The sequence below is a fragment of the Cyprinus carpio genome, chromosome B19 (assembly GCF_018340385.1).
Source record: "Cyprinus carpio isolate SPL01 chromosome B19, ASM1834038v1, whole genome shotgun sequence".
In the NCBI taxonomy this organism is placed as follows: Eukaryota; Metazoa; Chordata; class Actinopteri; order Cypriniformes; family Cyprinidae; genus Cyprinus; species Cyprinus carpio.
The window spans coordinates 27,192,326-27,336,504 of record NC_056615.1 but is presented as its reverse complement, the minus strand read 5'-3'; the positions used below and the strand labels follow the sequence as shown (position 1 = coordinate 27,336,504).

General features: G+C 35.8%; 7 protein-coding genes and 2 long non-coding RNA genes across 12 annotated transcripts in view; 5 read left to right on the top strand and 4 right to left on the bottom strand.

The window, feature by feature from the left end:
• LOC109111096 (TGF-beta receptor type-2-like) overlaps positions 1–15,231 on the top strand; it is an 18,548-nt gene extending 3,317 nt beyond the window's left edge. Inside the window, exons 3-10 of the mRNA XM_042745347.1 lie at positions 3,686–3,891; positions 5,295–5,451; positions 6,565–6,755; positions 9,290–10,068; positions 11,648–11,789; positions 13,396–13,409; positions 13,578–13,688; positions 14,769–15,231. Coding sequence (XP_042601281.1) covers positions 3,686–3,891; positions 5,295–5,451; positions 6,565–6,755; positions 9,290–10,068; positions 11,648–11,789; positions 13,396–13,409; positions 13,578–13,688; positions 14,769–14,945 — 1,777 coding nt within the window. The 3' untranslated portion in view covers positions 14,946–15,231. The remainder of the gene's footprint in view (positions 1–3,685; positions 3,892–5,294; positions 5,452–6,564; positions 6,756–9,289; positions 10,069–11,647; positions 11,790–13,395; positions 13,410–13,577; positions 13,689–14,768) is intronic.
• A 15,147-nt stretch (positions 15,232–30,378) lies between these two features.
• On the top strand, positions 30,379–34,535 carry LOC109091882 (zinc-alpha-2-glycoprotein-like). 2 transcript variants are annotated; one of them, XM_042745336.1, is made up of 6 exons: positions 30,379–30,926; positions 31,551–31,796; positions 31,884–32,150; positions 33,194–33,502; positions 34,034–34,126; positions 34,458–34,535. In XM_042745336.1, the coding sequence occupies exons 1-6, from the start codon at positions 30,872–30,874 to the stop codon at positions 34,466–34,468; spliced, it is 981 nt and encodes a 326-aa protein (XP_042601270.1). In that variant the 5' UTR covers positions 30,379–30,871; the 3' UTR covers positions 34,469–34,535. The 2 variants fall into 2 exon arrangements, with proteins under 2 accessions (XP_042601270.1, XP_042601269.1); XM_042745335.1 differs by having other exon boundaries at positions 30,380–30,926; positions 34,031–34,126.
• A 22,510-nt stretch (positions 34,536–57,045) lies between these two features.
• Positions 57,046–63,394, top strand: LOC122140688 (zinc-alpha-2-glycoprotein-like). The gene is made up of 6 exons (XM_042745334.1): positions 57,046–57,162; positions 59,070–59,309; positions 59,401–59,667; positions 61,264–61,542; positions 61,714–61,851; positions 62,113–63,394. The coding sequence occupies exons 1-6, from the start codon at positions 57,063–57,065 to the stop codon at positions 62,244–62,246; spliced, it is 1,158 nt and encodes a 385-aa protein (XP_042601268.1). The 5' UTR covers positions 57,046–57,062; the 3' UTR covers positions 62,247–63,394.
• Positions 63,395–63,725: 331 nt separating this feature from the next.
• On the top strand, positions 63,726–69,733 carry LOC109091007. Its single transcript, XM_042745325.1, has 10 exons — positions 63,726–63,938; positions 64,162–64,407; positions 64,560–64,826; positions 65,044–65,322; positions 66,494–66,739; positions 66,896–67,162; positions 67,367–67,645; positions 67,809–67,937; positions 68,180–68,248; positions 68,947–69,733. The coding sequence occupies exons 1-10, from the start codon at positions 63,875–63,877 to the stop codon at positions 69,123–69,125; spliced, it is 2,025 nt and encodes a 674-aa protein (XP_042601259.1). The 5' UTR covers positions 63,726–63,874; the 3' UTR covers positions 69,126–69,733.
• A 2,263-nt stretch (positions 69,734–71,996) lies between these two features.
• Positions 71,997–73,388, bottom strand: LOC109091299. The gene is made up of 2 exons (XR_002018041.2): positions 73,198–73,388; positions 71,997–72,692 (listed from the first exon to the last, which is right to left on the bottom strand). It is a non-coding gene; the product is annotated as an uncharacterized LOC109091299 (long non-coding RNA).
• Positions 73,389–89,493: 16,105 nt separating this feature from the next.
• On the bottom strand, positions 89,494–92,722 carry LOC109080909 (HMG domain-containing protein 3-like). Its single transcript, XM_042745327.1, has 11 exons — positions 92,591–92,722; positions 92,403–92,507; positions 92,115–92,311; positions 91,876–92,017; positions 91,125–91,781; positions 90,980–91,045; positions 90,798–90,898; positions 90,595–90,714; positions 90,460–90,507; positions 90,245–90,328; positions 89,494–90,168 (listed from the first exon to the last, which is right to left on the bottom strand). Exons 1-11 carry the CDS (start codon positions 92,712–92,714, stop codon positions 90,076–90,078), a joined length of 1,737 nt encoding a protein of 578 aa, XP_042601261.1. The 5' UTR covers positions 92,715–92,722; the 3' UTR covers positions 89,494–90,075.
• A 63-nt stretch (positions 92,723–92,785) lies between these two features.
• LOC122140687 lies at positions 92,786–95,463 on the bottom strand. 2 transcript variants are annotated; one of them, XM_042745329.1, is made up of 3 exons: positions 95,360–95,463; positions 94,730–94,895; positions 92,786–94,454 (listed from the first exon to the last, which is right to left on the bottom strand). In XM_042745329.1, exons 2-3 carry the CDS (start codon positions 94,893–94,895, stop codon positions 93,088–93,090), a joined length of 1,533 nt encoding a protein of 510 aa, XP_042601263.1. In that variant the 5' UTR covers positions 95,360–95,463; the 3' UTR covers positions 92,786–93,087. The 2 variants fall into 2 exon arrangements, with proteins under 2 accessions (XP_042601263.1, XP_042601264.1); XM_042745330.1 differs by lacking the exons at positions 94,730–94,895; positions 95,360–95,463 and having other exon boundaries at positions 92,786–94,679.
• Positions 95,464–113,744: 18,281 nt separating this feature from the next.
• On the bottom strand, positions 113,745–143,469 carry LOC109085845. Its single transcript, XM_042745326.1, has 11 exons — positions 143,267–143,469; positions 141,668–141,916; positions 141,245–141,514; positions 140,861–141,133; positions 140,575–140,685; positions 140,014–140,049; positions 116,728–116,976; positions 116,308–116,577; positions 115,922–116,194; positions 115,641–115,751; positions 113,745–115,023 (listed from the first exon to the last, which is right to left on the bottom strand). The coding sequence occupies exons 1-11, from the start codon at positions 143,328–143,330 to the stop codon at positions 114,914–114,916; spliced, it is 2,016 nt and encodes a 671-aa protein (XP_042601260.1). The 5' UTR covers positions 143,331–143,469; the 3' UTR covers positions 113,745–114,913.
• Positions 117,945–123,319, top strand: LOC122140696. 2 transcript variants are annotated; one of them, XR_006157281.1, is made up of 6 exons: positions 117,945–118,281; positions 118,362–118,415; positions 121,868–121,921; positions 122,263–122,369; positions 122,542–122,709; positions 122,824–123,319. It is a non-coding gene; the product is annotated as an uncharacterized LOC122140696 (long non-coding RNA). The 2 variants fall into 2 exon arrangements; XR_006157280.1 differs by having other exon boundaries at positions 117,948–118,415.
• Positions 143,470–144,179: the final 710 nt, after the last annotated feature.

Sequence of the window (144,179 nt, the reverse complement as noted above, 5' to 3'; positions counted from 1 at the left end):
CTGGTGTAAATCAGCTGACTGGACATATCTGACTTACTGTTTCTCTTACTATCACTAAACTACTGTTTACTGGACACAGTACGCAACTGTTAAAAGTGTAGTATATACTGTGAACTAGTTACTATGTTTTTGAATTAACGTGAAAGTGAAAGAACATTTTAATGATGAACATTTTATAATTCATCCGTTAATCATCATCAGCTGTCAGTCAATTAATTATTTTAATCTTATTAATTATATGACGTGTCAATTAATTAATCTAATAATCGCAATTTACATCTGGCTGTGAAAATACCCCCAAAAGATTTTGGGTTAAATGATAAAGTATTAAGTAAAAATTACAAATAGTAGCTTTAGAAATAAATATTTGATTTGATTTAATATAAAATTTATTACACATAAACATTTAGGCTACAACAGCCTAACATAAACTATGGAACATAAAAGAAGATAATTTGAGAAACACCCCGTTTTTTTTTTTTTTTTTTTTTTTTTTTTTCGTTCATGCAATGGAAGTCATTGCTAACCAAAACAACTTTGTTACCAACAGTCTTCACAATACCTTCTTTTATGTTCCACAAAAGAAAGTTATTAATTCAGGTTTGAGTAAATGATGACATAATAATACAAACAAAAAAAAACAAAAAAACTTTGGGTAATCTATCCCTTTAAAGGAGCCATGTGTAATGTCTGGCAAAAAAAATCAAGTCATACTCCACATTCCATACCAGATGGGGGCAGTATGCCTCAATAAAGTGAATTGGTCTACTCTAGAGTAACAAACGAGAAACGGCATAGTCTCTATGCTCCGCCCCTACCTTCACAACAACCCTAGAGCCATAGCCGAAGCCTAAAGGACGTTTTGCCTCCAGAGGAACGTTATGTCAAGTGAATTTGAAACATGACATCTTCAAGCTACTCCCCTTCACCTTTACCAGTGAATATGTATATATTCGTTTTGTTCATATTACATTTTGAGTTGTATATACACATTATTTGAATTAAATTAATTTGACAGACAGCATTCTGTCAACATCATTGGTCAACATCAGACAGCTGATGTTGACCAAGCTAGCGCCAACCAACGTAACCAGAGCTGCCAACTCTCAAGCATTCACCGTGAGACACACGCAATTGACTCTTTTCACACGCTTTCAAAAACTTGACCGCTCTGAATATAGTGCGTGAGTGCGCGCGCGGCCGGGGCGCGCTCTCTCTCTCTCTCTCTCTCTCTCTCTCTCTCTCTCTCTCTCTCGGGTTCATTATCATCGAAGACATTTCAAGCTTCTTAGGTAATGTTACATTTTAGCATCAACTTGGTAGAGACGGGCTTTGGTAGATAACAGGTGAAAACCGGATCGGATCTGTGGGTAAGTTAACGCAGCTACGGTTAGCCATCGCTAACATTAGCACGTTTATCGAACAGCCTTCGATACATTTCTATGTTATAACTTCCCGAAAAAAATACGCAAACATATAAAACAAACTTCTAGCGAAATACTAACAGCATCTTACTTACCAATCTAAAAGAAATGTTGCAAGTTCGGAGTCGAACCTCATTTCTTTCAAGTTCATCAGTTGTCTCCAGCAATGGAAAGCAGTGCCGATGTTTACTCTGGTTCGGCTCCTTTTCTTATCGGATTTGATTTGTGATTCCGAGCGCGGTTGTAGGTGTCTCTTGCCAAGGGCTTCAGCCATCCTTCCGCTCTCTTCCCTGAACTGAAATGAAGTAGTGGGCTGTACCTTCCACACGATTGACATCAGGTTCAAGTACGCCCACAAGCCGTGTGAGTTATTCGTGTATTGCAGGTTGGCTGGTGGTTATGTTGCCCGCATACCGCCTCCCATGGCCGAAACTGGTATTACGACACCTGTCGGGCCGTGGCTAGTAATGCTAATGCTAATTAAGGTTGATATCTCTGCAGCACTATAACTTGACATTTTTTTAATGACATCATTGCCCTCATTTCTTCTCATTCTTTTGATGGGTGTAGGTCATTTTTTGGATATTTTTACCTCAATTTTTACACATGGCACCTTTAAAGCCCGTTTTTAATGAAATGATACTCTAAATAAGAAACTAAATCTGTCAGCAGGTGGCGGTAATTGTCTTTATGAGTCATTTATTCAACAGCTGATTCATTCAGGAATTCAGTAAATGGCTCTCTGGATGAATGGGCCTTTGAATCATTGATTCACCCGATTAGTTCAAAACGTGGATTCATTCAGAAACTAAACTAAACTGTGCTGTTCGGGCGACGAGCAACAGTTCTGATGTGGGTTAATAGGTATTAGTTTTGTTGGCAAAACTTAGCAAAAACAGACAACAATGTGTTTAAAATATAAAACAATATAAACAACTTAATTACTGAACTGTTGTATAAAATCACATTTGCACTCGTTATATTCGAGGCAAAAACAGCACTCGTGTGATATTGCTCTAGCTGCTGGTGTGATATCGCTTATCATATGATTTAAGTAAGAAATAACGCGATTAAATTATTTTAACGCAGGTGATGCACTGGCCCACGCCATCTTATATTTTAGCATAATTGAGATACTAATTATTGAATTCGTTTTTATATTTGTAATTTTCATTTAAACGAATGAGCACTTTTACATTACTATAAGGTTACAGTTAACAACAGAGCCCAAACTTAAATGTGATTACTATTTATTTTTAAATATAATAATCAATGCTCAACATAAAAAAAATAAAATAAAATAAAAACTGTATGCTAACATGTAGGATAAATTGCACATAACGCAGTTTTTAAATTAGCTTCTGAATTATACAATTTCTATTTGTTGTTGAAATGTACCTATTAATTTACACAGATTAGTTGTCGTCTGGCGTTTTTCGCTCGATATTTGCATAAAGTCAAGGAATGCCTAAACTTTTTGGCGCTCTAGGCCGCTCTCAACACTTTGTCTGCGCTGCTTTCAATCATATGTATTTTTTTCAGTTAATATTTAATTTATTTCAAGTAATGGAAATGTATATTTGTTATTAGTTAACTATAATAACCATGATACATTTACATTTTTTGAATAATATGCATATATACATAAATATATAGCTACATATTTACATTTACATTTATTCATTTAGCAGATGCTTTTATCCAAAGCGACTTACAATTGAGGAATGCAATAAGCAATTCATTATACAGAGGCAAACAGACACAGGAAGTGCTTGCAATACAAAGTTTCAGGCATTGTTCAGAGTAAATACTAGCTAGACAGGGAGAGGTTAAGGAAAGAAATGAATCAATCCTCCCAACTAGAAGATATTTACTCTAATAGACAGAAAACTTGTATTAAGTAAAACACTTAAGTGCTCTTGCTGTCTCACAGTCAGTTCACTTATCCTACATATACACATATTATATATATATACACACACACATATATATGTATATATATAAAATTTTCAGCCCACTTTTGACAGTCTGATGTGATTTTATGGGTAATTTCACTTCCTTTTTTCATAACACTGGAAATGAAAGCTTGAGCTCATTGCATTTTAGGATACTGTATAACACACATTGTGTTCTGTTATAATACTGCGCATTTTGACAAATGTAGTAGAGCATCAGGATATTGACACAGTGCAGAATAAGTATGAGTAGTATGCTAGTGATTGCATGAACTGCGAGCTGTGATTGCTATTTCTGTCTCTCAGGTGGAGGAAGGCTGGAGTTGTGATGGTGGAGACGAAGTGTCATGACCCGAAGCAGCCTCTGAACGGCGTGGTGCTGGACGACTACAGCAGCTCGGACTGTGTGCTGTCGTTAAAAGTCATGAACACCTCTGTCCTCCGTCTGTGCGCCTGTACGGGACGAGAGTGTAACAAGCGCTTGCTGCTGAGCAAACCTGATGACCAGATATGTGAGTGCAGTTGTAGTGTGTGTGTGTGTGTGTGGTTTCCTACTATTTGTCATTTCCATACTATTTGTCATATAATCAGCACTGAGTAGGTGTGTGTTTGTGGTTTCATATGTGTAGTGTTTGTTGGAGGTCTCCATCAGGTGTGTGTCTGGTTTATATATTTAAATATATTTCACATACCATCAGCGTTGAGCTAAATCTGAAAAAATGGCATATTTGCATTCATATCGTTCTTGTTGTGAAGGTAAAATTGATTCGTAAAGTGTCTGTAGTAATCGTGTTGGTTTTACATAAAGCAAGACAATCAAGATTAACTTTTCTTATCTAGTTATAACAAGTGTCATATAAAGTTGGGATACAATTGCTCTGAACTGCCTCTAAAGAGAGAACTTTTATTTGATCTATTTTTAGATTATTGGTAAAATTCTCATTTGTTAACATTGTTAGCATTAGCTGACATGAACTTACTATATACAGTATATATATATATACAGTATACAGGCAGAATGAATCAGTTTATATATATATACAGTACAGTATCAAAAATACAGAAAAAAATGTAATATTGTGAAATATTATTACAACTTAAAATAATAGTTTTCTATTTGAATATACTTTAAAAAAAATAATTTATTCCTGTGATGCAAAGCTGAATTTTCAGCATCATTACTCCAGCCTTCAGTGTCACATGTAACATCCAGTTTATCACATGATCATTTAGAAATCATTCTAATATTCTGATTTATTATGAGTGTTGGAAACAGTTCTGCTGTCTAATATATTTGATGAATAAAAGGTTAAAAAGAACTGCATTTATTCAAAAAAAAAAAATTCTAATAATATATATTCTAATATTTTATTTACTATCACTTTTTATCAATTTAACACATCCTTGCTGAATAAAAGTATTGATTTTATTTAAAAAAAGAAAGAAAAAAAAAATTACTGACCCCAAATTACTGACCAGTAGTGTATATTGTTATTACAAAATATTTATATTTTAAAAACATAGCTTCTTTTTTTTTTCAAAGTATCCTAAAAAAGTATCACATGTTCTGAAAAAATATTAAGCAGCAGAACTGTTTCCAACTTTGATAATGAATCATCATATTAGAATGATTTCTAAAGGATCATGTGATAATGATCCTAAAAATTCAGCTTTGCATCACAGAAATAAATGATAATTTAAAGTATAATAAATTTAAAAACAATTATTTTAAATTGTAATAATATATCACAATATTAAAAAAAAAATCTGTATTTTTGATCAAATAAATGCAGGCTTGATGAGCAGAATGAACTTCTTTCAAAAACATTAAAAATAGTAATGTTTCCAAACTTTTGGTCTGTACTGTGTATATATATATATATATATTTCTCTCTTTCTCTCTGTGTTTTTGCAGTGCCTACATCAGAAAATAAAGAAGGGTTCAAACTCGCTCAGGTCTGTAGGTTTTGTGACATTGAATTTACGGCGTGTAATGCCACCGACGTCTGCGAATCCTCCTGCAACATCACCTCCATCTGCGAGAATCCCCGCGAGGTCTGCGTCAGCGCCTGGTATGTGCCACTTTTCTGTTATACAGCTTTGTTTTTGTTTACAGACTCAATCTGCAAATCTGAATCCCACTGATTCTCAAATGCAGAATCTGCATTCAGTATCACTGCTGTCTAGACATTCGAATTTCCCATATCAAGCTCTAAATGAACTCTCTGTATTCGTTCAGTATGAATGTCGACTGCATTAATCAGGAAATAGCTTCACTGTGATACAGGAAATCCTGTCTGACTTCCAGACAATCCCGCAGGAAATAGTTCATTTCGGCTCGCAGACAAACTCTGAGAGTGAAAACACACAGTCAGAGTGATCATGACGTGACAGAAAGAGTTTAAAGGAGTACTTCAGCCGAAAATGAACATTGGCGGGTTTGTTTCTTCATCAGATTTGTGGAAATGCAGTATTTCATCACTTGCTCACCAATGGATGCTCTGCAGTGAATGGGTGCCGTCAGAATAAGACTTTAAACAGCTGATAAAAACATCACAATAATCCACACCACTCCAGTCCATCAAAAAAAAAAAAAAAAAACTGCAACAAATCCATCATTACAACTTGTTTAACTTCAAACTATTACTTCTGGCTAGCCTATAATCCATAATAATGCAAAAAGAAAAGAAAATATGGAGTAACTCAATTTCCTAACATATGTTACAGAACAATATAATATAGGAATTTTTAATGTCTTTGAAAGAAGTCTCTTCTGCTCACCAAGGCTGCATTTATTTGATCAAAAATACAGTAAAAATTGTGAAATATTATACTATAACAGTCTTCACACGATCCTACAGAAATCATTCTAATATGCTGATTTGCTGCTCAAGAAACATTTCTGATTATTATCAATGTTGAAAACAGTTTTCAGGATTCACAGATGAATAGAAAGTTCAAAAGAACAGCGTTTATTTGAAATATAAATCTTTTGTAACTTTATAAATGTTTTTACTGTCAATGTAATGTGTCCTTGTTGAATTAAAATATTAATTTCTTTAAAAAAAATCCCAGACTTTTAAAGCAGTATATATTTGGTGGATTTTAAAGAGGACACACTTCTGGTATTCTCAGATTGACTGATTAAAAGCCAATCAGCTCACAATGTGCATGCTGTGTTTCAGGAGGAGAAATAAAGGAAAGCCCATCATGGAGACGATGTGTCACAATCCAGCGCTCCCTTTTCACGGTCAGTATCTGACGGACTACAACAACAGCGTCTGTCTGATGAAGCAGGTGAAGGGCATGGAGGACGATTTCTACATCTGCTCCTGCAATCAGGAAGAGTGCAACGATCGACTCTTCTTCACTGACGGTGAGTGAGATGTGAATGAGAGGAGCTAGAGTTTATTTCTGATAGAAATTAATGCTTTAATTCAGCAAGGATGCATTCAGTTGATCAAAAGCGACAGTAAAGACATTTATTATGTTACAGTAGATTTCTATTTCAAATAAATGCTGTTCTTTTGAACTTTCTATTGATCAAAGATTCCAGAAAACTAAAATGTATCACAAAAAATATTACGCAGGACAGCTGTATTCAACATTGATAATAATCAGAAATGTTTCTTGAGCAGCAAATCAGCATATTAGAATGATTTCTGAAGATCATGTGACACTGAAGACTGGAGTAATGATGCTGAAAATACAGCTGCATATCACAGAAATTAATTACATTTTACAATATATATATTTATGTATATATGTGTGTGTGTGTGTGTGTGTGTGTATACATTCATAGATATTATTCACATAGAAAAACACTATTTTAAATTGTAAAAATATTTCACAATATTTCTGTTTTTACTGTATTTTCGATCAAATGAATGCAGCCTTGTTGAGCAGAAGAGACGTCTTTTAAAAACAAAAAAAAATCTTTATGATTCTCGATCAGAATAAGAATATTAAGACTCATATCTCCCAGTTTTGACTCTTTCACACTGTGGTGTAGGTCAGTATAAAAGCATTCTTGGGGTAAACTGTGCGAGCCATTTTCTAAAATGTCTCCGTGGAGCTGCTGAAGCGTTCAGACGTGTGGTTTCCTGTCTGTGTCTGAAGATCATCGCATGCAGAACTCTTGTTTTTATAGCCGTGTGTTATTTCTGTGCGTCTGCGTGTGCACGTGTGCGCTTTGTGTTCGGTTGCACATCACTGTGTTTACTGTAACGTGTATCATTAGGGAGTTTTGTGCAGGAAAGGACCACTAATGTTTATTTCTGCTTCTGACTAGAGTCTAGTTTTAGATGAATTAAACAGGAAGCTGCCTCATGTGATTCTGAGAGGAAACTTGGTGCAGAAAATTACATAGGATGCAATTTTTATTTTTTTATTTTTTCAAAAGTTTTCTGAGGAATTGTGAAGTGTCAGAAAAAAAAGCATCACTTTCTGCATTCTCAAACACATTGATTCACAGACTATGCAGTAAAATTACATAATATTGAGAACTAAGGAGAATTGTAATTTTTGTTTGTGAATATCTAGTTTTTGCTTCTTGCAGCATTGCATTAGTTTAGTGATTAGTTAGCACTTTCTCAAAAGTGCTCATAAACTTTTATTATGTTTCCTGTATACTTTGACTCCCGGAAGTTGGACAATCAGATTGGAAATTAATTTTTCAACAGATCTTTACAGTATTGTTTACAATATAAATGTATGACATTTTAGATGGACAGTACATCCTTTAAAAAATTACCATCTAACACTAGTTTTCATTTTATTTATAAGTTAAATTTTTCATAATTTTATGCGCTTTTGTCATTTTCATTATGTTTTTTTATATATATATATTACCATCTAGGTTGAATTATTATTATTTATTCATTTTTTTTCAGTTTTAGTTTTATTTATTTTAAGTTGGTAATTTGAGTGCTTTGGCTTAAAGGATTAGTTCACCCAAAAATTAAAATTCTGTCATTAATTACTCACCCTCATGTCATTCCAAATCCGTAAGACCTTCTTTCATCTTCTGAACACAAATTAAGATATTTTTGATGAAATCCGAGAGCTTTTTGACCCTCCATAGACAGCAAGGGTCCTACCATGATCAGGGTCCAGAAACATAGTCTGTAAGGAGATAGTAAGGAGATGAATTGTTTAATAAAGTCATTATTTTTGTTTTCTTTGCACACAAAAAGTATTCTTGTAGCTTCAAAAAATTATGTTAACCCCCTGGGCCCAGTTGTTCAAAAAGTTTAATCTGGATCATTCTGATCTGGATTTGGAAATCCCATGCTGTGGAATCCGGGATCAGGTGACCCATCTTACTTTTGTGCCGGTTTTTCAAAGCAAAATTGGATTGAATCATACTGATCCAGATACACACTTTTTCAAATTTCCAAATCTGGATTACTAGCGCTCTACAGAGCCCCTAAAGTTACATGGTGATTGGGGGGAAATGCATTCTTGCATTCTAGTTTTGCATTGCATTTACATAAATAACTACTTCTGACTGCCAATGTACTTTACAATCAGTGATTAAACAACTTTAAATTAAATATATTTTAGTTTGATATTGACAGCTGTTTGGGGATTTGGGGATATATTACATGTTAAAATGTAGACCAGTTTTAAAGTTTTATTACATTTTTTGTTCCTGAAATCCACTCTTCAGCTGGGATCAGAATAATCCTTTTTTTTTGGAACTAAGTATCCCAATCTTGCTAAAATGTTTTGAACAACACAAATTGAGGATTTAATCCAGATCTAGATTGGATTTTGTGATCTTATCCAAATTCAGAATCCATTTTTTATTTTATTTTGAACAACCCAATGGAGGGTCAGAGAGCTCAGGTAACAGAAATGCTTGTAACAGTAAAGCGGTAGTAATTTTCCTCTGGTGTTCCTGTGCAGTGTCAGCTCCTACAGAAGGCGTTGAGAAAAACCCCCTGCCGGTGCTGTTGGTCAGTGTGGTTCCTGCGTTGATCGCTGTCGTCGTTCTCCTTTCGGCCTTCTACTGCTATCATGTGTTTCACCAGCAGAACCTCAAAGCGACCAAAACCAAAGGCATTGACAGCGAGACCTGCGCCATCATCATGAGCGATGACGACCGATCCGACAGCAGCTCGGCCAACGCCAACAGCCTAAACCACAACACCGAGCTTCTCCCGATCCAGCTGGACACTATAGTGGGGAAAGGCCGCTTCGCTGAAGTCTACAGAGCCAAACTCAAGCAGGGAGCGACCGACGAATCCTTCCAGATGGTAGCGGTCAAAATATTTCCCTACGAAGAGTACGCCTCGTGGAAAACCGAGTGGGAGATTTTCTCAGACGCCGAGCTTCGGCATGAAAACGTGCTTCAGTTTCTGACCGCCGAGGACCGGAAGGCAGAGCGACGCTATTGGCTGATAACCGCCTATCACGAGCGAGGGAACCTGCAGGAGTTCCTGACGGAGCACGTGATTGGCTGGGACGGGCTGTGCCGATTGGGCGGGTCTCTGGCGAGGGGCGTGGCTCATCTTCATGCTGACCGGACGCCGTGCGGACGCCCTAAAGTGGCCATCGTGCACCGCGACCTGAAGAGCGTGAATGTGCTGGTGAAGTCGGACCTCAGCTGCTGCCTCTGTGACTTCGGTCTCAGTCTGAGACTCCATAACTTCATGACTCCTGAAGAACTGGCCAACAGCGGACAGGTGAGAGTGTGCCATCACTACTGACCGAAGCCCTGGCTCAGTTTCAGGAAAACTTCATATCAATTATTATTATATTACTGTATATGTATTATATCAATAATTAACTATTTTAATTATATGCTAATACTATAAACTAAATAATTTATATTTATATATATATATATATATATATATATATATATATATATATATATATATATATGTATATGTGTGTGTGTGTGTGTATAGATATATATATACTAAAACTATAAACTAAATAGTTTATATATATGTGTGTGTGTGTTTGCGTGAGTGAAATTTCTATATTTAAAATCTATTTTTAATTAGTATATAGTAATAGTATTTCATTATAATAATTAATTATGACTAAAGCATATATTAATTAATCATATGTAATAAATAATATAGTCATATAATAAATAAATTATATTAGATACATTAGGTTGTGTAAAGGTTATTTTTATAAATAGTTTTTTATGCAATATATTTAGGGAAAAAATATTCTTATTAATAAATGCATTTATTTATTTATTTAATTTTACTATTTCATTCCATTTTTTCTTTCAAAATGTTCATGTTTTAAAAATCAAGTATCTATCTATCTATCTATCTATCTATCTATCTATCTATCTATCTATCTATCTATCTATCTATCTATCTATCTATCTATCTATCTATCTATCTATCTATCGTTTCTATCTATCTATCTATCTATCTATCTATCTATCTATCTATCTTCTATCTATCTATCTCTATCTATCTATCTATCTATCTATCTATCTATCTATCTATCTATCTACCTATCTATCTATCTATCGTTCTATCGTTCTATCGTCTATCTATCTATCTATCTATCTATCTATCTATCTATCTATCTATCTATCTATCTATCAACCTAATCCATTTCATTTCTGTATCCAAATGTTTATGTTTTAAAATTGTTAAATAATAATAATTAGCAGTTACCACACATGTTATACATTATAAACAGTCAGTTTGTTTCATGCCATAATTTTAGTTTGTTTTGTTTTTTTTTGTTAAAAATGAACCTCTTTGATTTTTTTTTGGTCTGTTTTTGGTTTACAGTAAAACAGTTTAGCAGTTTTTGGTTTACAGTTCGTTAACAGAGCGTTATTGAGCGTGATGAGATCAGTGTAAGTGTAAAAATAATAAAATAACATTAAACACTCCTAATGAAAGTGACGTCTGTGTGAACCACATGCTCAAAAATAATAATGATGAGGATGATGTCAGAACAATTAAAGCATTGTATTAAAAGAGGAAACGACACGGCGCAACGCTGAACTGAAAGTGTAGAACAAACACTTGTCTAGAAAAAATTAAAATGAAAGCATTATATACGCACAATTTGTTTCTTGTTTGTTTTAAAATTCTGTATAACTTCTGATATAACAGAGTGATATTTAGCAGCAAAGCAAGCATTTCAAAATAAAGGTCTGTAGTATGTTTTATATCAAAACTGTAATTGCATTAAAGACCAAACAGAGTTAAATCTGTCAGATAATGTGAGTTTAAGTTCATGTTATGAGCTGACAGAAGCTCTGCTGGTCTTTCTCAGGTGGGAACGGCCAGATATATGGCTCCTGAGGTGCTGGAGTCCAGGATGGACCTGGAGAACATCGAGTCCTTCAAACAGGCCGACGTTTACTCCATGGCCCTGGTTCTGTGGGAAATCACGTCCAGATGCAGTGCTATCGGAGGTAAGAAACATCCATCAGTGGTTACACTCACCATATCACACACACACACACACACACACACACACACACACACACACACACTCAGACACACGCACGCAAACACACACACACACACACACACACACCAGCACATATTAACACGCAACGACACGGCACACACACACACACAGACACACACACACTACACACACACACACTCAGACACACGCACGCAAATTCACACACACACACACACACACACACACACACAACACACACACTCAGTCACGCACACACAAAACGCACACACACACACACACACACACACCCATCTCCAAATGTATATTGGATGTAGAGAATTTGATGTATAGTAATTATGTAATAAATTAAGAAAAATGCAGGCATGATGTCATTGGATGTAGTTGGCTGTAGAAATAAACTGTGGGAAATCACGTCCACACACGCTAATCACAAACACATCACTCAAACCTCACACACACACACACACACTCACTCAAACACACTCATTCACACACACACAAACGCACGCACGTGCACACACACAAATTGGTTGTAGAAATAATGTATAAATAGAATTGGTTGTGCGAAGTTTGATTTAAATATAAATATTTAGAAAATTATAGATAAAAGATAAATGTCCTAAAATATGTAATTAAAAAAACTTGTTAATTTTATAAATATATATATATATATCAATATAAATATAGAAATTATATATATAAGATATATGTATAAAAATATATAAAATACTTATTTTTATATTATATTATATTATAAAATATTATATTATATTATATATATTATATTATATTATATTATATTATATTATATTATATTATACAGCATTTAATATAATATATCATTAAAAAGGATAGAAGATGTTCAGATATAGATGGATGGATGGATAGATGATTGTTATAAATGATAATAACACCAAAAATATAAATATTTTATTATAAACATACACTATAAATTGTAGATATAGACTATAATATTTAATAACATTTATATTTCTATATATATAGACTTTAAATTTTTATATATATACTATAATATTTATTTATATTTTTTTTAAATAGACACCCCTCCCCACTTTGATTGAAATATAAATATTAACATATCTAAAAGATGTATTGTTGAAAATAAAGAGAAATAACCCGAAAGGTGGTTATTTTAGAAGACTTATTAATTATATATAAAATATACAAAATTAAATATAAATCATTAATATATTATATTTAACAAATGTATTATATATTATATTTATGGATATTATATATGTAACAGTTATAAGATTTTATAATATTTATATATATATATCTGATTGATTATTAGATGTAATGCTTCCTGTTTTTGACACATACATTTCTTGGGAACTTCAGAGCAGAGATAGAATGATGATTTTCTATGAATTATATAAGTAAATATGTAGTTTATAGAAAACCATCATTCAATCTCTGTTCTAAAGTTCCCAAGAAATGTATGTGTCAAAAACAGGAAGCATCGCTGTCATGAACTCCCCCGTCATGTCACACAGCCCACTTCCTGTCCCTGCTCTATGCACTTCCTCCATGGCTTTGTTGTTGTTTAAGGGTCTTTATTTCAGATTCAAGAGTATTTGTGGCAGGAAGCAAACAGATTTTTGTCGTTTCTTGTGAATGGCTGGTTAAAACCCTGATGACGCACTTCCCACAATGCCATGCTCCAGTGATTCCCCGCAGTCCCCTCTTGGAATTGGTCTGATGCTGGTGTGTGTGTTTGTGTGTGTGTGTGTGTGTGTGTGTGTAGGTGTCTCCGTTTGGGAAGCTGAAGGATCATCTGTGTGTGGAGAGCATGAAGGACGACGTCATCAGAGACCGACTGAGACCCGAGATACCGGCCAGCTGGACTAACCACGCGGTAACTACCTAAACTAGTCCAACAGAGCCTGACATTCACTAAACCAGCACCTCTTAACCTTACTGACTCAAAACCTGATTATCAAAGTCAATATTCACAGACCCAGAGACACTTCTAGTGCTTGTGTAATGCTAATGGAGCTGTGAAGCTGCTCATATTTCAACTTTATTTACAGCAGGCTTATTATAGTGAACTAAAACTAAAATCATAACAAAAGTACTTGAAATAAAATAAATGTCAACTGAAATTAAATAAAAAAAAGACTAAATGTATTTTATTTCATCTAGTTTCCAAGTTTGTTTTTATTTTAAACTTAAATACAAATTTAAAGTATAGACATATTTAAAAAGACAAAAATCATTAAAATCAACATGAAAGCAAAAAAATATATAATTTTTTTTAATCTAATTTTAAATTAAAAAAAACCTAACTTTTAACTATAATATTTAAATATCACTATAGAACTGTGCTGGTAGCCGTAATATATAGTAATCTATTTAATTCTTTAAATCTAAATTTTTGTTTTATTATTTGTATTACTTATTTTAATTATTTCATAATTTAAATATTTTAATAAAATGTTTTATTTATTTGAATATGTTTTTATACTCTATTTTAGATGTAGATGAATTTATTTATTAATCAGTTTAAATCTAATGAGTGCTATATATGTTAACCTGTTGTTTTGTATTTATTTAAATCTATTTTATTCATTATAATCATTAATTCAAGTATTTTTAGTATTTATAATATTTAAATCTGTTTTAACTCATTTTTATTATTTATTGTTGTTTTTTGTTTTTATTATATGTTTTAATTATGTATTTATTTTAATATAATACATTTTTTTAAATCTTTATTATTTAATAATTTATTTATTTATTTGAATCATGTATTTATTCTTTTAGTTTAATCTTATTTTTATTATTTATTATGATTTTTATTTTATTTTTTACACGGTTTCCTCTAAACTTCCTCATATCATTATCTGCTCTCTCTCTCTCTCTCTCTCTCTCTCTCTCTCTCTCTCTCTCACTTTCTCTCTCTCTCTCTCTCTCTCTCTCTCTCTCTCTCTCTCAGGGCGTTCATCTGCTGAGCTCCACTATAGAGGAGTGCTGGGATCACGACCCTGAGGCGCGTGTGACGGCGCAGTGTGTCGTGGAGAGATTCAGTGAAATCAGCAGCGCTGTGATCTCGCCCCTCAGCGCCGACACCAAGAGCGCACAGGATTCTGGGAACGATGAGGAGGAGATCTGAACCGCGGACACCCGTCTGTCCAATCAGCTGATAAAGGCCGTTTAAGACAAAGTGACCTTTGCACTTTACAGGATCAACTAAACACACCAAATCCATGCGTGCGTACAGCACGAGTGATGTTTATTTAGCTATGAACTCATACTCCATATCCAGAGCGTGTGTATGACGCCAGACGCTCGTTACCAATCATTATAAGCTTCAGGGAAAATCTGCTTCGCTGACGTCACAGAGGAAAGGGAGTCTTGACGCAAAGGATTCTGGGACATGTGAACTCATACTAAGAAAATCCAAAAAAAAGAGACCCTTTGTGAACTTACAGTATTATAAAGCCACAAGTCGATTATGAGTGATAAAACAGATCAAATCCAGCTGAGTTAAGTGTTTATTATAGTGCTGTCAAATGATTAATCACATCCAAAATAAACTTTTTGTTTGCATACTATATGTGTGTGCACTGTGTATTTTTATTATGTATATATAAATACAAACACATGCATGTATATATAATAAAAATATGTTGTTTATATATTTATATCAAATATAAGTATATAAATGTATATACATGTAAATATTTTCAAAATATATACATGCATGTGTTTGTATTTATAATATACATAATACACAGTACACACTCATATATTATGCAAACAAAAACTTTAGTTTGGATGCGATTAATCATTTGACGCACTAAAAGAGAACTGTGAGCCAAAGACGATCTGGATTATAGAGATGAAATCTCAGGTGAAGCTGTTTGTTTATTAATGTGAAAATCTAAAGACTTTTACACACGTGCCTTACAGAGCCAAGGATCTGAAATATTAACATTCAGGTTCGGCGTCTGAAACCAACGTTTATAAAAGCCAAGAATAGAGCACTTTTTGCATATGTGCATATATAATCATTGTGTATATTTGTTTAAAAATTTTATAAAACATCATAAAATCGTTGTTTGTGAATGTTGTTTATGGACCGCTTACACACTGCAGCTGTATATAGTGCTTTAAATCAACCTGAAATCAAGTTTAACTCCATATAGTCTCTAAATTCTGAAGTAAAATTAGTTGCACGCATTGTTTCATGTCAATTTTTAATTCAACGAGCACATTCATAGCAGTCTAAATCAATCAAAAATATGCTCTTCTGATTCTGTTATTCTGATTTCTGTTATTATAACGCTTTTATGCCAGGAAAGATTACTCTATATAATAAAATCTCTAAATAAACCAGGGATTTTGTGAGGATGATTTGAGGCTCAGATTCTGATGAAATCAAATGCTGCCTCCTGCTGGAGAGATTCATCATCACACTAATACAAAATAAGAGTTTGTGTTTGTTAGGAAGCTCACAGATTATTCCGATCCCGGCTGCTCTCACAATAACATCAGTTTTCACTGTTTTGTCTTTTTCAAATGACTTTTAGGTGGAAAAAGCATTTGTTTTACTCTTGTCTTGTCTGAAACCCAGACTTCTACACGGTAAAATTGTTTGGTTCACTCTTGGCTTAGATTACCATCGTTTCAAACATGTAGTAATTCATATATTCTGTGATGATTTTTCATATTTTAAGATTAAAAGTCAGGTTTCAGATACAAGTAAAATATTTTTTTTTTCTGAAATATTAAAATAAAAAAACACAATAAAAATATGAATTATTGCATGTTTGAAATTATGGTCATCTAAACTAAGAGTGAAACAAACATAATTGTAATAATTATTGCGTAAATATCAACATGCTGTTTCAAACATTATTGGCCCGGATATTTTTGTTCGTTTGTTTATCAGGAGAGGAGTGAAGAAAACAAAGAAAAATCTAGGGTAAATGGCATTTGTGAACAGAACATTCAGTGTAATTTCAAATTATTTCTCATTTGAGCAAAAAAAAAAAAAAGAATGCAAAATGTGTAAACATTATGTAATTATGCATATTTAAGATATAAAATGCAACCTGAATTAGCATTAGTGAGAAAAATTTAGGCTATGCCTTTTAAATGGTATTTTACAGTGATAGCTATATTTAGTTTTTCAGGATTCTTTGATGAAGAGAAAGTTGAAAAGAATAGCATTTATTAGAAAATAGTAATCTTTTATAACATTATACATTTTTGCTGTCACTTTTGATAAATTTATTGCATCATTGATAAATAAAAGTATTGATTAAAAATAAAAATCTGTGGACCTATCATACTGGCTCCCTTATAATTTTAAATAATGTATAGTTTTGTTTTTATAACTGTACTAACTTAATGGTTTGATGTTTTGTACTGTTCAAAAGAAGTCAGAAAAGATTCGTAGTCCCGATCTGAATAATGATTCACAAATCTGCTCCGAAGTTCCGTTCTGAATCAAATGATTCACGATACACGCCCGAATCCGGATCTGAATGAAACGATTCACAATGTGCGATCCGATTCGAGCGCTTCGATACAAAATAATTACAAGCGATGTCGAAATTCGAAAATGAATCGCTCTTTTTGAACTATTTTCTGTAATGAATAATCGAAGTCACGAGTTTGAGTTTTAATCTGTCGGAGCGGTTTCAGCGTAAATGACTCGCATTCAATTAAATCTGTCTGTTCGTTTGCTTTTCGTGCTTTCAGCCATGTGCTTTGCCGCTGTCTAGTTTTATAACGTTAATTGGAATAAGCGAAAATATCATGTTTACAAAAAAAAGAAAAAAAAAAATCGATGTTTCCATTATGATCGTAAAAAACAAATTGCATTTCAAGATTGATTTGAAATTAGATAAATTTCAAGACACCTTCATTAATTATAGCGGGAGTTGTTTTGAGAGCTAGACAGTCATAATGTTCTGATTATTTTCTTTGCTCGCCTTTTTAATAACCGTGGAAATGAAAGCACTATAATTAGTAAATTACAATGTTTGCACATATATTTGTTGATGTGTAATCATTTTAAGGAAAATAAATAAACTATTTAACGAGTAATTAATTGTTGCTAATTAAAATTATATTTACATTAACCAGAAACAAAAGTTAATAAGTATAACACACATTACATTACACTGAATTCTTTGTGTGTGTGTGTGTGTGTGTGTGTGTGCCACCCCAAGATTGGCTGTGGCCTCCTTTGGCACCCCTATTAAAATTTTCTGGGGCGCCACTGAATGCTAAACACTCCATTAATGTGACAAACTGCAGCTCAAAATATATGTTAGATGGAAACATTGTGCATTATGATAGAGTTTGTAGCATAATTCACTACATTTGAAATAGTTTGAGCTGCAATTCAGTTGGTGATAGTTCCATAGGGAAACAGCTGAAAGCATGCAGTCATCTCATACCACTGAAGTCAATGTTTAATCAGTATATAAATATTTGAGAAATTATTGTTGTATCTGATTGTGACTGCATAAACTCCGGTGAGAATATGCTAGTCTGACAACAACCAAGTTTTGTTTACAGCAAAGGAAATGCAGTCTCTTTTTGGCTTACATTGAAATCCCCCGACATTTTTCTTTACAAATCCTTGTTTTGTACTTCTAATGTATGGCCGGTGTTTTGTTTTGCTCTCTTTGTGCTTCCGCGCTTATCACTTCTCACCAGAGCTTATGCTATTCCTACGTCGTCCGCTGGAACGTCAGTTAGGAGAAGATTATGGTTTTTAAATAAAACAAAAACACATCTATTCACTTCAGGAGGCGTTTATTAACCGCGTGAAACACTTTTTATGATGGATGGATGCACTTTATTGGTCTTCTATTGGACTATTGAATCTCAACAGCCATTCACTGCCATTATAAAGCTTGGAAGAGCCAGGACATTTTTTCAATGTAACTCCAATTGTATTCGTCTGAAAGAAGAAAGTCATATACACCTCGGATGGCTTGAGGGTGAGTAAATCATGAGGTAATTTTTATTTTGGGGTGAACTAACCCTTTAAACTTTATCCGTATGATGGGGAAAATCACTTTGATGAAGCAAAGATGCCTACTGTACATATAACAACAACATACAGTTAATATGTAATGTTTGTGTTTGTTACTGAGCCAGGAAGCAGGCACGTGACAAAATAATGAACTGCTCTCAAGCCCTAAGACTCGAAAGATGAAGCAATCAATCCTTTTTCTGATACAGACTGAATAGCTTCAGCTGAATAAACGACTCAAACACCTCGAGAGATGAACTAATCAGTTCTGTTTCTGGTTCAGATTGCATATCTTCTGCTTTTGGGTATGTGACATGACAAAAGAAGGAATGACTTCATTCAGGAGGTGAGGGAAACAAACAGACTGCATAGTCTGAAGAAATGAATTAATCATTTTTGTTTCTCATAATCTGGCCTTAGTTGCATTATATATATTTTTTTTTCTTATTGGAAAAAAAATATGTAATCAATGTCGTCTAAGTAGATGTGCTGGGGAATTTGACTGTTAACATGTAACTTTTTAAGAAAAAGAAAAATGTTCATCAAAATGAACAATATTCAAAGATCTGAGTGAGTCAAATGATCCAAACTTCTCATCATTAGTAGTGATGATAGGGTTTGCTGGCCTTATTTTTCTTGTAAAAAATGGGTGCCAGTGTTGTCAACTTAGCAAATTTTGTTGCTAGATTGGCAGCTTTTCAGACCACCTTTGCAAAAGCCACCTATTATACCCAATTACACGCACAATGACATCTCAACATCATTTAGCAATAAATCAGCCTTTATCTTTGTCAGGCAAAACTTGCGGAAACAGCTATTTGTAAATTCAAAGTGGCTTCCAGCGTCATCCACTTCCATCTATTTTTAGCTGTACAGAACAGCTTGTTTTGCTGCTTGATGTTGCAGACTGATATTTCTTACCATATTATTTTAATGTATTGTCTTAATTATAAACACACAGGTTTGTAGCCCAAACCGTTTAACCGTTACCTGCACTTTGTTATTCTAATAGTTATGTATTCTTGCACATTCACAGAAAACAGCTTACATGTTGAACAGTTAGTTGAATACAAATGAATCTCTGCAGCCAGACTCTTCTCAATTCAACACGTCAACTTCCAGTTTCTCATGTAGAAGAACAGGGCACTCTTCTAAATTATTTAAGGTCAAAAATGGCTGATAGACTCTCGTTTAAAACATTTTCTAAAGACACAAGAATGGCCTTGTTCGTTTTTTTGTCTTATCCTTTTCTAAGCGACGCGAGGCAAGGTAAGAATAAGGTTCATTCATTTCTGTACAGCACTTCCTTCTGATCAACAGATGACAGCTACGTTGAAACTAATGTTGTTTTCTGTTCCTTTTGAAAAATGCTTGCAAAGGCTGTGTCAATAGTGTTAGCTATGCAAAATATGCATCCCATGAAAGGACTTTGTCAGTTATGCAAGGTGCTTAGATTTTTGGACCTCTGAGTTACTGTTTTTATAAAAGTGCATTAAAAAAAAAAATAATTAGATGCAAACATAGATGCATTTATGTAGATCAATGGGCCTTCCCTTCAAAAACAAACGTAATCCACTGCGTCTTCAGTGGCTCAGATGTCGGGAGTAAATGACGACTGCTGTGTCATTATTACATCCAACAATAAAACACCTCAATCACTAAGGAGTCATTCTTTTCTACATCTGCTCCGGTGGAGAAACAATGGTGGACTGATGACAGCTCACTCAGGGCGGAGCTAAGGTAAAACACTACTGTCAATCAACTATCGTGGGAGGGGCCTGTGCAGAACTATGTCATTCTGTCAGGAATCTCAGAACAGCCTGATCTGAGAAAGTGATTATTATTATTGGGGATTTAAAAAAAAAAAAAAAAAAGCACTAGGTGGATTTTTTATCATTACAGGGTGGATGTGTACAAACACTGCCAACAGAAATTTCAGTTCAAACAACATGTAAAAGTGAATTTTGCATCTGATTATCCCTTTAAAATAGCCGGAAAATTAAAAATTACACACCGAGTTATTATTAATTACTTACTATCAATGAGCAAGAACACCCATAAACAAAAATATAAGACAAATTGTATTTAATTGTGTAGAAAATAGCATATTACGTAAACTAATTTAACAAGCATTACAGAAATCAAAACTGTAACATTTAAAAGAAGCATTTTAATTTAAGTGTATTCAACCGTTCTCTCTAATCCCTTTTCACCACAATAGCACTAATTCTCGTCCTGCTGTTTCGCCGAAATCTGAGCCGGTGAAGGGCTGCTGTTCGCGGGGGAACTGTGAACTTCAGACTGCCGCCTCACGTTTCCCTCATAGCTGAAAGATGCCACGACTGACTCCAAAACCTGCCCATAAACAAACAGTTACTGAGATTAGAGAACATATTTTAATGTTAAATTAATTATATTCAGCTTTATGTAGAATAAAATCAGTTAATGGTTAGTTATGCAAGGCAAAATGCATTTCCATTATGCGAAAACGACCGACCGCTGCTGATGCATTTAGCTGACATCATCCTTGTAGGTTGCATTGCATAAAATAAAGTAATTTACAGCAAAAATAAAGACTTTATGAATGAAATCAAAAGTATATAAACCTTTATTTCGCTGATGAACTGCTCTCTCCTAACTACCCAGCAGGCTCAACCCAGCGGTTGGGTAGAAAAAAATAACCCAGCAGCTTAGTTACAGAAAAACAACCCAGCACCTGGGTAATTATTATTATTATTTTTTTAATAACCCAGTAAAATCACCCAACAAGATGAACCCAGCATTTGGCTAAACAATCAGTGCCGGCGCTGTGGTGGGGCATTCGAGGGCCGTGCCCCCCCTAGCGGTCATTGATGCCCCTCCTACAGGCCATGGCGGTGGCCCAAAAAAAAAAATATATATTTATTATTAAATGTTCAAACTGTAACTTAAATTAAATAAAAACGAATGGGGGAAAATGCATAATTTTGGTTGTTCATGGCACGTTACTAGGCTTCGTCATGGTGAATGCTTATTGGTCGAGTCCGATGTAAACTTGTTACATTGATTTGCAGCGCGCGCGCAAAAAATCCATTTCAAGTTGAAAAAAAAAAAGCAGTGAATTGTTGATGAATTGTGTTTGTGGGTTTTCTAACTGCATTTGTGTTTTATACTTGGCTGTCTGTAAAAAAGATATATGGGCTTATGTCATTTCTGCTTGGTGCGTGCATAAACTGCTGGGAGGTGTGTAACCAAGGTTAAAAACAAGTATTAGCATAAGTAATAGCAGAATATACATTCATTTTTGTCCTTTAATTTATTTTGTTTAGAAAATGAGTCCTTTAGAGTATTTAAAGTCCTTGAAACCCTAAGAAAAAACGGTGTTTAAAGAAATAATTTTATTTGTTGAAACACAAATTTGTATTTTCTGTATTTTATTTTTTTTCCATTTCCTGTATTTTATTTTATCTTTTATCTATTTCTCAAGTTCTACAAAATTTGCATTCTACGCAAATCAAAAACTAAAAAATCAGTTAAACCTTATGCCTTGTGTGAGTGGCTCATTATTGTTGTGACATCCTTATTCTCTGCAGGCGAATTTTTAGTCTTCTGATTTAACTGGTCCATACGCAGACATTTGTATGATGATGACCCACTTGTGGGTCGCAGAATGGAGCAAGGTTTCCACAGATTATATTTACCACTCTCCAAAATCACTTTTTTCAGACACACACTCACACAGTTTCAGTCTAGGCTGCACGATATAGCCTACCAATATTAATTACGAATTGCAATATCCTTAGTGTGATTTTCGAATTGCAATTAAGTCCGCGAATTTAAAACATGCGTTGCGTGTTTTTGAAGCACGGGCGCGCATGAGTTGTAATTACAGTGAGGGTCTCAGAGCAACGTCATTATTAAAAGGTTCAATCGGTCCGCATTATTATTAATGAGAAAAAAAAACTCGCTCACTTCAATGCGTTGTATTCTGCATGAGATTGCATACACCAGAAAATTCAAATGTTACGGAAATGCTTTCAGGTAGGCTATGTTCATTCATTTCTATCGTCTGTTTGAACTGCATGTTTTCGTTCGGGAAAGAGACTGTAAAAAGCATTTCACATGCAGGGCATAAACGTAGGGTTAATTGTAACACTACAAGATTTAAACATTTCCACATAACAACATTTACAAAATTTTGAAATATTTCCTTGACATATCATCTCTATATAGAGAAAAAAAAGTTCAAAAATCTTTTGAAGATATTGCTGACCATTTATTTAACCATTGCAAAAGCAAATTTCTGACTGAAATAAATTTGTCATCTCGTTTTTAGCGTTCATTTAAAATGAGACGCATGTGTGTATTATTTTTACCTATTTCACAATTATTTCAATCTCCAAACTGTTTTAGATAGTTTTGCTTTACTTCTTATGCTTTCCTAAAAAAGTGTTGGATTGTACACCGCTTTAGATAGTTTTGCTTTACTTCTTATGCTTTCCTAAAAAAGTGTTTGCGCTGAACCCCCGCGATGAGTTTAACAACCAGCAGCGCAGATTACAGTTCACTGAGCCTGTTTCACGTTTTTATGGACGGATCATATTTTAACATCTGTAAACAAAGAAATTAAAACTTAAATATTATAGTGAAATTTTACAGTTGTACACTAAAATAAAATGGTTATTTTTCTTAAATCAAACTTTTAATTAAGATTAGGCTTAAAGTAATGTCAATTTTTTTTTTTTTTATCTCAAATATTTTGGTGGGTCGTGAAATAGATTATACTTGTCTAGGTGGGTCGTGGAATGGAAAAGTTTGGGAACCACTGGTTTAGGCTATCTGTTCTGGGCCGGGTTTCCCGATATCGATGTAGCCTAGCCTATCTTAGCTATTAAAAGCGCGTGAGATGCCCTCTACGTGCAAGGTTATAACCGTTATCCGCAATTCCTCGCGCGTTTCCCAAAAATGTAGGGTACTGAACTTGTAGAACGCGAGACGATAGGTTACTACGTGCTGTCCATTCGCTGACGTGCTGAACTAGGCTTATACTAACCTTATATGGAATCGTATTCTGAACGTTTAACCTAATAATCGTCATCTGTTGTGTATTAGGAATTAAGACAGGTAATATATATATTATATATATATATAATATATATATATATATATAATATATATATATATATATATATATATATATATATATATATATATATATATGTATATAATGACATTCTATATAGATAGATCATTGGAGCTAACATGTCATTCTATATAGATCATTGGAGCCGTATCCGGTCGGCAACACAGCAAATTTCAGCGCTGTCTTCTGTTCCTCTTTTAGATAAAAAACCCAAGTCTAAAATCTTTCATTGTCATTCTATATAGATCTTTCAGATTTAGGTCTGGATTTCCATGCTACTAATGATGTTGCCAATGCGTCAAAAAAATATTTATCAAACGACAGTGCCCCCCCGCCGATGATCCAATGCCCCTCCAGTAGATCTGCTCTGACGCCGACTCTGTATATATATATATATATATATATGATCTGCTCTGACGCCGACATATATACTATATATATATATATATATATATATATATATATAATGACATTCTGTATAGATAGATCATTGGAGCTAACATGTCATTCTATATAGATCATTGGAGCCGTATCCGGTCGGCAACACACAGCAAATTTCAGCGCGGGTCGCGTCTGTTCCTCTTTTAGATAAAAAACCCAAGTCTAAATCTTTCATTGTCCATTCTATATAGATCTTTCAGATTTAGGTCTGGATTTCCATTGCTACTATGATGTTACCAATGCGTCAAAAAAATATTTATCAATCAAACGACAGTGCCCCCGCGGATGTTATAATGTGCCTCTAGTGTATATGTTCTGTGGCGGAGTCTGTGTAGACAATAAATAAATAAAAAATAATAAACCTAGCATTCATTTTTTTTTTTTTTTTTTTTAGAGTGTATTGCATTTTAAATGCAAATTTCTTAGCACCTTTATAAACCCCATAGATGGTTAAAGTGCACTTTTTCTTGTTGGAATTTTCATTGTGAGCACACTACTCACACTATTTAAACTATAAAACAGCATAGAATAGTGCATACGCATAATTGGGATGCAACTTATTGTGTATTCTACTCAGTGACACTGTTTTTCGTTGATGTCATAGCTTTTAGCAATAAGTCAACCTGCTTTTTGGCAGGCCGCAGCTATTTGTAAATTAAATTTGTGTGGCTTCCAGTGTGCTCCACTTTTTAGCTGTACAAAACTGCTAGTTTTGCTGCTTGATATTGCAAGCTGGTGTTTCTTACCATTATTATTTTAATGTATTGTCTTGTAAACACACTGGTTTGCAGCACAAAAAGTTTGCTGCACTTTGTTGTTCTTCTCATTAGAATGTCTTCCACGTTCACAGAAAACTGCTTCCGGGGCGCAGCCATCTTTTTAAGCCACCGCTTTAGCAACATGTCAGGTAAACTTCGTGATATTTATGTTAATTTTATGAGTGTACATCGTACTATTTTTAATTTTTAAGTTGGATGATGGATTATAGTTTATCGTTCAAAACATTTTCTGCAGACATAAGAATGGTTTTGTATATCTTTTTGTTGCCTTATCCTTTTCTGATTGACGCAAGGCAAGGTAACAACAAGGTTCATTCATTTCTGCATACATTACTTCCTTCTGATGAAATCTACATTGAACAGCTACTCATTTTACATAGTGTATCAGTGTTTTTATTGTTGTTTGTGTTGTGTTTTCCTCAGATAAACACTTCCTCAGCTACAAGTTTACAGCCATCTGCAAAGCAAACACACATCCTTTGTTCAGCTCTGTGGTTGTGTCTGATGACAGACAGATCAGTCACTACAATAATGAAGAAAGAGTTTGGAAAAGATCATGTCAGACTGCAGATGACTGGATCAGTGCTCCTGTGGGACCCCCTGAGTCTAGAGACTGGTTCATACATCTGTCAAACTGCTCAGACTCACAGTGTTCCGGTGAGCTTCACGCTTCACTCATCAATTATCAGACAAATTATGAAATTGCATGTATTTGTGGTCACACTTTGTGGTCCATTTCTTGCTATTAACAAACCATTAACTACAACTTTTGCCTAAATAAATTCTGAATTTGCTACTTATTAATAATTAGTAAGGTTTATGTGGATTAGGGGTGTAGAATATGGGCATGCAGAATATGTGCTTTATAAGTACTAAGAAACAGCCAATATGTTAATAATGGGCAAACTAATAAGCACTAGTTAATACTGAGAATTTGTTTCTAATTCTGTCTCGATACAGTTCTCCTAAAAAAAAAAAAAAGTTTAAAAAATATTTCACAATTGCAAGAGTTTTCTTTACACTTCTTAATGTTAATCAGGATTGCAGCAGTTTGACTGTCACAGACAGGATATCAGCTTACTAAATTATTAGATATCTACGAACTATCATGAAATAGAAAATCAAAAAGGCTTGTACTGATTATATCTTTCAAAACCTATATTGCTTTTTTCTGATTTTTTTTTTCTTTTCTTTTTTCACATAGACAAAACCAAGGTGTTTACATTTACATTTTACATTTACATTTAATCATTTAGCAGACGCCTTTATCCAAAGCGACTTACAAATGAGAACAATAGAAGCAATCAGATCAACAAGAGAACAACAACGGTATACAAGTGCCAGTTAGTCTCAGTTAGTCTAGTACAGAACACGTAGCCAGGGTTTTTTTTTTTTTTAATATAGGAATATGATAGACAAGAAAATAAAATGTAAGTACTAGTATTAGTTGGTTAAAGTGCAGGCGAAAAAGATGAGTCTTTAGATGTTTTTTGAAAATGAGTAAAGACTCAGCTGTTCGAATTGAGATCGGGAGGTCATTCCACCAGCTGGGAGCAGTCCAGGAAAAAGTCTGTGAGAGTGATTTTTGAACCTCTTTGGGATGGCAACACAAGGCGTCGTTCACTTGCAGAGCGCAAACTTCTGGAGGGTGCATAAGATTGAACTAGTGAGTTTAGGTATATTGGTTGCAGTGCCAGTGGTCGTCTTGTAGGCAAGCATCAGTACCTTGAATTTGATGCGAGCGGCTACTGTTAGCCAGTGGTAACCTGATGAGGAGAGGAGTAACATGGGCTGTTTTTGGCTCATTGAAGACAACCCTCGCTGCTGCATTCTGGATCAGTTGTAGAGGCTTGATAGTACATGCAGGAAGGGCCCGCCAGGAGAGCATTGCAATAGTCCAGTCTGGAGAGAAAACAAGAGCTTGGACAAGAAGTTGGTAGGCTTGCTCTGACAGGAAGGGTCTAATCTTCCTAATGTTGTATAGGGCAAACCTGCAGGACCGGGTCGTTGTAGCAATATGGTCTATGAAGCTTAACTGATGATCCATCAGAACTCCTAGGTTTCTGGCTGTCCTGGAAGGAGTTATGGTTGACGAACCCAGCTGTATAGAGAAGTTGTGATGAAACGATGGGTTAGCTGGAACCACCAGCAGTTCAGGCTTAGTAAGGTTGAGCTGAAGGTGATGGTCATTCATCCAGCTAGAAATGTCACACAGACAGGCTGAAATGCGAGCAACTACCGTCGGGTCATCTGGTTGGAATGTGAAGTAGAGTTGAGTGTCATCAGCGTAGCAGTGATAGGAAAAGCCATGCTTCTGAATGACAGATCCTAATGACGTCATGTAGATGGAGAAGAGAAGTGGTCCAAGTACTGAGCCTTGAGGAACCCCAGTAGCAAGTTGTTGTGACTTAGAAGTCACCCCTCCAAAACACCCTGAAGGATCTATCAGAAAGGTACGACTTAAACCACTGGAGTGCGGTTCCAGAGATGCCCATCTTTCTGAGGGTGGACAGGAGAATCTGGTGATTAACAGTGTCAAAAGCAGCAGACAGGTCCAGCAAAATGAGTACTGAGGATTTTTGAAGCTGCTCTTGCCAGTCGCAGGGCTTCAGTAACCGAGAGCAGGGCAGTCTCAGCTGAGTGACCGCTTTTGAAGCCAGATTGGTTGCTGTCCAGGAGGTTGTTCTGTACAAGAAACATAGAGAGCTGGTTGAACACAACTCGCTCAAGTGTCTTTGCAATGAATGGAAGAAGGGATTCCGGTCTGTAGTTTTCTAGAAGTGCTGGATTTAGAGATGGTTTCTTAAGCAGTGGACTTACCCGAGCCTGCTTAAACTCTGAGGGAACTGTACCAATGTGGAGAGGGGTTGATAATGTGAGTAAGTGAAGGTATTACTGAAGAATAGTCTTAAATATTAGTCTTAGAATATTTATTCTTAAATATTAACAGAAAAGACCTTCCACATATAATAATAAGGTGGATTGCTCAGCCAGAAATTTGCATAGCACCAGCGCAGATCCCTTCGAGGACTTCTTAATGATTTTCCTGTTTTTTTTTTTTTTTTGTTTTTTTTTTTTTTTTTTTTACTTTGTGTCACTTTCATTAAAAATAAAAGTCATAAAAACATGAAAAATAAAATAAGGTTTAATACATGTTTTAATGTGCATATAGGCTTCATTTGTCAGAGTAACAAGTGCACAGACATCTTTGCTTCTAATTCTGACTTTTGTTTCAGAATTGTGTGATATAGCCTTTTGTTTATATCTCACAATTATGACTGTTTTTTCAGTCATAGTTCAGTTAAGACATTTAGGTATTTTTATAAACATGCCTTAGAAAAAAACATTGATGTCCCTCTTGAGACAAAACAATGTTATAGATATATTTTAAGATCAATCAGTGCAAGTTTCTTTCAGTTGAAACAGCTTAGGCTTACATTTAAGTCTGGGACTAGGCTTAAAGGGATACTCCACCCCAAAAGGAAAATTTTGTCACTAATGACTTACCTCCATGTTGTTCCAAACCCGTAAAAGCTCTATTCATCTTCGGAAAACAATTTAAGATATTATGGATGAAAACCAGGAGGCCTGTGACTGTCCCATAGACTGCCAAGTAAATAACAGTGTGAAGGTCCAGAAAAGGTATGAAAGTCATCGCCAGAATACTCCATCTGCCATCAGATCTGGGTTATATGAAGCAACGGAAACACTTTTTGTTTTTGAAGAATTTTATAATAAGGGTTTTATTTGATGTTTATTTTGTATAAAGTATCATATGTGTCTCTCCATATCACCGTATGCTGCTTATGCTCTTCTGTATCATCCGCACCACAAGGATGCACTGTTTTATTTCAAATCAAAGCTAAATACACGTAGAAACAGCGCATCCTTGTGGCATGGAGGACACAGCAGACACTGATTTTGACTCAGTGTGACTAGTTACTGTACAAACTCTTTAACTGCCTGAAATTGAAATCTTTACTTTTTTTTCATTTTACAATTATCTTACTTGATAAATTGCAAAAATATGCAGAAGACCAGAAAATTGTAGCAGAAATTTAAATGCAGTGCAGGAACATCATTTGTTTTTGTGTGTTTTTAAATGGTATCTTTGTCATTTTTACTGTATTATGTGCATTGTTTCTCTGTTCCTAGCTCAGCTAATCATGATCACATTATCATTGTCATAGAGTAGGTTTGATTCAATGTTATGTTCAATATGCAAAATAAGAAATAAATGTCTTAAGTGTGAGTGTGTGTTTATGTACTGGACATTTACCTTTACCTTTATGCATTTAGCAGACACTTTTATCCAAAGCAACTTACATTGCATTCAGGCTAACATTTTTTTTTTTTTTTTTTTTACCTAACATGTGTTCCCCTGGGAATCTAACCCATAACCTTTGCACTGCTAACGCAATGCTCTACCACTGAGCCACAGTTACTATATTGAGCCACAGGAACTATACAATGAAATCACTCACTGCCCTGCTTCCTGATTAACTCTTGTAGCTTGAGTAAAGATGAATTTATATTCAATTTATAGTTTGTGCATAAACAATTTTGAGTTTGTGAAGTTTTAAGTTCACTTAAATTAAAAGTTTTTATGTTTTCCAAAGCCTGTAAAATGTGAAAAATAACAGCTTTCAATTATACTGTTCTGTTAAATGGCTATAATTAATGGCTAAATTAGGAAGAAAAATGCATTTAATAGAGACATCAATAGGAGTATTGGTCTTCATTAATAAATGGCTATTTAGTAAAAAGATGCCATTAAACTCATTTGGAACATCTCATCTTTATGTTGTTTCTATATTTATTTTGAGATTCGGTGTGAAATTATGACAATATAAATGTTTTTTGTGATTAATCGTGATTGATTACAGACAAAAATGTGCAATTAATTTGGTATTACAGCACTTGACAGCACTATTATTATGACAATGTGATATTGATAAAGTAGCATTAATTGTAAGTAGTGTTTAAGTTACTCTTATATATGTACTGCATATTGATATACCGCTTGGTGAAACTATCATTATTGGTTAAATGAAGTGCCACCAACAAGTTATTTTATGACTTTGTTTTTATAATTATGCATATTTATACTTTTACTATAGTAATTGTTGTATTAGAATTACAGCATATATAAATGCCTCTTTTTTTACATTTGAGCCCCGGCCCCTGAGGAACTCTCTGCACGGCCCGGCACTGTAAAGCTGCGTTGAAATGATCTGTATTGTATAAGAAATAAAGCTTGACAATACATGACCATAGGAATGAAGACAAACTTGTTTTTGATTTTATCAAGCGAGTTACAGTTTAATATACATACAGGGTGCATGTTTGAAATATAAACAACAAGAACAATAGGGTCTGTTTTAAACATTTTTAATATACATAAGTGTGGGAACATACAGTATGTGTAACATAGTTGTATATGCAAGGCTGAACTACCTCCTATCTTTCTTTTAAGAACTGATAAACAAGTACATGGTGCACCTGGGAACTGAAAGCATGCCAACACTTGTTTAGACAGACAGGAAGATTTATGCAGTTGTGATTTATGTGTTCGTCGCCACTTCTTCTCTTATCGTGGCTCACTTCTCATCTGACTCTTGACTAGACAAGACATTATTTAAAGAGTCTTCATCTCCACTCCGAACTCCCCGTCTCTTCATTCCTGATTCAACATAAGAATGATCTTGTCCATTTTTTTATTATGTTATCCTTTTCTAAGTGATGCGAGGCAAGGTAAGAACAAGGTTTATTCATTTCCATATAAAGCTCTTTCGCTGATCAAGAGATGACAGTTACGTGAAAACTCTGTTTTTAGGTTATATGTGTTGCCCTGTAGCACAAAAGCAGTCTTAAGTCTCTGGGGTATATTTGCAGCAATAGCCAACAATACACTGTATGGTTAAAAATTATATTTTTTTCTTTTATGCCAAAAATCATTAGGATATTAAGTAAAGTTCATGTTCCATGAAGACATTTTGTAAATTTTCTACTGTAAATATATCAAAACTTAATTTCTGATTAGTAATATGCATTGCTAAAAACTTAATTTGGATAACTTTAAAGGTGATTTTCTCAATAATTAGATTTTTTTTTTGCACCTTCAGGTTCCAGATTTTTTATACAGTTGTATCTCAGCCAAATATTGTCCGATCCTAATAAACCATACATCAATGGACATATTATTTATTCAGCTTTCAGATGATGTGTAAATCTCAATTTATTTAAAAATTGACCCTTATGACTGGTTTTGTGCTCCACGGTCACATTTAAGCTGTTTTAGCAAACATAATTTTGTCTATAGTTTTGCATATTGTGTATCGTGTTTTTATTGTTGTTTGTGTTTTCTATCTTTCTTAGAGAAACACTTCCTCCATTACATGTTTACGGTCATGATAAAGGAAAATACATTACCTTTGTTCAGCGCTGTGTGTGTGTCTGATGACAGACAGATCAAACACTACAATAATGAAGAAAGAGTTTGGAAAAGATCCCGTCAGACTGCAGATGACTGGACCAGTGCTCCTGAAGCACCACCTGAGTCTAGAGACTGGTTCATACATCAGTTAAACACTCTGTCAAACTGCTCAGACTCACAGTGTTCTGGTGAGTTTAAATCTTTACTTATAAAGCATAATGATCAGATATATTATGAAATTGCATATATATATCAATGATGTTCTCTGATTGTAGAGCTCCATGTTCTTCAGAGAATAATTGGTTGTGAACTGGAGAAACTTCCCGATGGATCATTTAATCTGAGAGCATTTGATGAATATGGATTTGATGGAGAGGATTTTATTACCTTTAATTCTGACACTCTGCAGTGGATTGATAAAAACCCCAAAGCCAAAGAAACCAAAATGAAATGGAGTCGTCAGACAGAACACAACCAGTTCATAAAGAAATACCTCAAGACCTGCACTGACTGGATCTCCACCTTTCACAGCAGAAAAATAAGTATGTTTTCAGATCAGTTTTTGATGCAATAACTCTAGGTGGTGGTTTCTAAGTCTCAGTACAGAGGCGATTAATTATCATTCATTCATAAATAAATACTAATGGAGAGTGTTGGGGGTAATGGATTACAAGTAAAGCAAGTTGTAATCAGATTACTTTTTTAAAGTAACTAGTAAAGTAATGCATTACTTTTTTTTTAAAAGTAATGCCAGTTATTTTGTCTCCAGTGTATTGACTGACAGCTCTCGTGTTGCCATGTTGAGAGAAATCACGAGTAAGTGCAGAGGCCTTTTGTGAACATGATGTTACTGTAGTTCTAGACTAAATATCATCATGTATTTATTCATCTCACCTGCACAAAAACAGATTCAGTGTTCCTCAAAATCAATAAAAACAGTCAAATGTAAACAGAATATTATACAAACCTGCAAATATGTTAATAATGTATAATGAATCCCATTTTATTAACCAATATTTTTGCTACTGACCTTTGGTGATCAAATTCAACCAGCGTTTTGTAATAAAAAACAAACAAGCAAGCCAAGCCCAGATTTGAAAAGTAACTCAAAGTAACATAACGCATTACTTTCCATAAAAAGTAACTAAGTAACACAATTAGTTACTTTTTTAGGGAGTAACGCAGTATTGTAATGCATTACTTTTAAAAGTAACTTTCCCCAACACTGCTAATGGGTTTGTCACATTGCATCTCAGCTTACTAAATGATCAGATATCTTCTAACTAGATATCATTAAAGAGAAAAATTAGTGGGGCAGTCGTGGTCTAATGGGTAGAGAGTCAGACATGTGTGTGTGTTCATGGTGTGTGCACTTGGATGGGTAAATGCAGAGCACACATTCTGAGTATGGGACACTATACTTGGTCACACGTCACTTGCACTCAGTAAAAAGTCTCATGCTCATGTCTTTTAAAACCCATATGATTTGCTTTCTTCTGCTTTTTTCACAGAACATAAACCACAGAGATGAAACTGAATTCTTTGCAAATGTTTGTTTGTTTGTTTATCATTGTTTTCTGCTCAGCTCCACCAGATGTTCATGTCTTGGTGCCGAAAGTTTCTGATGATCGAAGTAAGCTGGTTCTGAGCTGTCTGGCCACTGGTTTCTACCCCAGAGATATTGAGATGAACATCAGGTGGGATGAGTCCGTTCTTGAGAACCAAACATCATCTGGAATCAGACCAAATGCTGATGGATCCTTTCAGATGAGATCCAGTGTAGAGACTGATGCAGATCACAAAGGGTTTTATGACTGTGTGGTCATTCACAGCAGTCTGACTCAGACACGACCGCTTTTAACAGTGTGGACCATATATAACCATATATTTAGTGGTGAGTGATTATTGTTAGAACATACATAGCATTAATGCTGCTTGTGCAATTATAAAGTGAAGATTTAATACAAATCACTAACTGCAGGAGGAGTGATGATGTTTTTAATGTAATTAAATGGGTCATGAAATGTACTTTCAGATGCTCATATTATGTTTCTGCAGTTTAGCCTATGTTTTTGGCATAAAAATGTTAAAATATTTTGTAAAAATGATCATTTTCCATCCTCAATTTTAATCTGTCACAAAAGCTTCAATGCAAAATGCAGCTTGTTGAGAGATCAGACAAAACCATTACTGTTCAATCGCTCAGGCATTTTTAATAGTTTGATCTTTGGATTGATTTTCTGCTCTTAGCTTTGAGGAATGAAACTTGCTGCATGTTTTACTGTATCTGAACCCCTTGTGTAAATATCAAGAACATGTTGATGTTCATGTTTCATGAACCCTAGTGTAATTGCGACAATTTATGTTAAACTCTGTCCACAGGATAAAAGTATTTATGATGCATTATTTTTTTTTTCTTCAGCAGAATCTCTATGGTCTGTTATAGCAGGAATAGCAGCAGCCCTGGTTATATTTCTCCCTGTGATTGGTTGCTGCATCAATCAGAAAATGTCAAAAGGTGAGTTATAATATATATTCAGCATGATCAGTAGCTTTAAATCTCTTTAATATCCCTTTTAACATAATTGAAATATGTATAAACAGTTTGACAGCATATAGAACTATTCAACATGGTGAAAGTGATTTTATGATGGTGAGTTTTTATTTATTTACAATATTTGAATTTCATTCAATAAAACAGACTACAAGATTATCCATAATATTTATTAAACAAATGTGAAGTGTTGCATATTTGCTGCAACATGCACATATTTACAAGAGCATGGTATTTATGTACACAAAATGAAGTTTTTATATATTGTATAATCTGCTGTTTCATCTTTTTCTAGCTCTGATGTGAAGTTACCCAATTATGTTGGAGGGATTGTACAGATCCCCAGTCCAGTGAGTTAGAGTATATATATATATATATATAGATATATATATATAATACAGTATATATAGATATAGATATATATTAGAATATATATATATATTATATATATATATATATATATAATATATATATATATATATATAGCAAGAGCATTAAATAAAAAAGACATGTAGTCCCCAGACAGTGGAATTTAAAACCTGTTTTTGTGATTTGGTGCCGTATCTCTGTATTATTATAAAATACTGAAAATGAGAAATAATTACTAAACTATAAACAAATAAAAATTAGACATGTAGAAACTAGTTAAATCTGGTTAGTGTCTACTGTTAACAAAACTGAAACTTTTTTTTGTCATCATTTTTACTTTGTATTCCTCAGAGCCTCTCTTCAGTCACTAGTGCAGTACATACTGTAAGTGTCCTGATTGTGATTGTATTTAAACTTTCATTAGTCATGGTTAAAGGTCCTTGCCTTTAAACTATATATTTTTAAATCCTATCTGGAGACGGTTTCTTTTCAGTTTTGAGTCTGTGTAAAACATGCTGTCTTGTGTCCAATATTATTATTAATAGTATTCTTTGTAGCATTTATTTTATTATGCTGCGTCATGATTCGCTCAGCTGCATGAACACTAGTGATATACAGGGATCCTGTAACTTGAATAATGATGGTCTTGGTGTTGGCAATAATCCCAAATCATGGGTTTGATTCAGGGATCAAATATATAGACTGAATGCAATGGAAGTCTTACTGAAAGAAGTGTCTGACTCATGCAAAACATGCCTGTTTGGACAACATGTTGTATTCAGTTTGCAATATCAGAAATAAATGTCTTAAGTGTGAGTATGTTTATGTACTGGACATGGTGCGATATGTTGAGGTATAAAGATCTTCACTGATATCAGACATTTCTCTCAGCTCATGTGAATGCAGTGTATTAGATAATCAGAGAAAACTTTTATTTTATTTTTCACTATTTTACAAGAGAAATTTACAGGGCAAATATTAAACTACGAAAAAGATGATTGTGGTAGATGGATATTGCTTGTGTTAGATAAGGATAATGAACAATTTGTAGTAGTCAATTGTTATGCTACTAATAACAAATTGAACAGCGAAATACTTTTTTCAAATATTGAATCTAGGATTCAGTATTTTTTTTCCCTTTTTCCTTCAGCCCAAGTTATTTGGGGAGGAGATTTCAATATTGTATTTAATGAAACCATAGATGGCCTCCTAAAACTAACCGGGGCCCTTCTAGTGAATTGGATAATGTATGTTTAAGACATTTTGTTAAATGTGAGCCAAAATCATCACAATTAAAAGAACCAAAGACTTAAACTACTTCAGTCTGTGTGCATCGAATTTATTTAATACACAAGTTTCACACTTTGAGTTAAATTACTGAATTAAATGAACTTTTCCTCAACATTCTAATTTATTGAGATGCAACTGTAGACTTAAATGGTTAGAAAAAGGAGGGAAAAAAATACAAAATATTTTTTTTTGGTCTCGAAAAAAGAAACTGTGATTTTGCCTCAATTTCAAAATTAATGATTAAAAACAAATTAGTAGATAATTCCTCTGTTATTTCGAAATATGTTGCTCAGTTTTTTAGTAATTTGTATTCTCCCATATCAGCTACTACCAACATGGATACTTTTTTAAATAGCTTGGTGAGTGATACCAAAAAAAAAGAAAAAAAGTTGACCAGAACTTTCAGAATATTTGTGATAAAGAAATAGACATTGAAGAGTTGAGAGAGTGCATTAACTTATTGAAGAATAACAAATCTCCAGGCAACGACGGGCTAACCAGTGAGTTTTATAAGACTTTTTCTAAAGAACTTTCACCCTTTTTATTATTAGTATTTGTGGAAGCTATACAAAATGGAGAATTGCCTGTTTCATTAAAACAAGGAATTATAAAACTGATTCCAAAACCTAATAAAGACGAGTTATGTACTGAAAATTGAAGGCCTATTAGTTTATTAAATAATGACAGTAAATTGTTTGCAATGATTTTTGCTAGAAGACTGATGCAAGGTTTAGAAAAAATAATTGATATACAGTAGGTAGACATCCAAAACGTCACTTCTACCGCCGCTCGTACCGCCGCCGCGGCGTCTGCAAAGTGCATTTGCAGCTTTTGACCGCTGAGTGGCGCTTTAATCACAAGTTTTCAAACAAGCGCATCAAAGCACATTTTCGCAAATAGACGTCAGTTTTGCCTCTCTGATGTGTTTACATTTGACGGCTGCAGTCAGGGAAAATGAAAGAAAAACACTATGTTAAAAATATTTAATATTCACAGATGAAAGTTTGGTAATTATGAAGTTATGTGCATTTCTTAGAACGAATTCAAGCAGGATAAATGTCAAGCCTATGCCTGAGCCTGTGCTTATATTTTCTCTAAGCTACACAGTATTACACCATATTTTAGATTTGACACATTTAATAGTGCTTTGTGCAGTATTATTTATTATAATATGAATTATGTGTTATATTATTCAAAAGAAATTGTGGTTTACTTTGCATAAGAGCATTAAAAGTGGTAGCCTATTTTAGTGAGCTAGGCTACATGGATTTATATGCAAAATGTCAATGTTCTCATATATTAGGCCTATATTTTAATTTATATTTTAAAATTCCTTTAATAAACAACATGCATTTTTGTGTTATTTGTTAACTGTCCTTTATTTTGACAGACAACTTCTTGGCAAAATATAGTCTGTAAGAAATTGTTGCTGTTTTTATAAATTATTTTCTTTTAGTAAAACGTGAGGCACTGTATAATTTCGTTCCCATTATTTAGGCCTGATTAAAACAAGAAACGAATAAATTAAAGCTGCACGATTTAGCTAAATCATTGAAATTCTAAAGAATGGACGGATTAATAAAACGTCCTCACGATTAAACTCAAGTTCTCTCATTATAATCACCAAAAACTGCAAATGATGTAAAAAAAAAAAAAAAAAAAAGAGCTTTCATTAATAGACAACTTCAGTGATTTTAAAGGGAGCCGCCGTTACTTGCTTACATAGAATTTAAGTAAAAAAAAAAAAAAAATTGCAGCCGCATTTAAATGCAGGTGTGTAAAAAAATGTTTAAAAAAATGTTTTTAATTAACTTAAAATTGTGGTGTCCTCACATACATGAGAAATATCTCTACAGAAAGCTCGAAATGTCTTTTAAAACGAATCAATTCAGAACGAAAGCATTGTGTAATCTGTGAAGGGTTGTATGTCTCTTTAAAGGTGCGTTCATGTGGAGAGAGGCAGCACTGTGAATTTCATCTTGCATCCGACAAGAAAACATTTGTTTATTAATAAATAATTAAAATGTCTCCTATTTTTTTTTTTTCACAATTATTGGGCTACTTCTGCCTGTGCTTTGGGGGCAAACTTAATGCATGTGCTTGAGCGCGAAATATATTAAGGCTCATTATGGATTATATATGTAAATGTAATGTAAACCTGCGATTAGTTGAATAATGACAAATGAACGACTAGTAACTAGAAAAATCTTACATGGGAGGCAGACCTATTAAATAGCCTCTAGACATCTCTGTTAAAGTTTTTAAAGCATTTTATACGCGTTTGCATAAATTCTTCTTTCAGAACGGTCTGTAATGGAGAGATACCTTAACACTGATTTTTCCTCTGAAACACAAAAACGAAAATTGAAATAAAATTGATTTTTTTTTTTTTGAGAATGGCCAACCCTTCTCTGCAGATATTGTTGTTTCTGGTTTGTGCATTGTAAATAGGCGAAAAAAATTTAAAAAAAAAAAAATAATAATAATTAATTAATAATAATAGTAATGTCTCCAAAAAGTTTTTTTTTGTCATGTCTGTAACGCATGTGTATTCCCATATCTAAAAAAGCCTATAAAACATCATAGACGGATCATACTGATGTCTGGACTGGTCTGGATGTCGTTTGCGAATTTATTTATTTATTTTATTGAGTTAAGGCAACTTCCTCTGAATTATAATAACTAATAAACTATATTGCTATACATTAGTCAACATTTAAAGTGGATCAAAACCTTTCTTCAAAGTTGCCCTAAAAACAAAAATGACGAGTCCTATCTAAACCTGTTCTGCAAGTTTGATAACTTCATAAGACACTGTCCATATGAAAGACCAAGAGATTCACACCTTTATCTCGACTCCCACAAGCTATACATAACTACCCCCCAACCCCCTCCAGCTGAACTGAATTCGGTCTGTCCTTTTTTGGCTGTGAGGAACGGTGTGTGTTCTCATGTTACTGTGTTGAAACATGCCTGCACTCACAGCAGCCTTACTCTTTTTATTAATTATTTTCCCGCAGCCCATATTATTGTTTTCACAAGACCATAATAATAACAAATTATCAATTGATAATTAATCATTATTTTACGAAAATCATTGTTATTTGTGAACGTAGCGTTTGCCGGAAGGCTTTAAGACCAAGCGGAGTCCTCCATCAGCTGCTCCCGCTTCACAGCGCGCGTGACTCACGCTAACTGAGCCCAGCTTCAAAGTCCGCAAATTTTTGATTTAACTAAAATCAGTTTGAGCGAATACAACTTACTGATCATGAGGCCAACATTTAGCAAGACAGAAAAACATTCAGTCTACTTGAAGGAAGATGTATTTCATTGTAAGTTAATGCTGTTAATTAAATAGAGAGTTAAAGAGAGAGAGATTGTTGGCTATTCCTAAACTTGGAGCTCATTATTTGAAGTACAAATCCAAACACCAGAAGCAAACTCTCAGTGTTCTTTCATTGAAAAGTATGCATTTTGTTTATTCACAGGCTATATGGTTGAAATAATATTTTAGTTAAAAAATTTAAGTGCCATTGTTTAAAAAAAATGCTTTATTGGCTAACGCAGCGGTTCTCAACCCGCGGCCCGTCACGAATTCAAATGCGGCCCACCATGCTGAACACAATTAAAAAAAATAACTTTCAGTTTTACAATTCATTTTAGTTTTTTACATTCATTTAAAAATGTACTAAAGAAATATAAGTTATAGCCTAATGTTTATATGTAAAATTCTTTTGTTTTTCATATATTATTTTCAGACATGAGCAGACCTACGTTCCGCATTTTATGATAGCCTACAAGCGCGCACTTTGGCAGAATTCAATTCAAATAGTCATCAACAGCCATTAGTTCGGTAAAATTGAGCATCAGAATTGACAAAATTTGTTTTTAAGGGATATAAAAAGAAGTGTGGAAATGCCAGCAAATGAACACATACAAACAAGAATAGTCACAGTATCAGCAGTGAAGGAGAGTGCCTGTATTTTCGGTTTGCGCCGCAACTCACTTGAAGAAGTTCAGGCAAATGGAAACACCCATACTACGCAGCAATCATCCTTAATTGCAGAAATGTGGCAAAATATCTCTGGAGAGAACCTCATATTATTAAATTCGAAAGTGCTTTCCATATTTGGATCAACATAGGCTACATTTGTGAACGCACATTTTCTGCAATGTCGCACATCAAGTCATGCTCCCGTGCGCGTCTTACAGACTGCAACTTACAATCGCAACTTCATTGTGCTGTTACTCCTTTTGAGCCGAATTTCACAAAATTGGTCAGCTCCCGACAGCATCAGGTGTTTTATTTATGGGGAGTAGAATTATTAATTTATTTTAATGAATGTAATCGATTAAATATCATAATATTTAGGCTATAATATTATAAATCAGGTTGGTTTGTATTGATGACGTAATATGTAAAAGATATGCGTGCGGCCCGCGAGACTTGCACTTGGACCATAGTGCGCGCCCGTTGGAAAAAAAGGTTGAGAACCACTGGGCTAACGTTTCATAGCCCCTTCAGTTGTTATGCTTTAAAATCCCATAACATTTGTAATTTCACAGTATTTTTCACCTCCTAAATCACTAACCTTTAAAGTCACAATTCTATAATGGTCAAATTTACTCAGGCCGATGGCACTTTTAATTACATTATGTTTTTTTTTTTTTTTTTTTTTTTTTTTTTTTTTTTTTAGAATAATTGTAGCTTACATAAATAGGTGAAGCAAAACAAATATGAATAATATTTGGATAGTCCCTTATTTTTTTCCCTTATTTTCTTAAAGAATAAACACTTATTTTCTACAAGAATAAACATGATAAGATATTATTAATTCATATAAATAATTTAAGCAATTAAAACCTGATAACATATTATTAATTCATAGAAATAATTTAAGCATTTAAAAAACCTTTTTTAAAAAACTTAAACTTCAATACTATTAAACTGACTTTAAAATCTCAAGGAGTTTATAAGTTAAAAATGGGTAAAATTCACAGTGCATGTTAAATAGCCTAAATTAACTTGTGTTAACAATATAATTAGAACCTAACAAAATAATTTCGATTTTTTTTTTTTTAAATGAACATTCCTGTATAAAATGGGACAGCAAACCTTTATATCAAACATTTTTAAATCGTCCGCTGAGCAGCGCGCGAGGCAGGTTGAGCGTGAATGTGCTGCACAGTCATTTTCAGATGCAATGAAAATAAAAAAAGAGCAGCGAAAAACCCCGGGATAGCCTAGATTAGGCCCAGACTCTGTTCCTAAGTATATAATAATTATAATTACCCCACAGTAACAAATTTTAACCGATTAATCACCTATTTTCGTTTGCTGCATGTTATTTTTTTATTTATTTATTATTTTTTAAAACAGGCTAAAAAAATAAATTAAGTTTGTGAGAGGAAAAAATATATTAAGTATATATATAAGAATATATAAGTCATGTATAAGTTCCATTTTATTACATTCAGAAATAATAACGGCTGGCCTAATAATGTTATAATGTGCCAACAGGATATTTTTAGTTCTCTTCACTTAACAACAAATCCTTTAAATTTAACAAATTTATCAGAACAGAACAATACTTACAAATATATAATTCTAATGGATAAATAAAATTGCAGTATATAATAATATAGGCTTAGCTATAAACAAACAAAAAAAATAAATGAATAATAAATATTAAAATAGCCCATAAGGTAGGTTGGGCTCTCATTCGGGAGAAATCCAAACGTTTCCATATTCGTGATGTTGCCTATTTCAAGCTTAACTATTATTCATTAGGAAAAATAGGCTTTGTAGTTCACCGCGTGTTTCAGTATCGACGGGGAAAAAATTTAAAAATCATAATTAACAAAAATATGCCAAAGTGGACCGCTGCTCGCGCCGAATGGCACGGTGAACGGCTACTGTTTCCAATGAATGTGCGCGAGGCACCAGCGCGATCAAACAGCTGAAACAGAAAATACAAAAATTTTGGTCACACAGTAAAGGCATAATTCAAAAATGCAAAGTGTTAGCAGTTTGAAAAATCAAAAATAATAACAGAATGAATCATAATTATTGCTAAATGCTGGACCGTTCTCATTTCTATCTGCAAATGGAACCTGAAGGATTTTTTTTTTAAACCAAGAATGAACCGAAATGAAAACATTAGCTTTTTATCCGTATATATAGGCCTTATATTTAATGACTGTTTAATAACAATAGCAAGCATAAGATCCTTTGTGTAAAGGTCGTCTTTTAATTTTGGATTAGTAGACTGTATCCTAAGACTATCCTACATTTTGAAATTAACTCACTGTACATTTTTTAATGGTTTTTTAAAGATGGTACAATGTTATATCATAATGTTATTGTTGTTTTAACCTCCTCCTTTTATCTCATTTTACAATTACATTCAGTTCGCAATCCGTCCCTTTGCGCCACCTGGTTGTAGTTTCGCGAAGGATTTTAACACTTGACTGACTTGAAGTTAACGCCGCGGCCCTGCGGCGGCGGTACGCGCGGCGGTATTACCCATTTTGGTTGTCTACCATCTGTAGAAGTGTCTGTGGGGTTTTTTTTTTTTTTTTGGTTTTATTCATTAATACTGTATATTATATTTAGGAAGTGAATTAACATATTAAGGTGTAATAATTTGTAAATATGAAAAACAAAGGAGTCAGTTAAATTTTAAACTAATTATTGAAAAAACTAAAAATAAATTTAATTTGTGGTTATTGAGGGACATCTCGATATTGTGGGGGGGGGGGTTACTGTCAAAGGTGGAAGGTATACTGTTTGTAGGGTTTTATTTTAATAGTTGTAGTTTTTTGTGCCTCCCAAGATTATTAAAGATTCTTTATAACTTTATTTGGAGGGAAAAAAAAAAAACACATTATTTAAAAAAGCATGTTTTGGAACGATTTAAGTTTAGTATTTCATTTTGTGGTCTTTTTTTTTCAATGTATTTACTCAAGATTATTTTGAAAGGATTTGGAATTCTAACAGAAAAAATGGAGTGTACGATAGAAATTTGTATATTTGATGTAATTTTTTTATACAGAAAACCAAAATTTGAATTGTAAAGAACAACATATACAGTTGTTTAGTTTGTTAGGAAAATTCCATATACATAAGAAAAAGTGGGCTGAATGTAAACCAAATTTTGCACATTTTATAAATGATTTTAAATTATATGTAAATCTCTTGAAAAAAAAAAAGCAATGAAAACATGTAATGCTCTGAAATCATTAAAATGTATGTAATTTTCTTTTTTCTCTTTTTTTTCCTCTCTGGCAGCTAATGTTACTTTGATCATGTAATACCTCATGTTCTTGTGGCACTGAATTAATAAAGCATAAAAAAAATAGTCTATGAGCAAAACACACGCAACCATAGCAACACCTCTGATTGACAGATATGTAAAAATAAACTGGAATTACACATTGTCATGTTAATTATAATTAAAATGTTTTTTTTTTGTTGTTGTTGTTGTTTTTTTTTACCACAATATCATTGCTATTTGTCTGAGAGGGGCACTTTTGAATAATTTTGAAAAAGGGCAGGGGCTTGAGAACCTGAGAAAGAGAGAGAGAAAATATCATTTGGATTTAAATAAGACAAACAGTGAATGAAAAAAAAGAAAAAGAAAAGCTTTTATTTATCTGCTGAAGAAAATCCTATGTGGGGAAAACAGGGTTAGGTACACATGATTATCATAGTACAATTAGAAGAAATAGTATGCTAAACTAAAATGCGATGAATGGAATGCACCTGTTTTGATAATAAATTATATTAAGAAATTCTGTGTACGATCATAACGTTTACTAAAGTTACTAAATTCCCAAATTTAGTATGCTAAATTATTTTCTTTGGGGTTTTGGAGTCTGATGGGCAGCTTATGTCTTTGTGCTTTTAAATAGTATTAGTACTAGACTGCTGTCTGAGCTCTATAAACAGACTGATAAGCTCTTTTTGCTCGACACTCATTATATCTGCACTATTGTTTATTTCAGTCATTTGCACTATATCTGCCATGTGCCTTGTGCCACTTTATATCTTTTTACAATGTACTTATTTGTATAGCTTGTATTTTATGTATATTTAATCTGTATCTATCTGTATTTAATGTTCTATTGTTAGTGTTATCTGTATGCACCGAGGGTCTGAGAGTAATGCAGTTTCAATTCTCTGTATGTATGTGCTGTACATGTGGCAGAATTGACAGTAAAGCAGACATTGACTTTGAAGCTATGCATTTGAGCAGTCTCACTGATAAGTGTCGAATGCATAAATATGCCTTTTTGGACAATGTGTTGTGTTGCAGTAGATTATAATAAACAAATGTTTTAATAGTGAGTGTGTGTAGTGTACTGGACAATGTGTAGTCTGGCGTAGCCTGGTGTAACCTCCAGTACCACGGCAAAAGCTGAAGAAGAAGCGGCTCCTTGGAGAAGCATTATAGCCGTGACGGCAGCAAATATATATCAAATCATTAAATCATTATTTAAAACTACAAAAAGGAGACAACAACGGAAGATGGCATTCTTTCCATCTCCAGAAGGACTTATATCACAGAAGATCAACATTGTCTGTAACGGACAACTATTGATGTATAATGCTATTTAGTATAATAAGACACTTGTTCTTTGCTTCATTTTATTTTATATAAGAAGGTGTTACATTAGAATATATTGAAGTGCACATAAACACACAAAACTCAAGTACATATGGAGGGAGGGATTCTAGCAGACCAATCACGGCGCTTGCTGTCCGCGTATAATTGACACGCTGTTAGATTTTTGGAGAGGTGCACGTCAGGCTACAGTGTAAGAGAGTGCGTCTATGTGTAGGACACGACGTAGGTCTGATGCAGAAGTATAAATTAGCCTTGACGGCTGAAGATCTGGAATTCACAGCAGCTTTTTTATTTATTTATTTTATTTATTTATTTATTTTTTATTAAACTTCAATAAACATAGTCAAAGTGCAGTTACAGCTACAATAATACACATGAAAACATAAAACACAAACAGAATATAAAGAAAAATCTGCATACAAAATACACATATAGCCAGGGGGATGGGCTAAACATTACATAAATATATTAAAGGATTTACAGATGGAAACTGTCTTAATTGGTTTCTTATTATGTGAATAAAAAAATCGACTTAACATAAATTTGAATTTCTTTTTCAAGAATTTACTGTATTTACATTTGTGGATATGAAATTTAGCAAAAAATTTAATTAAATTTATAATGTAATATTCTTTGGTTTTATTTGAAGGGATATTAGTAAAGGTCTCAGGTTACGAATGTAACCATGGTTCCCTGAGTAGGGAACGAGACACTGTGTCCTCTAGGGGTCGCTATGGGGAACACCAACGAGTTGGCCAGCGACAGCCTCTGACGTCACTACCGGTGCGACTATAAAATAGGCACCGGGAAAACACGTCATTCACTTCTTCGTCTGAAGCTTGCTTCCGAAGCATGGCAGGGAGCTAGAGGACGCAGTGTCTCGTTCCCTACTCAGGAAACCATGGTTACATTCGAAACCTGAGACGTTCCCTTTCAAGGGAACTTCGAACTGCGTCCTCTAGGGGTCGCTATGGGGAACAGTATACCCACGTAGCCATGCTGAGGGGAGTGCAGGCCAGAATCATGGCGAACACTAAGTACCAACTCTACCATTTCAATGGGAGTTGCCCCCGGGACGTTTAGACGGCTGTCTGTGACAATACCCCTTACGGCCAAAGGCCTAAGCTACATACCCAAATTAATTGTTAGGGCCTCGGCCCGGTGGTAGAGCTAAAGGCTTGGAATCAGGAAAGATTCCTTTAAAGGGATACGGCTAGGAACCTAGCATTTTATACTAAGTCTTGCCTGTCACACAGGGGCTATAGCTTGTTTCCGCAAAAGCTTGCTGAAGGAGCTGTCTCAACAGATCTCCAGTAGCAACACCCTGTTTAGATAGGTATCCGAGGATACATGGGTGGAGTGGTGCCCAAGATAAACGGGGCTTTTACCAACTCAAGAAAGGGCACGAAGCAACCGCGCGAAGCCCTCACCATATAGGATTTTAGAAAGAACGCAGAGTACTAGCGTGCGAACTTACCACAGTGTGGATTTCAGAAAGTGTGCAAAGACTTCAGTTACACACTTACCATAGCATGGATTTTCAAATACTGTTCTAGGGAAGGGCTCTCGTGGCACTCTGATAGAGCAGCTCATAGATGGAATGGTGCATCTCAAAAAAGTATGTTTGAGAGTCATCAACTCGATCTGTGGAAATAATGCTGGAGCGCTCTGGGAAAAACAGTGAACTCAGTCTCATATGAGAGGAGAACTCCTGAATCCAGAGTAGCACGCTCATAGGCGACCCTTCTTGGAAAAGGGGAGCGCTGCTAAACTACCACGAGAATCGCCCGAATAGCCCCTCATGTTGAGGGAAGCGAGTGCTTGAAGTGTATAAACGAATACACACTGGCTGAATGGAGCCCAAGGAACCAAGGTCTAATCATCTCAAGAAAGGGAACGAGGCAGAGCGCGTAACCCTTACCATACAGGATTTCAGAAAGTGCACAAAGTGTTCACGTGCACACTGACCACCATGTGGTTTTCAGAAAGTACACAGAGCTTAGCGTGTGTACCTAAAGGTTCCTAAGCATCGCAGAGGCGCTGAACCGCACACGAGAGGCAAGCTCAAATTTTACAGACCTCTAGCGAGGGGAGCATCACCTGAGGCAGCATATACAAGACTTCTGTAACTGCCACCTTCACTTCCCGCTGGATGCGACAGCACCTAAGCAGCCAGGAGACCCCTCAGGGTGACCTGGCTGGACATCCATGAAATTCCCTGCAGTGCTGTGCCAGGCCTGATGATCAAGGAGGCTCCCGCAGAAACCTATGATCTCAGCCGCCTAATACCGGAACATGAAGCCGGATGGCTGGTGCTGACGAGTGTTTAGTAAACACTGTAACTGAGCACTGCAAAGGGAAACTCACAGAGTTTATTAGTAGACACATAACCAACAGCAATTTACACATAAGTATATACAGAAAGGGTTATTTTTATACTCCCACCCTCCTGCGCTGGAGCCCCGCTCAAGGGGTGCCTCCTTTTAGTCCGGACCATCAGTAAGGTGGTTGCTATGAACATAGAACCAGCCAAAAATATTATAGGTCTAGCATATGAGACTGTTATGCGTTAGAGGTTTCCACCTAACCTCGATCAGGTGGAGAGCTGGAGGTTACAGGGGAATTAGGAAGGGGAGGATAAAAGCAGAAGTTAAAAATCCCTAAAGGGAACGAGTAGATACCTCAGTATCACTCTGACTCAGACGAGAACGCTGTCTCGTCTGGGTCACATCCCTTAGGTTCTGCTTACCTCCTTGTGACCCACAATTCCTCTTAACCCTGCCCGCAGGTGGGGGAGGAGCGCGAGTCGCGACACTAGCCTTCTGTGCCCGTCTTTGATCCTCAGATCGAGACAGGCCAGGACCCCTATGTTGTTCGGGCTCAGACCTGGACCTTCGTGGAACGAAGGATCTGAAAGCAGCGGAGTGCGCCTTCGTCTCCCCGAACTTCTCGATCACCGTCTCAACAGAAATACCGAAAAGTTCAGAAGGCGAAACCTGAGCATCGAGAAGAAAGCTTTATCTTTGTCTGCCAGGTTCAGCCACAGAAGTCTCTCCGCCACCTCCATGGCCGCCATAGTCCTGCGCTTGGCAGAGGCGGCCTGCTTGGTAGCCTGGAGAGAGGCCTGTGGTGCGGCGCAGCTCGGCTACCTGATCAGGAAAAAGGCCTTCGCCTCTATCCAGGTCTCTTAGCAGATCAGTCTGATATGCTTGAAGCACCACCATCGTGTGTAATAAAAGCCACAGCCTGACCTGCTGCTGCGTATGCCTTGCCATTTAAGTGAGTTGTATATCTTGAAGGGGCTTAGATGGCAAGGAGGGAGATTAAGAGAGGATGTCTCCCCCGCAGAATGAAAGCTCTTTCTACAGGGGGCATCCTCTCATAGCCGTTTGCGCATCGCCTCGATGTCGGCTAAACTCTTATGCCGAAACTGATGGATGCGAAGAAAACGGCCTCTTTCATTTCCTTTCGATCTCTGTATGGAGATCAGGCAGAAATGGAAGGCTCGCCTGAGCTGGAGGGCTATGGTCGGAAAGATAACGCTCATTGAGGCGCGATCCATAACCTCCAACAGCTCTACATACGTATGGCAGGAGAATTGAGAAGGCTCAGCCTCAGCTTCTTCACCATCCTCAAATATCTCCTGCTTTTCCTGGGTAAAAACCCAGCAGAGCACTAACCTCAGTATCAGAAAGTGTTAAAGATATAACATCATCCTCCCGAGGCTCTCTCTCGTCCGCCGCCATTATGAGCGTGAAAGTCCCTCTTTAAACCATTCAGACAGATCCACCTGAAATTCTCACAAGCTCATTCTCCTCCGTGCCTCAGCAGCAGCGGGTCCTGAACCACGGGAAGCAGATGGCTGCCTTTTTTTTCCTCGGGAAGAGAGACGAATGAGAGCGGAGCTTTTTCTTTGAAAAAATGCTCACAATGCATGCAGATTGCCTCCTCAAAGACATCGCGTGCGTGCTCTTTACCAAAACAAATGACATAAAGATCGCGTGTGTCATCGGGTGTCAAATAACGCCGACACGGATGCACACATCGTCTAAACGCTTGCTAGTAGTCGCCATGATAGACAGAGAAAGAGCGCTCTTACCGGTTCTTTCAGATGCACGCTTCAAACAAAATGGTCAGTTTTGAAGACGAAGAAGAGAATGACGTGTTATCCCGGTGCCTGTTTTGTAGTCGCACCGGTAGTGACGTCAGAGGCTGTCGCCGGCCAACTCGTTGGTGTTTTTTCATTGTATGCTTCAGACACGGGTCACGACGAGGTGTTCCCCATAGCGACCCCTAGAGGACGCAGTTCGAAATTCCCTTGAAAGGGAACCCAAATAAAACATATTCTAAGCACAAAGAAAAAGTGGGGTCAATGTTATCAATTATAAATCTAGTCAAATATTTCCAAAATATTTTAACATAATAGCAATGCCAAAATAAATTAAACAAAGTTTCAGTCCTCATATTACAAAAAGAACAATTCAAATCAATATCATTTTTAAATTTAACAAGAAAATTATTTACTGGGTAATATCTATGTAAAATTTTAAAAGATACTTCCTTGACTTTGTTTACCAATAGGTATTTGTTTGGCAAGGTCCAAATGTTCTTCCATAATTAACCTTTCAATAATCTGTTCCAATAAAATATACAGTTTGGAGAAGACACAATATCTTTTTGAAGTAAGGAACGAACAGTTTTGTTAACATTCATATTTCTAGGGCCAAAACAAAGTTTTCCAATATGAGTATAAAAAATAAATCACATGCAGAGGGGGTGTAATACTGTTTTGGGTATTAGCTCTGAATAATCCTGTGGGAATTGCATCCATGACAATAGAAAACTCCTTTGGTGTTACTGGAATTCCATGGACAGCTAAAAACTCAGAATAAATGAGTAACTTGCCTTCTTGATTTAATAATTGACTAACTCGTATTATGCCTGCTGAAAACCAATTTTCAAAGAATTCACGGCAGCTTTCTTTGGCCAAGGCCTGCCTATGATGCTGTTTGACTGACATGTGGCTTTCTTCTTTCGTGAGGGGGTTTTGCGTCACGGTATCTTTAAAGCCCTATTCGGACGGGACTAGTTTTTGAGTTGCGATTCTTACCACATGACGTCTGTGATTTTCATGTACCAATTCGGACGGGACTAACATCTCCGTGTACAGAGGTGAGAGGGTCTGTTTTGTGCATCTGGGCGTCACAGAGATCACGCGCTCTGTATGCGTGCATTGCATATAACGTGAAAGTGAAAGTGAAGTGACATACAGCCAAGTATGGTGACCCATACTCGGAATTCGTGTTCTCATCCAAAGTGCACACACAGAGCAGTAAACACACACCCGGAGCAGTGGGCAGCCATTTATGCTGCGGCGCCCGGGGAGCAGTTGGGGGTTCGGTGCCTTGCTCAAGGACACCTCAGTCGTGGTATTGAAGGTGAAGGGAGTGCTGTACATTCACTCCCCCCACCCACAATTCCTGCCGGCCCGAGACTCGAACTCACAACCCTTGGATTGCAAGTCCAATGCTCTAAGCGTTAGGGCACGACTTCCACGACTTAACGTTAGTCACTCGGATTGATTACCATTAGTATTATTACACACTAAATACTAAAAACTAAATGGCTAGTATAGCAAAACCATGTTAATGTGTGGTTTCTTTAGTTTAAATTTTTTATATATTTTTTTTTTTGTAGTAGGCTAAACCCATGTTTAATTTTCATAAAGGTACATCTGTAATTAAAACATTATGTAACTGAGTGCATAAATGAACGTGAGTAATCTTACCTGACGCTGATATTACAATAGCCAGTATTAACAGTTTACGTGATCTGGCTCTTGATTATAATTTTTTTTTTATTATTATTTTTTGCCGGGAAGCAAATATCAAACATGCGCGCGGTAAGAGCATCTACGGTAATGCACGTTGGCCAAAACACACAAGGAAATGAAAGGATCACTGAGTTCGCTGAAAAACAGTAGGTAATTTGCTCTGGAATTATCACAGAGGTTGTGTGAGAAAAACACAGACGTGGCAGATTCGGACGGGATTAAAATCACCAAGTACGTGTGAAACACAGATTTCTCTAATGACCCCCTGTAAAACTAGTCTCGTCCGAATAGGGCTTTTGTTTCTTTATAAAAGTAGTTTTGCTTATTTTTCACAGATTTTTAAGCGATGCGCAGCAAGGTAAGAACAACGGTACTTTTTTATTACTTTCCTGCTGAAAAAAAATTATAATAATAAAATAAAAATGAATTAAAAAAAATATATAAACCATTACAGAAATCCTAATGATTTTAATTACAAAACCATTAAAAACCATTAGTCATTAACTGTCCAAGTTATATAATAAATAAAAATAAAAAAAACGCTTCAGCAACCATTTTAGCCCGAAATAATGGGATCGAGACAAAATAATACCGCATTGCGTCTCGGCCGAGTCTGACCATGACAAGACGTTTTGAATTTTATTCATTCTCAGGATATGGATTCTTGATATCAGCAATTTAGTTTTTACTAGATAAAATGTTCATTCTTGATATTAGATTTCTACTAGTAACAATGCCTATTTTTGATATCAGCAATTACATTTCCACTAGTAAACATGTTAATTCTTGAAATCAACAATAACGCCATCACTCGCGGAAATCGAATTCCTGACATCAGAAATTAAATTTCAACTAGCAAAAATATTATTCTTGATATCCATGATTTATATCCTGGGAATGGCAATTTCAAGCCGTTTTGACTTTTATTCATTCGCAGGATATGAATTCTTGATATCAACAATTTAAGGTTCACAAGTTAAAATGCTAATTCTTGATACAAGGAATTTAATTTATACTAGTAACAACTGCAATTTCTGAGATCAGGAATTACTTTTCCTCTAGTAAAAAATATAACTGTTGATATCTGTATTTGTATTTTTACTAGTTAAACGTCACCAGACTGCCATTGAAATCCAATTGTTGATATCAAGAATTGATTTCTTACTAGTTGAAATTCCAATTTCACAAATCAGAAATAAAATTATTATACTAGTAAAATCCTTTATTTTTGATATCAGTAATCACATAGTTACTATAGTGCAAATGTCTATTCTTGATATCATCAGTTGAATTGCAACTAGTAAAAATTTATATATATATATATATATATATATATATATATATATATATATATATATATATATATATATCAACAATTCAAATATCACCAGTGACAATGTTCATTTCTGATGTGATCGTTACAAGAAAGAAAGCCATTTTAGTTATCAGAAATTATACTGATATCAGAAATGCATTTTTAGATATCAGAAATAACATATAACATGTTGAAATACATAAAGAATTAACATTTCAGCTAATAAAGCAAAAACGTCTGGGTTAGGAAAGTTAAAGAGAATAATTTAATATTAGTAGTTATCGATAACAATACAGAATAATCTATTTTCTGCACTGGCATGCTTTAGTCAGATTAAAATGCTAAAAACAGACTACAAATGACTTGACAAACCGTACTGGGGCACTGACTAGACAGGGCTTACTTCTGAATAGTCATAGATTCTCTATGGCAAATATTAGGTGTTTATTTCAGATGTACCTTACATCTGCACCCACATTACCTGTTAGTCCAGTGGATTTCAAACTTTTTTTTTTCTTTTTTTTTTAATTGATGTGATTTCATAATTTCATCACGATGATGTTTCTTTTTGCTTCAGGTTCACCAGACATTCATGTCTTTGCGATGGAAGCTCCTGATGATCAGCACAAGCAGGTTCTAACCTGTCTGGCCACTGGTTTCTACCCCAGAGATATTGAGTTGAACATCAGATGGAATCAAACTGTTCTTAAGGCTCAAATATCTACTGAAATCAGTCCAAATGATGATGGAACCTTTCAGATTGGTACCAGTGTGGAGATTGACAGAAACCACAAAGGATCTTATGACTGTCTGGTTAATCACAACAGTCTGACAGAACCATTTTTAGCAAAATGGGGTAATGGCCCAATTCAGTTTTGGGTGAATATGCGCAGAATGGCCGTTATACGTAACACTGCTTTGCATGTATAACATATGAACATAAATACAAGTCAATTCTGTGAATATTGCTTGCCACAACAATTACAGTTAAAGTGCCTCAATTCACTTAAACAGGTTTAATGCATTTATGATTTTTTATTTATTTTTTATTCTGCAGATGGGACATATTTTGACAGTGAAACAGAATCTCAGTGGCCTGTTATATTAGGAGTAGTAGCAGTTGTGGTTGCAAGTTTGGGGTTATTGAGTTGGTTGTGTTTAAAATTTCAAAAGGTGAGTTCTAATTCAACCTCCTTTTTTAAAATAAATTTTCAAATGTATGAAAAAGGGATGGACAGAGTGACAGTAATATATGAGAGTAGAAATATCTGAACTTTTCTAAAATATCTGAAATTTTATTATGCTTTATCTTCTGTTTTTCTAGGCTTTACTTCATAAAGCTGTAGCATCATTGAATTCAGTCCATACTCCTGACCCTGAACAAACTGCAGTTAGTGTGGTCAAATATGACTGTGGAGTCACACTACTGACTGGAATATGATAGTCTCAGTTGAAGGAGTGGATGCCAAGCTGCCATACACTTCATATTGATATTAATTATATTACATTATTTCTTGTTTGATTTAGATTATAAGCAATGTCTGTATTTTGTATATGTGAGGTGACTGAAGATCTGACATATGTCAGGAATGCAATAACAGTGGTTATTCATTTAGCCCGGCTTTCAGAGAATAATATATACGTTTATTGTAATGAGTTTATTTTACAATATGACCAAATTAACCAAAATTCATCATAGTTGTATAAGACATGTAAAAAAAAAAGGGAAAAATTATTTCTAAAGGGTCATGAAAAAGAATTAGTTATTGTGCATGCGGTTTTCTTTCATAAAACTTTAATGACAGTACCAGAGATGTTAAGTATATGCACCTGCTTAAGTTGACCAACAGCCTGCATTATTAGCATGCATCACAACTACACTTGACCTCATTTAGTAGACCAGACGTAAAGTATTGGACCCCACATTGGTCTAAAACAGGGGACTGAAGGAGTGGATGCCGAGCTGCCATATCCTTCATATTGATGTGAATTTTATTATTAAATTATTTCTTGTTTGACTATTAATCAAGTTATGGCAAGAGTGAAATGTGTAACCTTATGTGCGCTTATGAGATATTAAAGAATCCTGCTTTATGCTGTACTTCTACTCTCTAAGATGATGACTTCATAGTGTGTGTGTGTAACGAACCATACTGATAAAATTCTAGCTAGGGCTAGGCAGCCTTGAAGTTCTGATATGTTCTCTGCGTATGTGTGTTAGTATCTGTCTGTACAGGGAGAAGCTCAGACAGTCCCAGGACAAACGTTCAACTGCTAATGCCCAGCATATCAGATATATGTCTTTGGAGATATGTATTGCGTCTGTCCTCTGATCCCTTGTCACCAAAATAGTCGTCAGAAGATATGCTTCAAGCTTTAAGTGTATCTAGGTTTTGGAATCAATCAGAATTGTGCTGACCTAAGCATTGACGCAATTAGTCTCTTCTGTCAGGGTATGATGTTTTGTTGATTTTGAGTTGTACAGAGAGTGGCCTATGAACTCCATCAAGAGTGTTGAAGCTGACTTCTGCTGATGAAACTGCAAACTATTTTCTTCAGTAAATATTATTATTAACTGATCGAATCTCTGACTCCTGGTCTTTATTGCGACACCCCTGGTCCTTGGGTTTTAACTGTACATTCCCCTACACAGTCCCAGATGTTATGTTGTTACGAACCCCACTTTTAAAAGACTCGATCAGGGAGGGGTTAAGCAACATAAAAAGGATGCGCAAGCTGAAATCTCAATTTAACCATTTATTAATGACCAAACAGCTTACGAGCCACATTATAACGAGCAGCTGATAGAAAAAGGGGTCAAATCAACTAAACTAAAGCAAAATAAATCAATATGCATCCAATAAACAAACAAAACACAGAAACATTAAACAATGCACAAAGAAAACATCAAAAGAAACACAGCAAATAAAGAGCACCGCTTATCAGCGGCTAGCTGGACAAGACACGCACGAAGCTCACCGGATGCCAGCACTCCCTTCACACCCCCAATACCACGACTGACATGAGACCCTTGATCAAGGCACCAAACCCACAACTGCTCCCCAGGTGCCGCAGCAGTGTGGCTGCCCACTGCTCTGGGTTTGTGTTCACAGTGTGTGTGTGTGTGTGGGGGTGGGTGCACAATGCACTGAAAACATCTATGAACAAAAAGCAAAACAACCTAATAACTGAAAGAAATCATCAAAAAGAAGCTGTGATGAGATCTGTATTTTGTATCATTATGTTCATGAAGTGTGATTTCACCAAACAGGACTTTCAGGTGTTACAGTCTTCAGAAATTCAAGCAATGACTTCTTGTTAACTGTGAATTCTTGTCAACTATACAGTCGTGGCCAAAAGCTTTGAGAATTACATAAATATTAGTTTTCAAAAAGTTTGCTGCTAAACTGCTTTTAGATCTTTGTTTCAGTTGTTTCTGTGATGTACTGAAATATAATTACAAGCACTTCATACGTTTCAAAGGCTTTTATCGACAATAACATGACATCTATGCAAAGAGTCAGTATTTGCAGTGTTGGCCCTTCTTTTTCAGGACCTCTGCATTTCGACCTGGCATGCTCTCAATCAACTTCTGGGCCAAATCCTGACTGATAGCAACCCATTCTTTCATAATAACTTCTTGGAGTTTGTCAGAATTAGTGGGTTTTTTGTTTGTCCACCCGCCTCTTGAGGATTGACCACAAGTTCTCAATGGGATTAAGATCTGGGGAGTTTCCAGGCCATTGACCCAAAATTTCAACATTCTGGTGCCCGAGCCACTTAGTTATCACTTTTGCCTTATGGCACGGTGCTCCATCGTGCTGGAAAATGCATTGTTCTTCACCAAACTGTTGTTGGGTTGTTGGAAGGAAGAAGTTGCTGTTGGAGAGTGTTTTGGTACCATTCTTTATTCATGGCTGTGTTTTTGGGCAGAATTGTGAGTGAGCCCACTCCCTTGGATGAGAAGCTACCCCACACATGAATGGTGTCAGGATGCTTTACTGTTGGCATGACACAGTAACGCTCACCTTTTCTTCTCCGGACAAGCCTTTTTCCAGATGCCCCAAACAATCGGAAAGGGGCTTCATCGGAGAATATGACTTTGCCCCAGTCCTTAGCAGTCCATTCACTATACTTTCTGCAGAAGATCAATCTGTCCCTGATGTTTTTTTTTTTTGGAGAGAAGTGGCTTCTTTGCTGCCTTTCTTGACACCAGGCCATCTTCCAAAAGTATTCGCCTCACTGTGTGTGCAGATGCGCTCACACCTGCCTGCTGCCATTCCTGAGCAAGCTCTGCACTGGTGGCACTCCGATCCTGCAGCTGAATCTTCTTTAGGAGACGATCCTGGCGCTTGCTGGACTTTCTTGGATGCCCTGAAGCCTTATTTACAAGAATTGAACCTCTTTCCTTGAAGTTCTTGATGAACCTATAAATTGTTGATTTAGGTGCAATCTTAGTAGCCACAATATCCTTGCCTGTGAAGCCATTTTTATGCAACGCAATGATGGCTGCACGCGTTTCTTTGCAGGTAACCCTGGTTAACAATGGAAGAACAATGATTTCAAGCATCACCCTCCTTTTAACATGTTAAGTCTGCCATTCTAACCCAATCAGCCTGACATAATGATCTCCAGCCTTGTGCTCGTCAACATTCTCACCTGAGTTAACAAGATGATTACTGAAATGATCTCAGCAGCTCCTTTAATGACAGCAATGAAATGCAGTGGAAAGGTTTTTTTTGGGATTAAGTTAATTTTCATGGCAAAGAAGGACTTTGCAATTCATCTGATCACTCTTCATAACATTCTGGAGTATGTGCAAACTGCTATTATAAAAACTTAAGCAGCAACTTTTCCAATTTCCAATATTTATGTAATTCTCAAAACTTTTGGCCACGACTGTAGATTTGTTTATTTTTATTTTATTTTATTTTTTTTGTCATTGGTACTTGAATGAAACATGTTTCATTTCAGTTCATGACATACAGTAATGAATCGTGTGTGTTCTAGTTCATCTTAATCTAGACAGAGTTTGAAACTTTATGTTATATGCATTTCTTGTGTTTATTGCCTCCTTAAGACAAATCACTTGTATTTCTATCTATTGACAGTGAAATTAAATGGACTACATTTTTACGATTTCACTTTTCCCGTAACATAATGTGTCATAGGAATGAAGACAATGTGTAATTTCATCGAGCAGCCAATGAGGAGCAGCAATGCGCTATATAAAGAGAACGATGGCTTGCATATTGCCACTGAAAGTGTAAGCTGGATGAAATATTTAAGGTGCTTTATGTTGGATTTTTGCTTCCTTTTAATTTGTAGGCCAGTCGTATAACGGGCCGCCTTGAACATTTACGTCCAATTAAAGTATTTTCCGTCATTGACCTGCAGTGGCGCACTCTTGCATAAATAAAGCGCGCGGCACAACCAGAGACGCGTTCAGAGTGCGCGTCTAAAATGGCAAAATGGCTCACACGTTCTCGTTTCTTTATATGCGTATTAACGGTTTGGCTTATTTCTCACCCTTGTCTAAGCGATACGCATCAAGATAAACTAGGTAAGTTTATTTGTTTACTTCAGATCCGCAAATGAGAAGAAATTATATCTATTTAAAAATACTCATTTATCTGTGGGATCCGCCACAGTTTCAGAATAAACCGAAAATAGGCCTACAGATTTCGTCTCTAATGTTTTGCTCCATTGCTTTGGCAAAGCGTGTCAAACGAACTAAAATCGAAGGGCTTTGTGTCCTTAATGATGAGTCTGTTTGCACTTGTTGTTTTAAAGAGAAGCGCACACTTTACTCACGCGATCAGCTTGTGATGTGATCCGGTGTTTTCTGCGCTTCGCTTCAGTGAATGCAGCGAAGTCAATCTCTGCTTGTGCAGTGAGTTTGGGAGCACAGCGGACACCATTTAGCCTACGTATCTTCACATTCGCATAATTTTAAAAGAAAAGGTGTGGACAGATAAATACAGCGTTTCACTATTTAATGAGAAGTGTTTGAAAGCTTTTTCAGCAGTTTCTGATCGGGTTTCACGAAAAGTCATGTATTTTCTTTGCACTGGTTGCCGTTCCGTTAAAAAAAAAAAAAGATTGGCTCTGACAGGAGAGGAACCACACTCTTTCTGTGAATTGAGTGCAAATAGGTTTAGTTCAGGGGTAATTGGGACTTTTCCCACAGTCATCTCAATGGTAAAAGTGTCCCAATTTACTTGAATTCACCACATCTGTTAGAAGTATGAAGTCATCTGAACAGAGATTATTGGTCCAAGACGTTTTGAATTGCTTGACATTTGACAAAACTGTAATAGTCTTCTAGTTTCTCTCAAAGTAGGTTCACCTGAACTGGATTTAAATCCAAGATAATAAAACTCTTTTATGAAAAATTGATCAAACTTAGGTTAAATCAGGAACAAAATTCTGCAAGTGGAGTTTAAGTTTATCGTTCAAGATTGTTTTTATCATCATATTGATATTTGTTCGTTTTAAGCTTAAACACTTAAATTGATTAAAGAATGTGTAGATATTTGTACTGGAAATCAAGACAGAAATACTGAGAAAGAATATATATATATATATATATATATATATATATATATATATATATATATATATATATATATATTTTACAGCGTAACAGCTTTTAGTCCGAGGTAGAATCTCTTATAATTTTCATGATGTCTCCTTTTCCCATTGCATTGCGGTATAGACTTGTAGTTTTTATGCACTTACCCGTGTTTTTTTTTTTTTTTTTTTTTTTATTTATTTTTTATTATTTTTTTTTTTTTATAGTTGTTTCGCACAGTGGTCAACTACTGATGTTACTGTGCTTTAAGAATAAAATCTGTTTTAAAATCATGCCAAACTGTATTTATAGAGCCCATCTGCAGTTAACTCAAAGTACTTTACAATAAGAAATATAGTGGAACAAAAAACACATACATGCAAATTGCAGTGCCACCTGTCCCTTGAATTGGCTGATTTTAATGACTGTAGATAACTTGAAATGTGAAAGGGTCTATCATCTAAACCTAATCAAAATGGAACAACCAACCAACAGACGGATCTAATCAAACAAGAACCAACAAGAACACGAAACATAAAAGCACATGATGATCACATGAGGGAAGAAGAACTTGAAACTTTTTTCAAGTTCAAATTGTTTGTTCTCATTTTGTTTAATAGGCATGAAAACGAGAACCATGACATGAAAACAAACATGACAATGTCACTTGACACTTAAACCACAGTTTTACTTACACAGACATTGTAACATTGTATTTTGCGCCACTGATTTGGTGCAAACTAGAACCGAAATCACAATATGGCTTAGTGCGCTTATCAAATCACAAAAGGTCAAGTAATTAAAATCAATATATCTGTCTCCCTTTATAACAAGAGTTTTTTTTTTTCCCCCCATTTAAAAAGTTTTTTATTGTTTGTGTTGTTTATGTTCCTCAGAGAAGCATTACCTGCACTACATGTTTACAGCCCTGACCAAAGCAGATCTATTCCCAGACTTCACTGCTGTGGGTGTTGTTGATGATAGACTGATCTTAGACTACAGTACTGAAGTTCCAGACTGGACAAGACTGATTCTGACTGAAGATGATGGGATTGAGACTCTTGTACAACAATATGACTCTAAAGATTGGTACAAACATCAGCTACACATTCTGTCAAACTGCACAAATTGTTCTGGTGAGTTTAATGCTTCTTTCTTATTTATTAATATTAAATTGTGTGTATGTCATACTGTAAACAACTCATTACTGTTATTCTGTGATTGTAGAGCTCCATGCATTTCAGAGACTAATTGGTTGTGAAGTGGAGAAATTTAATGGAACAGTGACGAGTCTGAGATTCTTTGATGAATATGGATTTGATGGAGAGGATTTTATGACTTTTGATTCTGACACTCTGCAGTGGATTGATAAATGTCCCAAAGCCAAAGAAATGAAAAAGTATTGGGACCTTCAGACAGGACGAAACCAGTTCATCAAGGATTATTTTGGGAAATGCATGGAATGGATCTTAATATTTAACAACACATATAAGAGTATGTTTTAATCAGATCACTTTATTTAGACTCTGTGTGTGTTGTTCAGGTATCACCTACTGTATGTTAAGGACAAAATGTCGGCAATATCCAAAATCATGAGGAAAACTGCTTATAAATCCTATAGAATGAAGTGTCTTGTAAATCCAGATTAAAATGCAAAAATAGATATGCGCAAACAAACATGTAAATGAAAACATGTTAATACTGTTTTGACTTCCCTTCTTCTCTGTGATAAGCAAGTAGACATGGAAAGTTGCTGCTTTTTGCTAGAGGGTTAACCATGGTAACCGCTGTATTTCTGGGCTTTCATAAGCGCCACCTCCTGTCAGAGAATGAAGTTGCATTTTTATTCAGGTCTTTTAAAGTGACCACGATAAAACCATGCAGGACACTGTTGTGACACTGGCACAGCATCATCGAAACTCTCACAAAATGCCGAATCAATTAAACAAAACACGATGCAGCAGCCACCATTTCTGCATCACACTACCATTGAGAAATTTTAACCAAAGTATGTTATAGACTTTTCATTAAGACCCTAAAGAATCATATCAACTTGGGCATCCGATGACACCTTTAATATGGCCGCTCAATCACTGGAAGCCCCGCCTTTTGAATGAAGGAGCCAATCGCTAATCTGTAAAGTTAGCGTGTCACTGCAGCTGTCATTAGAAGTCCCGGTTGCTATAGAAACAGTCAGCGTTCTGAGACGTGCGTATGCGCACTGGCTGATCTGGTCAAAAGTGTGTAAATGAAATGAAAACTCAGACTAAAACATGCATAAAAACAGCTTTTAAACGCCGATTGCAAATGTTTTATTAAAAGTATAATACATTAATGCAATAAAAATAATAACATATGAAGTGTCTGTATAATATGTGGGTTTTTTCATACTTAATATTAATTTTGAGGGCTTGTATATAGAGGCCAGTAAGAGACTATTAACTAGCCTACTTCTCCCCCTTTCTATTACACGTCTCTCTAAAAATGTCTACAAATTGATGAAACTGATCCGAGATCAAACCATAGACACTGGATCAATGCTTTGCCGCTGGGGGATCTCAATTAATGAAATCGCATGATTCACGGGTTCACAGAGATTATCACCTCCCAATGGCGGACCATTGAAATCTCAAAACATTTCGAAACCGTTATGACATAATAAAGCCTCATTTACTGAAATCACATGACTTTGGCAGTTTTATAAGCTCTCCGAAACAATGTTTCGAAACAATTGATTCACAAAAGTTTCAGAGCTTCACGAAGCAGTGCTTCAAAAGCACCCATCACTACATACAGGAATTTTCTCCACACTTTTTGCATCAGGAAATCTGATGCTTCATGCAAATCAAAGAATGTTCATCTGGATTACAGGATTTTGACTCATTGCATAGTCAGATTGCATGCCATCTCATCAAATATCTAGTAACTAGTTATAGGAGATACTATTAAAGAAAGAATTACAAAGGCAAAAATGCATAGGCTTACTCATGTCTTTCAGAATGCATTTGATGTGCAATCTTCTGTGGAATATAACCTGATTTCTTCACTGCATAAAAACCAGTTTGTTAATTGCATTACCTATTTCTCCAGATTCACCAGAGGTTTACATCTCTGCAAGGAGAGATCCTGACGATCACAGTAAGCTGGATCTGAGCTGTCTGGCCACTGGTTTCTACCCCAGAGATATTGAGATGAACATCAGATTGAATGAATCTGTTCTTGACAACCAAACATCTTCTGAAATCAGACCAAATGCTAATGAAACGTTTCAGATGAGAGTCAGTGTGAAGATCGACAGAAACTCTGAAGGATCTTATGACTGTTTTGTCATTCACAGCAGTCTGACAGAACCAGCTTCAGTAGCATGGGGTAAATATCACCACAGATACAGTCACACACACATTTGTAACAGGAAAATATAATGATGCCGAAATGGATTAATGTTGCTGATCACAAACAAGTAAAGTGCCTCAACTCAGTTTAACGGTTTATGGTGATTATATGTAATGTGTATTTATTATCTTTATTTTCATTCTGCAGATGGAAAATGCTCTACATTTGAGACAGAATCTCAGCAGACCTTTATAGAAGTAATACTTTCGGTTTTAGTTCTATCTGTAGTTTCTGTCATGCTCTGTTCTGTTGTGATTCTTTGCCAGTGCAAGAAAGAATCCAATGGTGAGTTATTCAGCATGATCACTGTAGCTTTAAATCACTTGTTTTTAATATTTTAGGTTAAAGACCATTTATGGACAGTGTATAATGGTAGAAATATGTAAACATTGTGATATAGATTTTGATAATGGTAAGATTTTTCATTATTGTGTTTTAATTTGACACGGGTATGGTTATCCATAATATTTATCAAACAAGTGTGAAATGTGGATAAATAAATTTAAACCTATTTACAAGAACATTTGATCTGTTTTAATACTGTAGAATCTTTCCTCGCTCTGGGGAGAAATCATCATCATGATTATGGTGCAGTGAGTGAGCGGATAGCGATGGCGACAGATGAAGCGTGTGCTGATACGTCTGATGAAGAGCTCAGTGTTGATGAATCTACAAACTAGACTGGAGTGTGAACAGGTGTTTCATTTCTGTTCATTCAGAATGGACACTGTATTCTAGTTATCCAGCTCTGTTCAGAAAAAGGCTTATTGTTTTCAGGGGTTTTTTTCTGTCAGCATTTTCTAATCTGAGTCAGCTCTTATGACAGTTTCTGTTTATGATGTTGTTTATGCTCACTTGAAGTATGACGCTGCTTTTCACATTTGAGAGATTCTTGAAACATTTCATATGGTCAAGATTACATGATATGTGCTACATCAAACTCCGTTCTCTACTTGTTTGTATTGTTTGTTTTTATTTAGTTCATTACTAAAAAGCTAATCAAGAATTAGTATTTTCTAATACTTATTGCTATTAGATATGATAGTATGCCAAACAATGCCATTTTTATCACTGGATAGTCTTTGCTACTAATAAAGATTAGCTTTTATTATCATTTTTATTTTGCTTCTTTCTTAGAAAAAAATCTTCTCCATTTACTGTATAGTGCAATACTTGATCTACTGTAAGTATTGTGATTTTGTTTTAACTTTCAATGGTCATGATTAAAGTCTATTGTCTGAATTGAAGTTGGAATGTTTTTAAATCCAGTCAGTAGACTAATTTTTTTTTTTTTTTTTTTTTTTTTTTTAGTTTTTTAAGTAAAACATGTTGTGTTGGTAAACATGTATTGATCAAATGTACATCTAGAATGCACTATAAAGGCTGGAATAAACTACATGACTACTGCCCAGATTTTTGTCCCAATTTAAAGTCTGGAGAAGTCAGCGCTAGTTGCCTAAAGTCTGATCCAGTTTGTAGATTTGAGATTTCATAGAAAATCACGTAGTGCATGATGGTCACAGACTGATTTTTTAGCTTCAGACTCTGATTCTATCCAGTCGGAGGGTATCAGATATGTTTGATATTTTCAGCCGATTTTAGAGTGCACATTGTTTTCACATTTTTATGTGAGTTTGAGATCGGAACTTTAAAGTCTGTGTGATCCTCAGAAGTTTAGTGTATGATGGCCAGTTTTAAATGTTTGTAAGTTTGTGAAGACTATAGCAATTATAAAATCTGTTCAGAGCCTGATAGATGTATACTATAAATGCCTAATTAAACAATGTGTTAAATGTGCAATATTAAGAAATAAATGAGTCTTGACTAAGTGTGATTGTGTGCAAGTTCATGGATCTGATGGCAAAATGTACAAAGAAAAATAACATGGACTACAATTTAGGTAGTAATAATTATTTATTTGTTTACTTATTGGTTGATTGTACTGTTTGGACCTTGACAGATGCAGTCAAACTAATGTTTTGTTGTATGTTCACAGTTTATGTTCTCAGACTATTATGTGAAAACTGTGTTTGAAGAGAGTTTAACAATGCGAATACTGTTAACGACGAATTTAAATAGTTTTACGACTGTACTTTTCCTCAAGGAGCTCAGAAATGAAAGTGAAAGTGTGATTTCATAACTCCGTCAGTGAGGAGCAGCAATGCGCTCAGTTCAACCCGGAAGAGTCCAAATAAACTTTCACTTTAATGTAGATCCATTCAGAGCGCTTTCCGACAATGTAAATTGAGAAAAGAAAAAAAAAGTATTTTTTTTATAGGCTCTAGTTTTTAAACACTTTCATTGTAGAATGTGTTTGCGTTTTGTGTTTATTATTTTATTGTTTCACTCTTTTCTTGGTGATGCGCTGCAAGGTAAGAACACAGTCACTTTAGTGTTACTTTAGAAAATGGCGACCTACAAACTGCAGTCACTAACAAACATACTATGCATAGTTTTATACTATTATAAAATTGCATGTAAAATACAGTTTTACAGTATTTCTTATAGTGGAGTTTAAGATCAGGTTTAAAATCAGTTTTATCCACATTTTGTCAGTTTTGTCATTGCACGTGTCTTATACTGTCTGTTCCTCAGAGAAACATTACCTGCACTTCAAGTTCACAGCCCTTTCCAAAGCAAACACACTCCCAGAGTTCAGTGCTGAGGCTGTTGTTGACGGCAGACAGATCATTCACTACAATAATGAAGATCAGTCCTGGGTAAGATCGAGTCTGACTGAAGATGACTGGACTGAAGCTCCTGCACTACCACCTGATTCTAGAGACTGGTTCATACATCAGATGAAGACTCTGTCAAACTGCACAAACACACAGTGTTCTGGTGAGTTTCATGCTTCACTCCTCAATTATATATCAGATATGTTGTGAAACTGCATATTACTGCATAAAACTTTCATTCATTTATTTATTTGAGACTTTTGCACAGTACTGTATTCAGTGTATATTGTCACGAGTGTTGTTCTGTGATCGTAGAGCTCCATGTTCTTCAGAGAATAATTGGTTGTGAACTGAAGAAACTTCCTGATGGAACAGAGAGTCTGAGAGCATTTGATGAATATGGATTTGATGGAGAGGATTTTATTGCTTTTAATTCTGACACTCTGCAGTGGATTGATAAAAAACCCAAAGCCAAAGAAACCAAAATCAAATGGGATCAGCAAACAAAACACAATGAACACTTGCAGCATTATCTCAAGACCTGCATGAACTGGATTTCAACTTTTAAGAACATGAAGAAGAGTAAGTTTGATCTGATCACTTTAATGAGCTGTAACTCTTTGTGAGCATAAAATAAGTTCAGGAGGTTGTGTCTAATTCTCTTATTATACATGATGTAGATGTAGTTGTATTATTATTTTTATTTAATTATGTATTTATGTATTTATTTATTTTGCAAACAGAACCAAATTCTTTGTATATTTGTTTGTTAATTGCATTATTATTATTTTCTGCTCAGCTCCACCAGATGTTCATGTGTTTGTGAGGAAAGCTCCTGATGATCAAAATAAGCAGGTTCTGAGCTGTCTGGCCACTGGTTTCTATCCCAGAGATATTAAGATGAACATCAGATTGTACAGAAATATAATTAAGGACCAAACATCATCTGAAATCAGACCAAATGCTGATGGATCCTTTCAGATGAGAGTCAGTGTGGAGATCGACAGAAACCACAAAGAGTTTTATGACTGTTTTGTCATTCACAGCAGTCTGACAGAACCAGCTGTAGTAGAATGGGGTAAATATCACCAAAATTCATCTTTGATTGAATGTGTGAAGAATGGCTTTTATATACTAACTGTGTTTCTTCGTGAATAACAGATGAAACTCAATACAAGTCACTCAGTATGTAGAAAGAGAACATAACATTAATGCTGCCGGTCACAAACAATTACAGTTAAAGTGCCTCGACTCAGTTCAACATTTTACACACATGCCTTACAGAGCAGAGACTGATGTGCATCTCTCTGTTGATCCTTTTAGATTTAGATTTCACTTAATTATTATAAGTTCAAGGATCTGAAAAGAAAAGAAAAAATAACTTCATGTGGACTACATTTTATGGAGTAGTAATAATTTTATTTACTTAGTGATTTGTCCTGTTTGGGTCTTGACAGATGTGATCACTAATGTTTTGTTGTATCAGATTTATGTTAAGAATATGAATGGTATTTTTTGCTATGTTTTCTTAGGAGTGCAAGGAATTTGTTTTAGTGACATAAGCTTCCAGTACACAGAGACAACAAAAAAACAAAAACAAAAACAAATTGCAAATTAATAAATTGTATGAACAGTTGTGCTATAGATGACATTGGAATAGAATAGAGTAAGATGCAGAGATGTACTTGGATGTTCACAGTTTATTCTTTAAAACTATTGTGTGAAAACTGTGTTTGAAGAGAGTTTAAAAATGATAACACTGTTAATGATGAATTTAAATAATTTTACTGGACCTTTCCCCAAGGACCATAGAAATTAATGTGAAAATGTGATTTCATAAGCAATGCATTCAATACAACAAAATTGCATGTAAAATACTATTTGAGATCACCAATGAATTCTGACAACACTAAATGTTGTTTCTTTTGCTCAAAGAGTGTTAAATAGCGTATTTTTCAGGCTAGATCAGCTACAGTCCTGAACTCATGTCTCCAGAACGCTGACTGTTTCTATAGCAACTGGGACGCTTCTAATGGCAGCTGCAGTGATGCAGTGACTTTACTGATTAGCGATTGGCTCTTTTACTCAGAAGACGGAGCTTCATTCGTTAGAGTGGCCATACTGAGCATTGCATTTCTCCCCATTCAAAACTATATGAGTGACACGTTTTGGGTATTCTATAGTCTTTGGTTTTATCCACATTTTGTCAGTTTTGTCATTGCACGTGTCTTATACTGTCTGTTCCTCAGAGAAACATTACCTGCACTTCAAGTTCACAGCCCTTTCCAAAGCAAACACACTCCCAGAGTTCAGTGCTGAGGCTGTTGCTGATGACAGACAGATCATTCACTACAATAATGAAGATCAGTCCTGGGTAAGATCGAGTCTGACTGAAGATGACTGGACTGAAGCTCCTGCACTACCACCTGATTCTAGAGACTGGTTCATACATCAGATGAAGACTCTGTCAAACTGCGCAAGCACACAGTGTTCTGGTGAGTTTCATGCGTCACTCCTCAATTATATATCAGATATGTTGTGAAGCTGCATAATCCTGCATAAAACATTCATTCATTCATTTATTTATTTGAGAATTTTGCACAGAACTGTATTCAGTGTATATTGTCATGAGTGTTGTTCTGTGATCGTAGAGCTCCATGTTCTTCAGAGAATAATTGGTTGTGAACTGGAGAAACTTCCTGATGGAACAATGAATCTGACAGTATTTGATGAATATGGATTTGATGGAGAGGATTTTATTACCTTTAATTCTGACACTCTGCAGTGGATTGATAAAAACCCCAAAGCCAAAGAAACTAAAATGAAATGGGATCAGCAAACAGAACGCAATGAACTCCTGCAGCATTTCCTCAAGACCTGCATGAACTGGATTTCAACTTTTAACAACATGAAGAAGAGTAAGTTTGATCAGATCACTTTAATGAGCTGTAACTCTTTGTGAGCATGAAATAAGTTCAGGAGGTTGTGTCTAATTCTCTTATTATACAGAGATGTAGTTGTATTATTATTTTTATTTAATTATGTATTTATTTATTTTGCAAACAGAACCAAATTCTTTGTATATTTGTTTGTTAATTGCATTATTATTATTTTCTGCTCAGCTCCACCAGATGTTCATGTGTTTGTGAGGAAAGCTCCTGGTGATCAATGTAAGCTGGTTCTGAGCTGTCTGGTCACTGGTTTCTACCCCAGAGATATTAAGATGAACATCAGATTGTACAGAAATATTATTAAGGACCAAACATCATCTGAAATCAGACCAAATGCTGATGGATCCTGTCAGATGAGATCCAGTGTGAAGATCGACAGAAACCTCAAAGGATCTTATGACTGTCTGGTCATTCACAGCAGTCTGACAGAACCAGCTGTAGTAGAATGGGGTAAATATAATTGTTAATAATAAATAAATTCATAAATAAATAAATTCATCTTTGATTGAAAGCGTGAAGAATGGCTTTTATACACTAATGGTGATTCTGCATGAATAACAGATGAACTTGACTCAGTTCAATATTTGTATTTTTATTTATGTATTTTTTGCAGATGGGAATTATGCTGACTGTGAAACAGAGTCTCAGTGGGCTTTAAAAGCAGTATTAATAACAGTTTCAGTAGTTCTAGTCCTCATTGTGATCTCTTACTGCATCTACCGAAGAAAACGGTTAAATGGTGGTGAGTTATAAATATTCAACACTTTTTCTTTTGGATGTTTTGTTTTTAAATAGCATTTTTTTAAAGACCTTTACAAAAAAAGTATGATGTTTGACAGTATATGCTTTATTATGCTTTAGTTATGCTTTATCGTACGTTACATTTTATTTGATGATCACAAATAACACAGCAAATGAGAATTGCAAAATTGCTGTAAATATTCAAGCTAAGGCTTTTATATAATCTACTGTGTTTTTTTCTAGGTCAGTCGAGCGGTTATGGTGATCGAACTACAAGAGAGATGAGAACCGAGCATCATCCTTCACACAAAGGTAGGGCTGCCCCCTTAATAGTCAACTTAACATGAGTCGACGAGAACAAACTGAGTAAAGACTAGTCGACAAAAATTTTTAGTCTGTTAATTAAAAAAAAAAGGCAGCGGCTATTTGCATTGAGTGAAAATAGCCTTATTGAGACAATAAAGCCCACCCTACACCTACCCAATAAACACCTTTGAGGCACTTTATTTTAAACTTTTCAATTGTTTTCCTTTTTCATCTGATATGTAATGTGAAAAGGGTGAATAATGAGTTTGGCAAAAGGCAAAAAAAAAAATAATAAAATGTCTGTGACGAAGAGATCGATCCAAAGGCTCGCCTGTCATTCATCCACCTCAAATATGACTTAATCATTGAAACATATTTAAATGGATAGTTCTCCTAAAAATGAATATTCTGTCATTAATTACTCACCCTCATGTTGTTCCAAACCCATAAGACCTTCGTTCATCTTCTGAACACGAATTAAGATATTTTTGATGAAATCCGTGAGCTCTCTGACCCTCCATAAACAGCAATGATATTACCACGATCAAGGCTCAGAAACGTAGCAAGGAGATCTGTAAAATAGTCCATGTGACATCAGGGGTTCAACCATAATTTTACAAAGCTGTGAGAAATACTTTTGTGCACAAAGAAAACAAAGCAGGGTCAGTTCTTTCCTTTCTTATTATCTGCTTTGTTTTTTCTAGGTCAGAGAAGCAGTTATGATGTTGAAATGGGAGCGAAGATGAGACTTCACTCTGATAGAGAAGAGATGTCCAGTCCTGAAAGTAAAAGAAGAGTATGGTATTTTAAAAACGGATCATCTCCACACACAGATATCTCTGGATCTCCGAGATGTGAACAGCTTGTGTTTTGTACGTGCTGATTAGAAATTATGTTTGGCACATAATTTTTGCTATTTATGTAATAGTATTGTTCTCTGGGAAGTATCGGGAGTACTGCAAAATTACACATTGAGGTTTATGTGAAATATTTTACACTGACATCATTAGTAGACCATTTTTACATTTCACTTTTGTATTTTCATTTGCTCCAGCAGCAGTAATCCAAAATAACATTTATTGACTTTCTTAATTAAAACAAACAAACAAATAAATAAATAAATGAGAAACTGATTACTGCTGTCAGAAGAGAAAGATGTCAAATTGACATCATTTTCTCAGCTGCTGCATTAGATAAACTCATAAAACAGTGTGTACTATTGTGTTCATTGGATTTTTAAAAATGTGCATTTGAAAAACTTGAAGTTTATTGATGTTTTGATGTTTAGTGTTACTGACCGTGAAAACAAAACATCACAGTTTGTGAAAAGGAGCTGTGAAAACAACAATTGCACTGTATTTTGTGTTGCTGCTTATACTTTTAAATGAAGTGTGTTATTGCACCAATATTATTTTTTTAATAGCTTTGTTATTGTTACTTGAACAAAATGTTTCCAATAAATATAGATATATCTCTTAGCCACATTTTAAACATTTTTTTTCCAAAAATTGCAAACCAGATATTTTTTCCCTGTAATTTTAGAACGCTTTGTGTATAAATAAATAAATAAATAAATAAAGATAAAAAAAATCCAATATGTTCATTTTTTACTTGAATATTAAGCAATTCTGACTGTCTATGTTTTGAACTGCAATGAGCTCACACTTTTTTTAATTCTTAAAATGAGCCACAAAATTAATGGCAACCAGAATCTGCTTTCCATCACTATAAACAAAGTAGTATCATCTGTCACTTTGTATTTATTAATAACTGATTACCTAAAACATTTGAGGCCTTGATCTCTTTACTATTTCTAACACAAACTGCCCAAAATTTAATTATAAATGTGTTGCCTAATACCTCTATACTCTTAAAATTAAAATTTCATTATTGGCATTGACACTTCTTTAAAAAATTAACATACATAAAACCTTTCCATTCCACAAAAGTGGTTTTATAGTCAAAAAAAAAAAAACTCTTTAGATTATTAAAATGTTCTTCACACTAAAAAAAAAAAAAAAAAAAAAAACATATATGTCTAGTCACTGAAAGGTTTTTCGGTGGAATCTACATTGTTCTTTCTGAAGCAACACTCTGAAAACTTTTTTGGAACCTACAGTAAATTAAAGGTTTTTTTTTTTTTCAGATTGAAGTATTTTATTGTCTAAACTAAATGACCTGCCTCAGGTTATCTAAAAAAATATTTTAGATATATTGTTTTTATTATTATTATTATTTATTTATATATGGATGATCAACCTGTGCTTCATAGTTGGAAGCATTCAGGGTTGACTGTTCCGCGGTTTTTAGTCGAAAAAAAAAAAAAAAAAACCTTGATAGTATGGTGAGTTTTGTGAGGGATGGGAAATGAAAGCAGACTGTAAAATTGTGAATAAACGCGTAGCAGTGACGCAAGTATCTTGGTATGGGAGTGGGATGTTTTGATTGGCCATTGGGCTATTTTTGTAAAGCAGACCTTTAGTATTGTATCAGACAGTATATTTATCCTGTTCTTATCGATAACAACTGTACAGCTTAAACTGAAAATTGTGATTTTCAGGTTATTTTCAATCTATTTTAGGTAACCATATTTTCGACTATCCTTACGTGCTGCGATGAATAGTTGGTTTTAAGTTAGTTGCTATAGTAGCGTGTAAATGATTCTAATTTTTAAACAGATGTTGCTTTAGGCTATTGCTATAATAAAACCCTTCCTACACCTGCCACTAACCCTGATATACATCATTATTAAACACGATATGCATAGTATTTCCACTTTTCCAATACTTTGTTAATTGAAAGTAAATGCCTTTCTGATCTGATGTGTGATAGGAACAGTTTAGAGAGCAAGTTCGGTAAAAGGCGGATTTGAACGTGGATCGATCACATTAAAAGCTATATGCATCAACAGCTACCCCACTGTACGACTGTTATGCGGCATCGGTTTTAATTTTGTGTGGCTGAACTTGACATTGCCGTTAAAAAGACGAAGCGCCTTATTTATTAAAGAGGAGCTCCTTTGTGTTGATGCGAATGGCGATTTCATTGTGTTGTGCATAGCTTTTGTCACCGTATAACGAACAACAGATTCAGTCAGTCCGTCAGTAAGTTGCTAATAGGTCATAAAGACAAACAAATCACAATGCTGCAGTTCGCAGTGTAAACAACAGAAATATGGTCATTCTAAGCAATTTAAGAAATCATGTTTCTTACACTCTTTATTCTTATTAAATTATATAATAAATGAAAATAGTGCAAGCTAGTGTTAGAGGCCTTAAAAGTCTAAAAGGCGCAAGTATATATATATATATATATATATATATATATATATATATATATATATATATATATATATATATATAACAACTGTACACGTTCTTCAGATTTGTTTTTAGTCGATTCTTGAAGATGGCTAAGGACTGGGATTGAGTTGGAACATTTAATTTAAAAGTCTGTGAAAGTGATTTTGTGCCTCTTTGGGATGAACAATAAACAATAAAGCGTAGATCACTTGCAGAATGCAAGCTTCTAGAGGCACATAAGTCTGAACTAATGAATTTAGGTAAAAGGTGCAGACCCACTGGTGGATTTGTAGGCAAACATTAATGCAGCAATACACGTTCTTCACTTAATGTTCAGACATATTAAGTGTGCCGTAAGTGTGTAAAGTGTTAATTTTTGACAGCATTGTATATCAAACATATATTATACATAGAGAATCAGTATGATTTCACAAATGAACAGAAATGTTACATTTAAGCTTTAGGCAGATGCTTTTATTTGAAGCGACTTGCTTTGCATTCAAGCTATACATTTTGTTTGTTTTTATAATATTGAACTGCATTCGGCAAAGAAAGCTTTAATGAAATGTTTTAGCATTTATATCCAGTTCAAACATCTGTGTGGTATAGCAATATTTTTTAATGAATGATTAAAATCAATATTTTTACGCAACCTCCTTTGGATCCACACTACCAATGCACTGGAAAAAAATAATGCTCTTTATTAGCAGGGCTGTGGATATGTGTTCTGTTCAATCTCTTGATGTCCATAGTGCACAGGTTCTTTGTTCTCACATTTCACGAAAACATTATATTTGCCTGAAGTACAACTGGTAACAATACACTTTGGCTTTATTCCCTCAGAGCTTTTAACACGGTACACTTCAAATAAATCTTTACTTTTGGTATAGTTCCTTGAAACACTGCCGGAGCCGTTACAGATTTGTTTTATGTTTTCCTCACTGCTCTTGATGAAGGATTGCTTTTCAATTTTTCCACAGAGTTTATTTTTCAAGAGATATTTCCCCCAAACGCCCAAATCTCCCTTATTGGTTTTAAATGAAGTTGGGAGAATGTGTTTTCGCATGAATTCTTTAAAGCTCTGACAATCTGCTCCATCACTGAGAGCCAGAATGAAGAGGAGCGAGAGAAGAGCTGCAGATCTCATCCTGACACAAACAAGAGAAAAGAGCAGGTTGAGAAAGTAGACATTTAGTATGAGAACATTGAGAACAGAAGTTAGCAGTGTTTACTATGGTTTGAATGTCTAATTGTCCAGACAGACAGTTGAACCCACTGACAGTGTTAAACTGTAACGTGATAAAAAGTGCTTGTTGTTTTTGATCATAATATCTAGAATACTGTTGGATGTTAAATTTTCATTTGGGAGCCACAAAGCAAGTTAATGCCCTCTGAATTTCACTGAAACAAAGTATACAATCTGTGTATCTGGAATGTTTCTTTTTATCATTTTTCAATTCTCAGTGTCTTTGAATCAGCTGGTGTTTGGGTGTTTTCAGTGGATCTATGAAGTCAGTTCTCATCAGGTTCATAATGTAAACAATCACATTAACTATCTACATAACCAGAAACACACACAATGCTCAACAAAATTATTACATGAAGAAAATTAAGGAATAAATTTTGCTTCATTTAAAGAGGAAGCAGATTTACCTTTGCGTTGTTCTTGAGCTCGTGTAAATGAAGGAGTCTGGTCTGAGTCTGGTCTAGAGTCTGATCTGGAGTTCAGAAAGCATCAGAAGTGTTAGAGATGCTGACTGGACTGATATTTATTAGGCTGAAAAGAGGCAGGTGTGAAAATACACTTTGTTTCTTGGAAATGCAACGCAAAAACATTTCTTGCAATATGACTAATATTGTGTCTAATAATAATCTAGATGGTTTAAAGGCAGCCATGAACATCACACTAAAGAAGATGAGATCTTCACACTCAGTCCATATGGTTCACACTTGATGTGGGTGTTAAACCAGCCAAACAGAGTCAAAGTGCAATTAGTACCAAAATGGACACATGCACAAAAGTCATGTATATAGTTTCTTTTGGCGCATGTTTAAAGTGGTATAGTAGTTAAAGCTCAGGGTTAGTGACTGAAAGGTTCAGGTTTGCTCTCCTGATCATCCTCAAAACACATTTCAGCCATTAAGCACACCACAGTTTGTGTATTTAGTGGAACTTTAAATTGAAATAAAAAGAGTTTATATTTATTTATTTATATATTTATTTAATTAATTTGTTATTATCGTTCTTTGGACACTACTGTATTCATAAAAAACACTTTAGGTCAACATCTGTTGTGTTAAATGTGATCTATCAATACATTTTAACTTGTTTTGACAGTGTTAGACAGTGGATCTGATGTTAATGTGATTTGTTAAATTTATCTCATTTTGTTTTTATTTTGTTCAGTTTAGTTTATCTGTGTTGTAGTCGGAGCTGGTGTTCACTTACAAATCTGCTGTCAGCGTGCTAGCAAACATTTGCATGGCACATGCATTGTTAGTGATATTTAATCTCTTTAATGTCGAAGAAAATATATTCAAAGAAAAGATGCAACCTCATAACCACCTGAATTATAACACTCTGACATGAAAGACTTAAAAAAATTGGGTCAAATATCTTTGTTATGGGAGACCAGACTCGGAGACAGGATGATAGGTTAACCCAACAGGTGTGTTTATTAACAGTTTTCTTGCAATGGATAATGGTAGGTGAGTTCAGGTAAATTGACAGTCTGAGTGATCAAAGAGGATAGTGATGAATCTTGCTGATGGAGACTGCCAGGAGCAGGGGACAGGTAAATAATGGAGGCAAGGATAGAGGGAGATGCTGGAGAACATGAGGGATATATCTTGGAAGATGGTGAGACAGAGATTGCAGGTAAATAGAGCATAGGTTTTGAGTCCTCAATCCACATGGGAGACCAAACAATGAGAAGGTGGGTAGTGTCTGGCTCGGTGATGTCGTGATCTGTGACAGATGTGTCAGTTAGTATTTCGGTGATTGCGCTGAGTTATGGATGAGACAATGTTTTAATATGATGAAACTATTTTTGTCTAACATGGGGCCCTTTGAATTTTCAGTTAGACCCATATAGCTCTCCATACAGTTTACTCTCATCCTTCCCTTTTATTGTTTTATTTTCCTATTTATGTTAATATGGTAAAATAAGTGTATGTAAAATTATTTTACCATATTATCATAAGATCTCATTTTTATTTCATATTTTTTTTTACCATAAGAACGATTTACAATTTCCTCACATCTTCAATGTTTGTTTTGTGTTTTGGAGTCCTATTTGACACTTTAGCAGGGGTGTATTCCAGAAAGGAGGTTCAACAAACTCAGTGTTAAATCTTAAACTCTGAGTTGACTTCCGTGTCCGTCCATGTCGGCCACAATACCTCGAGCACTACCACACTGAGCTCAGGTGTCCCACAAAGCTGTGTGCTCTGCCCGCTGCTCTTCACGCTGCTGACCCACGACTGCACTGCCAAGTTCAGCTCCAACCACATCATCAAGTTTGAAGATGACACAACTGTGGAAGGTCTCATCAGCAACAGCGATAAAACGCACTACAGAGAGGAAGTGGCACAGCTGGCTGAATGGTGTGGCACTAATAACCTGTCCCTCAATGTGGAGAAGACAAAGAAGGTTGAGATGGACTTCAGGAGAAACTCTGTTGACCACCCCCCACTGACCATCGACAGCTCGACTGTGGAGAGAGGCAGCAGCACTAAATTCATGGGGGTGCACATCACAGAGGATCTCACCTGGACCACCAACACCATGTCACTCTCAGAGAAGGCACAAAAGAGCCTACACTTTCTCCGCCGGCTGAAAAGAGCAAGTTTTCCTCCACCCATCCTCACCACTTTCTACAGAGGAACCATTGAGAGTGTGCTGACCAGCTGCATCACTGTCTGGTATGGGAACTGTGCAGCAGACCACAAGGCCCTCCAGCTGACAGTGAACACAGCTGCAAAGATCATCGGTGCCCATCTCCCCTCCTTCCTGGACATTTTCCTTACACGATGCTCCAGCAAAGCCAATAGTAAACTCACTGTTGTGTGTATATAATCCCACAAAAGACTCAGTAATATGTGTTTACATGCTCGTGCACTACAAATCTTCTTGCACTGTTACCCAGCCAGCTGCTTGACTTACGATGTTTCTCTTTGCACGTGTACTGTATTATGTGAAGCATTCGTATAGTTTGTATATATTTTTCTTTTTCAGTCTATGTAAAGGTAAACATTTATTTATAGTGTATTCATATTCAATACATATCTGTCTGTAGGTTAATTGTGTATAGGTACAGTGTTTATGTGAAGCATTTGTATAGTGTATTTTTTATTTTATGTATAGGTAAACATTTATACATAGTATATTTAAAGTCAAAATCTGTCAGTAGGTCAGTTGTGTATAGGTACAGTGTTTATGTGTAGCATTTGTATAGTTTGTATTTTGTTTTTAGTTTATGTATAGGTAAACATTTTTATATAGTTTTTAAAGTCAAAATCTGTCAGTAGGTTAATTGTGTATAGGTACAGTATAGTTTATGTGAAGCATTCGTATAGTCGTATAGTATTTTTTAGCTTATGTATAGGTAAACATTTATAGAGAGTATATTTATAGTCCAAATCTGTCAGTAGGTTAGTTGTGTATAGGTTTATACTGTTTTACTTCATTGTTGTATGTCTGTATTTATGTAGCACCGTGGTCCTGTGAGGCACGACATTTCCTTTCACTGTATGTCCACACATGTAGAGGAATGACAATAAAGCTCAACTTGAACTTGAACTTAACCTGAGATGAGGAACTTTGAGTTTTCGGTTTCAGAACAGCTGAACATTTAGTTCAATCCACTCTGAGCAGGTTGACTCTTAGTTTAGTGCGTGCACCAAGACTATGAAAAGCCATGATCAATGGAGCTCCGAAATTATGATTCACCATGACAACAGCACCCGACGACAAGACTTTCACACACTGCAGAATACGTAACTTTAATTATAAATCAATGTTATCAGGTGAAAACTGGCAGAAAGGTAATTTATTGAACTATTACTCATTTTCATGGTATCCCACGGGCAAAAAAATTAAATAAAATAAACAAAAATATTATTACATCAGGTAAAGCTTTAAGTGTGAAATTGGTGTAGGCCAGCGTTACATACCTTTACAAATATTTGACATTCAATAAATATCATTCAGTGTATGTCTATTTCAATGTGCAGCTTTTTCCACAGTCTAATGCCTTTTCACATAGGCCTAAAAATGTTCTCTAATCTAACATGCTACATTTCTTAATTAGTGTAATGAAATAAACATTTGACATCTATTCAGAAGCCAGGAAACAGGAAAAATAATAATTGTTGCTTTTTTTTTTTTTCTATCTTCTTACAGGAGTTGTTGGACAACGGGTGTGCCCCTTCCGCATTTAAAGTTTATGTGCCAGTTATCGCAGCGAATTAGCCGGTTGATTGGCAGAAACGATCTGGGGTGCGTTTCCCGTACAACTACGTAACTCGCTGATTAACCACCATAGTACGATGCATTGTTGTGGAAACTAACTAGCTAGTCACGACTGTTTCCCGAAATATAGTTTCAAACTGAATTTGGGATTATATATATATATATATATATATATATATATATATATATATATATATATATATATATATATATATATATTATATATTTATATATATATTTATATTTATATTTATATTTATATCATTTTTTTGTGTGTGTGTGTGTGTGTGTGTGTGTGTGTGTGTGTGTGTGTGTGTGTGTGTGTGTGTGTGTGTGTGTGTGTTTAAAGGTGAATTAGGTAAGATCTACGCACCACGGGTCGATAAGAACACAGCCCAGGTGCGGCGCAATCAACGACATCGACACAGCAAACTAACAACGAACTATGCCTCTAACCACAGGTGAAGAGCTGTCGCTCCAACGACACGAGTTTGCCAATGTTAGTTTGAACTATGGTTTCGGGAAACACCGAATCGTTGAACTACGTTGGGAACGACGGAACTTGCGACAATAGTTGGCTAACGATGCTTTTGGGAAACGCGCCCCAGGGCTGAGTTTCTCAAAAGCTTCGTAAGCGTAAGAAGTTCGTAAAAACGATCGTACGAATGATCTTAATATTACGGTCTGTCTCCCAAAAGCATCGTAACTTAAGTAGCACTTGAAAATCATCGTAGATCTACGAGTGCTCTGGAGTAATCGTAAAGTAAGAAGACCGCTTTATGCGGTCACCTGCAGGACAATCGGCAGATTACACCTTTAACTTGATTCGAGTGCAATGTGATTATAATATAAGCATTTGATTGTGCTTTATTATACACTTTATGACTCGTTTTCTTTATTATTTTTTTTTTTATTAATTTATAAATGAAATAATTAAAAAGGGCAGAAAAAATAGAAATACACATCTAAATTAAATGACTGAAGAAAAAAAGACGAATAAAATAAGTAATGTAGGAAATGCTTCAAAGACTGGGGGAAAAAAATCTGTCAATGACTTGCTGAAGTGCACGAAAACCAGCTATGTATTAGACCCGGAAAATAACGTCTCTCTTTCTCTCTCTATACTGTATATAAAGTACATTATATATTATTATGTAAAGTATAATATTATACACTTGTAATGAACCAGAACTCGAAGTGGGATTCATGTGCAGGCTTTATTAAGAAATTCGTAGTCGTACAGGCAATGGTCAGTAACAGCAGTTTCAACAACGCAGGAAGAGCAGAGACGTAAAGAGGGGACAGGCAGAATGTCAGGGTCACAGGCAGAGAATCAATGTCCAGTAAACAAGCAAGGGTCGTAGGTAGGCAGCGGAGGTACGTAGACGATAACAGACAAGATCAGCAACAGGAAAACAAAAAACCGGCTAATAACGCTCAGAAATGACAGACACAGCAAAATCAAGACTTCGCATTGAACTGATGTGATAGTCCAGCTTATAAGCACCAGTCCTGATGGGTTGCAGCTGTGACGGTGATCAGAGTCCAAGGACGGGGCTTAATGGTAATGTAGTGTAAACAGTGTAAATGAGTGGGTGGATGCGTGTGTGTCAGTATTCAGGTGAGGGTGCCCTCTTCTGGCCAGCAGAGGGAATCACGGGGTTCGTCTCCGTGACAACACTATAATATAATACAGTATTGTATTGTATTATAGTTATTATATCCAAGTTGTCTGTCTGGAACGCAGCATTAAGGTTAACATCTCAATAAACGATCATGTACTGCAATTAAGAGCCATTCTATAAGGTGACATTTCAGCACTTGATAAACGGATAGCGACTCCTAAGTAGCACTTAAAACACAGCTACGTGCGATTGCTTTACTTGCATTGTTGGGAAGCGCACGTGAAACAATAACGAACGATCGTAAAATTACTCGTAGAAAACGTTCTTAAGCGCTAAGATCAATCGTTATCGGGAAACCCGGCCCAGGCTTTTGTCTTCACGACAACAATTTCAACTTTTTTCCCACACCTACACATTCCAAAATCCTACCATATGGGGAGAGAGTTGTGGAAGGCTATACTTAATGTTAAGCATAAATATAAAGCCTACTGATAAAGGACACCGTCAACAGTATTGACGGCAAAATAGACTATGTTTGACAGGTTCAATATTTGAAAATCGATAATTATTTATTTTTTAAATTACATTTATATCTGAATTTATGTCAACCTATAGACTTTCAAAATGTCAAAATGTCATTAATTAATATGTATTTGTGTACAAAATGACACATAAACATATTTTCCTATTCTATTTTGCCTGGAAACGCTTCCAACACGCTTGCGTGTCGCGTGAAAAATAGGCGTCGGTTCTATTTCTAGCATGCATGCGTTGCGCGTCTCACGCAGGCAGTCTGCAAGCTCTAACCTGTTAACATGGGAGCCGAATTAAAAACGGACACACCACGCAGCTAAGACGCTTACGCCACGCATCCAGTGTGTCACCGGCCTAAGAAAACTGAGAAGCTGAAGGCTCGACATTAAGCTTCGCCATGAGCTTGTCCTTCGGACAAGTAAATCAATCATTCACTTGTCCGAGTAAAAAAGTTATTTGTCCGGGGGAAAAAATGGTTTTTTTTCTTCTTTTTTTCTTTTTTTCGGCACAAATGTAATTTATTCTGAGTCTCTTCAGTGCTCTATCAGGTGTTACTTTAATCAGCATATTTTTGACATTTGTTTTAAATTGGTTGCTGTTACACTTAACTTAACTTTCTGAAGGACAATATTTTCCTAAACTGATTAAATGTACATGTCTCCATTTACCTCGAATTCTTACATGTGATCAATACATTAAGTTAGAATAATAAGACACTATATGGTTGTTAATATTCAAATGAAATCAGTATCAACAAACTCCATCTGTCCAAATGCATACATAATGTTATTAGATTAATGTTTTAATTTTTTGACATAAAATATGAAATGTTGGTAAAAAGCAATGATACTTTTAAATATGAAATTAATCCATCAGTGGCAAGTCACTGTCTTAATGAGTGAATCATTGATTCAACCGATTCGTTCAAACGGCTGATTCATTCAATAAATTAAGCAAGTAAACGTTTTTATAAATGGCTCACTGAATCATTGACTCGTTCAAAATGAATCATTGACTCGTTCAAAAATGAATCATTTAGTAACGAAAGACTGTTGTGTGTTGCTCAGAGATGCGCGACTGTTCTTTTGTGGCTTTGCTTAGAACTATTGTCTTTAGCGAAATGGAGCAAAAACGATCCATAATGTGTCTAAAATGTAAGTCAGTTAATATTACTTGTTTATTTAACTAAAGTTGTATAAAATCAATATCACATTTGCAATCGAGCTGAAAGTCGAGAAAACATCACTCCTGGTCGTGTGATGTTCCATATAGGATATTTGTATTTTTTCTACCGCAGTATGTTTGTTCATGTTTGTTTCTTTGTGTGTGGTGTGGTGTTGTGCTGTTTTTTGAGCACAACACCACACACATTTCTCCGTGAGTCAGACCAGCTGCACGAGCCTCAACTGACTCAACCTTGATACTGTCAATACATCATCCGTTATTAGTCACCGTTTACACTGAAATTAATAAAATCAGAATCATTCTCGTCAAAGTTTCGGTGCTGCCCTAGTTATTGTCTGTTATTAAAATTTAGATCAGGTTACTTGTGGTCGGGCAAGTAGAATTATCTTTCACTTGCCCCTTCACAAAATCCACTTTTCCCGGACAAGCGGACAAGCGTTAATGTCGAGCCCTGGAATATAATAATTTCCATATGAAATAAATTACTTGAGCTTCAGGTAGAGCAGACGTAGGTCATAAGAGATAGATGGTGCTGTTTGGGAACGCAGTCATGTAAAACAGTAATTATACAGAAATAATTTGATGACAGACTCCTCGGGTGTTTCAGAATGACCAAAACAGCATATAGGTCATCTACGCAATCCGGAAAAAGAGGTGGCTTTTCCGAATTAGGTAGCCAATGTTTTTCAAGGCATAGCTACAAGTGAAACTCCGCATATGAATCTCATGTGTGCTAGCTACTGTATAGTCTACTAGATTCCCTTCACCGTCCGCGTTTCCGTTTAGCCAAATCAGTTTGGGCGAATGCAAATATCATGAGCGCAACATCCAGCAAGACAGGAAAACACTCAATATCTACCCGAGGGAAGCCATCTTTCACTGTTGTAAGTTAATGCTGTTAAATAAAGAAAGAATATATACATTTTAAAATATTAACTTCACACGTATTCTTTAACTTGGACCTTATTATTGGAGTACAAATTCAACATTTTTAATTGAAAAAATATGTATTTTTATTTATTGATAGGCTATAATGGTTGTAATGAAATTTTAGTAAAAAATGTAAGTGCCATTTTTTTTGTGTGTGTGTGACATTAAAATTATTTTTAGCATAATTGTACATAAATAGGTTATGCAACACGAATGTGATTATTTCTGAGAACTTTTTAAATGCAGGCAGACATACATTACTGTGCAAATATTTTGAGCGTCCCTTATGCTGTCCCTTATTATTTCCTTTAAAAGAAAATGATAGTTGTCCCTTATTTTCCATTTCTGAACTTAAGATTTTATATATATATATATATATATATATATATATATATATATATATATATATATATATATATCTCAAAACGAAAGCTCTAGAAAAATACAATTAAATACAAGGTTGTAGACTTATATAGCCTACTGATGTTTTATTTTACATTATTTTAATATAGTCAGTCATGAAGTGGGCCGGTCTAAGGCATGAAACTCCAGGGCTGAAAATGAGTCCCACTCCGGCGCTGTTTAGTGGATACAAGTGATTGATTATTTATTGTTAGGCATATGGCCTATTGGTCTTTTTTGCATTTATGCAATATACTGGAGCCAAACCTGAAAAAATAGACCAGGATATTGATTATATTATAAAAGGAGTTATAAGCGCTTAAACACTAGCTAAAGGCAGTGATAATATTCTTTAATCTGAATGTTCTTTTTCCGCTTTTTCCATAATTTACGCACTGTTTGAATAACCGTGGAAATTAAAGCATTATAATTAGTAACTTAGAATGTTTTTATTAAATTGTGATCCCTTTAAAAAGCCTATAAATTCAGTTATATTAAAATATTTCTCTAGACCGTTTCTGGTACTTGTCTAAATAAACGGATTTATGATGTGAATAGATTACACTAACATTAGGCTAGATATTTAATAATAATAATAAAAAAATATTATGTCGTGACCCAGAGATGCCATCTTCAGTGGCACAGGACAGATTCTCAGATCTTTCTTTACTGCACATAGAGAACGATTTGACTGAAAAACCATCAGAAGAGAACAGATAGTGAAAGCTATGTTTCCATTAACTTATGCGCAAAACTGGAATAGCGCAAAAAATATTTGCGAATAAAGCACCGTTGCCATCCAACGAGTCAAAGAGAACCAATTGTCACTTCCTGATAATTTGGCACTAAATATCTCTAAGAAAACTAGGAGAAGCTGAAGGCTCGACATTAAGCTTCGACATGAGCTTGTCCTTCGGACAAGTAAATCAATCATTCACTTGTCCAAGTAAAAAAAAACGGGTTTATGATGTGAATAGATTACACTAACATTAGGTTAGATATTTAATTCTTCTTTGCTTAGTGATTGTTTAGTACACCTATGATATTGAATAAGCTTTTATTTTAGAATGAAGTTTTCTCAATGATAACCAGGACAAGACAAAATAATATGAATCATCACATGATAGAAACTGATAAAAAAATAAATTCAACCTGTCAAACAAGTGGCGCAACCATAAACAAGATAGATCGCTCCCATTTTAAGCAATATAGCTGTATAAATAGCACTGGCAAGGAAGGTATGTTGGTGCTTTTGCCATTTCTCCTGAACATATGAACATCTCCTGAACATCTCCTGAAATATCGGACACCCTGGGAGAACAGGTGTAGTAAAAATTTAATTGCTCTATTTAATTGTACAGCTCTTTAACTACAATATTTACTAGTAAATAGACATCTAACATTCAAAACCAAAGACAGAGACCCATGACCAGTAAAAATGCATTATTAGACATATAATCCTGGAATTTTCACTAATCAAAATTGCCTTTGATTTATTTAAACATAGTAAGCATTCAATGCGGGTGAGACTTAGATTAAACATTCAACAGTAAATAAAGGGGAGAGCAAACAGACATTTTCACACCTTAATTCATATTCTAAAACTAGCGAATATATTTTCCGTTTCTTTAATTATTTAATGTACCCTGGTATATAGATTACGTCCATGTTCCAAATCCAGAAATGTGAAAAACATAGCGTTCATTAGAGCACTGTAAATACAGAAGACTTGAGAAATAAACAAGACTCACAATTACACAGAAAAGGCTGAGTCAAGGTCGAACAATTGAAGCATGCACAAAGATGAAGGTTCCAAAACTCTTTATTACAACACACGGGAAATTCAAACACGTTGGTATAGTTTCAGCAAAGCACTGACAAGACTGGACAGCTTGAATTGAAAACACAGGAACTGAAATACACAAGCAAACAAGCTGACACAGCTGAACGTCATAAGAAAGCATGTTGGTAACCATAGTAACAGGCAGGTACAAACGCAAACCAAGTCCAAACTGAACTAAAACCATGACAAATTGTAGCCTTACCACATTCCATTGCTTGTATTAACTAATGATTTAGATTTAAATTAAAGAACCTGCAGGATTAGAGTGCTGAACTTTGACAGTTTGGTCAAACAGGTTCTTGACGGAAACATTCTTGTCACAACTAGCGAGACAAAATAAATATCTAAAATAAGATAAGAGAAAAAACATTTAATGAGATTAAAAAAAAAAAAAAAAAAAACACTGGGTGGATCTTTATCATCATAGGTTGGTTGTGTACACACTCTGCCAACACACATTTCAGTTTAAACAGCTTGTAAAAGTGCATGTCGCATCCGATGACCCCTTTAATCATTATGCTTTACTGGAGAAATTATTTTAGTGCCATACATAGTCCACACGCAAATAGTAAGGGAACTGGCATACACACACACATTGAGACAGCCAATCCTGCAGTGTTTCCTCTACATTCCCAGTGTCCCCACAGGATTTTCTGAGACTGTGATGGGTGCACATTTGGTTCCTCTAGTTAAGAGGGTTCTGCAGGTATAAGAAAATGTTGTTAATTTTAAATTTAAATGCATAAATCTGGTGCATTCTGAGAGCAGAATCAAGTGACTAGATCAATTAAGAAATTTAGTGCGAACAAGAAGTGCTCTCTCTATATTAAAATTAAAGTGCAAACAGAGACCACATTTTTTCAAGCATGATGCAGAGCTATAGACAACTCCAAAACCTATTATAGCTTTCATACTAATAACAGCCTATATATTTTATGAAGCCTAATTTGCGCGTGTGAGCGAGTCGCTCTCAGAACATGGGGTATTAAAAGCGCTTTTTGGCGGTGCCGAGCGTGCATTCTACAATACGAGGTATTCATTTTGTCACACGCTCTGCAACGAATCCTCCTTTGATGTGTCTTATGGGCCAGATCTGTCTTTTTTGTTCGCGCTGAAGAAAATTTAAAATAAAATAAAAAAAAGTCCGTTCCCACTTGGGGCCCCTAGGCTGCAGCCTAAGCAAGCCTGTGTGTTAATCCATGTCTGGTAAAGTCTTCAATGGACACAAGCACTGTCAATGCACGACCACAACAACTTTAAGTTGTCTAATTAGGAAACAGACAGCCATCTTGATGAACCGGAATGGCAGAGGAAGGGGAACCAGGTGTGGACACAAGTGGGGAATGGAGAAGCACGCCCCAGATCCTGTGTGAGAGCCAGGAGGGCTGAGGAGTGATCCGGGATGGATAGGAAGTGAGGTGAATGTAGGAAGAGAATATGAGAATGATCTAGAGGAGATGGAAGGTGATGAAGCTTCAATAATTTCTAATGGAACGAATTCAAACGATGGAGGTTGGCAGGAGGTGAGACAAGAGAGGAAAAAAAGGAAAGCCAATGGAAACAAAGCAGATGAGAGTAAAGAAAATGACATAAATAATATAAGTGATAATTTGATTTCAAACCCTGTGTGCATTGAGTCCGTTAAAGGTCAGCGAAGCTGTATACAAGATAGTAGGAGAGGTATATACAGTCAAAACTTTAAGAGATGGAAAAATTAATTGTTTGCAAAGACAGAGATCAACAGCAACGTTTAATGAGGTGTAAAACACTGCTGGGGAAGGCTGTGAAGCTGCAAATATGGGAAGAAAGAGGGAGAGCTATGGGTGTTATATCTGGAGTATTGACTGATGTGACCGAAGAGGAAATTAAAGTGAATATAAGAGGAGTTCATGTGAGCAACGTTAAACGGTTGCCATACACTAGAGACGGTGTTTAAAGACCAAGTATGTCTGTTGGCATTAGATGAGGATAAACTACCTGAACGGATTAGAATTGGGTATGTTAGTTATGTAGTGAGACCATACATTCCCCCACCGACAAGATGTTTTAAATGCCAACGTTTTGGTCACATTGCTGTAGCGTGTAGGGCTAAGGCCCGTTGTGCTAAGTGTGGGGGGGACCATGAATATGGTAAATGTGCTGAAGGGATCAAAATTAAATGTCGTAATTGTGGGGGAGAGCATAGTGCTGTGTATAAGGGATGTGAAGCACACAAAAGAGCAGTTCAAGTCCAAAATGTGAGAATGAAAGAAATAATTACATACGCTGAAGCAATCAAAAAAGTTGACTTTAAAACAAGGAATAGTTTAGGCCCAAGGGTAGGCCTAGTACCTGTGATCCAAAATCTAGCCCAGAATGTTGTGCATAAATGCTGTAAAGTAAATGAAAATACTCTGATTGTAGAAAAGAAGACATTTATTGCATTTGTGGTGGAAGTCATTAACTGCACAGCACAAACAGATAGCAGAACAGCAAGAATTAAGATCATCTTAAAAGCAGCAGAGAAGTACCTAGGTGAAGAGGGACTAACAAATGATTCTATCAATGAAATGCTTAGAATAGAGGTAGTAGAAAGTCAGTCATCAGGTGGTGGTGGATGCTGATAGGGAATATCCATTATGCAATGGAATGCCAGGAGTTTAATTTCTAATGGACAAGAATTAAAGTGTTTTATTGAAGAACTATCTGTTAAACCTAACGTTATTTGTGTTCAGGAAACTTGGTTAAAACCCTCTCTTGATTTTATAATTCATGGGTACACGGCTGTGCGCAAAGATAGAAGGCATGTAACAGGGGGTGGAGTGGTTGCGTTCGTCCAACAAGGTATTAATTTTAGGGCTATAAACAATTTTGTACAGACTGAAGTGGTCATTGTTGAAATATGGGCTAACAGAATTAAAATCAAAGTAGCTAACCTTTATTACGGAGCCCTGCACATGACATGCAAGAAAAAATAAATAAATTGTGCGCACGATTTACTAATTCGTTCCCTCAATGTACTAAAACGTGCACACGATTACTATTGTGTTCCCTCGATTTACTATTGCGCTCCCTCAATTTGCTAAATCGTGCGGACAATTTATCAAATCGAGGGAATGAATTAGTAAATTGTGCACACAATTTATAAATCGAGTGAACGAAATAGTAAATCGAGGGAACACAATAGTAATCATGTGCACGTTTTAGTACATTGAGGGAACGAATTAGTAAATCGTGCGCACGATTTAGCCTACTATTTTTTTCTTGCATGCCATGTGCGGGGCTCCGTACTTTATAACCCCTGTCAAAAGTTAACAAAAGTTATGCTAGAAGGTATATGGGAAAGGGGAAATGGGAAAGTAATAATATGTGGACATTTCAATGCACACAGCTCATTATGGGGCAGTGTAAGAACAGATGAAAATGGGAGGATCATTGAGGAGTATATGGATGAGCACAATCTAGTATGTTTGAAAGATGGAAGAGGTACAAGACTGGATGTAGGCAGAGGAACAGAGTCAGCTATAGATCTGATTATAGTGTCAGAACAAATAGCAGGGAGAAGTCAATGGGAGGTTTAAAGTGACAGTAGTTTGGGAAGTGATCATTACCCTATTTGGACAAAGATGAGTGACCTAAGTGTACATTTAGAAGGTAACCAGTTCCCAAGATGGAAAATGAAAGAGGTCAACTGGGAACATTATAGTATGGTAGCAAGTGGAAAGTTGATGGGGATTATGTCATATTCAGGTGATGATTTTGAAGAATTGAACTCTGATTACTGGCATACTGTATGAATCAGCAGAGGAGACTATAGGTAAATCTACCGGGATGAGGAAAAAGAAAATGGTCCCATGGTGGTCAGAGGTGTGCAAAGAAGCAGTTAAGGCAAGGAACAAGGCTTTTAAAGTTATTAAATCAAATCACACATTCAATAAATTAATTGAATATAAAAAAGCACAGGCCAAAGCTAAAAGGATAATTCGTAAGGCAAAAAGGAAATACTGGTGAGACTTTTGCAGCAATATTGGGTCTGAAATTAAGGTTAGTGAGGTATGGGGAATAAGGAAAATGGGAGGTATTAGAAGGGATTTAGCATTACCAGTAATAAGAGGAAATGACATTGAGGCAGTAACTAATGCAGAAAAGGCAGAGGTACTGGCTAGGGCATTTGTTAAGGTACATAGCACACAGAACTTATCCAGTGAAGAGTTAATGTGGAGAACAAAGGTGATTGAGGAAAATAGAGGCATATTGGGGAGGAAAGACACAGATGAAGGTGTAATTGATACAAATTTTACATTATTTGAACTGAAAAGAGCTTTAATAGGTGTTAAGGGTACTTCACCAGGGAAAGATGAGATGTGTTACAAAATGATAGAGCAGATATCAGATGTGGCTAAGAGTGTTGTTTTAATATTGTATAAGATATGGGAGCAAGGGAAATTGTCTAAAATGTGGAAACACTCTGTGATAGTCCCTATAGGCAAGCCCGGCAAGGATAAAACAGATGTTAAAAGTTATAGACCAATAGCTCTTACATCCTATTTATGCAAAATTATGGAGAAAATGATTACTATATGTTGCTAATCCTGTAACAAAACAGTGTACCTCTTGTGATGATTCAAGTAGTACATCCTCCATCACAGGGTGCAGTACATTTATACTTGCATCATCTGCCTAACAATTTATGAAATACAATCAGATGAATATTACACTTAAGTGTGTGCTAATTTTAAAAACTGCATATTTAAAGAGAATTTCTATTGTGTCTGACCCACTACACAGTATAGGCTATATACCTGTGATGATGATTCCTGAACCCAATGTTGTGGCTCTTCCTGTTAGTGAAACACCACAGAATAAGCAAACATTCACAAGGTACCATGACATTATTAGTGTCATTTTCTCAAGCAAATGCTTTTACCTGACAGGTGTCCTCTAGCTTCCTTTTCCTTAGTCTAAAAGCAGGCTGCCAATCACCGCTTAGTAAGGCTTTAGACTACTCAGTGAAGTGTGCAAAAACCTTTCCGTGGCTGTAAAAAGTGACAATATAACACATTGTTCCATAATTTGTTTAAATCTATGAAATTATTATTATTTTTTTAATTAAAAGAAATACTGTACCTATCCAGCCCATAGTTCTCCATTAACATCACACACCACCATTTCCACAATTCTGGCATGTCCAGCTGCTCATAAGATGCAAGTTAACCCCTTTGAATATTTAAATCTCTCTGACTCAACAATATTGTAAAGAAGTACTCACAATTGTGTAGTCAAATGAGGAATCCATCACCATGTAAAATGCAGACTATACAGGAAAAATCATTGAGGCAAAAAGGATTAAAAACAGCCAGAGGATAAACAACAACAACAACAAACAATCTTACCATTAACATAAAGACACCACAGTCATTGCCATAAGGTTGACCTGGAAACCCCTTCAATAAAACAAAAGAAAGATGAGTGAATTTAATATTTCAAAAAGTAATACTTCGAGAGATCATGGAATTTACCTGTAAGTCAAGGCCTGTCTTTTCAGTCCATTTTCCAGGCATTATCCTGTTTGCAATATCCCTGTTGATTACAAAAAATAATAATAAATTATAATTTTTTTTTTTTTTTTTTACATTTAAATTTTCCGCTGTATAAAAACCTTCATGCACATTTAAATCTGTAGAACTGTTTCTCAAACTGAGGTTCTTAAAAGAGCTAGGGATTCCAAAATAGTTTAAATATGGCTTGCAACCATGTACATAACATTAACATAATATTGATTACAAACAAGAGCTCAAGTCATATAGGGACCATGTAGTACTTTCAGTAACCTCTGAGAAGCCTGTTCTACAACCCAAGTACAAACCTTCATGCATATAAGAAAACATCTGAACAATGCATGCAATACTATGAAATTCATGAAATAAGTCACAAAACTGTGACCATAATCAAACAACTGAGCATACAAGCATTCTCAATTCATATAGATTTCTCAGATCATAAGCTTCACAATGACACAAGGTGTTTAAATCTAAAAGGTCATTCCGGATGCAAAAAAGGTCTGAGAAACCTGAAATATATTAGAACAAGTACAAACCTTCATGAAATTAAGAAAACAGCAACAACTGAACAATCTCTGAAAAAAGATGATCTTGCCACGTAGAGACAGTTCATATGAACGTGACCATTTCTGAACAAAAGCGCAACGCGCATTTTATATAAATTCATCTAAAGACCTCAACAGAGCTTTGTATCTCTGGGCACCAAATCCAAGTGGTGTCTCATAGCATTTAGAGTCTAAAAAAGAGAATTTCTTTCTGGACTGGCTTCAAAACCTAAAGAAAATGTACAGTATTGATTTTTCTTAATTACATTAAAAACAACACAATCTGCCATTTTCTATTTTCACATTTGACAAAAAAAAAAAAAAAAAAAACATTGAAAACACATTAAAAGTTATTTTAAAATGTGTACATTTACATCTATTTGGTACTTACTGCAGTTTTGCATACACTGAAATCAAAGCACTATGGTCATAAACAGAAAACACATTTTTTTAATCACTCAAATGCAGTGTGAATACGTACACACAACTGGTAGTGTCCTGGTGTCCAAACTGGAATCACAAGTGCGTCTTTTAAGTGAGCATCATCCTGACATGATACAGAAAGTTTAAGTAAACATATAACTGAGCATAACAGGGAATATAACAGCATATACTGTACTTACAGGCAGACTCAAAAATGGATCACAGTTGTTTGGTGGCAGCCATGTTGGTACAACATAAAGGTCAACTATGTAAATGTTCTTGCCCTGCAGGATACTGTGTATACAAGGCAGAATTCAAAACATGTACTGTAAATACTCAAGTATTGTAATTTTTTTATAATATGTACACTGTACCAACATGTATTTCTTAGTATCAAAATATATACTCAAAATACCTTTGACTGTGCAATGCTTTCAATCAACTGAAAACAACTATTTCCAATCTGAAAAAAAGTATATAATTACAATGTGTATTAGGACTTAATGTAAAAATAAACATAAAAAGCAATGTAAAACAGCCATGATCTTACAGTGGACTCCATGTCTCTGTTCAAGCCCAATGTCCAAAAGTCAGCACGGGTTAAGACTGTGTTCGCGGTTCGAACAATCAGTTCATTTCCTGGTCTCTCAATGTCCAGTATATAGTTGAGCTATAAACAACAACAACAGCTTTCAACATCCAAAAAGTACCACAGAATTAAATTAAACTGTTGTATTAATTATTGAAACTAACTAGTTCTTTTTGAGCTGGATGACTTCCCAAAGTCCATGACACTCGACAAGCTGCAATATTTTCACACTTAGTGAATACTTCACATTGAGGTCCACAGTTTTCTGTATATATTAAGACAAAAGTATAAGCATAAAGACAAAAAAAAAAAAAAAAACCAGTGAAAGTTACAAGAAAAAAGTCACCAAAGTCTTTCTGGTTTAACTGATGTGGATGGTGCTGAACAGTTTCTCTGTCACTGGCTTGTTGGGCTGAGAAAGAAAGGGTATAACAAGTTTACTACTGCAGTTTATAACAGAAAGCGGTGCAGCATAGTTTTTGGCTACTAACCTAGAATTGCTTGTCCTAAGTCAGAAAGGGTGATATTTTCAAGACCATGAGGTCTGTGACCACGTTGCAGCTGTACTTCCAGAAGCTTTTGGTTTGTGGAAGTGTTCTTGTGATGAACAATGTTGCGCATAATGAAGATGTGCGTTGAAGGTGCCATGTTGTTGAGGAAATAGTTGTTTTTTCGCAAGCTTGCAAAAAACTGCTCTGCAATTTGACTATTCAGCCAACCCTGTAGCTCTGGGACCAGGCTAATTCTTCTGAGTACATCCTGGGGGTCTTTCGTGTTTGATTCATGTAATTTGTCATACAACACGTAGTGCTCGGATGATCCAGTTATGGGATGGCCTTTGGAACTTGAATTGTCTGTTTTCTCAAACAGCCAAGGAAGAGACACCTTCAGTTTGCCCTGCTTTGCTGAACTGATACTTTCTGGTGTTGGCTCAGCAAGTCTCCCTTCATGTGGATGAAACGGGATATCTGTAGGTACACGCAAATTGCCATGCGTGGCCAAGCCTCGTGCAAAATCATATATACTAACATTAGGAATGTGCTTCCATGACAACAGCAGGTGCGCAAAATCTCTGGGACTCTCTGCTCTCAAATTAAACTTTATGCTATACACCACACCATGTGGGCATAGGATGACTGACCAACCACCTGGATAAGCCACAATACAAAATTGAATAAGGACATGTAAAAATTTAAATTTTTCAATAGTTATCTCATGAAAGAAAAATATCATTATTCCCACCTGACGCTCCCCAAATTTTCTGGAACATTTTGTCATAGGACTGTCTGTTCTGCATCTCTGCTCGCAATCTTGAAATGAGATCCATGCAAGAACCTTTAGAGTCAATATTGCAGGCCTTGCAGAGTTTTCTGACAACACCAACCTGTTATATAAAGTAAGAACATAGTCAGAACAATTCTTTTAATAAAGGGAACATGATTCAACTGTAGCAATTAGTTGGATTTTCTCAGAATTTATACCTTCTGCTTCATCAGCTCATCCACGAGACGGTCTTCTGACACATTCATCATTTGCGCTTCAGCTGACGTGACCTTTGCTGTTGCAACTTTTGCAAATTCTGTGTTCAGTACAGTGTGATCCATCCTAGTTTTGTGTCCTATCCATGGAGCCCACCTTGAATAACTAGGTTGCACAGCAAATGGATTTTTGGTCCGGCCTGAGACAAATGCACATATTTAGAAGTCTACATTATATAAACACTGAGACAAAGTACAATTTTCTTGTGGGTTAAAAGAGAAAACACTTACTGGGAACAAATCCTCGACCAATCATCTCAAGATTGACTGATTTCCAGAAATCCTCAATGTCAACTTCCCCTCTAAACTCAGGTGGAGGCTCTTTGAGGTCACTCACTAAGAAAAAAAATTCTATAAATATATACAAGTACATTTACTTTGTTACTTTGATTATCATATTATAGCAAACAAACTCTTACCTGACATGCTAAAAACACCCTTCTTGTGCAAATCCATAATAACCACAGGGGGATGGTAACCGCAGTTAACACAAGCATATATGTAGTCAGTAACTGTCAAGGCCTCGAAATGACAGTACCCCATGGAGTATGGTGTCTCTGTTGGGGTATTTTACTCCCTGGAGGCCCTCCAAAGTGTCTATAGCCCTGGAAACTGATACGTGGTTCTGGAATAGACATAATGACAATGGGTTAATTCAATTCTATGAATGGCTTCTTTACTGGATGGGAACATTAGTTATAAAACACTATGTAATAAAGACAAACCTGTAAACTGTGTCTTAGATATAGACAAAGCTCGAGACTCAGAAGCACATGATCATCAAAACTGTGGAGACCATCCTGCCATTCCTGGTACCGATATATCATATTACACCCTAGGCATCTTCTGGTGTAAGCGGAGATGTCTAAAAATAGTAAAAAAGAAATAACATTCATAATGATTATGATACAACCTTTTATAAAGTAGAAACATAAACAAATGCTTTGCTTAGTTCTGAGCTGTTTCTTTTCATTTGAATAATGAATGAATATATTTGAATATTGAACTTACCATCAATGACACTTTCCATGGTTACAATTTTAGCTTTTGCAGTAATCAGTGCTGGATCATCAAGTGCAATTTCACCATCGCAGATCATACAAGCCATCTCCACTGGAAGATACCTTGATGGAAATGTCTTTGATTTGGCCGCTGCTTCTTGGAGATTACCTGGAATTTTTTTGTTATATATATATTCCACAGTGTTTTGAAGGTTAATTGGGGGAGTGTCGATGTGCTCATCTAAGTGCGGTGGACACGAGGTGTCACTCAATTTAGTAGCTTTCTCTGTTGTGAATAAGCTCTTATTTGTTTGGATTAAGTGCCATTTGGCAATGTTTTTGTGAGGGCAAGACATTCGGGGCTTTGCACATGGGCAGTGCCAAGTACCAACAGAGGAATTGTATGTGACCATTACTCTCCCAAGGCGACTGTAGTGATGAATAGAAGGCTCATGTATGGAGACGGTGATTTGCTCTTGAGATTTACCTAATGCCCCCAACACTGAAAATGGGACATGAGCTGCCTGTGCTGATTTTTGCCTTTTCAAACAAACTGCCTTCTTCGCTTCTCCTATGAATCTGAGCTTCACCATCTCATCAAGGACACTTGATTCCAAGAACTCCTCAAATGCTCTCTCACAACAATAATCCAGTGGACGAAGGTGTTCACAGAGACTAAACATGTGTCCACTCCGGTGAGCAAGTAGCTGGTATTGGCGACATTCCTCCAAGTCACACCTAACATAATGAGCTTTGCCCCACGTGTTTCTCTGTACATGAACTGGTACAGAGAAACCATGACCACTTCTTTGAACTGCTGACAGTCCATTTGATGAGTCAATGCACACACTAGAAAGATGTGATTTCACTGTAATATCTTTTGAATTGTCAGTATGTTTTCGGTTAATGTGGATTACCAAGTTCTTTTTTAGCACAGTGACTGAACAATGTGGGCATTTAAGCACATTTTTGTTTTTTGATGACTGTGAACCTTTTTTTGCGGACAGAGGAACCGGTGAAGGTGTAGTTGTGGAAAATGGAACCGGTGCAGGTGTCGTTGTGGACACAGAAACCGGTGCAGGTGTCGTTGTGGAAAATGGAACCGGTGCAGGTGGTGTTTTAGAGGGTTGTGAAGCCAAAGAGGGGCGGGGTACATCTAAGGATGAGCATATCTTAAGGTGAGCTTCCATAACATATCTCCTGAGAACAGTGTTGCTGCAATTGGGGCAATGGTAATGAGCCTCAGTTCTGCAGGGCAAATGGCAACGGCATAATCTTTTGTCTGTAGATAAAGCACAGTATAAAAATCAGGAAAAACAATACCAAAGCATCATTAGAAATCGATATTCAATAAATTTTGAAAAAGCAATCAATAGCCAGGCGATTACATAATTAGGTACACTAACTTTGAAGTCTTTATTTAAATAGTGGTTTACACAGCACAAATTGTTACAGAGCAGCACACTGTAATATTTATTTTAAGGATAATTATCTATGACTGTGTTTGAGCCTCTATAAGTAAGCTACAGCTACAATAAAATAGAGTAACGAACCTACCTTGGAAAACAATTGCCTTTTTTAAATGGACTTCCCAGTGTTGCTTGATTTTTTTCAGGGTGGTTGGCTTCAGGGCAGGGCATAAACTGCAGTGATAAATAGTGCAACATGAAGTGCACTGTGGCAAAAGGGAACTTTCCGAAACTAATAATATTGATTGATGCATCTGTAAGAGCAGGATAGAAGAAATATAGGAAATGTCACTCAAATGTAATAATCTGATCTGAGAAACAGGGTAGGAGCAGGACAAAATATCAAATGTGGTGTTTTACAATACGTTTCTCACTACCTATTTTGCTAATTAAACACCACATTTAATTGTGTCATTCATTTCAGTTAGAAAATCAGTAACACCACAATCACTTCCACTATACATTAGTTTACCTATAAGCCATATAATTATCTTACGACAGCATATATCATTCCGTTCAGTAGTTTAGCTGTATTTAAGACAGTGACGGTTCCATGGCTGGCTAGTTAGGCTATACAGTCAATGCAACTTTTTAAACAAATGAGCAGCGAATACGTTTACAAACAATTTTGTATATCAGAGATTAAACCTCTAATTAAATGTATAATAAACACACAGAGATACATAATAAACACACAGAGATACGTATATGCACTTACATCAATGATTCTTGAATGACTTCGGAAGTCTTAATCCAACAGGTCCCACTATACGGCGATTGCAAATGGCGCAGGTACTGAAGACTGCAGGTGTCGACTGCAAGTGACGTCACTTGTGGAAGTGCAGGTGTCTGAGAGTGCAAGTGCAAGTCTGCAGCCAGACCCTATTGAAAATTGTTAGCACACCAACAATCCCACCATGGATGTTTTGTTCTCCCAGGGTAGATTTGGAAGTTAAGAACATAATTAAATCAGGGATATATCAAAATGTTCAGCAACATATTGACATAAATTATGAGGACACAGTTCAGATTTACACAGACACATCAAAAGATCAGACTGGGAAAGCAGGGGTTGCAGTCCACATTTTAAAGTATAATGTTAATATTAAAACAAAGGATAACAGACCATCTGGCCATTTTTACAGCAGAAATGATGTAATAATAATTCTGGCTTTACAATGGGTGGAAGAAGTAAAACCCAATAAGGTGATCATCTGTTCAGACTCAATGTCCTCACTAGCATGTATTCACATGTAGACAGGATCTACTAGATGAAATTAATCAAATCATTTTTAAAATCAACCAACAGAGCATAAGAGTAGGATTTATTTGGGTTCCTGCACACAGGGGAGTGGAGGGGAACACGCCAGACATGCTGGCAAAGGAAGCTGTTACATCAGAACTGGTTGAGCTGGATATCAAATTAAGCAGGTCAGAAATTAAAAGTATTATTAAGGACAAAATTAACAGAATGTGGCAGGAGAGCTGGGATAAGGAGGGAAAAGGCAGACATTTGTATAACATACACAAAAAGGTTACAGCCAGTAAAATCAGTGGATTGGAAAGGTGGGAGGAAACATGGTTTACCAGACTGAGGACAGGACATACAAGTTTAAATAGTGGATTACATATTATAGGGAAACATCAGACTGGAGTATGTACAAACTGTGGAGTAATAGAAAATGTAAAACACATACTTCTAGATTGTACACAATACACTAGAGAAAGGGAAAATATGAAGAGAGCGGTAAATAAAGACTTAACAGTGGGAAATTTATTGAGTGTGACCAACACACAGTACACAGTTAGGGCAGTTATAACTTTTCTTAAAGAAACCCAACTCTTTTTTTATGGAGGTAAAATGACGTCATAAAGATTTGCATACGCAGGTTAATATTTGTGGAAGTGTACATAAGACTGTAAGCGTAAATTAAATTTGCAAGCCCAAGAGAAGCTTTGTAAAGGTGTAAATCGCGTTTCAAGCATAAGAAAAAATGATTTGCAGCATTTTACTGTTACTTGTAAGTGTAATTCATGTATTGTGAAACTGCAGATTCATGCTGAAGCAAAATAAATATGATCTGCATGCTTCTGACTTCCATTTTTCTGCGCTTACACTTTTGTCACGTTTTTTTCGCCAAAAGACGGTCAAAAGCACTGCAAGCCTGTGAATAGTGATTTGCAAGCGAAAACAACAGTTTAAAGAACTGCAAAACGGATTGACTGCATAGAACCAATCTGTAAGTGTAAAAAAACAAACTGTTGCAAATGTCTAAATGACCTGTTGTGCATGTGAGGCAAAAAGTTCCCGCAATAATCCGATATGTACAGCTCCGTCTTTCTTTTCTCTGCGCTTACAATTTTGGCACGATTCTCTCACTAACTGAGATTTGCAAGCGTGAGGGGGAGGGCGGGGCCACCTTCTTCTTGTAGCCAATCAAATGAGCCTCTCGCTGACTCTTCATTTACTCTTATTTGATTGGTTCAATAAACACATCATGCGCCAAGACCAAGACATTAACCAAGACATTTATCTTCATTTAGTTCAAAATAGTTCTTGCTGCAGGAATGGTACTTTTATCGTACACATACTGTAAAATAAATAAATAAATAAAAATAACAACTTAATTAAAACATGCTCCTTTCATAAGCTGTGTTCATACTTAAATGTGAGCTAGTGTTAACATTATTTGATTTGGCTTTACATTGAACTTTCATAATCTGCTTACACAACTGCGCTGATGTTAAACTTTATAATCAAAATGATGTTATGTGACAATGCTCAACACTATGATATCAGAATGCTATGATATCAGAGGAGCTCAGGGTGGAAGCTGGAGGAGCTGAACACGCAGCGCCAGCTGAAGCTTGAGCTTTGGTATTTGATATTAAAGGTTTTTTTTTTGTTTGTTTGTTTGTTTTTTTTGAACGATGACATCCCAATGTGATCACACCTCAGCCCAGTAGATGGTGGTAAGGCACAATGATTGCAAACTACCAATAAAATTCATAGAAGAAAAAGAACACTTAGCTGTTCATAAAGTCATTACTGCTGTGCCAATGGGAAATGTCAACACCTGTTGATGCTTTATTTTTCATTAATTTAAGCTCCATATGGTTAACTCCCCTGACTGTAAAGCTTTTGCAAAATAAAGAAAACTACTTTCTACTGTATCATTTTCCTTTCCGTGAACTTTGGATCACATCACAATAAACCAAAACTCAGCACGTTTTGTTAATCTGTCAATGATTTAAGTGAAATGAATTTTGTGTATAGGCCTATATATTCCTTTTTTTTTTTTGTAAGTCTAGTTTTATTCTGTATGATCCATCCACAGAAGCCCTGCAGGTGATGTGATCTGTTGAATCCATCTTACACTATCCTTGGATAAACTCTTACGCCGGTGCATTGCCATTGCGACTTACCTATGATGAGTTCAGAGCTGAGTGAGGGCATTTCACTCATTCGATGTGTCAGCGTCACATTTGCATAGGTAATACTACTTGAATTTGTGATTGGATGACAGCAAATTTCAAATGTAAAATGTAACATAAAATAATGTTATTAACTGGTTCATGACCATTTCAAATTTTTGATTCTGTTCGAAACTATAAAATTTGATTTAGGTTCGCTTTCTGTTCCAGCCAAAATTGTTCATTTCTGTTTTTCGTTTTTGTTCTTTAAGCCTTAGAGCCCTGTACAGCAGTACATCGACCTAATAATTAGTTTGTATTAGCCCAATGCTGTTGTGATGAATTATGTATTTATTTTTATATTTTATTTACTTCACTTTAAGGGAGGTATTCAAAATAACAGAGCAATCTAAAGTTTCATAGAAGACAAAGTAAGTATTTTTAAAGCTTTTTTATTTCAAATTTACCTAAGGTAACTTTATAAATAATACAAATAATGAGAGTCTTAACAAATGTTTGGACCTTTGTTTATTGTGTCTACAGATAATTTGAAAGACAAAAAGAAATGCACGCCACTGCGCAAGAAAATAAAGCTCAGCTCAGTGTTATCTCTTGGAATATCAATGGACTGAAAGAAAAACTCAAAGATGACAGAAAAAAAAAACAATTACTGAATATTTTTGGTAAATATGACATTGTCCTGCTCCAAGAGACCCACTTAGGTAAAAAAAATAAAAACAAAAAGAAGGTAGCAAAGGCTACAAAGCTAAGAGAGGAGAAGTTGTTAGAGAGAGGGCTACATTTAAAGAATGAGAATAAGGATGAGGAGGCAATGAAGTCAGAATATAAGGATAACAAGATGGATTTAGAAAATTATTATAAGGTAGAAAATAAGGACATCATAGATTCAGAGAATGAAGATGAAGACGAGGAGGAAATGAAGTCGGAATATGAGGAGAACTCAGAGGATTCAGAGAAGCAGGATGAGCAAAATAAGGATGGAATAGATTCAGAGGATGAAGATGAAGATGAGGAGGAGAGAAGCAGGAGGAGAATGAAGTCAGAAGGAGCAAAATAAGGAGAATATAAGAGGATGAAGATGAAGACGAGGAGGAAATGAAGTCAGAATATGAGGAGAACTCAGAGGATTCAGAGAAGCAGGAGGAGCAAACTGATGATGGCATAGATTCAGAGAATGAAGATAAGGAGAAAGTCAGGATTTTCTTTAAAAAAAGTGGTTATATTGTAGAAGTGCTACAAAATCAGAGATGCATAAAACCTAGGACAAGAGTTGAGCACAAAATTTATCTAACAAAATTCTGTTCAAAGAGCAGAGGTGTTGCCATTCTTGTGAATAAGCAGCATATATGTCTACAAGCATTTTGTGAGGGAGGAGACTATGCTTGGGTTTATGTTGAGATTGACAATAAGAGGTACACATTTGTGAGTGCTTATAACCATCCCAAAGAAAAGTCTAATCTCATGTTGAGGATTCTCTGCAGCTTCCTAACACAGGAACCAACAGCTTGTGAATGGCCTGTCATTGGTGGAGACTTTAACACAACACTTAATTACAAATTGGACAAAGGTAGCACAAAAGATAACGCAAAGCACAAATCACGGAGAAAGAACATCCTGGAAATCATGGAAACAATGAAGCTAAAAGATGTCTGGAGAGAGAAACATCCAAATGAAAAGGTCTACACATTTTCATGTAAAAAGCCTGTGTCCAGATTAGACTATGTGTTCATGTTTCAGAAACATATGCCTTGTGTGCAAAATTGTGATATATGGCTGGATAAAGACATGGTTCCAAAACTTTCTGACCACTACTCTGTGAGGCTCACTTTGACTATAAAAAACTAGGAAGAGTTTTTGGAAACCATATATCAGATAATTATTCTAGAACATTTATTCAATTAATATGAAATGCCGAAATACTGTGCAAACTGTTTTTAGGAATGATTATATACATTGTATGTAACTAACTGTCATTTGTCAAATACCTAAATTTTAATCATGTATTATAATAGAAGGTTTATTAATGTATTGTTTTTGTGATGTGATTTACCTTTTCTTTATTAAATTCTATTGGTCATTTTATCATCTAAAAAAATAAATTAAGAATGAACAAAAAAGTTGTTCAGTGTTAGTTCATGACATCTAATGAATTAACGGTCATCAATAAATTTAATCTTGTTGTAAAGTAAATATGTAAATGAGTTAAATGTTGCAAAAAAAAGAATCAAATAAAATGTTTAGAACTGTATTCATCCAAAATAAAATAATTTCCATATAAACACAGTACTTGTGTAGTGTATCTTACAAAATATTTGAGGATTTAAGTTAGTCTAAAAAAAAATTAACCCATGTAAAGGTCAAAAAAATTAAAGAGCTTGTATTTTTGCAAAAATGGATTTGACCATTTGACCCAGGCATGGATTTCTTTGAACCTAGCATTTTTTAATGTGTGCTGGTGTTTGAAGTAGGCGAAAAAAGAAAGAAAGAAATGCCAGTGTTGTGCTGAATATCAGCTCCCCACCAAATCATTGCCCCTAACATCTGAGTCAACATTACTCCTAGTAAGCAGCTGAACATATTTTTTATTTACCTCAAAGGCTCTCGATATCTCTGTGATTAGGATCTTAACATCAATAATAGATATAAAGCAATAAGTAGTTTTTAGCTATGAAACATTTATATTTAATAGGTAAAAATCATCACAGCTTTTTAAATTTGGAAATATTTTTATTGTTTTTAAATACAATAGTTGCAACAGTGGATGGGTCAATATTAACATGACGCCTAAATTTACTGTCTGATTGCATTTTTTCAGTTAAAAATAGGTTTAAAAGCATAAAAAGATGCCATATATAAGAACCTTATCACCCTGCAGCCCAAGACTGGTTGCCCACTGAAGCTAAACAGAGTTGAGCCTGGTTAGTACCTGGATGGGAGACCTCCTGGAAAACTAGGTTGTTGCTGGAAGAGGTGTTATTGAGGCCAGCAGGGGGTGCTCACCCTGTGCTCTGTGTGGGTCCTAGTGCCCCAGTGTAGTGACGAGGATACTATACTGTCAAAAAAGCACCGTCTTTCAGATGAGACGTTAACCAGAGGTCCTGACTCTCTGGGGTCATTAAAAATCCCATGGCACTTCTCGTAAAAGAGTAGGTGCTTAATGAGTACATTTTTGTACCCTTTAAGCTCACCCCTGTTCCCATTAAGCTCACATCATGTTTTATCAAAAATTATTGTTTATTTTAAACAACCTTTTTAATGAATAATATATATATATATATACACAAACCCGATCCCAAAAAAGTTGGGACACTGTACAAATTGTGAGTAAAAAAAGGAATGGAATAATTTACAAATCTCATGAACTTATATTTTATTCACAATAGAATATAGATAACATATCAAATGTTAAAAGTGAGACATTTTGAAATGTCATGCCAAATATTGGCGCATTTTGGATTTCATGAGAGCTACACATTCCAAAAAAAGTTGGGACAGGTAGCAATAAGAGGCCGGAAAAGTTAAATGTACATTTAAGGAATAGCCGGATGACCTATTTGCAACTTATTAGGTCAATTGGCAACATGATTGGGTATGAAAAGAGCCTCTCAGAGTGGCAGTGTCTCTCAGAAGTCAAGATGGGCAGAGGATCACCAATTCCCCCAATGCTGCGGCGAAAAATAGTGGAGCAATATCAGAAAGGAGTTTCTCAGATAAAAATTGCAAAGAGCTTGAAGTTATCATCATTTACAGTGCATAATATCATCCAAAGATTCATAGAATCTGGAACAATCTCTGTGCGTAAGGGTCAAGGCCGCCGAAAACCATACTGGATGCCCGTGATCTTCGGGCCCTTAGACGGCACTGCATCACATACAGGAATGCTACTGTAATGGAAATCACAACATGGGCTCAGGAATACTTCCAGAAAACATTGTCAGTGTACACAATCCACCGTGCCATTCACCGTTGCCGGCTAAAACTCTGTAGGTCAAAAAAGAAGCCATATCTAAACATGATCCATGATCCAGGGGTTTTCTCTGGGCCAAGGCTCATTTAAAATGGCAAAGTGGAAAACTGTTCTGTGTTCAGACGAATCAAAATTTGAAGTTCTTTTTGGAAAACTGGGACGCCATGTCATCCGGACTAAAGAGGACAAGGACAACCCAAGTTGTTATCAGCGCTTAGTTCAGAAGCATGCATCTCTGATGGTTTGGGGTTGCATGAGTGCATGTGGCATGGGCAGCTTACACATCTGGGAAGGCACCATCAATGCTGAAAGGTATATCCAAGTTCTAGAACAACATATGCTTTCAGGGAAAAACTATTTTCCAACATGACAATGCCAGACCACATACTGCATCAATTACAACATCATGGCTGCGTAGAAGAAGGATCCGGGTACTGAAATGGCCAGCCTGCAGTCCAGATCTTTCACCCATAGAAAACATTTGGCGCATCATAAAGAGGAAGATGCGACAAATAAGACCTAAGACATTTGAGCAACTAGAAGCCTGTATTAGACAAGAATGGGACAACATTGCTATTCCTAAACTTGAGCAACTTGTCTCCTCAGTCCCCAGACATTTGCAGACTTTTATAAAAAGAAGAGGGGATGCCACACAGTGGTAAACATGGCTATAAATAACACGTAAAACAAACAGGGTTCAGCTAATATATGTTTCTGTTGAAGCATACACATTCTGGATTCCCAGACATAAAAAAACGTGGACAAACCATTCACTCTTGTTCAATGTGAATGCCTTATGCTGGAATATGAGCAGTCATTTATTGAGATGGTCCTCACTGCAGAACACAAGATCCAGGGGGGCGTGGTTGGATCCAGATCCAACTCCTCCCACCTTACATATACCCAAGCCTACCCGTCTCCACCCCCTGATCCCTAAACCTACCCATCTCTACCCCTTAACCTACCAATCTCCACCCCCTAGATGGGGATCCAACCACACCCCCTGGATCTTGTGTTCTGCAGTGAGTGGCTACTGCATTTATTCCGTCATCACCCAGGTGCTGATAGCACGCATGCACAGATGAGACCTGAACAGCACACGTTGATATCTATGTTTAAACTAAACTCATTTAAGCTTTGTCAGTTTAAACATTTAAGAGCCAGAGGACGCGAGCTCACGCGTGCAGTGTGGAGATTTGTGTGTGCACCCACCGAGCGGCAACCTCGCGCTCTCTCTCGTGAAGCCAATAAGGAAGTGACTAAAACTGTAATTCATCGACTGGCCGCTTGAGGCTGGCTGCAAAAGGTACTCAGTCCCATAGACTCCCTATGTTAAAATGCCCAACTTTACAGCAGAAAAAAAACATGTTTACAGCCTGGTTCAAAAAATGATTTTGGTCTATATTGCTAATTTTGCCCTTCATGACAACTGTGAGGGGAGTGAATTTTTTTTATAACTCATCCGTTTAAATTATATTAAGCCTTAAAGTTCTGCATAATTAAGGGCGTGGCCACTTGAGTGACAGGTGGATTGCCGCTGCGGACAATGCCGTCGCGCTAGGTGGGCGTGGCTTCAGCAACCAGCTCCCGCCTTTTTGCCCATTTTCGATTATCCGGGAGAGTCGTGCGGTGACGCGCTGCAAAGATGGCGATGGCCCGCTCTGCGCACTTTGAGCTTCAAAACCGCTATTGAGGAGTCTATGGGTGACGTCACGGACACTACGTTCATATTTTTTTACAGTCTATGGTGTGCACTCATCCGAAGCGTGCAACCCCACACCTCAGAACGCACGCAAATATAAGCTCTCTCTGAAGTATTGTGTTTAAATGGACAAATTCACACAAAAATTATGTCAAAATGCCCATTTTGGTAAGTATCCTACAGCAGACATAGCCGGCTGAACGTAGGCCTACTGTATCAGTGCATTCTCTTAAAGTGACAGTCTTTATATTAATCGAACAGCAACAACAAATAAATCACTTACTGCTCTTGATTAAAAAGCTTTTGTAACTTTAATAAAGAACAATCTTTAATTTATACAGTCAAATATGCAATGCTGTTTTACATTTGATTACTTTATTCAATTTCTGTACCTAAAAACTAATGCTAGACCTCCCTAAAAAAAAAAAAAAACTGAAAATTACTGTTTATTTTATTTGTATCTTTACTCTATTGTATTTATTTGTGCTGTTGCTCATAGTTAGATCGATTTTTTTAAGTATAGTTTCTCCATAAACATAGCACATACCGAACCATACCAATACCGTGACTCTAAAACCGTGAAACAAACCGAACCGTGAAAAAGTTAAACCGTTCCACCCCTAGTATGTATGTATATTAGGGGTATAACGATTCATCAATATATCGATACATCAATACGATATCTGACGATACGATGCATCGATGCCACACGTAAAATATTGATATCTGTAATATAAATATGCGCCTTATTTGGCACTTTCCACATTTTCATATAATGTCGGTCTATGCATTACCGCCAACAGGTGCATTCTCGTTCAAACTCACGGATCAGGACTCGATATAAGAACTGCCCGAAGGCACAAGCTGAGCATAAAGACTCTCGGGATTGTTTCTGGAACAGTCCAGCGCTGTGTGAGAAGTTTTCAGCGCACACATCTGAAGCATGCGCACACAGACAGCCGCGTCTAGACCGCATGAATACTAAACTGAGCTCTCCTCAGCTTTTTTGTGCATGGATGAATAAATACAGACAAAATAACATAAAAATCCTAGTCCTAGTAAACACAGTCATTAGGCATATGTCTTGACATAAACAGTTCAGAAAGAAAAGGCATGTGTAGTATATTAAATCCGTGCTTTGTTCTCAAAGTGAAAGCAAACTAATAATAAATCTAATGCTGTCAAAGAAAAATACAAGTTCTCACTGCTCCTGATTAAATAACATTTGTAACATCAACAATGATTAATCTATATTTAATTTATACAGTGAAGACTGTGCATTTATTTTACATTTAGGATTTCTGTAGCGTACCTGAAAATGTATTTTAGACTGAGCTGAAAAACCTGAAAAGCACTATTTATTGAATTTGTGTCTTTGTTGTATTGTATTTATTTTCTGATATTGCTTGTAATTTGGGTATCTGTAGAAACGATTTTTAGCACTGAACCCATTGTAGCAGCCAGAATTGTTTTTCCAATTGTTTATTTACATGATTTGAACATTTCTGATAAATGTTCATGTTATATATTTTGGTTGCATTTGTGAGTTAATAAGAATTTAGATGGTTGTTTAAATAGAACAGAGCTGTAGGTCACGAGAGGATCCGTAAATTAATTATTAAATATTTTCCCGGCTTCTCCCATATTTTTAATCTTTCTGTAAAAAAAAAGATCCCACTGGGCAATGACTGTAATTACAGTAATGACTGTGATGGAGACTGGGGAAGGCAGCTACATTAGTTAGTACTCTCTACATCACATTATGCATAAAGAGTTAAAAAATTCAGCCCAAAGCAACATACAGTAAACCCTGCAGAATCAGATACAGACACTGTGTGTTATGATTGTTAGGTAGGAACGATGGAAGACCAGGGCGGGATGCAGTTAACAGTCTTTAATGGATAAAGTAAATAGTCTTCACTGAGTAATTAGAACACAAAATCACAGGCATTAATCAGAGCCAGAACAGAAACTGCCAGATGACTGGAACAAAGAAAATCTGTATAAACTTCCACGAAGACAGAGGCAGAGACCCCGAGATGCATTCAGCCAGTCAGAAATAGTGAAGACAGCAGACAGGGTGAACAGCCAAGGGCGAGCGCTGAACAGGTACTCTGCAAACAGGCACAGCTGGATAATACAGTCCAATGGCAGTATAACTCACAGCAGAAATTATAACTTCACTTTCCACAGACAAGACAGGACAGGACGAGAGAACAGACGTTTCTCACGAGAGGTCATTGAATAATCCTACAACAAGACAGGGCTAGGAAGAGGGAATAAGAAGCAGAGACAATCAAGAGGAAAAAGGGGACAGGTCAGGAGAAGGGAACGAAAGGGGAACCAGCTGAAAGAGATAATGAGCGGAGGAGTGGATGTGTGTGCGTGATAGTGTGACCACAAGAGGGAGACAGAGAAAGAGGAGAAGAGCCAGGATCATGACAGTGATCTTTAATGCTCAGTTGAAATATGACAGTGCTTCAAATGTTTCACATTTGACTATTTGAATGTTTCAAAGGATGAAGAACACAATATGTGTTACATGTAATGCAGTTTTCATGTCTTTTAAGGCAAATGGTAATTGGTAATTTATGAAATGGTGTATAATAAAAGTAAAACAGAGTTTCTTACTAGCTAAATGCTGAAGAATTTTGCACTGAAATATTAATGGATCATGTTCTTTCCAGAACAAATCTTGACAATACTTGATTAAAAAAAACTCCATAAAACAGTTTCAAAGGTTGTGAGCTCTAAAAATTATGTGATATAGGACTTTAAGTCTATCCCTCACACCTTGCTTTCATCCACATAAAATGTAATATGCCATCTAACCTGATTAAGGCCTTCAGGAGTGGGGAAAAACACTCTTTGAAAGGAGAGAATTTTAAAGGGATACTCCATCCCAAAAATGTTGTCATTAATCACTTACCCCCATGTCGTTCCAAACCCATAAAAGCTTCGTTCGTCTTCAGAACACAATTTAAGATATTTTGGATAAAAACCGGTAGGCTTGTGACTGTCCCATAGACTGCCAAATAAATAACAGTGTCAAGGTCCAGAAAAGTATGAAAAGCATTGTCAGAATAGTCCATCTGCCATCAGTGATTCAACCGTAACGTTATGAAGCGATGAGAATACTTTTTGTACAAAAAGAAAACAAAAAAATAACGACTTCATTCAACAATTCCTTTCCTCTGTGTCTCTCCAAATCAGCATAGTACGTAGATGGTGTATTCTTATAAACTACAGATGAAACAGTCAGATATGCTTTCATGCACTTTTTTCTATTTAACGCATTAGTAGTAAATCAAGACTTTGCAAGTTCTCTTGAAAAAAATAAAAAATAAAAAATCTGACTACACTGCACAATTAGTTTCCTACACTGCATCTTTGTATTTTGTGATGAATTCAGTTCTTGCACGTACACCTCTTTTATTATTATTATTGCAGCTTAGATGTTCAAATAGCTGCAGTACTCTGACTTTGTCACAAGGAAAAGTGTGTACACCTGCTCAGACCCTGACAGCAGTAAGTAGGCTACTTTTCCACGTCAAATACCTTTTTTATAAATATGAACGTTGCCATGGATTTTAGCTTACGCACACTCTAAGATCACATCTGTGCGTACGCACATTTTATAAATGAGGCCCCTGGCCAGGGTTTGCAGCTGCAGTATTAAAATCTCCTCATGTTGCATTGCTCTCCTATAATAGTACTTGGCTGTTATGTCTTGTCATGGCTTGTTCCTGTTCTTTCTTTTTACTCTGTCTCCCTCTGCTGGTCTTTATAAGTTACTTTCTCTTTCCCCAGCTGTTCTTCATCTCCTCCGACTACCTCGTTTACTCTTCCCACCTGTTCCCTTTTTCCCCTCTGATTACTCCCCTATTTCTCCCTCTGTTTTCACTGCCTCCTTTGTCAGATTCTCGTTTGAGTTTTTCTCGCAAGAAGCAGACAACTATCCTGTTAGTCTCTGTTCTAGTCCTGTCCTGTCGAGACCTGCCTGGTAACCCTTCCTGTTCTCTGTTTATCGCCTTCACATTTGTATTCTGTCCAGTTTTTCCTGATGCCGAGAGAGAACCATCCATCCCTGTCTGCCCGCTACCCGCGTCCGCTTTAAGAGACCTGCGGTCGGTCGCCGCTATCACTGCAGACCCAGACTACTGCCAAAGGGGCCTTTTGTCACCTGCTGTCATTTACGTTTTGTGTTCTATCGCCCTCTCTGCGGGTTGCTAAGTTGCCTTTATCTCTCAGAAGAACATTTGTGTTTCACATTGTTGATTACCGGAGTTTACATTAAAGACTCTATTTAATGTAGAGTCTTTACAATAAAGACTCTCTTACCTTCTTAACATTGGCACAGAAACATCTTTTTTACAACTCTCGACTTATTTCTTAAACATCATATATTCATATATAAACATATCTACATTCTTACACGATAATATACAAAGATGTAAGTGCAAATACAATATATAGCGGCATTGCTGATTAAATAACTGGTAAACAACTTCATTATTTGTTGGAGAAAAATAAAAACATTATTTCACATACTGCACAGTGACGGAGCATCCTTTTCTCACATTCTTGCTTCTAGCAAAGAATCTCGATCTTTTTCCGGACTGTTTGTCAATCAGCTTAATCTGCCTTACCAACACACCTGGACAATACTGTACAATACAAAAGAGCCTCTAGCAAGGTTTTCAATCTCTGTAAGCTTTTGAGCCATTATGAAGATTAAAAATGTGCTCTTTCCTTGTAACGTTCATTCCTATTTTCAGGCTAAAAAAAAAAAAAAATTAGAAACAGTGGAATTAATAACGAATTAACAAATGATTCACAAAATAATCATAAGGAGAGCATGTAATGTTACATAAATATTTTATTGACATTTGCTTTTGAACAATATTGTACGGAAGAGGATTAGGGCCAAGCAATAATAAAAAAAAATAAAACCATCTCGAGATTAAAGTCATTATATTGCGAGATTAAACTCATTAAATTTCGAGAAAAAAAAGTCGAAATACAATCTTGAGAATAAACTCATTAAATATCGAGAATAAAGTCGTTGTGTTTCGAGATTAAACTCGTTAAATTTCGAGAAAAAAAAGTCGAAATACAATCTTGAGAATAAACTCATTAAATATCGAGAATAAAGTCGTTGTGTAGCGAGAAAAAACTCGTTAAATTTCGAGAAAAAAGTCGAAATACAATCTTGAGAATAAACTCATTACATTACACGCCATTAATGGCAATGCCGTACGGTTTTAATTTATCATAGCTGTCCAAGTGCCAGAGTGCATTTGGGTGAAGCCAGCGATAACCTTGCATTTGTCCTCTGGTTGTCATTTCATGTTGGACAAAAGCGAGTAGCCTACATCGCGCAAACTGGACTGATTTTTTCTTCTAAAAAGAGCTAGCCGCTTGCAAATTCTCTTTAAAGTTCGTGTGCTAATTATTATTGTGTCATAATTAGCTAAAGTTGATAGTATTTCTTTGTTACTGAAAGATATAGGCTATGCAATGAACACTGATCGAACGCGTTATTCTCTACATTTCATTTCGACTTTTTTTCACGAAACAAAACGACTTTATTCTCGAAATTAAATGAGTTTATTCTCACGATTATTTCTACTTTTTTTCTCGAAATTTAACGAGTTTAATCTCGAAACACAACGACTTTATTCTCGATATTTAATGAGTTTATTATCAAGATTGTATTTCGACTTTTTTTCTCGAAATTTAATGAGTTTAATCTCGCAATATAATGACTTTAATCTCGAGATGGTTTTATTTTTTTTATTATTGCTTGGCCCTAATCCTCTTCCGTAATATTGTTTTATTTTTGCTTGGCCCTAATACTTTTGGTTTATTTTGTTTGTTTTTTTTTTTTAACATTAAGTCTTATATTCAGAGCATATCTATATTTAAATTTGCAGATTACAACACCCCAAAATGCCTTATGTCTTCTCAGTGGCTTTATGTGCTCCTGGTGACAACAGCAGGTCAGATCAGTTTCATACATAAAGAAAATAATCTTTTCACTTTAAGTTTTATAGCACAAGACCAGCCGAAATCCACCAGGACCCTCTGTGTGAGCAAACCTCAAAATAACTCACTGAACTCAGGGAATCTCAAAAAAAAAAAAAAAAAAAAAAAAAAAGAAAGGTCAACAAAAGAATAAATTCACATAAATATAATTCATATTAAATTTTCACATAAAATAAATATTTTGTCACATTATGACATAACTTTAATGACAGTTAATCACATAAAACCCTCTTAATTTGCAAGAAACTTATGCAAAATAAAATATTAAAATTGTGAACCATATGTCATGATACTATATGTGGTATGTAACTTTGTAAAAAATAAAAATTAATAACAATAATAATAAAAGAAATTTAAATATAACCATACATACTGTAGCATTTGGACCAATCAGACACACAACTATTTGTTACATTTAACAAATAATATCTAACGCCTCCTCATCTAACCAAAGGGTCTATGGACCCTTCCCCCAAAAGGAAGCTATCACCTCAAAATGGACAGAACAGGCCTCTGGTTCCCTAGCAACCAAAGGCATACTATCTGATAACACAAGGTTTACGATGCCAAAAAATGTAGCTAAGCCACTCTTAACTCAAGTCTCTCAGAAACAGACACATAATGCACATAAAAAGGGACTCTTCTCGAATTAATTCATAGAAACACCTTTCTTTGAATTAATTCACATATATTTTAGGGCATTGTGTATACTGTTACTGTTCTTGTATATTGTGTTTTGTGTATTGTATACGTTTTATACATGCTTATGATGGATCACTAGTTAATATAACCTCATCTAAATGATGTTTGGTATCTATGAGTTCGTATTTTCATGATCTAAATGAGAGTGTATATTATATGTTGATGCCTATGCAACACATTAGTTTTATAAGAATCTTAAAGATTCTTCTCTTGAACCCCCCAATCTAATTTCATATGCAAGACACCAGACTAGAGACAAAGAGTTGTAAAACTTCCCTCCAAAAGGTACCATTCCTCATTGGCTGACTCAAATCCTGAGGGTGTGACATCATCCCCCATATAGATCACTGATCACCAGATTGGGCGGTTCTTCTATAGATTCAGGAATTCCAGGAGAAGATGCTGAGCAAAGAGCTCTCAAAACCACGCTAAGCTTGTGCCAGGTTCGTTCGGCCTTGACTATTCATTCATCAAGATACTCTGTTTCGAACTGGTCGCACCAATTCACTTCAGCAGAGACCAACTGGAGCCCCGAAGTGCATCAGGACTCTTTATCAATCAGGCGAGACTTGCAAGTATCAAACTTAGTCTTATTAATTGATACATTAAGTATCATATGCACCTTTTTCAAAGGTGTGTTTGAACTAAGAAACTGATGTTTCCTTCAGGCTGTAGATCTGCTGAATATCAAATTGTACCATAGCTCCATGTCTTTATTTCTTTTCTTTTTACTGCTTAAGCTTTAACCCTTTTTCCTATGCCAACTGTATGCATGTGTGTGTGTGTGTGTGTGTGTGTGTTAGACTAGTTTAAGTGTTTATGTAGTTAATAAAGTCTTATTTGTATCACACTTGAGGTTGTTCATTGTTTGCTCATAACTGAAGTCCCTAATCATGCAGATTTTAGCTACATGCTCTGAGTAGTATTGTATAGTAAGAAAGTTATTTTCCTAAACCAGAAAAGTAATGTTCTCAGAATTGACAGACAGTTGACACTGAGAGGTCAAGTAAATACTTACAGTGGATCGAAATATTTATAATTACTCATAACTAGTTATGATTGATTATTCATATTTCCCCTTTGAGCTGATTCGCAACAATACATTAAAAAGATCCAGCTTATATTTCACCCCAAATACATTTTTAAATAAATTATTAAATAATGAAAACAAAATAATAAAATAAAATATTAATAATATTAATACAAATATTTAAATTGTGAACTTTACCTCATGGTAGTATTTGCTGTACTAAATTTAATTTTACAAAAAAAAAAAATCAAATCAAATCAAAAATATTAAAAAATATTTAAATTGTAAACCATACCATAGTAGTACTGAATTAAATGTTATAAAATAGAATAACAAAAATTTAAAAAATAAAATACAATTAATGAAAATTAAATAAAAATAAAAATAAAGCAACATTTCGGGTAACACTTTCTATGAAGCCCATATTTATAGTACATTATAAGGGTATTTTTTAGACATTATAATGAATGCATAATGTATTATATTAAACCTTATAATATGTTGTATCATCTCAAGAATATTCATAACAACAATTATAATACATTATAATACTGAACCTAGAATTTCATACAACATAAGAAAAGAAAAGAAAAGAAAAGAAAAGAAAAGAAAAGAAAAGAAAAGAAAAGAAAAGAAAATTATTGTATTGGGACAGGATGTTTCTTATTATTGATTTACTTATTGCTCTCTTTGGGGTGAAATGTGTGACATTTTTTGTGAGATTCACATCAGCTAACTTTGATCCCCATCTCTGTCTGTGAACAGCTGCATGCCACAAAATAACACCATAGATCTATATATATAAGAAAAGCAGTGTGTTCAGTCACATCAGTGTGTTCAGCACATTCAGGCAAATTTGTCTGCACTCAAAAATTGTGCAAAAAATACTGCAATTACAGCAACTTTTTTCAGGTCAAGTCCATATCCAGAATCAGACCAGAAAGAATTAAAAGCAATGTGGAATTTCAGTCAGGTGTAGTTTTAATCAATAATAAAGAATGCTTTTACATATATAGTTGTTTTGTCGGTGAAAATAAATAAATAAATAAATAAAAATAACATCAGTGAAAGACAACAAACAGCATATTACACAATTTGCAGTTTTTATTCATGTGCTTAATGCAATCATTTTAAAAAATAATATAAAAGAATTGTGCAAATGATAGCAGCCATGCATTCCCTGAAACCATTGTAAAGTGCGTTATGTAACAAGGAACAACCATGGAAACACCAAAAGGTGATAATCACATAGCATTTTTTAGACACACATAGCTGCAAATGGATAGGAAAGAATTAGATTAATACATTTCTTAATACATTGCATAATTTACTCCAAGACCAGGATTGAAAAAAAAAAACACTGGTTTAAAGTGCATAACAAAATCAAGACGGGGGGTCACACCAGCAGGGCTAGCTGGTTGGAGGTTCTTTTCAGCTAAAATTAAAGGAGAAATGCTGAAATATTTATGGCACAACCGGAATATCGGTCATTTTCAATGACCCAACTTCAGCATTACTGCTGTACTGCATTTGTAAACGTTCATGGCTATTGAACTGTTATTATGCATATTTAAACAGAAGTATTGCAGGGTTTTTTTATATTTGTTGTGTGCATTTTTTTTTTTTTTTTTTTTTTTTACAGTCTGCTTGACATGTCTTTAATGTCTGTTTTGTCTCACACTGAGCATTTTCGATATTTCAACAGTAGGTAAAAATGTATTGGGGAAAAGTCAACATTGCAGTATACAAAAAGGAAATTAACATATTTATTAATACAGTACATTTATTTTTGTAGAAACGGGTTACATGTAAACTGAAATTTCACCATTGCTTGTTGATTTTTACACACTCCTTCCCCTTACACCAGCACCACTCATTCTTACATATCTTTTTACCACAACAAGCAACTGTGAATGTTCAGTTTATACAACACATTTCTACAGATAAATGAACTGTACAAATATACATGTATTTGCTGCTCTTTAGGGTTGTGATGTTCATACTTGTTAAAAAAAATGGTAGTGATTGTGCTGGACAAACTCTCTCTCTCTCTCTCTCTCTCTCTCTCTCTATATATATATATATATATATATATATATATATATATATATATATATATATTGAAAATGTTTATTTATTATTGTGAAATTATGAAAATCTAAATATATTTATATATATTTCCAAACTTGATTGATTTGATTGGAAAGATTGTGATCCAGTGTTCGAAGTGGAAAAAATGAAGTGCCGGTACTTACTGATTGGATTTATATATTAAATAAATATATTTAGATTTTCATAATTTCACAATAATAAATAAACATTTTCAATAAAAATAAGCACAAGTCAAGCTGTGATACCAAACAGTACCACAGGGAGACGCTAAAGACCACTAAACCTCCTGCCTTGACCTGACTGTATACGGATCCATTCAGAATCACTAAACCACTGACCACCGCATAATCTAAAACACCTTCAGCCAGTGTCCATTATAACACACGCTTGCTTTTAGGCCAAATAATTTACTGACACCTGGACATGAGTCACTATTCTCTGTATTAGCGCTGTTTTGAACATATTACTTAAATTCGTTTATTGGATCCTTGGACTTTCCAGGAGTTTTCCGGTTTAAAATGATCTGATCGTAAAAACCTGCTTCTTTCCATTTTTAAGGTATTGTTTTCATTGTAATGTAATGATTCAAATTAATAATCAATAATTATTTGTTATGCCTTCGTACCCCACACATTGACAACCCCTGAGGTAGACCGACGTACCCTTTCATTCATTCACGTGGTTTGTCAAGATGAGAGGTGACTCCTTCTGGAACTCTGATTTATATAATGTAGTGTCATTTCTAACTTTGATAGTTTCACTGGGAATCTACTCGTCAGTTTTCATCAACAAGCCATGTGCATTTAGTAATTGTGCAAATTTTAGACAATCGTACTTCCTCATTTGCACACGTGCCAAAATATGTTCAATCTGCTTAAATCAATAAGAAATTCAAATATGATGTGAACAAGAAACTGTTTAGACATCTGAACTTAATGTTTTGAGCCAAAGTGATTGAGAAAAACTAATAATATAGCTTTGCTGTGTTTTTTTGAAAGGGAACATGTAGCAATTCAGCGTTCTGATGACAATGGCAAGACGGCACATAAAATTTAAGCAAGAAATTATAATAGTAATAGGATCTGTAGTATATATAACTGCCCTTTAATCCTAATCAAAAAGCTAATATTGCTAAAAATAAAGTTAAAAATGAATGAGCATAATTAACTGTTTTTGTGCAGTATCTGCAGAGTGAGTGAGTGATACTCACTCATTAAACAACAGACATGATAAGATCGTAGATGACACATCCAGGATCCTGCTTATCAGTGTGTATCTACAGTAGTTCATTGTTTTCATGAGAATCACTTGCAGTCAGAGGATCCGCTGACCTTGAGGTGATGTTGTCACGCTGTTCTGTGGTGGAACTATTGCGGTTCATCTGGCCTAGAGATGATACAATATATTATTAGGAAACTTTAGAATTAGCATCAGCTCGTGCTGATTTCATACCAATTCAGTATGTTATATGTTTCACTTGATTAACCCCACTCTAAACTAACACAACCGTTGGGTTGAAACACCCAGCATTTTTTAGAGTATGTGCATATTAAACTAATAAGCCTTTATGGTACCAGACTTTACAGCATAGTCTCCATATTTAAATGCTGAATAAATATTCCATTAAATAATTAATCTCAGGTTAAAGACAAATGAGAATGAGAAAAATGACATTTGAAACATGCTTTTATACTCTAAAAAATGCTGGGTTAAATAAAACCCAATGGTGGGTAAAATATGGACAAACCCAGCAATTGGGTCAAAACAACCCAATCGCTGGGTTAGTCCATATTTTACCCAGCGCTGGGTTTTATTTAACCCAGCATTTTTTAGAGTGTATAGTGTTTGTCCTGTTTGCAGTGGTTGGATGGCCGAGTGTGACTATTCATCAAAAATGTCTATTCTTGCATATAAAATGAATAATATGGAATAATATGAGAGCGAGTAAATAAAGACAATTTTCAGTTCTGGGTCAATTAGTCCTTAAATTAATATGAACTCACCATTTAACCATCTGTTTTTATAGATTAAATACGTGATGTATAGAACTTCAATCGCAAAAGCACCTGCAGCTACTGCTGCCCAGTGATGACTTCTAGATTCCAGACTTCCATCTGCAGGGAAAAAAAATAATTAAACATATAATGTTCTAAACATTCAATAAATTAATGCAACAAGTAAATGCTATAAAACCAATTCTGAGCTGCCAGCTGGAGTAGGAAGCTACTGTACAACAATTTTGCACACAATATTAAAGTCTGACTGTTAATATGGTCATATTTACCCCATGATGTTGTAAATGTCTGACCGCTGTGAAGGACGTGACACTTATAGCCCTGTTTCTCATCTCTGTGTATCTTCACACTGGCTCTCATCTGAAAGCTTTGGTTATCATTGGGTCTGACTCCAGAAGAGCTGAAGGGTTTGAGTGTGATGTTGTTTAGCGTGATCTTCATCTCTATGAGTTTGGGGGAGAAGCCAGTGGCCAGACAGGTCAGATTCAGCTCGCTTTGGTCATGAGGAGCTGCAGATGCCAACATGTGAAGAGCTGGAGGAGCTGCAATAAGAAGCACATGATAGAGGAGGATAGTGAAACCACTCAGCTGATTCTGAACAAAAAAACATAACTGACTGATTGTGAAACACTGAAATCATTAGAGAAACACATACTGCTTATCGAAGCATTATATGTGGAGATCCAGTCCATGCAGTCGTTGAGGTATAACTGGAGATGATGATTGTGTAATCTGTCAGCGTCCCATTTCATTTTGGTTTCTTTTGCCTTTGGACTTTTATCAATCCACTGCATTGTGTAATAATTGAAGAAAATAAAATCCTCTCCATCATATCCATACTCGTCAAATGCATTCACATTCATCACTGCTCCATCTGGATGTTTATCCACCTCACAGCCGACTCTCCTCTGTAGTGTATGGAGGCCTGAACATGTAAATTAACAAATAAATAAAAAACAACAACAAATTATTACAAGTTAAAAAATATGTTGTAATTTTAAAATAGTGGCCCATAAAAGCATTTGAACAATTAAAAATATCTCAATGTCATTCCAGTAAAACCCAATGAATTCACCATCACATCTGGAGCTTGTGCAGTTTGCCAGAGTGTTAAGCAGATTTATGAACCAGTCTCTAGAATCATCTGGTTCTCTGGTATATCTCCAGATTTCTGCATCAAAACGATCTCTTTTCCAGGTTTGTTCTTCATTACTGTAGTGAGAGATCCATCTGTCGTCATACAGACACACTGCACTGAACACAGGACCAGAGACTCCATCAGGTTTGGTGAGGACGGTGTAAACAAACAGGAGATGGTGTCTCTCTGAGGAAAGATAAATGCAAGACAATAAAAGTGTTAAGCAGCTAATTAACACTAATATTAATTACATACCACAGATTTACTTTATACTACGTAGTACTATAGTAACTGTAACCATGGTATTGTTGCAGAAATGTGAGACATTCACATCAAATTTTATTATGTTATCAACATACACTAGGCATGAATTAAACATTAAAGGAGCGATGGGTTTGAACTGCAATGTTTTTAATATAGGCAGACGTATTAGAGCCTATTCCGCGCTCAAGCTCGCGCATAAAGCAATTCCATCAAAGCACCGGCAAAGTGATTATGAACGTGTCGGGGGAAAATAATACATTTAAATTATTTATTAATAAACTAGTGCTTTGAGAAAAAGAACGGGTTGAATGTTAACAAATTTCGTTTCCATATAATTATAAACTACGATAAAAGTTCATCAGCATGCACTGATCAATAGCATGTTGTAGCAAAAAAAAACAAACAAAAAAAAAAAAACCTTGCTTGTGCGACCAACTGAGAAAGTTAGTTGCAAAAGAGCGATTTGTGGGAAGAATGAGTCTGGAGCCCTAAATTGTCCAGCTCCCCCTGTGAATGATCTAGCACCCCTTCAGCACCTGCGTTCAAAATTCTCTGGTGCCAGTGTCCTGACATTATATCCTACCAGGGTTTACTGCGCATGCGCACATGAATATTGCATTTATACACCTTTTTATCATGCTGAACAACAATATTTAATGTATCTGCATTAGTGTAAGGGTAGGTTTAGGGTAGGTGTAGACTTTAATAAAACACAAACTAATAGGTAGAAAAATTATTTATTGTTGATTTCCTGCAGCTCCCTTCTAGCTACAACCACGAATATAACACATAATTGCTATATTTGAATTACTGTAAGGGTTAATAAACCATAACTTTACAGTAGCATTTTTCGTTGTCGAACTGTACTATATCCACTGTTTTAATGGGAGGTAGTAGTCTGACAGAACACCGCACCTGGTATATCGATGTATTTTTGAAAAGCAAATTAAGTTTTTCCAACTCTAAACCCAGTGCCCAAGTAAATTAGGTTATTAAATTAAAACTAGTGTAATGGCTACAAACACTATAGTATTTATGGTAGTCCTGTTTGGTAGGGTGAGTACAGTAGTTTCTAGCCTACGTGTCCTTTATGAATGGGATGGCATTAGCTTTGGAGTAATGGCAGGTGCATGCTGATTGCCAGATGGGTGGTGGTGATTTCTTGCTTGGAGACTGCAATGATGGTTTGTGCCAGCTTGGGAAAACAGTTGTCGTAGCTGTGGTTAGGTATGTGACAATGTTGGATGTAATACTTTTTAAAAGTGTGATATTGTGTATAATCATGTGCATTTAAATGTTTTGTGCAGATGGCAATGATGGTTTGTGCCAGAGTTGGAAAACTCTTGTCTAGCTGGTACTAGGTATGTGATGTATATGGTTGAAGTGTATGTTTGTTTTATATTGTGTTGTATTGGAATGTGTATTTTTGTATTCATGTTATTTGATGTATGGTGTTTTTAAAAAATGATTTTGAATGTTTTAGCACAATAAGGAGGGTGTCTTTCTGGCTCTGTTTTAGGAGCTTGCCTGTGTCACTGTTTTGAATGACTGTTTTTGTCTGGTGTAAAGTATTGCACATTTACACGTGAGATATTGGGGGTTGTTGAACCCTTATGGTATCAACTTGCTACCAGCTAAGCCTATTTGTGTTTGAGAACTTTTGATGAGTTGTTAATAAATTTCGGTTACCTGGATGATTAAGTGGAGAAGTTTATTGCTTGACATTGATAGGCTTTACACTAGCTAACGAGTTGCGCGGTGCCCCCACCACTATTCAAAGCAAAGTTACGTCACTGCCTATAACATATTTCTCAAGTGTCCTGCACGAGTTCACACATGTAACCACCGTGACCACAGAGGTGTGGTATTTTCAGTGATCCTTCCTGCACCGAGTCTATTTTGTTGGTTAAAGTGACTAAGAATTAAATTGACAGCGCATTGTTTATGGTTAAAATGAAAATGGATTGATACGAAATGTATTAAATATACCATAAATGCAGATAATTAAAGCATTTCAGAGTCAACACATGACTTTTTAGCTATGAGTAAAGAAAGGAAAAAGTAGCCTACGCTTTTAGATAAACACGATTGCACTAGTGGAGTTAGAAATCAAAGTTCTGTATGACCAGCAGGATTACTTGTATTAGTACAACTGCCAGAAAAAAAGGAGAAAAAAACATACATTAATACACGAATGCCTTACCGGAATAAACGCAGCGTAGCCCTATGTACGCAAACAGTACAATGCGAGAGAACTTCAAATCCATTTTAAGTTTAGATGACACTGCGCCGAACACGCATAGGAAACACCACATGGACATTAAAAGCTGCAGACAATGCCGGTGTTGTGCCAAAATTGGTGACCTAGAGAAATCTGTGACTAGCGGTCGCTGTTCCGTACATTTTCGCTCGAGAACGCGCCTGGTGCCCATGCACATTGTCGTGACTGCGCCTGGAAGACTCTGATAAGGTGCTGCGGAGAAGATGCGCTGATTGAACATGCAAGAAGATTCAATAAAGAAAAAAAAATTAGACACGTTCTCCTTTTTCTGTGTGTGTTTTTCACAGGTTTAATTTATTTTTCTCAATGTTATTTGTTAATTGAAATCATTAGGCCAGTAAAACGAAGCTACTTCGATGCTTTTGAATGTTGTTTATTATTCGTTTAGCAGAAGCTTTTATCCAAAGTGAGTTACAGTTGAGGAATACAGCAAGTGGTTCATTGGAACTGTTTGATTTGCGGTGGGAATTGCGGTTATGTTGTAACACGGTGTACAGTATTGTATTTATGTAGCCTATATGCAAACGAACCAAAAAAAATAATAAAATAAAATTAAAAAAAATCCCTTTTATGATAGGATATTTTCATGCCTGTTTAATGAACAGTAAATAATTATTGCACATGCACAAGTAAAAGAGTCCGCATGACACAAACGGTTTACAGGGTTAATAAGGGTCACAGTACAATAGGACACTGAAGAAGAACTTGCTGCTGATTGTAAAAAACACCATGAGAAAGATTGCTCGGGGTCTCTGATCATCGTGTGAACATTTCATAGTCCTTCTGCAGGAGGCACGAGGACCATGTTGGAGAACTTTCACATGATTTGGACGATTAGTGTAACATCTTACAGTAAAAACAGCCAAATTTGCTGCAGTCCAAGAGGATTTGGTGCACTATATAATAATAATAATAATAACAACAATAATAAAGTAATAATAATAATAATGAAGTAATAATAATAAAGCCCTTCAGGCTCAGCTGGGATGCCAACCCAGGACCTTCTTGCTGTGAGGCAACAGTGCTACCAACTGAGCCACTGTTTTGCCTCAGTCTGAACTGTTAATATTAATAATAATCACAAAAATATTATTTTTCATAAAATTACACACAAAAGACACAGCTTAGCATGATTAGTTAAACAAGATTTTCACATAATTATATGCAACAGGTGCATAAATGGCTATATATAGGAAGTGTCACAGTTCAGGTCCAGCGTCTCTGGATTTTCTCTTACAAGTTTTGTGAAAAAAAAAATTGTTGAGTGTACTTTTGAGTCTGAATTTTAGAAGAAAAAAAAGGGAAGGAAAGAAAGAAGGCCAATTAATGTGTATTTTACATTATATACATGTATAAAACAGAAAAACATGTATAACTACTTGCTCCAATGTGACATACAAGATATGTTGTTCAAACACAGTTAAAAAATTTCCACCTATGGATTACAAACATATTTTGGTTAAATGCTGACATTGACTACAGATGAATGCATTATGTCCTTGTAAGTGTTATTCCCATTTCACCCCTTACCGTTTTTGCGCTGTTGATGATTTACCGACAAAGAATTGTATTATCTAAAACACAAAGGCACTGCCAAGGAGCTCTGTGTAAAGGTCATTTGTGGCCAGGAACCAACAGACCACATCTTCCAGGAGTTTCACTGTAGTGCTTTTGGAGCACACAAATTAAAACAAGAGATGCCATATCTAAAAGATATTCATGGTTGGGTAGGTGCATATTTGGATAAACTACAGATAACCTCCCTTACTGTGATTTAAAGTATGGTAACAAGCTTTGAAATTTGATCATTTTTAGCTATTCTTTTTCTTTTTCAATCAAATTTATAATAGGTTACCAGGTGTGTGTTATGCCAGAGCAAGCGTTGCGACCTTAAGCAAAGTGTGGAGTACATCCCTATAGAGGTATTGAGAATAACCTAATGATTATATGCAGGTTTTATTCAAATTTTAATGATGAAATATAAATGTCAGATGTATAGAATGTCACATTCCATTTTCATATTTTACTGAAGTGTAGTTTTTTATTCATACATTTTATTTTGTCATTCTTAGGGGTGTGAAACTAGGAGGACCACAGATCTGCAGTGTTTACTCGTATACCCTCTTCCCCCACACCTATGATTCTCAAGTGTTATTGAACATCTTATGTAGTGGTTCAAATGTGTAAATGGGGTTGAGGATAAATATTGCAGGACTGTGGCCCTGCAGGAGCAGAGTCTGACACCCAGGCAGCTGCAGTTATAATTAATAAGCATTGGTTATGAGCATGGTCAATGCATTCTTTATTTATCAGGTCACAGCCCCGTTTGAGCTCATTGGGATGGATCTAATTGGGAAACTCACAAAAACAGATGACGGATATCAGTATATTTCTGTCCTCATCGATTATTTCACAAAGTGGCCCCAGCTTATCCCCTGAAGACCAAGTCAGCCAGTGAGGTCACAAACTGCATACTGAAGTTTTTTTTTGTTTTGTTTTGTTTTGTTTTTTTTGTTGTTGTTTTTTTATCAGTTGGAGGGACCAAAAAGCATCCTCACTGATCAAGGAAAGGAATTTGTGAATTCGGTATGTATCTATATACTCTAATATATATATCACAGTTAATTGATTTTGAATTCAAAATGTTTGCATTAAAAAAAGTATTTTGCTAGACAAGTAAAAGGTTAAGTGTGTATTCTAATGTGCCAGTACAACTACATATGCGAATCATTCATTGCATGATTTACCACTGGCACTTTGAATTGAACTGACCTTCAGTTTTGGATCCAGTACTGGCACAGAAATACATTTTAAACCATAAAATTAAGTTTTCTATGAAGTCATTATTTAATTACCATTAAAAAAAAATGATCAAATGTGAACTTTATTCTGAATCTTTCCATTGTACAAGTTTATACTATTTTCAGATAAATGCAGATGTATGTAAAATACTGGGCATTGAGAGGAGCTTGTGTGCCCCTTATCATCCCCAAACCAATGGGTTTGTGGAAAAAATGAACGGAACAGTGCAGAGGTAAAATGTATTATTATTATTATTATTATTATTATTATTATTATTATTATTATTATTGATAAGACAAAATAAGTTAATTTAACAGAATATGTTTTATACATGTTTTTACATGCTTTGAAAGTACTTCAAACTATGCATACAGCTAGCTATAAACAGATTTCTGAAAATCCAGGGCCCAGGAAAAATGGTGAAGAGCAAACCAAACCAATGGAACCAGTACTTGGATGCCGTGATGTTTGGCCTGAGAACAAAAAAGCAAATAACAACCAAATACTTACCTTTTTGTCTCATGTTCGGCAGAGAGGCCCGCTATCCTTCTGAAATACCAGAGCAATACCAGGTTTGAAAAAATTGTGCAAAGTATATTATTTTCTCTGCCACTTCCAGATTTAAAAAAAAAAAAAGTGTTTCTTGTTTTTTTTTTTTGTTTGTTTGGTTTTTTTTAAATGTGAAGGTTGACAACAGCACCGAAAAAAAAAATATTACAAAAGAAGAAGTATTCATTAAACAACATGAAGAAATCTTAAAAGTTGTCAATCAAAACAATAAGGCCTCTCAAGAGAGAATCAAAGAGAGACTTGTAAAAAAGAAGGGCAGAATAGATACCATTGGGGATCCGGTTTGGAGAAAAAACATACGTGAGGAACAACGGAAAGGGGGCTAACTTGATCCGGAGTGTTTAGGCCCTTTTACTGTAACAAAAATTAAAGGAAAATCTGTGGATCTGGTGGATACCAATGGCAAAGCACTGCCAAAGATGAACATCGACCACCTAAAACCATACATAGAGGAGATGCCCAGAATACCCCACAAATTAAAACCGTCAAGACAGAAGCAGAAAAATACACCGGATGCCACCACCATAAACACCACAGAACAAGGCAGCCCCCAAATCGAAGATACTTTGTCCAGACAAGACAGCCCCAGAGATTTTCAGCACATCACTGTGGGGAAAGAAGAAAATGATGAAGTTATTAATAAGAATCCTTCATTACAGGAAACTAGTGAGTTACACAGTCCTCAGAGAAATTCATAAATTGTCTAATACAGGAAAAAAAGAATCTTGTTAAAAAGTTATTATATTGTGCAGACATAACTGAATGCTTGGGCTGAGAGGCGTGCTCACGTGTTGCTTTCTAAAATAGGACCCTATAAAATCTATTATTGGGACACAAGACAGGCAGGCCCAAACCAGGAATTAGAGCGTGAGGGGAAAAAAACAGTTCAGCACAGTCTGCAAGTTATCTTTGACATTATTTCTAATATTCATAGATTTTTCATTTTTATTCTATTGTTATGGCAAGATTGTCAATGCCTATTTATATTTAATGATGAGGAAATACAACAAGCTCCATCTGGAAGAGGCCCTGTTTGTTCATTCTTTTGAAATGACTAGGATCTGGAATAGTTGACAGTCCAAATTAAAGGTATGTGAACTACGATAAAAAGTAACTAAAACAGCAGAAGTCTGTGCTGCTGGATCCATTTGAATGTAAATGCCTTCAAACTCACCAAATGCCTGGAGTCGACAAAGTACTTCATCTGGTAGTTGATACATTATATTTTACTAGCAGTGATTGGGTTGACACTAATAACTTGGAACAATTAAATGATTGTTAAAGAGTATTAATGCAAAGCAGAGGTTGTGCAGTTGGAAACTGGACCTCTGAGACGCTCCCAGTACAAACAGATGGAACGTCATGTGCTGTATTTGCTCTGAAAGTATGTACAATTCTTCTGTATGTCAACTGACACACTGAAGTGAACATTTGATGACATTAAGACATGAGGGCTCAGTGGGTGTATTTAAGATTAATCTTACGTTCTGTATAATTAAGTTATCAATGTCTTTTATAAACTGTTATATAGTTAACTTTTAACAGTTATTTTGTCTTTTATATGCTGAATATATCCTGAATGACAAGGCAGCTACGGGTATTAAGTTTCCATCCACCACCAATGACCTGTACAATTACAGAAAGGTCATTGCACTCACTCTCCTTGAAGAGACAGGTATTGTTCTTTATTTATTGATTTTTTTTTTTTTTTTAAAAAAAGTTTTTTTTAAATTTTGTTATTTTTATTTTATGTGTGTGAGTGTATTTTTTTTATTTTAATATAATGTGTTATGTGTATTTTTTATATTCTGATTTTTTTTATAATTGTTAGATGCAAGTTCCAAAATGCTAAATCCATGTTTATTCTAGATGATCTGTCTGAACTGTGCCACTATGTGGGATGGAAGATGACAAGCCTCAGAAGAAGGCGGCTAAGATCCCGCGCCTGACTATCAACTGGGTAAGAGCATCTTTAGCAGTAAGTCAACAGACAGCAACAAGCAAAACAAATTTAAGTTAAAATAGTTTTTAAAACCACCCTCAAATTTTTGAGTGCACTGACATTTGAAACATGATTCTCTTCACGCCAACCCAGCAGTCTGACAGAACCAGCTTCAACAAATTGGGGTAAAATCGCAATTCAGTCTTGAGTGATTTTTTTTTTTTTTTTTTAACCAGGAAGATCCCATTGAGATATTGCACTCTTCTTCCAGAGAATCCTGGTGTATAAAATATGAAACAAATAATACTAGTCAATGCTGTTAATATTGCTTGCCACTGATAATTACAGTTAAAGTGCCTCAGCTCATGCCAACATGTTCAGTGCATTTATACCGTTTTTTTCCCTCTTTATTCTGCAGGTGGAACATGTTTTGACAGTGAAACTATGTGGCCTGTTATCGTAGGAGTGGTAGGAGCTATAGTTGTAGTTCTAGTGTCAGCTTGTTGGCTTTGTGTAAACTATACAGCGGTAAGTTCTAAATATTCAACATTATCATTGTGTTTAAATATTCTTGTTTTAAAGACATTTTAAAGTGAACGAATCATAGATGACCGTATGTACTTTATGAAATATGTGAACTGATTTTTTTAAGTTAAAACTGTATGATTTTTGATCGTTTTCATTGTTTAAAATGTACTCTGCAGTTCAATGTGTGATACATTATTATAAGATTATATGCATTAACATGTACTGAATTCTACATTTACTAAAACAAGATATTTGTATCAAGCTGAAGTGTTTATAAACGTCTGCTGTATCTTCTGTTTTTGTTTTTAGGTTATAGGTACTGCTATTATTGCATCATGGAATCCAAGTTTAAACATCCTTAACGATGTTGATGAACAAAGCGATCTGTGATTGGTCTGTTGAATAGTAAGAGAGGAGTCACACTATGGTTTCTGCTCCGGCTACACTCCGGGTTTTCTGCAGAGAAATCCTGTCACCATTTGAAAGTTGTCCTTTTGAATTCAAAATGGAGGCTTGTAATTATTTTTGTTGAGAGGATATTATGTTATATTGTTCTATTATTTTAAAATGTTTTAATGGTACCTTGACCAGGTCTCCCTTGTAAAATAGAGATTTTAATCTCAATGAGACTTCATGGTATAAAGGTAAATTAATAAAAATTATGAATGTTTGTAGATGTTTAAGAGGTTGTTGTGTCAACATTGATTTACTGTTATTTTGAGGTGTTTAATTTAGATTTTAGAAAATAAACTGGTTTGCTCTCCTCTCAAATCATGTTTTTTTATTTTGTTTTTTACTGGCATGTCTTTTCGGTGTTGAGGACTAGTGCATCTTTAAGCCTATTTAGTACGAGAAATCAAGTTTTTAGATTTTTAGTTTAGATGTTGAATCCTCACTGCTAAAAAAAAAAAAAAAAAAAATCACAGACATTCGATAAAGCAACATTTCTGTTGTTTTACCCTCTTGCTATCTCTTAAATTTATGAATTCTGTATTAGTTCTGATTGTCACCAGCAGAGGGAAGCACGAACCTTTGTGTCTGTAATTAGGCCTTAAAGCAGTTCATAAACAAGAAAAAAGGAAAACGACCTATTAAATATGATCATGTGCTCCTGGAAACAATACAAAATTGCGTCACCGTATACCTCTGCGGATTTTTTTTTACGCATTCAAACCGAAATACAAAAATCTCTGATGTTCAACTTCTCAGTCAAAGTTCTTCTCCTCTTTTGTGCTATTTTGCCAGCACATAGCGTTAAGAAAACGTAATCATTTCTATATTCAATGTGAAACTTTGCATTCACACGTACGATATCATATTCAAATAGAATTATAATTGTGTTCATGATCAGCAGGAACTGTGCTACTACATACTAACAGATACTTAAGGTTTCATTCGTTTATATACCTTGTGTTTTATTCATCCGCTGGTTTTACTGATTGAATTGTTCGGTTTAGGTTTAAACTTTGTTTCCTTCGTCTCTTTTTCACTCCAGAAATGTGATTTCTTGACACAGTTGTGAGAGGAATCTAATCTTTGGAAAGCACACTGACGGGACACACGAGATATTAATTATATAAGTACACATTACACAGGTAGGCAAATTATTTATTAACCAGAGTGCAAAAGGTTTATTCAAACATTTGCATGTAATGAAACATTTTTAACATTGTCAAAATATTTAGCATTTAAGGATGCACAACATATCAGCCATTAATATATTTAATTATTTCCACCTCTTTAAGAATTAAATCTTCATCTAGTGCTAATCTACAGGGATAATCACAGGTCATGGCCAGTTTTAACTAACTAAAACCAGCGATATTACAGCTGAATTTTCAAAAGAACTCATGTATAAAATTCAGATGGCCCGGTATTATATGTGACAAGTAATTATTAAAAAACAGATTTACCCAGCCCAGAAGATGGGTAAAAATTTTTCATTAGAATCAGAAAGAGCTTTATTGGCAAGTATGTTATTGTAGCGTGGCTAGGATGAAAAGACCACTTAGAAATAAGAGCTGAACTGTACTACACCACTCTGATATACTTTCAGGTGAACCTGTTTATTAATGTGAAAATACTATCTGAAGATACTGACATAGGGTCTTTCTATTGATTCACAGATGAATGTTGATATTATTTGTTCATGCGGAAGCATTTCTTCAGAATATTAAATATCAATACCCATGTTCTGCTTCCCATTGTGTAAGTCCTTGTATCATAAACCTGTCATAAAATGATTGTTTTTAAATGTTGTATTTTCATTGACTGCTTTATAAATTATACATTATGTTGTTGCTTTTGCTTGGGTTGAAGACAGATTTAGCATGCAAAGAAAACTTTTGCTGGCTAGTTAACCAGCCAACCAACCAATGAGATCACAAAATTAGGAAATTAATCATGTTGTGGATGTGATTTTTTCCCCCCATTTTACAATTAAGTCTGTAAAAAGATGTTTATTTGAATTTGTCTGCACTCAAAAATTGTTCAGATACTGCAATCACACAATTCAAAACACTATTTTTTCTTCAGGTCAAGACAATATCCAAAATCAGCAGCAGGAATTAAAAGCAATGTGCAATTTCAGACAGGTGTAGTTTTAATACATAATAAAGAATGCTTTTACAAATTTAGTTTTTTTGTAGGTAAACAAAAAAAAAAGACAACAAACAGCATATTACACAATGTGCAGATTTTATTTGTTGTTATTTATGCATTTTCAAAAATAACAAAGAACTTTACAAATGATAGCAACCAATAATACTAATATATATACTAATATTTAATAATAATATGAATAATACTAAGTTTTATATTACTAATAATAAAAGCATAAAAAATAAAGTTTAAATAAACCCCTTTCTCAGTGACATAACTTCAGCACCAAAAAATATGCATTAAGCCTTTATTGAATTGTTATTCTACATATTTAAAGCTGAACTATTGCAGTTTTTCTCAATTGCTTTGTCACAACTGTTTGCTAAAACATCTGAACCCTAACTCACCCAAAACATTTAATTCATGCTTTAAAATCTAGTTATTGTGTCAGTGACTTGACCAAGGCCACCAAAATAATTAGAGTTCTTGTCATTGTGTGAGCTGCAGTGGTCAAAATGTTAAGATGTCTATTCACCATGGAAATATTTGTTATATGCAATTTTAATTTCATTTCTTTTTGTGTTATATGCAATTTCATTTTATATTTGTTATGTGCATTTTTTCTACTTTTTTTGTTGACAGTCTGCTTTAAAAGAATGTCTGTTTTGTCTCCCACTGAGCATTTTAGATATTTCAACACAATGTATGCATAGTGCCACAATCAATCAATAATTAAATGAACGTTTTCAATAAAAATAAGCACGAGTCAAGCTGCGATACCAAGCAGGACCACAGGGAGACGCTAAAGACCACTAAACCTCCTGCCTTGACCTGACTGTATACGGATCCATTCAGAATCACTAAACCACTGACCACCGCATAATCTAAAACACCTTCAGCTAGTGTCCATTATAACACTCTTGCTTTTAGGCCAAATAATTTACAGTAATTTACAAATAATTTATAATTTACTGACATCTGGACATAAGTCACTATTCTCTGTATTAGCGCTTTTTTGAACTTATTACTTATTATAGCACCGCCTACTAGTTTGTTGCTTTTGCTCAAACACAGAGAACCTAAATTAAGCTTGTAAATAGCATTATTTTTAAGGTGAAAATACATGTTGAACAATGACTTTTCAGAATATAGGCTATAACTACATATAATAATTACAGCATATTTTAAATGGGCCTATTTAGACAGTTAACTATAACTGTTCAAGCCCTAAAAGTCATGAACATTTTCACAATCACAGTAGAAACTGTGTAATATATTTACACATTTCTCCAAACAGTATTTACATGTACACTTATACTGTAACATACTTCTAAAGCATATTTTTATAATTCAACCACTATGCATTATTTGTTAGAGAGCCCCTTCTGATAACACCATTAAGCCTTGAATCAAAAAGTAAGGCTACTACACAGAACAACAGATTAATCTATATTCTCGCCAAAATGTTGGATAGATTTGGAGTGCTAATACACTCGTGATCTATCTATTCAGTTTCCTGGAAGTTAGCATTAGGTCAATGAAGTTGGTTCATGATGGCTGATGAGGTAAGCTCAGTGTAGTGTTTGAGTCACTCTATCATGAATAATTCAAATAAAATAAAGGTGTTGTGTCACGGTGACACCGCCTGTCGTTACTGTTTGTAATCATTCTCATGACTATAAATCTGGTGATGCACACCTTCGTTTTATTGTATTTATTCATGAGATTGCGAACAACCGCTTACCTGATGGATACGATGAGCCTACGTCACCTGGCATCTTCCGTTGGGGGCACGCCCGTGATGCGCATCGTATACTGTGATCGTATAGTAAATAGAGTAGAGAGACGGGAATCCATACATCATTCTTTCCAAATTATATATTACACTTCTTTACAGGTAACTGTGAAAACAAACTTAGCTTACTTTCGGTTATAATAAACACTGTTAAACATATTACGGTGGGTTGAAAAAGGTATTTTTTTTTACTTTATTTAAGTTTGTCATGAGTTTGTTGCTTTGCGATTAGCACGACAGCCTGCCATTATATGCAATATATCAAAATACCGTTGCAGTTGGAATCAATAAGAGTTGATGTTGTTTCAGAGTTATGAATTATCTTCGACTTACATATTTGGTCATTTAACCCCCTGTGATATGTCTATTAACAGCGAGTTATAGCTAAGTACTAGCATAGGCTATGTATTAACCCATTTAATCATTTTTTTCCCCAGAGATGACATTTGTATGGTATTTACAAGATAATTAAATCAATATCAATTATATATATATTAAGTCCTTAAAAGAAAGAAATGGGAATGGCACAACTAATCAAATAAAATTATGACAAAATTACAAAAATTCTAGAAATTGGATGCGGTCATTATAAACTTCATTATAAACTGAATAACACATGGTTTTACTACAGTTATATTGTATTAATACAGTAAAACCATAGTAACCATGACTGTAATAACCATTGTTTTACTAAAGTATCTAAAATTACATTCAAGCCATTTTGTTACAACAAACATCTACAAAATAACAACAGAAAGAAAAGTTACCATTCTATGATACAGAGTTGATGACAGACAGATATAACTAGGCTACATAGATAGATAGATAGATAGATAGATAGATAGATAGATAGATAGATAGACAGATAGATAGATAGAAGCTCAAAGACTGACGAGTGCGCTGAACTGTTGTAATATATGATTTTATTATGTTTGATTCATATAAAGACCAGAAGCCCTCACATCCGCATTATTTCATAAATATATTCCTAACTATATTACACTTATTTTACTCCTAACTATATTACACTATAATACACTTCTTTCCAGGAGGATTACAATGGCGCTGAGCATTTCGGGAGTGTGCCAGATTGGCTCAAACAGATGACCAGGACTCTATTGAAACAATAATTACAAGGTAATTGATCTTGTTTTGTGGCACTGTGGCCGCCCAGTATTTTTGTTTTGTTTCTTGGCCTTAAGGTGTTTAGCCTATAGATGACAAGTTAGCCTAAAAGGCAACTGATGATTAATAAATATCTGTTCCAGCTCCTCTATTTTTGTATTTGACTTTAATTAAGGTAAGGCTATCCATTGATTGCCCTGTTTCTTGTTAAATTCTGTCTGCAATGGAAACGATGGCACGGAGCCTTCAATGGGCAAGAAGCAGACTTTGTGAATCCCAACTAGCTGACGGACTCTTAAATTTAATTGGCGTTTGTGGCAGACGTTCGGCAGCAACTACAACCTGGTGGTATTGTTGTTTTTCACTATGAGAAACTAGTGGATGGGCTGCACTCTATCGGAACTCTGATGGATACAGAAATATATGTACTTTCACATTAGAGGTCTTAATGTTCAATGTACCCACACTGTAATTGAAAACATAAATCATGCAGTTGTAACAGTTGACAATAAGCATACTTGGATAAAGTGTAAAAAAAACAATCAAAGTTAAGTGGATGTCAAAGCACTAATCATTGTTATATCTAATTAAATGTTTTCTATTGCAGCTTTCCTTGGTTATCTAGTTCTACGCGTTAGGGGACATACTGGGCGTCCAAAGTGCCACATCACCCCTGAAAAACTGCAGTTTTTACTGTCTTTACAGTTTACTTACCTCAAATTGCAGAAATACTTGGCACTTAAAGTCACGCTGTGAAACGACATCTTGAGTAAATATAGATCTTACTTATGAACCCAAGGGTATTGTCATAATTTTGTTTAATTGCATAATGATAATTGTCAGCTTGACTTCACTCCTTACTGTTACGTCCTGTGACGTAGTTTGTACTGTTCTGGGGTCAGTCAAGAGCTTGTTTGTTCTCAGTCGTCTTTTCTCTCCTGTGCTGTGCTGATAGGAGCTGATTACTGACACCTGATACTCGTGATGACCAATCAACTCATTCACTGGCTCCTCCAGAGAGGAACCAGCTATAAAAGCCACCAAGAAAGCACAGTTGGGGGAGAGAGGAAAGGAGAAAGTTTGAGCCATCTCCCTCTCCCTGCATGGACCCTCTCTGCAGCCCCAGACTAGTGTTGTGGTTTTGGTACTGTTGTTAGTTGATGCCTAATGCCAATTTTGTGCTAGAGTTTCAGTTTGTGTACGGTTGCTTTGCTGCCCCCACTTAAACTGTTGGACTCCACTCAATATTGCTAATACTTCTGTAGTCCTGTCTTCAATATTTAAGTTGTCTACTTTATAACTTGTAGGGAGGAGGGGTGCCTATTTCTTTTTAACTCCTTTTCTCCTGTTTTTTTTTTGGAAAAGTTAGGTAGTTAAGGAAGTATATTGTCTTTTTGTTATTTATTTTGTCCCTGTGCTAGGTAAGTTAGTTTCAAAATGGGAGTAAGCTGCTGTTTTGTTTGTTATTTTGGCTATGCCCCCTCCTGAAGCCTGTTTGCTTTGTTCTTGCTACTCCTGCATGTGTTAAAGAAATATAATAAATCAAATTATAGTGGATCCTTTAGTGGTTGGCAGTGTTCTTCAGAGCTGGGACTGGGATGAGAGGCTCCATGTGGATTTTCCTTTTCTTTGTTACGTATTCCTCCATTCCCCTAGACTAATTAAAGAGTGGGAACGTAACAATTGGGGGCTCGTCCTATGCATGTTCGGGTTACAACTATTGTGAATCTTCTGGAATTGGGTAAGTTTTGTTTGGCTGCTTCGAACTTTGATGGGTGAGGAAGTTCCATTGTGTTTTTGAGAAAAAAAAATGGAATTTGATTTAGTAAAGTTCTCACTGTCTCCGTCAATAGAGGAGTTTAATCGGTGTAGAAAGAAAGATCTGTTAGAGCTAGCTGACTTTTACAACATAACACTAACTTCTAGAAGTGCAAAGAAAAGTGTGATAAAGGATGAGTTATATCGTAAATTGGTAGAGGTGGGTACTTTCACAGAAAGAACTGTAGAGCAGGGGATAGAAGCTGTAACTGATATGGAAGCGCCGTCTGATATTTCAGGTTCAGTCAGTAGTAGTGAGAAAGTATCTTCTCTGGATCCTAAAATCACACTGCGGTTAAAAGAGCTTGAATTAGAACTAAAAAAGCAAGAGTATGAGACTCAACGCCTTCGTTTGAGAGCTCTTGAAATTAAAGCAGATCGTGATATTAAACTGCGTGAGCTTGAGACACGATCTTTTATATGATAGGCCGGTTCCTAAACCACGTTCCTATCCTGATTCTTTAACTCCTAAAGCTGATCTAGATATTGGTAAATATGTCAAGTTAGTGCCACCCTTTCGTGAGACAGAGGTAGACTCTTACTTTATTGCCTTTGAGCGTGTCGCGACTAAATTGAGTTGGCCAAAGGATATGTGGGCTTTGCTGCTTCAGTGTAACCTCGTTGGCAAAGCACAAGAGGTGTGTGCGGCTTTGCCAATTGAGGCGTCATTGGACTATGACACTGTGAAAGCAGCTGTTTTGAGAGCATATGAATTGGTGCCTGAGGCATATAGGCAGAAATTTAGAGCATGTTCAAAGCAAGCCAAACAAACTTACGTCGAATTTGCTAGGGAAAAAAAGACCCTCTTTGAGAAGTGGTGTTTTGCAAACAAAATTACCACTTTCGAAGAGTTACAAGAATTGGTCTTATTGGAAGACTTTAAATCATGCGTGCCGGAAAGTGTTGTGGTTCATTTAAATGAACAAAAAGTGATAAAGCTCTCGGATGCGGCAGTACTTGCAGATGAATTCACACTTACACATCGGACGGTTTTTTATTCTGGTCGTCAGACGAAAACAGTTTTATCTGCAGAGTCTGTAGCTCAAGATGTAACTCCCGGAGAAGGCCATAAAATCAGTGGCAGAACTAAATCCGTTGCAAGAAATACAGCTGAAAGGAGAGTTTGCTTTTATTGTCTTGATCCTGGCCATTTGATCAATGATTGTCGAGCTTGGAAACAGAGAAAAAAAGCAACTGAAAAGCCTAGGCATGTAGCATTAATACAATCTGCTCCTGATTTGTGTGCCACGGATACCTCGTCTTTTGGACCGTTTCTTCGGCCAGGCTATGTGTCTTTAGCTGGCAGCCCTAATGTTGAGTGCGTGCAAATTTTGAGAGATACGGGATCAGCACAGTCCTTCATTTTAGAGGATGTGCTGCCTTTCTCTGACGCTTCGTATGCCTTTCTCTGGCGCTTCGTCGGATCTTGCTGAGAAATTTCCTCTTGTGTCTTTTCCAGCATGTGCGGTCGGATCTTGCTGAGAAATTTCCTCTTGTGTTCGGTCTCAGTCACGAAAGTTTCAAGATATGGTTGATCTTTCAGATTCTTTCATGGCTGAGCAACCCGAGTCAGTAGAGTGCAAGTTGTCTGTTCCATTGGAAATGGTGTCTGAGCATGACCCTCTGCTTGCCGCTGAACTTCCTTCCATGGTGGGTAAGGAACATCTTGCTGCTGTGCAGAAGTCAGATACTACACTTGCAAAATGCATTAGTTTAGCGGTAGATCATTGCAATCTTGTAACGGCAAGGGTAGGCTACTTTTGGGATGATGGAGTCCTAATGCGCAAATGGGAACCAAGGTCGTCAGAGCAAAAAGATTGGTTGACCATATATCAGGTTGTTCTGCCTGCCAGTTACCGTTCTCAAGTTTTGAAATTGGCACACGAAAATGTTCTTGCAGGGCATCTTGGTGTCAACAAAACATTTCAGCGCATTACAAAGTACTTCTACTGGCCTGGAGTAAAATCTGCTGTGTCTAATTTTTGTCGCTCCTGTGATGTCTGCCAGCGTGCAGGCAAACCAAATCAGACTGTCCCAAAAGCTCCCCTTAATCCAATTCCTGTTATGGGTGAGCCATTTGAAAAGTTGTTGATTGATTGTGTAGGGCCTCTTCCAAAGTCTAAACATGGGCATCAGTACATTTTAACAATGATGTGTACTGCTACTCGTTACCCTGAGGCTGTACCGTTGCGTTCATTAAAGGCACCCGTAGTGTTGAAGGAGATCGTAAAGTTTTGTACAACATTTGGTCTACCCAGACTAATTCAAACTGATCAGGGGACGAACTTCACCTCAAAAGTTTTTGGGCAGATGTTGAAAGAGTTGGGTATAGCACACCAACTGTCTAGCGCCTATCACCCTGAGTCACAGGGGGCGATAGAGCGTTTTCATCAAACCATGAAGTCCATGATCCGCACTTACTGTGTCGAGACTGGAAGAGACTGGATGGATGGCTTACCGCTACTTATGTTTGCTGTGAGGGAGTCGGTTCAGGAGTCCTTGGGATTTAGTCCTCATGAGCTTGTGTTTGCTCATACCGTTCGTGGGCCTTTGAAGTTGTTAAAAGAACAGTTAACTAGTAAGAGTAGCCCTGCTGTCCCAATTTTAGACTATGTCGCTACTTTCCGCGAACGCTTACAAAAGGCTTGCGAAGTAGCCAAAGTCCACCTAGCCATAGCGCAGTCTAGAATGAAAAGTCACTTTGACAAGAAAACAGTACAACGCAGTTTTCAACCAGGTGACTCTGTTCTGGTATTACTTCCTGTTCCTGGCTCAATTTTTGATGCAAAGTTTTCTGGTCCGTATGTCATTGAGCAAAAACTTAGTGACACAGACTATGTTGTAAATACTCCCGATCGTCGTCGTAAGAAGAGAGTGTGTCATATTAACTTGCTAAAGCGTTACGTTGCTCGTAACTCTTTTGGGACCTCTCTTCCCTCACCTACACTGAAACCCAGTGTTACAGTAGCTCCTGTTTGCAGTCCTAATGTTGAGGAATTGGTAGCTGAAGCTTATTCACCTGGTGTTCGTTTGAATAATTCAGCTATATTAAGTAGTTTGGACTCTTATTTATCTTATTTACCTGAAGACCAGCGTAAGGATGTTAAAATGTTGTTGTGGAAACATCCTGCCCTGTTTGCTGACGTGCCTGGTAGAACCAGTATATTGTTTCATGACATCAATGTAGGGAATTCTCTTCCAATCAAGCAACATCCATACCGAGTGAATCCGGCAAAGCGAGCGATTATGAAATCAGAGGTAGATTATCTACTTACAAATGGGCTGGCTGTATCCAGTCAAAGTCCCTGGAGTTCTCCATGCCTACTGGTCCCAAAGTCTGACAACACCTTTCGCTTTTGTACGGATTATAGAAAAGTAAACAGTGTGACAAAACCTGACTCCTTTCCCTTACCACGGATGGAAGACTGCGTGGACAGAGTTGGTGCATCGAAGTTTGTTTCCAAGTTAGACCTGTTAAAAGGTTATTGGCAGGTTCCACTAACTGCACGTGCATGTGAGATCTCTGCATTTGTAACACCTGATGATTTCCTACAGTATAACTGTATGGCTTTTGGGATGCGAAACGCACCTGCCACATTTCAACGTCTAATGCAAAAAGTTTTGCTAGGCCTGCCCAGTTGTGAAGCTTACTTAGATGACATTGTAGTCTATTCAGATGAGTGGGAAGATCACATCTGCAGTTTGGAGAAACTGTTTACAAGGTTAAGTGATGCTCGGTTAACCCTTAATTTGGCCAAGTGTGAGTTTGCTAAAGGTGTTGTAACTTACCTTGGTAAAAAGGTTGGTCAAGGTTATGTCAAGCCTATTGAAGCAAAAGTGTCTGCCATCATTGAGTTCCCTACACCCAGTACCAAGCGTCAGTTACGCAGATTTTTGGGAATGGCAGGGTACTATAGAGGATTTTGTAAGAACTTTGCAACGATTGTGTCACCCCTCACTGATATGCTTAGCACTTCAAAGAACTTTGTGTGGAGTTCGGATTGTGACCATGCATTTCTTGCTGCCAAAGACCTTCTGTGTTATGGTCCCATTTTATCTGCTCCTAACTTCTCTTCACCTTTCAAGCTACAAGTTGATGCAAGTGCTGTAGGAGCTGGGGCAGTTTTGTTGCAAGAAGACGGGGCAGGAATTGAGCATCCTGTCTGTTATTTTTCCAAGAAGTTTTCAAAGTCTCAACAAAACTATAGTACCATCGAGAAGGAAGCTCTGGCACTAGTAATGGCACTTAGGCATTTTGAAGTCTATGTTGGAGGTAGTTGTACCCCTCTTGTTGTTTACACTGACCATAACCCTCTTGTCTTCCTGTCTCGCATGTGCAATTGGAATCAGCGTTTGATGCGGTGGTCACTGTATCAGCAAGAATACAACTTGGACATCAAACACAAGAAAGGCTCTGAGAATGTGGTGGCAGATGCGCTTTCCAGAGCCTGTGATGGGGACTAAAGTGTACTGTACATGTAAAGTATTAACTGTTTATAAGCCATGGGTTATAAACTTGGTGATGGGGGTGTTACGTCCTGTGACGTAGTTTGTACTGTTCTGGGGTCAGTCAAGAGCTTGTTTGTTCTCAGTCGTCTTTTCTCTCCTGTGCTGTGCTGATAGGAGCTGATTACTGACACCTGATACTCATGATGACCAATCAACTCATTCACTGGCTCCTCCAAAAAGGAACCAGCTATAAAAGCCACCGAGAAAGCACAGTTGGGGGAGAGAGGAAAGGAGAAAGTTTGAGCCATCTCCCTCTCCCTGCATGGACCCTCTCTGCAGCCCCAGACTAGTGTTGTGGTTTTGGTACTGTTGTTAGTTGATGCCTAATGCCAATTTTGTGCTAGAGTTTCAGTTTGTGTACGGTTGCTTTGCTGCCCCCACTTAAACTGTTGGACTCCACTCAATATTGCTAATACTTCTGTAGTCCTGTCTTCAATATTTAAGTTGTCTACTTTATAACTTGTAGGGAGGAGGGTGCCTATTTCTTTTAACTCCTTTTCTCCTGTTTTTTTGGAAAAGTTAGGTAGTTAAGGAAGTATATTGTCTTTTTGTTATTTATTTTGTCCCTGTGCTAGGTAAGTTAGTTTCAAAATGGAGTAAGCTGCTGTTTTGTTTGTTATTTTGGCTATGCCCCCTCCTGAAGCCTGTTTGCTTTGTTCTTGCTACTCCTGCATGTGTTAAAGAAATATAATAAATCAAATTATAGTGGATCCTTTAGTGGTTGGCAGTGTTCTTCAGAACTGGGACTGGGATGAGAGGCTCCATGTGGATTTTCCTTTTCTTTGTTACGTATTCCTCCATTCCCCTAGACTAATTAAAGAGTGGGAACGTAACATTACAAACTGAAATCGTATAGAATTATTTAAAATTACAAACCCGATTCCAAAAAAGTTGGGACACTGTACAAATTGTGAGTAAAAAATGAATGGAATAATTTACAAATCTCAAACTTATATTTTATTCACAAAAGAATATAGATAACATATCAAATGTTGAAAGTGAGACATTTTGAAATGTCATCCCAAATATTGGCTCATTTTGGATTTCATGAGAGCTACACATTTCAAAAAAGTTGGGACAGGTAGCAATAAGAGGCCGGAAAATTTAAATGTACATATAAGGAACAGCTGGAGGTCAATTGGTAACATGATTGGGTATAAAAAGAGCCTCTCAGAGTGGCAGTGTCTCTCAGAAGTCAAGATGGGCAGAGGATCATCAATTCCCCCAATGGTGTGGTGAAAAATAGTGGAGCAATATCAGAAAGGAGTTTCTCAGAGAAAAATTGCAAAGAGTTTGAAGTCATCATCATCTACAGTACATAATATCATCCAAAGATTCAGAGAAACTGGAACAATCTCTGTGCGAAAGGGTCAAGGCCGGAAAACCAAACTGGATGCCCGTGATCTTCGGGCCCTTAGACGGCACTGCATCACATACAGGAATGCTACTGTAATGGAAATCACAACATGGGCTAAGGAATACTTCCAGAAAACATTATCGGTGAACACAATCCTCCGTGCTATTCGCCGTTGCCGGCTAAAACTCTATAGGTCAAAAAAGAAGCCATATCTAAACATGATCCAGAAGCGCAGGCGTTTTCTCTGTGCCAAGGCTCATTTAAAATGGACTGTGGCAAAGTGGAAAACTGTTCTGTGGTCAGACGAATCACAATTTGAAGTTCTTTTTGGAAAACTGGGACGCCATGTCATCCGGACTAAAGAGGACAAGGACAACCCAAGTTGTTATCAGCGCTCAGTTCAGAAGCCTGCATCTCTGATGGTATGGGGTTGCATGAGTGCGTGTGGCATGGGCAGCTCACACATCTGGAAAGGCACCATCAATGCTGAAAGGTATATCCAAGTTCTAGAACAACATATGCTCCCATCCAGACGTCGTCTCTTTCAGGGAAGACCTTGCATTTTCCAACATGACAATGCCAGACCACATACTGCATCAATTACAACATCATGGCTGCGTAGAAGAATGATCCAGGTACTGAAATGGCCAGCCTGCAGTCCAGATCTTTCACCCATAGAAAACATTTGGCGCATCATAAAGAGGAAGATGCGACAAAGAAAACCTAAGACAGTTGAGCAACTAGAAGCCTGTATTAGACAAGAATGGGACAACATTCCTATTCCTAAACTTGAGCAACTTGTCTCCTCAGTCCCCAGACGTATGCAGACTGTTATAAAAAGAATAGGGGGTGCCACACAGTGGTAAACATGGCCTTGTCCCAACTTTTTTGAGATGTGTTGATGCCATAAAATTTAAAATCAACTTATCTTTCCCTTAAAATGACACATTTTCTCAGTTTAAACATTTGATATGTCATCTATGTTGTATTCTGAATAAAATATTGAAATTTGAAAATTCCACATCATTGCATTCTGTTTTTATTCACAATTTGTACAGTGTCCCAACTTTTTTGGAATCGGGTTTGTAAGTAAAATAAATCAATGTTACACTCAGAATTATTTTTAAATGTTTGATCCTAAACAGATCATTCAATCTATCTCTGCGTGGCCGCTTCATAAACATCTCTGATGCAGAGTTGGATGAAAGAGTACAACAGGTGGACTTACTGGATCCAGAGGCTGTACGAGCAAGACTTTTTGGAGAAGGTCTAACAAAAAAGTAAAAGCCAAAAGCCCAGATGACGGCACACTTCAGCTTTGTACACCGAACCAGGAACAGGGACAATTCTTTCATCCTCCATTACTAGCAGCGAATAGCGATATTAATGCTAACATTAGTGGCATGCCCTAATGCTACTGTTTCCTGTTACTATCACTGTCGTTCAGATATGAAGACTGCCATCTAGCGGTCGGGATGTAAACTCAAAACGAAACAACTTCCATGAATCTTGTATGAATTTCTTTTTTTTTTCCTTTTTAAATATCGATATTCCGATTTTGAGAATCGAAGTATCACGATACTCACATGTATCAATATTTTCATACACCCCTAGTCAGGGGATCCGCTGACCTTGAGGTGATGTTCTCACGCTGCGGTTCATCTGGCCTAGAGATGATACAATATATTATTAAAAAACTTTAGAATTAGCATCAGCTCGTGCTGATTTCATACCAATTCAGTATGTTATATGTTTCACTTGATAAACCCCACTCTAAACTAACCCAGCCGTTGGGTTAAATTTTTACATTAAATTTTTAACCCAAAAGTTGGCATAGTCCATATTTGACCCAAACTTGGGTTGAAACACCCAGCATTTTTTAGAGTGTGCATATTAATCTCATAAGCCTTTATGGTACCAGACGTTACAGCATGGTCTCCATATTTAAATGCTGAAGAAATATTTCATTAAATAATTAATCTCAGGTTAAAGACAAATGAGAATGAGAAAAAAGACATTTGAAACATATTATTATAGTGTTTGTCCTGTTTGCAGGATGGCCGAGTATGACTATTCCTCAAAAATGTCTATTTTTGTGTATAATATGAATAATATGGAATGATATGAGGGTGAGTAAATAATGACAATTTTCAGTTCGGGGTCAATTAGTCCTTAAATTAATATGAACTCACCACTGAACCTTCTGTTTTTGTAGATTAAAGACATGATGCATAGAACTGCAATCGCAAAAGCACCTGCGGCTACTGCTGCCCAGTGATGACTTCTAGATTCCAGACTTCCATCTGCAGGGAAAAAATTATTTAACATATAATGTTATAATTCTATGTTCTATAAATTCATGCAACAAGTAAATACTGTTTCTTGAGAAATTCTGAGCTGCCAGCTGGAGTAGGAAGCTACTGTACAACAATTTTGCACACAATATTAAAGTCTGACTGTTAATATGGTCATATTTACCCCATGTTGTTGTAAATGTCTGACCGCTGTGAAGGGCGTGACACTCATAGCCCTGTTTCTCATCTCTTTGTATCTTCACACTGGCTCTCATCTGAAAGCTTTGGTTATCATTGGGTCTGACTCCAGAAGAGCTGAAGGGTTGGAGTGTGATGTTGTTTAGCGTGATCTTCATCTCTGTGAGTTTGGGGGAGAAGCCAGTGGCCAGACAGGTCAGAATCAGCTCGCTTTGGTCATGAGGAGCTGCAGATGCAAACATGTGAAGAGCTGGAGGAGCTGCAATAAGAAGCACATGATAGAGGAGGATAGTGGAACCACTCAGCTGATTCTGAACAAAAAGACAAATAATTGAGTTTGAAACACTGAAGTCATTAGAGAAACACATACTGCTTATCAAAGCATTAAATGTGGAGATCCAGTCCATGCAGTCTTTGAGGTATAACTGGAGATGATGATTGTGTACTCTGTCAGAATCCCATTTCATTTTGGTTTCTTTTGCCTTTGGACTTTTATCAATCCACTGCATTGTGTAATAATTAAAGAAAATAAAATCCTCTCCATCATATCCGTACTCATCAAATGCATTCACATTCATCACTGCTCCATCTGGATGTTTATCCACCTCACAGCCGACTCTCCTCTGTAGTGTATGGAGGCCTGAACATGTAAATTAATAAATAAATAAAAAACAACAACAAATTATTACAAGTTAAAAAATATGTTGTAATTTAATAAATACAGTGGCCCATAAAAGCATTTGAACACTTAAAAATATATCAATGTCATTCCAGTAAAACCCAATGAATTCACCATCACATCCGGAGCTTGTGCAGTTTGCCAGAGTGTTAAGCAGATTTATGAACCAGTCTCTAGATTCATGAGGTTCTTTGGTATATCTCCAGATTTCTGCATCAAAACGATCTCTGTTCCAGGTTTGTTCTTCATTACTGTAGTGAGAGATCCATCTGTCGTCATACAGACACACTGCACTGAACACAGGACCAGAGACTCCATCAGGTTTGCTGAGGGAGGTGTAAACAAACAGGAGATGGTGTCTCTCTGAGGAAAGATAAATGCAGGACAATAAAAGTGTTAAGGTCATGTCAACATTACATATAGTCAAACTGCCTGAGAGTACTCCTAATAATATCTTTATCTCTCTCTTGGATAATTCAAATTCATCTCTAAGACAGGTCAGTTCACTCAGCAGCTAATTAAAACTAATATCAATTACATACCACAGATTTACTTTATACGTAGTACTATAGTAACTGTAACCATGGTATTGTTGCAGAAATGTGAGACATTCACATAAAATTTTATTATGTTATCAACATACACTAGGCATGAATTAAACATTAAAGGAGCGATGGTTTTGAACTGCAATGTTTTTAATACAGTCAGACGTATTAGAGCCTATTCCGCGCTCAAGCTCGCGCATAAAGCAATTCCATCAAAGCACAGGTGTTGTTCCCAATTTTGACCCCCTGCCAAATTATTACCCCCCTCGTTCAAATCGCTACCTGATTGCCTAATCCTAACCCCTCCCCCAAACCTACTCCTAAACCTACCAATACTAAAAAAAGCGTCTGCTTAATGCATTAATTTAATTTAATTTAATTTAATAATTATAAACTACGATAAAAGTTCATCAGCATGCATTGATTGAACAACAATATTTAATGTATCTGCATTACTGTAAGGGTAGATTTTGGGTAGGTGTAGACTTTAATAAAACATAATAGGTAGAAAAAAATATTTATTGTTGGTTTCCTGTAGCTGTATCCCTTCTAGCTACAACCACGAATATAACACATAATTGCTGTATTTGAATTACTGTAAGGGTTAATAAACCATAACTTTACAGTAGTATTTTTCGTTGTCGAACTGTACTATATCCACTGTTTTAATGGGAGGTAGTAGTCTGACAGAACACCGCACCTGGTATATCGATGTATTTTTGAAAAGTAAATTAAGTTTTTCCAACTCTAAACCCAGTCCCCAAGTAAATTAGGTTATTAAATAAAAAACTAGCAAAAGGAGTTGCACGGTATCCCCACCACTTTTCAAAGCAAAGTTACGTCACTGCCTATAACATATTTCTCAAGTATCCTGCACGAGTTCACACATGTAACCACCGTGACCACAAAGGGGTGTGGTACTTTTCAGTGATCCTTCCTGTACTAAATATACCATAAATGCAGATAATTAAAGCATGTTTTTCAGAGTCAACACATGGCTTTTTAGCTATGAGTAAAGAAAGGAAAAGTAGCCTACACTTTTAGATAAACACGATTGCACTCGTGGAGTTAGAAATCAAAGTTCTTTATGACCAGCAGGATTACTTGTAATAGTACAACCGCCAGAAAAAAAGAGAAAACAACATAAATGAATTCATGAATGTCTTACCGGAATAAACGCCGCGTAGCCCTATGTACGCAAACAGTACAATGAGAGAGAACGTCAAATCCATTTCATGTTCATGGCATTATTTTACTGACAAATGTCGAAAGCGCATTAATGTAGAGCGAAAGCACATTAATGCAATGCGCGAGCGCGAATCTCTCTGCTCACGCGTTGCTCTAGCACAAAACCGGACGCGCGCACTCAGATTACGCTGCTCTTGCTAGGAAAGAGTGCGCGCACTTAAAACGTGTCTCTCCTCTCACTCAAACTGTGTCCTGTGCACGCTCAAATCTCTCTGGGCTCGTGCGCTATAGATATGAATTATTTTCGCACCTGAATTAAACGTTGTCAAAGGTTATCATTATGCACTTTTAAAAAGTAGTCTCAAGACAGATTTGTGCAGGGCCTTTCCTTGATTTTTTTATTGTTGTATTTTTGTTTTAACATAAAATGGTTATTGTAGCTACGTTGTTTTACAATATGTCTTGTATTTTGATCTTTTCTTTGCACATATGCATCTTTCTGTGAAATATGCTACTTTGTAAACACTGTTTTAAAAGGTACTATAAATAAAGCTTTAACCAATCAGACCTCCACAACTGACCGATGAAAATACTACAGTACGTGGAATAGAATTGGCTGAGTGAACTGAACCTGGAATTCTTTTGACAATCAAAGATGGACCTTTAATTTCTTTCCAGTTTAATAATATTTAAAATGTTAATGAAATAGAATTGGCCAGGAATTGGGTGCTTGGATGACTTGCACACAACCTCTGTCCAACTGGTTGGTCTCTGAGCAATTTATCTATGGCCCTAAAGACTTTATATAAAACATCAATGTTATGTCATAATATGTCAGATAGATAGCTCAACTGAATTTAAAATCATAGCAACAAATTCTTAGTTGGTATGAT

Coding starts and splice junctions, on each gene's coding strand:
- LOC109091882 (XM_042745335.1), top strand. CDS start 30,872: ATGATCTTGTCCATTTTTTTATTATGTTATCCTTTTCTAAGTGATGCG. Junction 31,797..31,883: donor CTCAGACTCACAGTGTTCTG/GTGAGTTTAAAT, acceptor CTCTGATTGTAG/AGCTCCATGTTCTTCAGAGA. Junction 32,151..33,193: donor CTTTCACAGCAGAAAAATAA/GTATGTTTTCAG, acceptor TTTTCTGCTCAG/CTCCACCAGATGTTCATGTC.
- LOC109080909 (XM_042745327.1), bottom strand. CDS start 92,714: ATGGGGTACTGTCATTTCGAGGCCTTGACAGTTACTGACTACATATAT. Junction 90,899..90,979: donor GTTAAACCAGAAAGACTTTG/GTGACTTTTTTC, acceptor TAATATATACAG/AAAACTGTGGACCTCAATGT. Junction 90,329..90,459: donor AAAGCATTGCACAGTCAAAG/GTATTTTGAGTA, acceptor AGTATCCTGCAG/GGCAAGAACATTTACATAGT.
- LOC109091007 (XM_042745325.1), top strand. CDS start 63,875: ATGTGTTTGCGTTTTGTGTTTATTATTTTATTGTTTCACTCTTTTCTT. Junction 66,740..66,895: donor CGCAAGCACACAGTGTTCTG/GTGAGTTTCATG, acceptor CTGTGATCGTAG/AGCTCCATGTTCTTCAGAGA. Junction 67,938..68,179: donor AAGAAAACGGTTAAATGGTG/GTGAGTTATAAA, acceptor GTTTTTTTCTAG/GTCAGTCGAGCGGTTATGGT.
- LOC122140688 (XM_042745334.1), top strand. CDS start 57,063: ATGGCAAAATGGCTCACACGTTCTCGTTTCTTTATATGCGTATTAACG. Junction 59,668..61,263: donor ATTTAACAACACATATAAGA/GTATGTTTTAAT, acceptor CTATTTCTCCAG/ATTCACCAGAGGTTTACATC. Junction 61,852..62,112: donor GTGCAAGAAAGAATCCAATG/GTGAGTTATTCA, acceptor TTAATACTGTAG/AATCTTTCCTCGCTCTGGGG.
- LOC122140687 (XM_042745329.1), bottom strand. CDS start 94,895: ATGCATCAATCAATATTATTAGTTTCGGAAAGTTCCCTTTTGCCACAG. Junction 94,455..94,729: donor AAAGGCAATTGTTTTCCAAG/GTAGGTTCGTTA, acceptor CTTTATCTACAG/ACAAAAGATTATGCCGTTGC.
- LOC109085845 (XM_042745326.1), bottom strand. CDS start 143,330: ATGGATTTGACGTTCTCTCTCATTGTACTGTTTGCGTACATAGGGCTA. Junction 141,515..141,667: donor CACAAGCTCCGGATGTGATG/GTGAATTCATTG, acceptor TTACATGTTCAG/GCCTCCATACACTACAGAGG. Junction 140,686..140,860: donor GACATTTACAACAACATGGG/GTAAATATGACC, acceptor TTTTCCCTGCAG/ATGGAAGTCTGGAATCTAGA.